Source organism: Dermacentor albipictus, chromosome 5 (genome assembly GCF_038994185.2).
Source record: "Dermacentor albipictus isolate Rhodes 1998 colony chromosome 5, USDA_Dalb.pri_finalv2, whole genome shotgun sequence".
Lineage (NCBI taxonomy): Eukaryota > Metazoa > Arthropoda > Arachnida > Ixodida > Ixodidae > Dermacentor > Dermacentor albipictus.
The window spans coordinates 98,696,707-98,818,602 of NC_091825.1; the positions used below are offsets into that span (position 1 = coordinate 98,696,707).

At 44.3% G+C, this 121,896-nt stretch overlaps 5 protein-coding genes and 1 long non-coding RNA gene across 7 annotated transcripts; 2 read left to right on the top strand and 4 right to left on the bottom strand.

The window, feature by feature from the left end:
• The first annotated feature begins 18,782 nt into the window (after window positions 1-18,782).
• Window positions 18,783-24,313, top strand: LOC135917260 (acetylcholinesterase-like). Its single transcript, XM_065450808.2, has 3 exons — window positions 18,783-20,439; window positions 21,568-21,717; window positions 24,055-24,313. The coding sequence occupies exons 1-3, from the start codon at window positions 18,827-18,829 to the stop codon at window positions 24,269-24,271; spliced, it is 1,980 nt and encodes a 659-aa protein (XP_065306880.1). The 5' UTR covers window positions 18,783-18,826; the 3' UTR covers window positions 24,272-24,313.
• A 7,873-nt stretch (window positions 24,314-32,186) lies between these two features.
• On the top strand, window positions 32,187-112,655 carry LOC135917254 (uncharacterized). Of its 2 annotated transcripts, none has more exons than XR_010569236.1 (4): window positions 32,187-32,285; window positions 95,452-95,573; window positions 96,485-96,601; window positions 112,352-112,655. It is a non-coding gene; the product is annotated as an uncharacterized lncRNA (long non-coding RNA). The 2 variants fall into 2 exon arrangements; XR_010569237.1 differs by lacking the exon at window positions 32,187-32,285 and adding an exon at window positions 81,982-82,095.
• On the bottom strand, window positions 34,788-39,612 carry LOC135917252 (uncharacterized). The gene is made up of 5 exons (XM_065450800.2): window positions 39,476-39,612; window positions 36,841-38,844; window positions 36,657-36,750; window positions 35,301-35,367; window positions 34,788-34,908 (listed from the first exon to the last, which is right to left on the bottom strand). Exons 1-4 carry the CDS (start codon window positions 39,519-39,521, stop codon window positions 35,346-35,348), a joined length of 2,166 nt encoding a protein of 721 aa, XP_065306872.1. The 5' UTR covers window positions 39,522-39,612; the 3' UTR covers window positions 34,788-34,908; window positions 35,301-35,345.
• LOC135917257 (uncharacterized) lies at window positions 47,374-51,730 on the bottom strand. The gene is made up of 5 exons (XM_065450807.2): window positions 51,594-51,730; window positions 49,427-50,962; window positions 49,243-49,336; window positions 47,887-47,953; window positions 47,374-47,494 (listed from the first exon to the last, which is right to left on the bottom strand). The coding sequence occupies exons 1-4, from the start codon at window positions 51,637-51,639 to the stop codon at window positions 47,932-47,934; spliced, it is 1,698 nt and encodes a 565-aa protein (XP_065306879.1). The 5' UTR covers window positions 51,640-51,730; the 3' UTR covers window positions 47,374-47,494; window positions 47,887-47,931.
• LOC135917279 (collagen alpha-2(IV) chain-like) lies at window positions 74,467-81,310 on the bottom strand. Its single transcript, XM_065450832.1, has 4 exons — window positions 81,176-81,310; window positions 75,291-80,604; window positions 74,715-74,781; window positions 74,467-74,597 (listed from the first exon to the last, which is right to left on the bottom strand). Exons 1-3 carry the CDS (start codon window positions 81,219-81,221, stop codon window positions 74,760-74,762), a joined length of 5,382 nt encoding a protein of 1,793 aa, XP_065306904.1. The 5' UTR covers window positions 81,222-81,310; the 3' UTR covers window positions 74,467-74,597; window positions 74,715-74,759.
• Window positions 91,103-117,798, bottom strand: LOC135917253 (peflin-like). The gene is made up of 4 exons (XM_065450801.1): window positions 117,659-117,798; window positions 98,154-98,422; window positions 93,179-93,260; window positions 91,103-91,228 (listed from the first exon to the last, which is right to left on the bottom strand). Exons 1-4 carry the CDS (start codon window positions 117,696-117,698, stop codon window positions 91,218-91,220), a joined length of 402 nt encoding a protein of 133 aa, XP_065306873.1. The 5' UTR covers window positions 117,699-117,798; the 3' UTR covers window positions 91,103-91,217.
• Window positions 117,799-121,896: the final 4,098 nt, after the last annotated feature.

The following is a 121,896-nucleotide window of genomic DNA, read 5'->3' on the forward strand; positions in this document are numbered from 1 at the left end:
ACTTGCGTCAAAATGGTACTTCAAGTCCAGCTTCCGGCTGTCCAAAGGGCCTGCGACAGGGCTGAAGATCACGGTCTTCCGCCCCCGGCGCAGGTGCGGCCCGCGACTACGACAACGTAGTCCCTTAGGACCAATTAAAGTTTCTTGTCTGTCTGTCTGTCTGAGGTAGAAAAAGGCCCCTAAAGAGCATGGGCATGAACTATTGAATATACTGCCAACTTATTGAAATAATGAAATTTCCATGTTTGTAACTCGTGGACCGATAACGTACATATCATACCATCTTCGAATGCATTCGAGTGAAGCTGTTCAGGATTATTCAAGTGAAATAATTTTCATCACAAATTTGCTACCTCAAAGATACGCGTAAGAAATTTTGAAACATCGAAAGGCGGTTCTGATATTAATTCCACATCTTTGTCATCCACGACCCGCCACGGTTGCGCAGTGACTGGTGTTCTGGCGCCGAGCATCAAATCATGCTTTTTGTAATATTGCTACGGAATAGTATTACCAATGACGAAGAGGGGAGCAGTAAGAACACGACGACGACGATTGGAGGCTAGCGTGGGCTGTTGCCTCTTGGCCAAGTGCGGCGTAATACTTTGTAGATATACATGTATATAGCTTTTCATCTGCGTCTTCTTACGTAACAGTATTAACGCATAGCAAGAACGCCTGAATGCTAAGATGCAGCTGCACTTTAACGGAACTATAGGCCTTGGAACGAAAATCAAACTCTCGCCATTTTCATTTCTGTAACCGTGTAGTGTTGGCTTTTCGTCGTGTAGTAGAATCACTCAATAAATCAGACAACGAATAGTCGATCAATCACAGTATAGTTTCCTCTAGTATTATACGCGTCCGGTATTTCTCCTACCTTGGTTTTTCCCGCGTCTACGCAGGCTTGGTTTTCTTTTTTTTTTCTGAAGCGGAGGGTTCACTGTTTTTTTCACACAGTTTTCGGGGGCTGGCTCCTGGCTGTCGTGCATAATTGGCCCTTGCTGGACGTAGTGCGAACAATCAACAAATAAAGTTCAAACGAAGGAGGCCAGGGGTGGCAGGTGATGCATGTAAGCGCGGAAGTGAACATGTAACACAAACACTGTTGTCGTTGCGCCGTCCTCATCATCTCACTCACTTCAATCATCATGTTTTACGTATAATCGTGTATCCTTGCAGTTATATGTGGTTTCCACTACTGTTTAACTTTTGAAAGTATGAATTGCCGTTTTTCGTACTGTTCTCTTTTCTTGGTTATTCTCACTGAGTGTTTGTGCATATGGGTAGCTGGCGTTTTGTCAGGCATTTACTTACCTTTTCGCCAGCGTCCACGGAAATTCTCTACATGATTGTCCGAAATACACAAACTTCAAACTTGGAACTTCAGATTTCATTATATCGTGATTATTCATTCGTTGTCATAGCGTTGTCATCATTCCGCGGTCTTCACTCTGTGGTCGTCACTGCACTGGAATTGTGACTGGTCACAATGTTAGACGACAGCATCGTCACTGCGTGATGTCGCAGACATCACGCTGCTATGAATATTTCATTGTCGTCATTCCGTAGAGATCTTTACGTCGTTGTCATGCTGTCGTAAGTATGCGCTCATCGCTGTACCGTAGTCGTGATACCGCCATCGTCATACTGTCATCACACTTTCGTCATTTTATTGTGATTACATCGTCTTCATACATTCGTCGCATTCGCGGTCACACCGTCTTTGTGAGGCCGTCATAGTCGTACCATTCTTATCACGATATTATCGTCATTCCATTGTCGTCATTCCGCAGTGGTCACAGCGTTTTCCTCATACTATCGCCATCATTAAAGTTTTTTGATATCATCGTTGACCTAATAGTGTTGCAGTCCCGTTATGTGGTCGTCGTCACCCTATTGTCAAAATGCAGTCATGCTTATATTGTTTTGGGCATTGCGTCTTCATTGCGTTATCGGCATTCCTTCGTAGTCATGTATGGGATCGATATTTTTAGCCGCCCAAGTTTATTTCGGTGGAGGCGGCGTTTCCCATGAAATTTTTTCGAAGGTTGTATACTGTGCTCTACATTAGCAAATGGTTGCGAAACAAGAACAGCATTTTTCGCAAGCACCTATGAAAGGTTCGCTAAAACCGACTCCCATATAGCATGGCACTAGCATATTCTTTTTTGCGCTTCTCGCAATAATTCTATGCTACAGTGCTAATTAAAAAAAAGAAAAATCCGCGGATCCTACGAGGCAAGTACTGCACTATGTTCGGTATCGGCCAATTGTCCTAGACTGTAGCTAGGAGCCGGCAGGGCTGACAATTGTACGACGATAATGGAGGGATGACGAAGTTCAAATAGCCGGGGCGGTATCACGGCGACTCTGACAACGACGCTATGACGACGACCTTCGGCCATGAGTTGCGAGGATAATGCCATTAGCAATATATCTTATGATGTTCGTGCATTCGGTGTAAATGGTGCGCTGGTTATGTGCGCATACCCACTGTATAACGTGGCCCATAAGCGGTGCTAGGAAGTGAGCTCTTCGTCCACGGACAGTGAGGACTGGCACGTCTCTTAGTTCCAAGCGACCTAAGTTGGCATCAAAGAGGTTCGTTGAAGGACACTATGTATATAGTGGCACATACCCAGTCACGTGAATTCGCGTCAAAATGTTTCTTTGAAGGACAGCGCATTGCAAGTCCCACATACCTAGTGACCATAGTTTGCGTTAAAGAGGTTAATTGAAGAGCGTGTATAGCCGGTGTCACATACGTAGTGAACAAAGCTGGTCCAGCAGTTGGTTTTGATCCATGCTTCGAAACGAAGTTGGCGTGAGAAAGGTTAGCCGAGGGCAAGTAGACATTCTGAAAACTAGGTGAAATTTCCAAAGAACGCGGATCGCATTATTAATAGGCGTCCGAATCATTTCTGATTTGCATTTGTGTGCTGTTCGTTTCTACTGGTCGCGTAGAAATCGCCGTTGACGGAATAATGGCGTTGTTTTTGTTTGCTTCTTTACGCGTGTTAGTATTTATTGCCTTCATTTCCATGCTAATGTTAGCACCACGACGTCCAACAAATTAGGCTTGCCATATAAGTGACCACAAACACATGGGCGCTAATGCATTACGGATGTCATGCAATTCTCGTCATAAATGCACGATTACCTCCAAAGCTACACCAGCGATGTGTACTCTGCTGTTGCTGTTTTGTACAGAAACCTGCCTCCACAGCACCTGATTTTCGCTGCAATGCAGTGGCCGTATATATAAGCCATTACTGTTAAAAAAAAAGGTCCGAGTACACTTAAGCATTTCTAATGAGTTGGGAATGCGAGAACATTACGGGCCAATTGAAGGACGCTGAGCGATCTCTCGCGTTATGAAGTCTTTGCGGGCAAGGAAGCCCATTGAGACGCTTGGCGGTTTACCCCAGTGGGTAAGACATCGGCTTAAAAGCGCAACACCCTAGCCGCTAAGCCACCACGGAAGGTCATTATTGTTTTCCCATCCATAAGCTCTAAACCTGGACAATACTGGAGGCAGAATAAAGCGCCTGCTATTATTGAGACATCCTCGTCGTAGAGAGACATTTTATAGAACGACTTTGTAGCACGAATTGTTTTGCTGATATGTAGCATGTGGCTAAATTCAAAATGCTTTATTTTCTTAACAATTGTGAGTAACTTCCGGTCAAATTTGCCGATAATAATTGCGTTCCCGGACGATATTGGCTGCCGTGGGTTCTTTCGAGTTTTTCACAGGCATGAACTTTCACATCTTAACACGCACATTGATTTACTGAAGTTCTCGTGAGAGGGTGTCAGGTCCAGCACCCTGTTCAAAACTTCACAACAGAGAAGTGTGCATCTTGAGGATTGTGGCAGCCAAACGTGTAAGTGTTTTTTAAAAAGTTTATGTATGAGTTTACGTAACACTGTTCACCAGTGGTTGTATATGTCTTTAACCGCCATCATCCGATAATAAAATATTCAATTTGCAGACCTGCTCATAACTGCAGGGCATTTCCAAGTAGAGTGCAGGCGTCGCAAGTGCATTTTGCGGCTCTGGATAAACGAGCACTGATCGTGGGTCATATTGTGCGAGGTCGTGCCAGGGCCAGGAAACCTGAGGTCGTTTACTTCCTTTCGTTCCAGACTGGGCGCATAAATTGTACGTCACCGTTCCCGACAACAATGACTCAGCCTTGTTTCAAAGCGTCGCTCAGGTGAAGATCAACTACGGCGCATACTCGCGACTAAGCTAAAACAGAACGGACGTATTATGAAGATTTGAAAGTAGAATAATTCAAATATTTTCTAAGCCAGTTTAGAGAAGAGAAAGCAGTCTGCTGCGTTCCTTGCGTTTTGATGGATGAAATTTTGAGTGCAATTCTCGACTGGCTTTTTTTCAATGTTCCAAGAATGAAAGACTCCTAACTGTGAGAACATGCCTATGGCTGCGATGCCTCATTAGCGCAATATCTGGAAAATATATAAAATAGCCATTTTATGGTAATTTTGCAGAAATTTTCGCTTGCGGCATATGTAGGGTGCGCCTGTAAATTCTCTCCCCATTTATTGAGCAGAAAATTTGCAAATGGTGAGCGCGAAACCTGAACGAAATACAGTGACATCACTTCTGCTTCGCCGAAGCGTTCATTGGGGTGCTCAGGAAGTATAATGACACGTGTACTTATATTTATCGGGCGACCACGTGACAATATCATAACTGCCACATTCCTCACACGCATCATTCTCGGAACAGAAGCATGGTAACAAAGAATAGAAGAAAAGGTAGAAAAAAAATAATTGGTACGATACTACGAAAATAGTATTGGCACAACTACGTTCTACCGAGGTCGTTTGATTCCTGGATTTTAACATCATAAAGCAACGCTGGGGCTGCGAGAGGTGCCATCATGGACGACCCCGGAATAATGTGTGTTTAATTAACCCCCATCATTATGCCGATGCAGCGAGCTGGCAACGAACACGCAACCCTGTGCTCAACACCAGAATGCCATGGGCACTGAGATATCGCGGCGAGTGCTATACCTCAAGGAAAAGGTACAATAAATTTTTACTGCCTTTTTTTATTACAAATTCCTCAAGAAGCAATACTGACGAGCGTGGAGCACTCATTGGGCCTGTCAAAATTATTATCATGATGTTTACTGTAATGATTTGCCAGCAGAATTTGTCAGAGAAAAAAACAAAAGCAAAAACTTTGTTGTAGGATTCGAGCTGCAGTCGGGCGATTTGCAGCCGTCGTAGAATTGTAGTGGTCATTCTGATTGAGCCATAGCCTTCGTCTTTGTGTACGACGAGATCATGGTTGCTTTTTCTGTCGCTGCCTTCTTTGTTGTCGTCCGGTGAGCTGACGCCATTTAGGATGAATTTGAGTCGCAAGCTAGAATGGCCCTCTGAGACCTTTTTTATTTGCATCGAGAAGTGATGAGGATGGCAGTTGAGTAGAATCACCGTCAAAGTGACCGTTTAATAGCGCTTGAACACGTACATATACCCATGCAAGCAGTGCGTCGGCATCAGTGGCTCTTAACCCAGAAATCGAAGCATGATTTTGGGAAAAGTAAGAAATTAGTGGACCCTACATGCTTTCTAGAACCAATAATAAAGCGGCAAGAAGGGTGTGTCCTATTTCCTGCTAACTAGGGTAATGCTACCATGACGACGTGTCCAATATTTCTAGACATTATTTCGTATTCACGATAATATGCGCTGCTCACGCGATTTCTCTTCTGCGACCGCTGCTACTTTGCGCACCACGAGATGATTAAGATGCAAAATTAAATATTTCAGATTTTGCGGACCAAATAATAATATTGTTGCATCGGTTCCTAGGGGATTTCAATTATATCACAGCATAGTAGCAGACCAAAATCATCTGTTTTTTATATGTAGCATCTATTTTCTTTAATATTTATTCATTTTACATGTGTTCCAGCAGTCCCAACATTACGCCTTGGTACATTGTAAATTGACTAATGAACTTCCACACTGAACTTTTACCTTCCTGGTACTTTGCGACGTCCTCGTACTGCTGCAAATTTCATTCAGACCAAGAATTTTTTTTGCACGGGTATTCTTGTTTTACCTCTATAAACTGTGTCAAACGCTCCAACTGGTGGGGTTTCACAACTGCTTGTCACTACATAAATTACAACACGCCCTGTAGTATATTTCAATATGTTCAACGACCTACCCTTTATAGCGCTTCTCAGTTTCATTTTAATCCTATGTCCATTGCAAAGTTCATTTTTAATTATTGATGTTTAAAGTGTCAATATGATCGTTAGTATAAAAATGTAATTTTATTCAATCGTGCCATTATGAATTATGAGCTATGAATAGCCATGAAATTCACTGATGCTGAGTCGTGGTATCAGTTATTGTTGTTTGCTTAGCAAGCAAGGTAACTTACCGGATAAGGTGGCAGATGCATTGTGATTGAAAAAAATAAACTACGGGTTTTAACGTGCCAAAACAACTTTCTGTTTATGAGGCACGCCGTAGTGGAGGACTGCGGAAAGTTCTACCAGCTGGGGTTCTTTAACGTGCACCTGAATCTAAGTACGCCGGTGTTCTCGCATTTCGCCCCCATAGAAATGCGGCCGCCGCGGCCGGGATTCAATCCCGCGACCTCGTGATCAGCAGCCCAACACCATAGCCATTGAGCAACCATGGCGGGTGCGTTCAGATTGGTGTAGAGGGCTGAAGCTGGTAAATGTATTTATAAAATTATACGCGCAGTAAAAAAAACAAGCTTGCGCCCATGCTATAGAATAAACAGACTCAAAATAATGCAAAGGGCCTTGTTTTCTTTTTTATATGCATAATGCCGGATCGTATGCCCCATGGGTACTGAAAAATTCACATCATGATGTTTATAGCCCAGCTTTCAGAACGATCCTTGCTGCACTAGAATATAGGTTCAGAGCCATGTTTTCCATATTCGAGAACAATGCTCTCAAACTTCTCTTCTGAGAAGTTTCACGTAGAACTGCTGGTGCATTCAAAGCTTAAAAAGGGCACATAAAAATAGAGCAAAACTTTCTAATCTTGCTGTTCACTTCCCGTTTTGGGCCAAGGCCGAAAAAGAGAATAGCTGAACAAGCTCAAAGCAGAGGACGAGAAACAAGCAACTCAGTGACATTCGGTGTTCCTCAGTGTGCGTGCGATTTGTCTCTTTGGAAACAAAGATATAGGCTTTGCCTAAAGGCTCTCGAAGCTGGCTGCTCACGTTCAATTGTCTAACGAGAGTATTTGGGCAGTGTTTCGCGTTGCCTGCCTCTCTGCAATTGTTCTGTCAAACGGCATTGCACTGTCAAGGTAACAGCACCGGCCAGTGCAACAACAAGGTCATTTCTCCCATTCAATGAAGAGCAAAGGGTAAACTACAGCACTTGGCGTCGGCACGGCGTGTCTCTAAAAACAACTGGTCGTGCATTTCACTGACTGGCTTTCTAGAACCGACCAATAGGAAGCACCGCATCACGCCATTGGTGCCCGCTATCTTGCGACTGGCGATGAGCAAGGGCTGCTCGCAAAGCTCCGCCTCGGCATGCTATCTTTCTCTTCTGCAGCGGAATTAAGACTCTTCAACAGTGTGATTGTGACACTCTCGCAGAGTCGCTTAACGTTGAAGCACTGTTAATGTGCAACTTTATTTATGCCTTATCCCTAACCACCTTACATCTAGCTCATAAGCTGGTGCGACTTTCCCGAAGTAGCGTTTGTTTTTCTCCGTTTCAATGGGTTAAATCATCTTTTTCACCACATGAAGATATTCAGAATTGAACGTGCACTATAGATTTTGACACTTTCTTTAATTTGGTTTTCTTTAATGGTTATGTCTTCTTAGATCAGAGATAGTTATAGCATTTGATTTCTGTGTTATCATAATTGCAGTATGAGGTAATTGTATCATAAAGTATCAACTTATGCGTTAATAAGCATAATTCCTCCTATCATTTGCCAAACACGCAGGTGTCATTACCATAAATGTTTCTTTAATGTTTACTTTGATTGCCTCAGGTTTAACACTTCAGCACTATCAGTGTTGGGTTTTGAGGCCCCTCACTTTTTTTTTGATACAGTGTATTTTTCATTGCGCTAGTGCAAACAGGATAAGAGAAACCGTATAAGTATCTCTGCTACAGAACGTGGAGATTAAAGAGGCTGGATGTGCCCTACATCTTCAGGGTATAATTTAGAGCGCAGCTTTTAGGCGCCCGTTCCTACGGAGCGTGTCTGCGGAGGCGTCGGCGTAACCAGGCGAACGAGCACAGCGATAGGTGGAAGCGAACGCGAAGTGCAGCAGCGGGACGAAATACGCGAGGAGGAAAGAGGAGAGAATGAAAGTGCAGAGGAGTGCGAGGCGCAGGCGCAGGGCAAGCAGGAGGCGGGAAGCGGAGAGGGTATAGAAAAAATGGTGAGGAGGGAAAGCGGAGTGCCCGTACGACCAGCGTGGAAACACAGCGCTGGCGTGGGCATCGGACCCACAGCGCATACGCTACGGCGCCTGTGGCGCCCTCGCCAACGCTAGAGAATGCGCTCTGCGCGAGCCACGCGTTCCCACGTTCGCACTCTCTTTCGAAACAATGAGCGACGCAGGTGGTGGTGGAAAAGCTTCGACTGCGTCTGCGGCTAAACGAGCGGCCCGTGCACAGACTCAGCGTTGGCGCCGAGAGAACCTTGTCCTTCAGAATGAAAGTCTTTACCATAATGTATCGCGAATTCGAAACACCTAGCAGCTGTGCTCGAAATTCGCATTAGGGAGTATCGTAATCGTCGGTGAAATATTTTGACCAACTTTCTTGGCCTGATGATCAGAGTCAAATTTCTGCTAGTGCCATCGTTTTCGTGATGTTCAATTAACAGTCTATCCCTTAGCCATGCAGTACTGGTAAAACACCACATGCGCATCGCTGGAAATAAAATCTTCAAACCTGACACACACATTTTGGCATCTGTAGGAGCTGCACCTTCTCTTTACGTACATGCACGAAAGTTAGATTTGCCGAAGCTTACGTCAAATAGGTAAAGAACTACGAGTAACACAACACATTAAAGTGATTTGCTGGTGTGCTCAAAGTAACGCATCAAGCATCAGTTAGGGCCTAAACGAGCCTGTAGGTTTGGTTTGGTTTACGTAGCAGAGAAAACTGTAGCCATGCTGTACCAAGATACCAAGGCGAATATACACTTAACGTACCTTCCTTGTCGATTATTTTATGACGCCTGGTCTTAAGCATCGTGATATAGATATTCGTAACGGGTTCTTCGTTATCGTACGAAATTGTGGGCTCTATAACGTAAAACTATTCCAAACTTTTGTATTCCAATTCTGCAATCAGCCCTCCGCGATTGTCGAAAACTTTTTGGATCACCCCCGCTTCAGCTGTCGGTCACGCGACTTCACGAAAACCGCGGTAGCTCACCGTCTGATATGACGTGTACGCACTATGCATGGTTTGAAAATTTCTGATTCGACGCCTTTTCACCATTACCTCTCGGTTATTGGTCAGAAGTTTTCGGGCTGAACCCACTTCACCTTCCTCTCACGCGACATCACAAAACCGCAAAACCTCACTGTGACAAAGTGACGTGTACGCGTTAAAGATGCTTTAATATGCCGACTAAAACTGAATTTTCTTTTTAATAACCGCAAGCTGGGCCGGTATTTTGTAGCGATGCCTTTTCCGATTCTATGCTTTTTCGGGCTTTTCGCGCTTGGCCAGTGGTCAGAGCGACGTTCTGCCCACATTATCAACGGGATCAGGCGGCCGTGTGTGGTGGATGATAAGAATAGCATAGAATAAGGCATAAGGCATCGCTACAAAATAGCGCCCCTGCCCCGTTCCGAAAGGAATTAAAGATGGCTGCCGCCGATCGCTCAGGCGCTCGCTGCTCGCACCTGCCGGAGAGCATGGGTTAATTTGCGTGTAATAAACGTTTTTGCGTAGCCGTGTAACGTTTTCGAGCACTTTTGGCTTGTTTACGACTTCGTTCTGCCAACTTTGCTGAGGGTCCGTTTTAGCATGATTCTTAAGCTTCCGATGCATACCGCCGCGATTGTCGACGAGCCACCGCAAGCTAAGTAAGGAAAAGCGGACCAATCGCAGACGCCGGCACCACCCTAGACTTCCGGTTATCGATTTTCAGTGCAGTGGCTCGGCCCCATCGAATCCCTCTTCGCTTGAACAGGCTCCTCGCGTCTTGTCAGCCAATTAGATTAGACAAGCCGCTAAGTGTAGGCAATGTTATTCATTTTTCAAGCAAACAGAAGTGACCTCCTATGAACGAGGAGTGCGTTTGATTGGTCCGGTCAAGCAACCCAGCGGGTGACCGCCCGATGCTTGCGTCGGCGGTTACGCATATTTGACGTCAGGAGATTGGAATAAAAACACGTTGGAATAGTTTTACGTTGTAGAGCCCTGTACCTTGGCTATGCGAAATAAAGATGGCTAAAAGTTGCCTCGAAAAAGTTTCCTTAAAGGGTGCACTTCCGAACTAGCACATTTGTGCACTGAAGATTCTAATCTGCAATTAAAGATCTCGGACAAGAATAAGTACAATAAAGAGAGACGAAGAGGGAATGGCAGAGGGTTAACTAAGGGCGTGTATAGTTAGGTAAAATACACTTGATTGAGGGGAAAAGGGGTTGAAAAGATAAAAAAGGGATTATACGAAAAAAAATATGAAATAAAGAGAGTGAAAATAAAAGTTTCCCAGAAAGTTCTAAGGCGACAGCATTAAGGACGCAGTGTCGCATAAAACCTGGCGTTGGTTTTCGGCGCCACGCGTCCAGTCTCGACCATAATTTCGGGAATAATCATTCCAAACCACGCATACCCAACCACAAAGATTCTCAGTGTAGCGTAAAGAAGTTACTGAAGTAATTGAATTTCTCAAAGTAAAATGCGTCCAAAAATTGTAAACTACGGCTTACACACAGCCTACCGACATGATAGCGTCGGATTGTAATTTTAATATACGAGGAAACAAGTCTGTTACGCCGAAATTCAAACACAAACCACTTTTAACGCTATAGTGTTTTGCAGGTGCCGGTTGAAGACTGTGTTTGTAGAAGTGGCGTGGCCCCCTTATTTCTGGCACAAAATGAAAAAAATAAAAAATAAAAAGAACCACAAAGCTCGCCTTCGTGTGCAGCATTCACCGCCAACGTTTCCCGGTAAACGTTACGGTTACATAAGCAGCAGTTGCCGGGAAGCGTAAGAAGCCCTCAGGTATCTTTGAATGCTATAGCGTTCCACTGTTAAAGGCGAAGCTTAAGCGTCCTCCAAATTTTTCCTTGAAGTTGCCGTTCCGTACCAGCACATTTGTGCACTGTAGCTTTTAATCTCCAACTAAGGATCTCGGACAAGGATAAGTACAGGAGAGAGAATCGCAGAAGGGAAGGCAGAGAAGTTAGGCAAGGACGGGTCTATTAAGCTAAAGTACACTTGGTTAAGGGGAGGGGTATTAATAGATAGTAAAATAAAAATATGGCTAAAAATATAGAGGCAATCATTGTGAACACACAGGCAGTGGAATCTTCGCTAACAGCCCCAAGCGTTTGATGAGTCCAGACGGTTTTACAAGCGTAAGACGGCTTTTGCGGCCTTGTGGACGCAAAAACGGTCTGTCATCAAAGCGGTGGAGCCTACGGTGTACATCACATCTTTGAGTGTCGAAGGATTGGTAATGGCACAGAAGGTTCTCTATTGTCTCGTAACACCGAAAACTATTGCATGTCGCACTGTTCGCTATTCCCATTAGTAATGAACAACTATTAGTTAATTCAATGCCGAGCCACATGTGAAGTAATAACATTGTCTCACGATGAGAGAGTCCCGTTGGCAGGCGAATTCGCAAGTTAGGGTCACGCGAATACAAGCGAGAGTTGGTGAAATTCAATGAATTTCGTTATAGAAGTGTAATGTGGTGATCAAATGAATGAAGTTACCACACAGGAGTTTCATTTGCGCTGTCGGGGCCCACAATGGCGCTGTGGCTAAGCAACAATTATTGTTTAATATCCTCTCCCTTTTCGAGTGCCTAGTGGTCAGCGTGCGTTATTTCGTATTGTAGCTGCTCATGCAAATAGGGCAAACTGCAGTGTTTGTAGGGTCACATTCAAGAGGCAGAAAATGGCCCAATGGTAGGTGGCTACTGGAACAAGTAATTGATTGCATTTTGAAGAGCCGCAATTTTATTGCGGCTTACGTCAAAGTGTGTCAACCCATTAGCACCGAGTGTAACTTTTAGTTGAGCAACATTTTCATTTATGAATAATTGCAGCAGAAACATACAGTTCTCCTTAGTATGCGAGCTTGCTAAGGGTCCTGCCAAGAGAAGCACACTCAAATTTTTCTCAACTGCCTGATGTCTTTGATCTACTCATCACCAAAATTGGAAAAGTGTTGAATAAAGCAATTACTGCTGTGTGCACAGTTTACTTTTTTTATCATGCTTAGTATTTGCCTAATAAAGTTGATTTTCGCGTGTGTGCTTTAGAAAAAAAAAGACTAAAGGAGAAATGTATGGCATTGCATGTAGAATAAATCTTTATAGCGTCGCAAGAAAATGAATGCGTGTGTACTTCATAAAGCACTCTGAGCCTATGTTCGGGCTCGAACGGTTGCCTTGTTTTCGGCTCGCATGTGATGATCTTTAACAAGAATGTCGTGATATATTTTTATTTTATTACGCTAGTAATTACATAAACGCCACAAGTGAATTTCTGCAGTCTCCGTTACCGCCGCCGTGATGTTCCTTATAATGTCCTAGCAAGATAGCATCGTTGCCGTGCCATACGCTGTATGTGTGAGTGAAAGCTTGCGAAGGTCACCCGACGATCGTGGCTCATTCTCCTGCGCGCGAGGGAGGAAGGAGGAGTGGAAGGGCGCCGCCTTCTGTCGCGCGCGAGGGAAGGAGGAGATACGAGGGAAAGGAGAGGCGTTCTACTGCGGTGGCTGCTGCTTACGCACCGGCCGCGCGGGCGCCGTATCTTGAAAATGGTCGGCGCTGTGGACAAAGTGCGCACCCGCGCGGGCCTCATCTTATAAGTGGTCAGTGATCTTTTAAATTTATCGCGTTTCACTCTTAAAGACGAAGCTTAAGCGTCCTCCAAATTTTGGTTTGCTTACCACTACCACTGGTGGTACTGGTGTCTCCCAGCGTACATAAGAATGCACACATTTGAATAAAGGGGATTTTTGCTGCTGTGTCGTTTGCTCAACCACTCTTCATTCGTCGGTGACACATGTCGCCACTACATTTTCAACGAGGGCTAGTCGGTTTCAAGGGGCGTGATTTTCGCCAACGGCTGTCCTGCACCATGAGCGTTGCGGGGCTCGCCCCGCCGCCCCCTTTCCTGCCCGCGCCTAGCCATCCTGCTGTTGCGTGGGCGCAATGGCTCCTCATCTTCGAGAACTTCCTGCTCGCTTCAGGTGCCTTCGACTGCCTGCCAGATTGTCGCAAGACCCTACTACTTCACAGTCTGAGCGGAGATCGCCAGCGCATATGTTAAACCCTGCCTCTTCCATCTTCGGACGATGCTAAGCTTGGTGAGCCAACTGCTACTGATAAGCTATCAGGAGATAGAAAGGGCACTGGGGACATACGGCGTGAAGCATCGTCGTACGACATCGTAGTCGTAGCTCTGCATGCTCATTTGACGACTGCAAGTAATGTTGGGGCCAAACGGCACCATTTTGGTAGCGGCGTTTAGCAAGCTGGTAAAGCAGTTAATGAGTACCCTACTGCATTGCGAGACATTCCTGCTACGTGTTCATTTCTTTCCCAGAAAGATTCACTGCGTGACCAGGTCTTTGCACGTATCGCCTCTCGGAGCTTGGGTGACTGGTTTCTTACCCAAGCTTTTTGTCACGATAGCTCACGACAGCTTTTGTCAGCTATTTTTCACGATTTCTCAAACTGTTTCTCGCGGTTTCTCACGATAGCTCTTGAACTATTGAAAGACGTCACCTTTAAGTTCTGCTGCCTCAGGAGTTTCAGGGATGGCTTCGTGGGTTATATTATTATTGCCGCAGTCTACGTCTAAGAACAGTGGCACCCAGAGTCACTTCAGATATTTGTGGCACTCTACTGTGGTCACAAGAATAATGACGCTGCCAAATGGTGATTCTCAGCGTTGAAAGCCAGTCACAGAACCAGGGTATATCCTGTAATGCTCTAGGAATCCTTACATACTTGTCAGCAGGTTCCTCTTCATGACCTTGTCAACAGAACTCGCACGTGCAATCGACCAGTAGGATGTAAGGTGCAGAGGAGGCTTTCCAGGCTACAGCAGGGACGCTGAGCGGCTACACTTCCAATTTACGGGGACTATGTTGTCATGCCAGGATTTCTTGAAGATGTGTGGAAGACAGCAACCACTGTGCTGTCAGGTCTAGGTCCCTTAAGGCAGCGTAGATCACCGAAGATCAGCGAAAGTTGCTGGCGATGCCGTTCTCCAGGCCAACGTTTTGCTACGTGATATTCCTGTCGCGCGAGATCACAGTATGCAAGTGCCGTTCTCCATGCAAGATTTTCAAGCGGATATGGCTGCGTGTAGGCAGTAGTTGTCATCACGTTGTTACCAAATAACTACAATTTCTTTATACAGCATTAGCAGGCGTTGAAGCATGTCCCACTTCCGCTTTTCCATGTTGATTCAGCTACTAATACGTGGTCATTTCTATATGAAGTGTAATCGTTCCTGTGAATATCTAATGTAAGCTTTTTGCCTATAGTGCGCGAAATGTGATATGTTGACACGTTGTGTGACAATAAAAACAAAATTCAGCTGAATGTACATGGACAAGAAGCTATTCTGCGGCCGCTATTATATCCAGGGCTACTCGCTAAAGTTATTACAAGGCTTATTGTGGCTGCGCCCATGGATTGTATTATTTAAGGTTCTTTTACGAAAATACTTGTTAAAAAACCCTTCAAGCATATACTAAATGGCTGGCGTTCTGCGCGGACCTTGCACTTGCCCAAGCAACCAGCGGCTTCCTTTTAAATATAGCTAAGGGGAGTACTCAGAAGATAAAGGGGGAGGGGGGGAGGTAAATAGAGAAACGCTCGTATAGTTTGATTTTTGAGCTTATTAGAATAACGTGCCGTCGAATTTGATGCGGGTTCCACCACTGGGGGCGCCGTTTGACGGTCGCTGTTGCTGTTCCGACATAATTGGTAGCTTCAAATGTAAAGTTTCATGGTCAAAATGAATCTACGAATAAGATCCAATGTTTTCACTCTATACACAGAAAATAATCTTTATTGACGATGCACCGTTTTCTTGTTTTTTTATTCTTGAACATTCGTAATATTATTTCACAGATTAATTTTGTGTGTCAAAGTATACCGCTCGGAGTTGGCTCTCCTGCCGTAATATTTCTTCGTCCTTGTTTTTGTTGCGCTTGTGGTATCATAAGGAATCAATGCAACAGTCTGTTAGTTCTTTTGGACTTAGTGTACCTCAATTTCCTTCTTGCCTATACTTCCAGCTTGCTCTTTTTTTATGCACGGCAGCCTTCCTGATTTGTTGGGTGATACTTTCATTTGGGCGAGCTGGTTCATGGCTATTCAAAAGGCGCAGTGCGACTAGGACGGAGAGAAAGAAACACAAAACACAACTCAAGCTTGGTTGATAATGTGTTACCATATCTGGGCTAACTGCAATGCTACATGGCAAGCCTTTTTGCGCATGAATAGGCCTGTTTCAGTGCAAATAAAATTCTTGGGTGATAACTTGGGACTCAGTTAAAGCCATCTTCATATCAACAGAGCTTAATCAGGGAGAAACTTGTGGCACCGGCATGACTACTACGCACTGTGCTACCGCGCAAACAAAACAGCCTTCTAAAGCGATGGCGCATTGAATTTGGTAGAGGCATGGTTCTAGAAACTTTACTGTCACCTTTCTTTCGTGTTTTATTGCATTACTGGCATTGCTTCCAGTGCTAGGTTTGGAAGCAAACAAACGTGATAAACGAAAACCAAGTGCAATTGCCTGAACGGTAGCAAGCGACATCCCTCTGATAGCTTTTCTGGAACCACATGAGCCTTACTTTTATAGGAAAGAGCGGCTGTCAATTTCAAACCGATGTACCGTACTTCTCTGTAAGTTGTTTTTTCTAACCTCGAGAGCTCATACAAACTGATTTCCTGTATCGCGCTTCAAAGCTATCTTGTTTCACTGGGAAGGAATCCTGGGGAGCCATGAACGTCCGTCGCATAGATGTCTTGATTTCTTATCAACAAGTTTCGAGCCAACACTCCTGCATGCCGTGCTACTACTCTTGCCAACGCTGCTTTCGATTTGGTAGGCACTAACAACTGCAATCATGGTTTTTAATCAACGTTCAGTCGTTAAGCGCCACCGGCATACTAGGCCACCCTGGTTTAGCCGGCAGACATAGTTACTAGCGCTAACAAGATTAAAAGACAAAAAGTTGGGACATGACAAAGCGCTAGTCCTGTCCCAACTTTTCCGTTAGTCTTGTTAGCGCTAGTAACTATGTCTCAGCAAGTGTATCAACACCAAATAGCCCAACTTTCTGCGTTAATTAGCTCACAGCAGATTCCATTCATCGCGCCGACTGAGATGCACAAGGAAGAAAATGTTGTAAAATAATGAAAATGTTTAGTCACGTTTACCCAAAACCCGCTGTACAACTTGGTTTAGTCAAGTAAGATGTTGCGTGACATAATAAGCGAGTTATGTGAAACGTTGTCTAATTTGGAATGCTCAGAAATTTCTAAAGAAATTGCGTTTGTGAGAACCAAGAGACCTACTTATTAGCTTATGTGCAGGTATACTCAAAGCTAGAGGCTGAAAGCTACGATGACACAAATGATTGTTTCTGATTCTTGTGAGATATCACTTCATTTGATGATTATTGAACCTCTGAGGAGTTCAGAAAAAGGAAGGAATCAGCCGCAAAATTTCCCGTGCCTTCCTGCTCATGTTGTGCCGACCAAACTGGCTTGATTAACAGCTATTAGTTTCTAAATTTTCTAAACTGTCAACATGACTATAGATAGCAACGGACAGTAGCCATTTAGTTCTATTACAAATTATTTTTAACAGTTGAAAGTATTTCATGAGTAATTATACTGAGCAAGAAATATTTCAGAGGAGAGTTCACTTTGCCTGTTAATATATACGCTGGAAAAACTTACGTGCTTGGGTTATCACATTGGCAGTTACATCGCTTTTTCATGAATATTTTTTGCCCTAAGCCACACACGTGCCTAACAAGGCCGCCCGTTGGGCTTGACCTTCACTGCAGAAACCGGCCCATTGCCCTCAGCAGATGGGGACGAGGTCTCAGAAGATCGCTGTAAGATAAAGCGAGCAGATCAATGATACGGAACTTGCGATCCCATACGAAGGTCCGACCTACATTTCTCCTCCGGGCTCTGTGATGAAATTGAATCGGAGTGATATCTGCCACGACCACGCTATATAATCCCTGTGGAGCAATAACTCGCTCTTTGTCAGCTTTAATAAGAGCGCCGAATTTGCTTTTTTAACAAAGCAGCCGTTTACATTAGAACGCCTCGCATTTGTTCATTCCGTAACCGCAACATCGAAATGTCCTTGAGCTAAACACAACGTGGGCGTAGCTTGGTTCAGGTTACCTCACAGGTATATCTGCACGATAACGCAATAACTTCCTTACAACGTCCTTAAATACATGAGCATCATTGACCGCCTTTACTGATATCTGTGGTTCATTACCTTGTCTGTTCTGAATTCATTGCTTTCCTATGAGCTATTCTGTGATATAAGCCCGCAAAAATAGTTTCCCATCAAATAGAATCAGCTGGATATGTTACTCAACATATTCGGGTGAGGTATGTTATGTTTAGGAGACTTCAATCAGGTTCAGTTGCATATATTCCTCAGATCTACCGGCCAATGAGTCAAATTTGCAGGGTAACTTCCGGGAACTACAAAAAATATAACTAGTTTACATCAAAGGGAGAAGTGTAAAGCTTTTATTTATCAAGTTGGCATTTTGTTGTAATGTTCATTTGAACATCTCATCAACAGCATGTGAGTTCCAAAATATCTGAATAGAGAAGCATCCAAATAAAATTTGATAAAAAAAAAGAACAACGCGATACAGATACCACGTGAATTATATCGTTAAAACTAATACACTGATTCGTAGAAATGAAGAGGTCTCGGGATTCTGTTTCACTCCTAATATTGGAATGGCACGAGTGATTAGTTAAACGAAAAGAAAAAGGCTTTCCGCCGCATACCTAAGACATTTTTGTGGCTTCCTCTTTAAGCCGTGGAAATATTTCACTAAGTTATATGTTCAATAAAGTCAAGATTCTCATGTCGGCAGCATTCCAGCATTGTGATGCCAGAGAAATTTCCCTCAAATCAGGCAGTGTTCTCTATTTCTAGGCCCTGCTTATTCAAAATAAAATTAGGTATTTGACTCAGCATAGCAGCAGGTGTCTTTTTGATTCCAATTTCTGAAGGCGCACAAATTTCTTCAGCCTTCCTATATTTTTGCTTCCTGCCACTCAGAGTGCAAACGTCTTGGCACGTAAGCCAGAAACAGGCGTTTCTTGACTTTATATTGCTTTGCTTTTGGCGCACCCGACACGAACCAAAACATATTCGACCTTGCCGAGACGGCGCAGCCTGCTACTCTGATATTCGTGATAGCCGCTTGGCCTACGCAATGAAAGGTTAGACATTGACCCAATTGGAGTACTTGTACTCGCAAGAATACGCGTGACGTCTGCAGAAAGGAGCTGCTGAACGTTCATGTCCGCATTGACATCGTCAGCAGAAGTTAGCCCTGGAGTGAATATGGTTTCTGCCCGTTCCTACGTATCCAAATATGTCGTGCTCGTGTGGACAGCTTGGTTCGTCGACGCCGCAATTCGCGAATCTCCCGTCATTCGAACCGACTCGGGCCTTGTTTCCGGTGTGCGAGAGGTGATTGATGGCCGAGAAGTCGACATGTACTTGGGCATTCCCTACGCAGAGCCTCCCACAGACCTTCTGCGCTTCAGCAAACCCATTCCGATCAAGCCGTGGAACGGAACACTCAAGGCCACTACGAGACCCAAGCCGTGTCCTCAAAATATTCACTACTTGACCGATGAAGTGAGCTTCTACTACACTAAGAATTCGGAGGACTGCCTCTACCTTAACATCCGCAAGCCGGCGTCCGACTGCAAGAAGAACGTCTGCAGCTCCAAGCTTCCTGTGGTGGTCTTCATGCACGGTGGGTGCTTTCAGTGGAGCGACTCGGGTCTTTTCATGCACGATGGTGGAAACTTCGCTGCTCTCACCGACACTATCATGGTTAGCTTCAACTATCGCCTCAACGTGTTCGGATTCCTCTCTGCTGGAAACGAAGAAGTCGCCGGTAACTGGGGCCTTTGGGACCAGAATCTTGTGCTGCGGTGGATACAGAGGAACATCAATAGCTTCGGTGGTGATCCTTCGGAAGTCACCATTATGGGTCACAGCGCCGGAGGCATCTCTGCTGGTTTTCACGCCGTTTCTCCGCAGAGCGTCGGTCTGTTTAAGAGGATGATTCTTCAAAGCGGTAGCCCCATGAACGCGATAGCCAGCCTCTCGGCTCGTAGCGTTGGAAGCGTTATGGAACTAGGTGCAGATTTGGCGTGTGAAGGTGTGAGAGAACGGAAACTGGGTGTAGTCATGGACTGTCTGCGAGGCAGGGACAAAAACCTGTTGCTAGGGCAACTGAGTGGCATCGACTTACGTAAGAGTTTGTACGGGCCAATATACGGAGATGATTACGTTCCCAATGACCCGCTTCTCATTAGTAGCTGGAAGAAAAAAATCAAAAGCAAGGAGATCATGATCGGAACTACGTCAAACGAAGGTTCCATGTTTCTTTATGGTGCCATGAAGATCGTACCACAGCTTAAGGGTCTCCTTGCAGCTGAGTATAGGTCAACCATTACCATCGCAATAAGTACGACTTTAGGCATTTCAATTAAAGGTTCGAGAGAAATAACCAATGCCTATTTCGCAGACTGGAAGGGAGAGCACACTGAAGACGAAGTGCTCCAGGTGCTTGGTAATATTCTAGGAGACGGACTTTTTGTGTGCCCAGCTACGATCTTCGCAGACATAGCATCGGAGCAAAAAATTCCAGTATACAGGTATACTTTCGACTATAGACCCTCGTTCAGCTTCTGGCCTGACTGGTTTCAAGTTGCGCATGGAGATGACCTCCCTTTCACTCTTGGTTCATTATTGTTTTATGGAGACGAAAGCAGGTTTGAACCCGGAATTCGGAAAGAGGACTACGATTTTTTTAAGCAGCTCAAGTACAGCAGCGCCGAAAAGGACTTTATGAAAGCGGTGGTGGCGTCAATGTCGGAATTCGTCAAAACAGGGTGAGTTTCTTTTACCGAAAAACTGGACCACGTTTGCTGCATGTCAAAGCAACTGCTGCACAATATCCATGAGCTAAAATTGTAAACATGAGACAGTAATTTATTGTGCACTGTCATGTGAAAATACGGCACGCCGTTTTGAAGCCTTCTGAAACAATTTATGGAGAGATTATAGCGTATAAAAAGCTCGTCTGTGCCAAGACATTTACTGAATCTTTCGCTTAGCAATCAATGACGGAGGGGTATTGTGGTGGCGACGACTGAATATCAAGTTCCTGCCATCGTCTAGTAATGTAATGTACCCTAGTGTATTCTAGTATTCCGTTAACTAACATGCAGGTTAAGATAACATGCCTTGATACCTTTAAACCAATTGCCCGTGGTATGTAAAATAGAAGCACTACAAGTACGTGCACGGCAGATATGCATTATTTTCGTAAAGTATGTGTACACCGAACGTGTGTCATTTCTTCAACAAAACTAGGCGTTCCGTTAGCCATAAAAGTACAATCTTTAGACTGAAGTTCTTCCTGAGCATATATTCAATTTGCTTTTTCGTATTTCAGCAGTCACTTTGATTCTTACAGTTTTGTATGCAACGGGCGACGTGTCAAGCCTACTGCATTTTCACAGGGCTGGTATTGGTTGTCATTCAATGTCATCTCGAGCAAAAGCAGTGTGCCATGTTAAATGAAGGGAGTGCCGCTGTCACCAAAACATTGATTTCCTTTACTGATAAGTGGGGCAGGACGGCTGACCGGGTTATAGAATACAGCGAGTGTGGCAATATCGGATATTTGGTCGGTCATTATGGAATCGTAACTGGCATAGCACTGCAAAACACGAACGCAAGAATAAATGACAGATGGACACAAGCGCTGACTATCAAGAACAAAATTTTAATTCCGGGATCGCTCTTACCTGTGCCCACACAAAACCACGTGCACAGCAATGTCGAACCCTGAGATACATGACGGCATGAAAACAATCTTAAAACCGGTACATCATTACAGCGCTTATGTCCGTCTGTCTTCCATCTTGTTTCCGAGTTTTGCTCCGTTATGGCAGATACCATTCCATTTGGAGTGCAGGTATTGATAGTAAATTACATTGGGTATGTCGTTTCAGAAAGCCAACCATACCAGAAACAAAGGATGTGTGGCCTAGGTACTCATCTGCCAATCCGCAGTACATAAACATCCGGCCTGGAAACACCACAAAGCGGCGTGGGCCAAGCACAGACATCTGTAAGGTTTGGCGGCGCGTTCTCATGAAAGAGTAAGTACATAATTTTTCAGTTTACAATATTTGTACGCGATACGTACACTGTGTACCAGTTATTCCTCTTGAGCAAGTTAGCACCAAAGCGTTCGCCAGGGTAATTCCCCAGTAAGACATGACACAACTTACAAACAATACGCGTGTGTGTGCGTGCATACTGTAAACTTCTCATTTTGCTTTGCTTTTTTCCCATTCTACAGTGCAGAGCGGTCAACTAAGATCAGTCTAATGAACATCCCTGCATTTTCCTCGTTCCTTTTGTCGCTTTTTGTCTCTATGAAAAAAACTCTAATAGCACCATAATCTTTCAACTTTTTGCAACTGTTTAGCCAAAAACACCCAGTGAGTATGCATGTTCTATATGCACGTACTATATGATCAAGCCATTGCATAACGGGATAACGTGCCTCGAGGGCTATTACATGTTTTAACGTTTAAGAGCCATCTTAGCGCCTACAAGCATCCTCACAGACTTCTACCTTCGGAAGCTGTTATCGCGGCCTTTTATTATTTTCTTATCTCGTGCCTCACCGTGTGGCTGGTCCTAGCGCACGCAGCGATGTCGTGGTGACTCGCCCACATGCCGGGAGGGTAAATGGATTGTTGGAATATATACCTTCCAGAGTCCCCAACCTGATTTCCAAGATTATATACGTAATACTTAAAAGACAGCAGGGACGCAAGCCACCGTTGCTGAGCGTACCTCCTGGCGATACAGGATGTCCCATGCAACTTGAGCCAAACATGAAAAAAATATGCAAATGCCATGTAGCTGGCGAGAACCAAGGTAATGTTCCTTGCCATTGTTTCGAGATATTCAGATTATTTTTTCATTTAACCTAGATTATATAATTAGTTCCAATTGATTAATCAACTCTCATATGTTTTAATTTGGTGAAATGTGTCAAAGAGGAAATTGTAGAACAACATAAAAAGCTCGCGATACAGGTTTCTGTTGCTCGATAAGTGCTACATAAAAATGGCTGTGGCTTAGGTAAGGTTAAGCCCAGGATGCGAAGCATACTAGCCTTTATTTTAGTTGTTGAACCACTGTTTAGCCTGGTGAACTGCTGTTGCTTGGCTATATTTGGTTCGGCTAGACGAAGAAACAACTCATGCATTACTTCTTCGCCTTCAAGAGTGGAACGCGACAGCGTTCCCGTCGACCCGCCAAGGGGTGTAAGACAATGGGCTACAGGGCAGCGACTACGCGCCCCGCATTGGACGCGGTGAGCGTCGAGCAAAGCAGCGTTCGGCGCGGCAACGAAATGTGCGCCTGAGCAAGAGACGCACGCCTTAGAAACAGCGCGTTTCTAAGGCAACACCGCATTCACTAGAGGCGCTTTTGTACCGCTTTGAAGCGTTGTACTCGTGGCTCAGTGGTAGCGTCTCCGTCCCACACTCCGGAGACCCTGGTTCGATTCCCACCCAGCCCGTCTTGCAAGAGTTGAGCCAAAGCCACTTCTCCTCTGTCGTGACGTCACGGTGTCACGTGATTTCATGGTCACCGCCGCGCCTGAGGAGCTGGGTTGAGCCCTCGTAATATGCTTCGCATAAAAGTGTTTTTCCGAGCGTGGAAGAAGTCCTGGAATAAGCGCAAAGTGCCTCGAAATGCCAGTCGCGCGGCAATTTTACGCAGGAGAAACACTTTTATGTAGCAGGTATTGAGCGACAAAAAGCTGTATCGGGTGTTTCTTATGTTGCTCTGCAATTTTCTCATTCGCACTTTTTGTCTAATTATAATATTTGAGAAGTTGAATAATTAATTAGGACGAGTTGTCTAATTTATCGCAATGAAAAAGTAATATGAGTATCTACAAGCGACGGAAAACAACATACCTTGATTCTGTCCAGCTACATGGCATGTGCATATTTTTAATGTTTGGCTCAAGTTACATGGGCCACCCTGTAGAATAGCGATTTCAATATGGCTCGCTTTGGTTGGTTTTCCTCAGTTCCTGTCAGTTATATCGCGGCTGGTCCATCGCTCATCGCTTGATTTTTAGTCGACAAACGTAGAATTATGGGTATTTTGCTACATCCTCACTGAAGGGAAGCTAGGCCCAGAAAAAGACCAAAACAAAAAGGAGGCACGGTGTGCGCAAAGGTGCTACTATCAGATGACCTGAACAAAACGATGTCCAGCCCATGACGTCACAGATCACGTTAGCCATCTTACAATCGAAGGCACTAGCCGAACATCGATAGAACGGCAGCTTCGCACGACATCGCAGTCCAAATCAACCTGTTATTCCAAATATCTTTGAAACTGACGTACGTACATGATTCACCTTACCTTGCTTATGAACCTAACGCTAGAAATCTTTCTTCCAGAGAGCCAGACACGGGTACCCGAGAAGCGCAAGAAAAACGTACTCCTTCGAAAACGTCGCGAAAGACCACGTTGGTAGCCCACAAGAAGGCGCAGCAACCATCTTCGAAACACGTCTCGGGAGCAGCGGAAAGCTCGTATCTAGGCCATTACCTGTCCGTGGCAAGCGCCGCATTTGTACTTTCTGTGCATATCGCTGCGGGTAGAGTTCGTGCTTAGTTTCTATTTTGATGAATGGTCAATAAATTTCGTATGAGTGTAGCTATCCTGCATGTGTAATTTGTGTACGTTTAGTTCGCGTTCAAGCGAGAATGTGCGTAAATGTCTTCTTTATGCTATCAGGGTTGGGAAAGCGTTTCGTTCAAATTGATGTGTTTTTTTTTGTATCCGCCAGACTTTTGGCAGTGTCTTTGATAAAAAATACTGGCTGGCATGCGACAGTAAGTAACACAACTTTGGTTTTGCTGAGCTATCTATGGGGGTACGTGCCGTCCCTCTCTTCATCTTTTTTTGCCCCTCTAATGATCTATGTACTTTCCTTTACAACGAAGCCGGCAAAGCGCAGCTATCAACCTTCGTGGGACGAAATCATGCGTTATTAAGCAGCAGGTATGACGACAGTTGAAATAACTTATCAACCAAACAGCCTTGTACATGCTTTTAATAGTCCTTTTACGTAAGAATGCCTGGATAAGGCGGAAAACATAGCGCATGAATGAAGGAAAATGCTTCGCCGGTGCTGCAGGCGAAGGATGTGGAAAAAAGAACAACAACGTTGAAGCCGCCATGTTTTGGTTAGGGCGAAGGGCGCATACTAAGGCAAATTCGTACTTTCTTTCTTCATGAATTAGGCTATCAACAGTACCGTGGCTTATATTGAATGACCCGGGACATAAAGTGCGATGCTGAGAAATTTGACCAAAAAGAAATCAGCGGTAAATGCTACATTTTTTTTACTGTGCGTTTCTCTGTCATTAGCGCTCGCCACAGTACGCACGCGGAATCAAGTACGTGATCTACCGTGTGATGAGATTCTAATGTACCTAGAATAATATTACACCTATATTCACGCTGCGTAAGTGTTCATGCTTCGTTTGCAGTAAAATTCTACGTTTCCATGTTTCTGGGGAAAGCTATTATCTGGATCGAACACTAAACGTACCCAAGACATTTATCCAGAACTGCTGTCTCCTGGCAGGTTTCCACCTTGTTGCGGCGGCCACGTCGGGAAACGTCCCTTTAAATAGAATCCTTGAACGCCTTGATCACGACGATATCGAAAACTTGGCTTATGTTTGAAGTTCCGAGCTACTGGCGCTACGCGCAGAAGGACGCTGCGGTAAGAGCGAACTAATCGAGACGAAGCCCGACGGAGGCAATTTCTGGGCGTGCGAACACGGGCGATTTCTGCTCCTTTTTGCTTCTCACTACCACGCTATCAATATACCTTCTCGCTGCAGCAGACAGCCTGGCTGTCCATGTCAAACTGCCAATGACCTCGTTTCAGGGAGGCGCATGTCAATCGCGGGCAAAGACGTGGATATGTATCTCGTCATCCCTTGTACAAAAGCTCCAACGTCAGGAAGCCAGCACGTTTCGCCCCTTGGAATAGAATATATGCCACCATAGAGAACCCCAAGCCGTGTGCATAGAACACCCGTTACCGTACGGATGAGGTCAGTTTCTACTACACTGATCATTCCCAAGAATGCCTTTTGCTCAGTGTCCATAAGCCAGCGTCAGTGTGCAAACAGCGCTCTTGTGGGAGCAAACAGGTTCCGAGAATAGTATTCATTCATGCTACGGATATTCAGTAGGGGGGATTCAGGCCTTTTCTTTTATGACGGCGCGAACTTCGCTGCCCTGACAGACACCTTGTAAGTTTAAATTATCGCATCAATGTGTTCGGCTTTCTTTCGGCTGTAAACGAATACCTGCCTGAAAACATGGGCTTCTGGGACCAGAGTCGGGCGCCAAAGATGGGTTCAACATAACGTCGGGTACATCGGTGGTGGCCATTAGGAAGTCCCCCTTGTCGGACACGGGGCTGGAGCCATCTCTGCCGGTTTTCATGCCATATCCCAGCACACCATTGGGCTGTGTAAGTTGTTTGTGAGGGGCAGCCCTACGAGCCGAGCACGGTAGCACAATTTTCTTCAGGACCGCTTGACAGTGTTGCGAAATATCGCCTGTAATGGTGCGACAGGGCGCAAAATGAGTGCAGCTTTAAAATGCTTGAGGGCTGTAACAAAACCCACTGGCTGGAACAAGTCATAGTTTCTTATGTTACGAACACTACTTACAGGCTGCCGGTTTGTGGCACCGAATACCTTCCGGATGATCCTTTCATAATTAGTACATCAAGAGCAAGAAAATTATTTTCGTAACTACGTCTAACGAAGGCGTATTGTTTTTTTACAGCGTGATGAAGGCCGTGCCACGATTCCCAGGCCTACGTGTTCACGATTATCAATCGGCTGTTCAAATGGCGATTCGCACTGCACTTAGACTACGAGATGAACATTTAACAGAGGTCATCAACGCTTACGTTGAAATGTCGTCTTGATTGTGACACAAAAGACGTCATCGCAGTGCTCAGTGGGAGGTCTTGTGGACTACGTCCGTTTTAAGCTACTGAAGTACATGGTCCAAGAAAAAGCTTTTACGGAAGCGCTGGTCATTTCTATGTCGGTGTTTGGGAAGACAGGTATGATTATGTCTAAATATGTAGTTGATTTGATCACCTAAACAACTGTTTCATGGCGGCCTCGCACTCGAAGCCAACGTCTTTGCTACCGCCATCATTATTATGAGTTTAGCCGCTATAGCTACTAGAGTAACTTATTTGTTACTATAATAATAATCATTAACACAGTTTATTGATCATAGTTATTTTGCAACTTAACCACTACTTGAGAGCTGAGCAGTATACATTTCTTCAAGTAACAGGCGTGAGGTTTACGCAAGAATATCAAGTATGGTTTCGGTGATCGTGCTTAGTGAACTTGATTAGCATATTCCTACCGAGGATGGTATTTTTAATATTCTTCTTTTCGTAGTTATGTCGTATTACATCATCTGACGAGTGAAACCAAACGCACATGTCTGTGCTTCAGGGCAGTCACTTGATTTGTGTGTTGTTCATTGCTTATTTCTTGCTCGGTAAGAAATTTTCAACGACTATTTAGCTGTAAATGCCACATAAATTTGTTAGGAATACGTCGCACCTCGTTTAGGTCCGGGATTTATAACTTATGCCGTGTTCACCACATTGCAAAGTGTTCAGGAGGGCGTTCACACAAGCCACGTCCTGCCTGGGTGAAGTGGAAATGATGATGGTCAGGAGCAGACTATATATATATACATGTAATCATATTGTTACATAGGATGACGCAGACGAAAGGCTATGTACAAATATATTTACAAGGAAAATACGCTGCGCTAGGCCAAGAGGCAACAGCCCGCGCTAGCATCTAATCGTCGTCGTCGTCTTCGCACTGCTGGCCTTTCGTGATCGCACATATTGTGCCGTAGCACTACCCCCGGCTGCAAAAGCGCCGTCCCGGAGCGACTAAAGATCGGACTCGGAAGCAGTGTAGTAGGCCTTGAGCCTACTGACGTGTACGACATCACTAGATGCCACAGGAGGGGACGAGGTTGAGCCCACAGGAGCAATTTCGTAAGTCACAGGCGTCACCTGGCGCAGCACGCGGTAGGGCCCTGTGTATCGCGAAAGAAGTTTCTCTGAAAGTCCGACGTGACGAGAGGGCGACCACAGGAGCACGAGCGCACCAGGTGAAAACTGTACGTCACGATGGCGGGCGTTGTACTGACACTGCTGAGTGGTCTGTGAGGCCGTAAGTCGAGCACGGGCAAGCTGGCGTGCATGGTCGGCGAGGGCGATGGCGTGGCGCGCATACTCGCTTGTTGAGACCGCAGCAGGAGGAAGTGCCGTGTCTAGGGGCAAGGTAGGTTCGCGACCGTATAGGAGATAAAAGGGAGAAAATCCGGCGGTGTCGTGCCGGGAAGAATTGTACGCAAATGTTACGTAAGGAAGGGCAATGTCCCAGTCGTGGTGGTCCTTGGAAACGTACTTGGCCAGCATATCGATAAGAGTACGGTTTAACCGCTCTGTCAGGCCATTGGTTTGAGGATGGTATGAAGTAGTCAGTTTGTGTTGAATGGAGCAGGAACGCACAATGTCAGCGATAACTTTCGAGAGGAAGTTTCGACCACGGTCAGTAAGCAGCTGTCGCGGGGCGCCATGAAGCAAGATAATGTCACGCAAGAGAAAGTCCGCGACGTCAGTGGCGCGGACTAAGAACTAAGCGGACTAAGTGGCGCGACGTCAGTGGCGCAGTGAATAAGAAGCCAACAAACAATGACACCAACTACAACCAGCATTTTTGTGGTAGTGGTGGCCTAGGGAAACTCTCCGTGAAAGTCATTGTATCTTGTACTTCCTGTGGCGTAAACTTTTAATGCTTGTTTAAATACACTTGATCTGCACGCATGATTTTCTCGCATAGAACCTGTCATTCGACGTAATGTTGCGCAGAAGCATCAAAGTGAGCTCAGCAATTCACGACGCAATATTCCAGCAACATATAGACGAGTGACACATGACACAGAAGGCAATGTATCGGCCGGAGGAAGCAGTTCGTTCCTGCCGCATTATTTCTGTTTGAAAATTGTCGCATTCGTGTTGTTGGCAGAGATAAGCAGTTGTGTTTACAATGTAAACTGCGCAAGTGCTGGCGGACCAACTCAGGGCTGTCTAGAGGGCCCGTGTGATGGCAGAGGGGCTCGGCCTCTCTGTACCGACGTGGGAGCGGCCCGCATCAGTCTCAGACTGATCCCTCAGGACCTAAATAAAGTTCTTCATACCATACCATACGAACTTTTCTTGCTCGTGCTATTCTTTCTTAGGATGTCGACATTGAGATACGTCGTTTTTTCGTCTGCTTGTGTTTGTGTGTCTTGAAGATTTCATATTATGGTCCTTAAGTCTGACGAAATGTGGTTCGGCAGGGCACAATCATTGCAATAAGGGCAGACGCTGACTAAAGTGAAAAAAGATATTTAAAGCTTGATGTTTAAACCTCCATTCCAGAGCTTTGCTCACAGTGGAGGGCTTGGTCGGCCTCTGTATCTATTTTTTTCCGCCGTCGCGCTTATTTATTGCCTGCGGGAATTTTATTTTTCAGAAGTTTTCACCGTCTGTCGTTTGGGCATTCACGCTTTGTGCTCGCAAGACAAGCGATTGGCCCTGGGAGGTGCATGGGTGACCCTCACTCCGATGTAATAAACGGACGCAGTGGACTGCAGTTATTAGGTTTGTTTACCACTGAAGCGTCAAATTCCCATGAAAGTAGAACAACCTAATACAAACCACAAGACCTGTGCTCATCTTTGTTCTTTTGCTTTTTGACTCGCTCGTGAGAGCTCCACGTGACGTAGAGCTGAGGTGGACGCTGCACAATATAGTCGTGGTGGTGGTGCGGATGGTGGCGATTATTTTAACGACGTTTTAATTTCTTTTCGTTCTAAAAGTTTTCCATTTCAAAGTTTCGTTAGTAACATATACGCCGAATTCAGGAGCGGAGTTGTTAGAAACAAACCGTACTCCAAATATTGTACTCTTTATATACTGTCTATGTGTATCACTCATACAAGAATACTCAAGTATTCACATGAGTCCTAAACAAATGAGTCTTAAACTAGTGTACATGCATTGGTAGCACGTTAGGGACCAATCGAATAACCAAATAATTCGCGGGCACTCACTACAGCGCGCTTCATAATCAGAACGTGGTTTTGGCACGTAACACCCGAGAATATCTATTTTTACTTTTATAAACCTTAAGCAAAGCTGGTTTCATTTCTTGTGTACAGCTATAAATAATTTCCCTGAGAAATCCTTCAACAATTCATGATTTCCCATTGAATCTTAGTAGAGAGTACTTTGTACAATGCGGAAGCCAACCTAATCACCCCAAGTACTGCTTATAATTCTACGATTCTGTAATGTTTGTTGTAAACTTGGCACTTTCATCTATTACTTGGCCAGAATTAACAGCTTTTAGAGCTCATACAGCTTTCTTTTTACTGTGATGATTCACATTAATTATACTATTTCCTTTACATAATAAAGAACATCTGTACGGAATTGTCCGACGGGCAACGTAAAATTACCCAGTGACAGCATATTATGCTCTTTATTCGATTTATATTTATTTTAACGTAAGCTAATATACGCCTCCAAGAGCGCCCTTGTCATTTGTCACAAAGTGCACAACTGCCTACTCAAAACTATCATATGCCTTTTGAATTACAGGTGTGGACTTTACGACGAAAACGGCGCTTCGCTAAACAAATTAAAGTGCGGTTCACCCAATGGATCACCAGAAAGAACACGTGTATTTGTTTCACAAAAGCGGGGCGGAAAAGCTAAGCGCCACTCAAAACATCGTAAGCTCGCACAAACGTGTCGATTTCTTTTTAATTTGCTGTGAAATTGACGGCTTCGTATCGACGGTAATGCTATTCAGCCTACGCTAACAGGTTTTACGAGCCGTTTGGAAATCTTGGCAAAGCCTGCTGCTAACCCCACACATTTCGCGTGCGTGCGGGGGGGGGGGGGACGTTTGCGTAGGGGAAAATATAGCGCTGAAGTTTCTTGTATCCTCGCGCCACTTTTGCAGGTGAATGTTGACAGCACATTGTGATACGATAATGTGTTTATAACTTCTTATTTAACCAATATACATCCTACCAGAATGTGCACTGGGTACAGGTTACCTGTTCTACCTTTACGTATACCTCTACCACCCGACAGCGTGCCTGTGTCACCGACAGGAATGTTTATGCATCATTCTTGATCTTGGTTTGTCTTGAGAAGGTACATCTTGAAAATCTCGGTATTTTGATTGCTCCATTCCAGTGCACTATTTATATCATGGTGATTAACTTCTAACGTATCCCACCTCTCTCTCTCTCTCTCTCTCTCTCTCTCTCCAGTGATGCTTATTCTGCGAATTGCGTGGTAGAAATCATCGGTAGTAGTGGGTACTTGCATCAACAATCATAGCAGACAAAGTGCATGGAGTCATGTGATGTTTACACATAGCTGAAAAATATATCTGAAATATGTACCTGTGAAGCTCTCAGGGAGCGGCATATATTGAATGAAAAAAAAATAATACCTGAAGAGAGCGCGTAAGAAGGCAGCGTTCAACCAGAATTTTACAGACCACAACACGTGAGGAAGTCGCTTGTGGATGGATGCATGACATGACGTCTTGATGTAGGATTCGCGTTCTTTTGTTATCGAGACCACTTATGGTAATCGCATGAGAATGAAGACATAAAGCGATAACAAAATGTTCTGGCAAGTCCAGTCTCCCAGGAAATCACCTTTCGATATTTTCATTTAGCTATGACGACAAACTATGGAAGCAGGACGTACACCCACACCCAAGAAGCAAAGCTACGGAGCGTCCTCTGAGGAGCTTATGCTGCACGAGTGACGTTCGAGCCAAAACCAATGTGCATATATCAGCGCACGTATGTGGCCTTGTCATCCTTGTACCAAAGAAACACGAGCAATAGCGTTACCAATACACGCTGAGCCTCTCACACATAGAAACATTAGCCATTATCGAATCCAGAAACTCCCACAGCCACTCACCATCCATTCACCTACTAAGAGCAATGTGACGAGGCATTGTGGAACCCTCGTTTATAAATGTTTTTTTTTCATTTGGCGTTCTTTCCACCCTTCGTCATTGGTTCGCTACAAATCGCCCATGCCATCATCCAGATCAATCGGTCACTTGGCTGGAAGGTGAGAAGAAACCAATAGGATCGCACGAACGCAATGCTTTTTAAACACGGCCCATGATAGCGAAAAAGAGTTTCAGACGAACACGTAGCAAGGAAACGTGTTGCTGCATTTAAAATACATCGGTATGTACATTATTCGCCTTATTTATACCTGTGTTGAGGCGGCACCGCCTCGTCGTGCGTCACTTATTGCCGCAATGTACCAGAATAGTCAAACAGTTACTTGCATTTCACCCAGCACATGGGAACATTATTAGTGGATAAAGAAAGAAGACGAAGAGGACCGTGGCGGAGAATAGTCTAAATACGAAGAGGACCAGACACTACCACCATGCGCGGTTGAAAGAACGCTGCACAATGTATCAAGAGAATCACAGGATATAGAACGGTAAGGATAACCAGAAAACCTAGTCCGCACATTTTCTCTATACTATCGCTGCCACATCTCGGTGCTTTGACGTTGTTCTTGTTGTCCTGAGTGGCTGTGGCACCTACCCACAGTGAGGGATTGGCCATTAATCGGGTGGTTAAATTAGGTGTATAGAAAAACAAGAGAGTTAACAATTTGAATGTTAGAGCTTAAAAAGTAAACGTTTTGTGTGTGGAGAAAAAAAATAATCAGAAGAAAAACGTGTGTAAGAAATCCAATAATAGATAAGAAATTAAATGTAGGGAGAACGACCAGTCTAACATGGTAATCGGGTGGTTTCAAGTAGGTAATTTTAGATTGCCAAGCAAACATTTCTGTGACCGAACTCAGGAATGGAGACTCCAAAAGATAGGATTATAGGCAGTGATAAATTTAGGCCAACATTGCGAAGCGGGATTTCAAGTAGTCGTTTTCTTATAATAGAAAAACGTCTGCAGGACAACAAGAAATGGTCTATTGTCTCCGCTTCACCACAGAATGAGCATAACGGTGAGGGGACCAGACCAGACCTGTGTAGATAGAAGTTCATCGCAGGTATACGGCTGCACAGCTTCGTGATGGACACTTCAAGTTTTCCTGTTTGGCAAAAATCTCTGTGCCAAGGATATAGACGATGTCTGAAATCCACAGAGTTGCCACTTGCGGAGCCTGATGCTGCCTGCATGATGACACTCCTTCGAAATCTAGCAGCAGTGACATGAGCAGTCAAAGGGCAATAAGGGAGAATCGGACCACTTATCGATGCCTTGGCTAGAGAGTCTGCAATTTAATTTATACTTAGTCCTTTACTGCCAGGCCCCAAATCAAACGCACGCTTCTCAAGTAGCCATGTATCAAGGCCCTATAAAAGGCCACAAGTCTACTGCGAACTTCGTCGGCTTCTTCCGCAGCTAGATACGATGCCGCTCACCATGACAGCCTTCCTATACTGCCCATCGCGCTCGTGCCACTGCTCGCGCCTTCGTCGTCGTCTTTTTCAACAGCTCACTCCAACGGCGCTCATCATGCTAGCATTGCCATACTGACCCTCCCTCTGCGAAGGCGCTGACGGCACTGGCCCACTGCCAGCTGCTGCGGTTATTTGGCTCTCCAATTCTTGCCTGAATATATTGCGAAATGAAAATACGTATATAGATGCGCTCAAATTTTCCATTAGGGAGTAGGGTAATCATCGGACATTTTTCTATGCTAATATCCCTGGAACCACAACGCACTATTCCCGAGCAGAAGCTTTACTTTTCAGAAAGCTGCATATCTTCCTCAAATATTTCGAACTCTAGTAACTTCGAAGTTGAAACTTCGTTGAAGTCCCGATAAGCCAGCAGCCATATTGACAAAATCTAAATTATTTATATTTTTTCATACTGATCCGTTCTTACCGTCTAGCCACTGTTCGAAATTTAGCGCTCAATCGTAGCAAATAGTGGCGTAATTTCTGGGACGCACTGGAGTACCAGCTATTATACAGGAAGGTACAATGGTTCCTGTGTAAACAGTTGATGCACTTGACCACTATATCGAATTTTGACTCTCGATGATTTCGCTCACCACTGTCATTGTGCTTTTTGTGTTGCTTGCTTTTCTAAATATAAATGCAAGTTCAACCAAAAAAAGAAATGAAAAGTTACATTCGTTACTCAAGGTTTTGGCGCTGGCTGGTTTTTCACCTTCACTACAACGTGACAATATCATTTCCATGAAACGCCAGAGGTTTTATAAACTCGTGAAGCACTACATCAGAATGTCTAGTAAGCACATCTGCCTGCTAATCAAGTTACAATAATTATACCATTCGCGACTGAAGGCTGTCAATGGGAAACATTGTTTACTAATGGAAATTTTGTTAATTCAGTGCACGATGTGGCATTCATAGTGTTTGACACGAGAGAGTTGTCGCACAATGGTCATCCACGTCAGAAGGAAACACAACGAGACACGGCAGGCCTCTTCTTTCTCTTGCGAACTCTTGCATCATAAGGACTGTTCCCAAATTCACAAATACCTTTGACGCTAGTATTTTTATAAAACAAAGTCCAACCAATCCTTATGCTGGACGTATAATTAGGGAAGGCGACCAGACTTGGGTATACAGCACTTACTAACGTAAAGCTTTGTGTATTCATTCCCTGATCTACATGGGCATACCATATCCAAGTCTCGTTACCACACTACACCCAGGTGGATTGAACCAACTATACTATTTTTTTTGTACTTGCACTGCGTTTGGTAGTCAATGTAGCAGAGGAGTACGAAGCAGTGAATAACCCCCTCCTCTATCTTATATTCGCCCCTTAACGATAAAAAGAAGTGATTATACGAGGGATAGAGCGTTTTAAATCGACGAGGTTGGGGAGAGAAGAGAGAAGAAGGCTGCTATAAAACCGCACAATCCCAACGCAGAATTTAGTGGTGGTGTTAAATGAAACAAAAATGAGAAAAGCGCATCTGGAACTCCACGAATGACTTCACAAGCAGTTTATTTCGGAAGTTAGCAGGATTTGATGCCTTGTTGAAGTTTTCCAGGCGTTTGTACACTTCCGGAGGGCTTAGTTAGTTTTTCAGGGAAGTCTTCATTTCGAATCTGTAACGAAACACGTAAGTTGGAAACATTTATTGAATATGTGCTGGTATTCATAGCAACCTTTGTACGTAGCTATAAAAGTTCAACCAGCTCATTACCTATGGTGACATTTTAATGATAATCACTTCGTTTCAAGCAATGCGGTTTGTTTGATCCTTACATCTTAGGGAATAATTAGGTAATTATGTGAATGATAAGAATAATAAAATTAGCTTTATAAATTTATTGCCATCTTTAGGATTAATAGAAATTCACATTATGAGCTTTTGAAACTACACTTGCGGAATTTCCCTGCACTTTAACAGGTCTTCATCAGCTCCTCTGCAGTTTTATTCACTTATTGATAAAGTGAAATGGTAAAAATGAATTATCAATAAAAGTGGATAACATACGTCATGAAGGAGTCGGAAGAACGTAACTTGCGAATGTGTAGCTTCTTAGGCCACTAAGCTTTGGACCCTGTAAAAGGTGAATGAATCAGTGATGAATGATTGAAAGTTTTGTTCATTTCATATACAGTGTGTCTCAGCTAACTTTAGACAGAGTTTCAAATATGCAGATGCCATGTAGCTGGACAGAACCAAGGTAATTGCTCAATACGTGCTATACAAGAGTGCTTTTCCGAGCGTGAATTAAGCCTATGAATCCACGCAATATTTCCATGGGTTGGCCGCTCGAGGCACTTTGCGGGTATTCTAGTTAATTAGTTAACAAGTTAATTGAGACTGGTTATGTAATTAGTTGGAATAAAAAAAGAGTTTTGAGTATCTTTGAGTATCTGAAGTGACGGCAAACAACATCACCTTCGTTATGTCCAACTACACGGCATTCGCCTATTTTTAAACTCTCGCTAGAGTTAGCTTGGACACCCTGTCTATGTACAACGTAATGGAGCATTTTATTTGGAATGACATTTGCAGACAATCGAAAGTTCCCATTTGGTTGCTGCTGTAACAAATGCGGGGCTGTGTAGTGAGGAGCTGTGTTTCACCAAAGACCATCCTATCGCAAGCGAAGTGATTTATTCATGCCTTTTTCGAAAGGTTACTGCTGACTTCCACCAGGAGAAGAAAGTGTTTGTATGCTCATAATGATGATTTAGAAAATATTTATTGAATAGAAGAGGTTACTAACATGTCTGGCTCACGGCTTATCACGTGCACCATGGACGGTGTCCCTGAATTTCATGTTAGAAGAGGATGTAATGCTGATGGCAGCCATAAACAGTGCGACGAATTCTACTCGAAACAAAAGCACAGGGTACTGCAAGGATGCATCATTCTCGAAGACAATTTCCCTGAAGTCAACAAGTCGCGCTGAAATATACATCTGCCTCGTGCTTTTTGTATAGGCTGTTCTTTGCCTGCATCTTTAAATGTCATGGTCGAACCTATAACATCGGGCCATTTTGTCGTATTGAGTTCACAGAGTTGCCTAGAACTTCCATTAGGTATTTAAATGCATTGAGGAGAACTAAAGCGAGTCAGTGATATGTGCTCCATTTTACACGTGTTCATCTCGGAGGTTAACATCTAAGCTTTGGGAGCCCAAATGAGCTGTACATATACCAAACTACCTGCTACAACGTGTTGCTTTTCTTGTTTTTATGAAATTTTAGCGCTAAATGAGTTGTTTGAGTCAAACACTAGTGCTAGCAGGACAAATGTACTGCGCTTCTTCCTTTTATTCAGAACAACTCTCATCATTACATATCATGCAAAACTAAAGGCAGAACCTTGGATACATACGCGCTAGAGCCGACTCCAAGAGAGCCGGAGAGAGAAGGCATGCCACTTGAGGTGAAAAGGCTTGTGGATGGTCCAGTAACTCCCAGCAGAGATCCTGCAAAAGCCGAAAGAACACTTGAGGTGGAAGTTGCTCCTAGATTACCAAGGCTTCTAGAGAGAGGACAGTATGAACCGAAGTACCCACCCTGTCCACCATATCCGAATGAACCGGAACTAGTCCATCCGTTACCGTATAGGCCAGGGTATCCAAAGGAACTGCCGTAAGATCCAAGGCCTCCAAATGAACCATATCCGTATGAGCTACCAAGCCCACTACCATACAGCCCAGAGAGGTCGAAGGAACGCGGGTAGCCCCCGTACAGGCCGGAAAGACCAGAAAGACCAGAAAGTCCGGAGTAACCAGAGTATCCTCCAAGTCCTGATAGGCTCGAGAGCCCTGTCAAGCCAGAGTAGCCTCCCAAAAGGCCGGACATACCTCCAAGGCCTGAGTAACCTCCGTATAGGCCTGTCAGACCAAGAGAGCTCCCGTATCCTCCAAACCCTCCAGGATAGACTCCTACACGGCGTGCTCCTCTAAGTCCTCCGAAAAGACTTCCCGGGGATCCTGGGTAGCCGAAGGAGCCGAGTGAGCTACCGTACGAGTACACAGATGGGCTAGAGAGTCCGAGAAGCCCCGCGGAGCCACCCAAGTAACCACCGTTGAGCATTCCGGAGTAACCTCCAGGCAATCCAGAAAGCCCTCCAAGACGCGAGGAACCTCCGTACAATCCTGACAGCCCACTGAGGCCGGAATAACCCGTGAGCGAACCAGAGAGTCCCAATCCTCGACCGAGCAGTCCTACTGATCCTCCGAGACCAAGTCCACTCAAGAGTCCTGGGTATCCACCGTAAGAAGTCGAAAGCCCTGTCAAACCAGAGTAGCCACCTGAAAGGCCGGACAAACCTCCCAGGCCTGAGTAACCTCCGTAGAGGCCTGACAGACCGTAAGAGCTCCCGTATCCTCCAAACCCTCCAGGATAGACTCCTACACGGCGTGCTCCTCTAAGTCCTCCGAAAAGACTTCCCGAGGATCCTGGGTAGCCGAAGGAGCCGAGTGAGTTACCGGACGAGTACACAGATGGGCTAGAGAGTCCGAGAAGCCCCGCGGAGCCACCCAAGTAACCACCGTTGAGCATTCCGGAGTAACCTCCAGACAATCCAGAAAGCCCTCCAAGACGCGAGGAACCTCCGTACAATCCTGACAGCCCACTGAGGCCGGAATAACCCGTGAGTGAACCTGAGAGTCCCAATCCTCGACCGAGCAGTCCTACTGATCCTCCGAGACCACCAAGTCCACTCAAGAGTCCTGGGTATCCACCGTAAGAAGTCGAAAGCCCTGTCAAACCAGAGTAGCCTCCTGAAAGGCCGGACAAATCTCCAAGGCCTGAGTAACCTCCGTAGAGGCCTGACAGACCGAGAGAGTTTCCATACACTCCAGACACTCCAGGATAGCTTCCTACCACTCGTAGCCCCCTACGTCCCCCGGAAAGACCTCCAAATGAGCCGAGTGAGCTGCCATACGAGTATACAGATGGGCTAGAGAGTCCGAGAAGCCCTGCAGAACCACCCAAGTGCCCGCCGTTGAGCAATCTGGAGTAGCCTCCAGCCAGCCCAGAAAGTTCTCCGAGACGCGAGTATCCCCCATGCAGTCCACCAAGACCAGGATTTACCCCGAGCGAGCCTGATAATCCTAGACTACCAAGACTCGACTGATACCCCGGGTGCCCAGCATTCCAGCTGGAAAGTCCTCCCAAGCCACTGTAACCTCCAAGTCCATACAGGCCCCCGAGTCTTTGGATGCCTCCGCTGAGGCCCGACAAACCAAGGTAGCTTCCATAGAGGCCGGAGAGACCCTGATAGCCTCCACTAGAGAGACCCGAAAGGCCTCCTAGACCCGAAAGGCCTCCAAGACCCGAAAGACCTCTAGGTAAATACAAGCCTCCTACACCACTGTAGCCTCCTAGACCACTGTAGCCTCCGAGACCACTGTAGCCTCCGAGACCGCTGTAGCGTCCAAGACCGCCGACGCCTCCAAGACCGCTGAAACCTCCGAGTGTACTGTAGCCGCCTAGGCCACCGTAGCCTCCACCTAACCCGAGACTACCTAGCCCTGATCCCTGCAGAAATGCAGCAGCTCTGGCTGCAAAGGCTGAAAATAAAAAAGAAAGCAATTTAAGAAGCAGTTCCTGGTTAGTATATAGAACAAAACGCTCTAAAACCTTTCCTTGCTTACTTGCGCATAGTTTTCAAGTAATGACAAAATATTACCGCTTCGCCCTTAAGCTGGACATTGTGGGCTCATGAACTCTATGCATTTCTACGTATTACTTTTTCTGAAACTAATATCTAGAAAGATGGCTAGTATCTTTCTCAGTTATGGACGCAGCAATGGCTTCTTATGCACGCTTTATTTGAAAAATGGGTAACAGCAATTGAGCGATGTATAACCAATATCTAGCGTGCCGTGCTCAGGGCCCACATTTAGTCTTGTTCCCCTTCGAACAGACTACGATAAAGTAAAACGTCGAAAGAGAGGCTATCACTTTCATTCACTGTTTCATTGTTTACCATTTCGTTTACTGCTGCACGTTAGAATAAGATACGCAACCAAATGCGTATGTGTGGCTTTGCTTCTCATACGTCAGAATAAGTGTGATAGACCGAACACTGCAGGCCGCGTTCAGTAATGAAAACTTCAAATTCATTAGAGATGATCATAAAGTAGAAGCTTTAGGTAATTTTTCAACCACCACAAATTCCCTTCGAGTCTGAATACTCACCAGAGCACAAGACGCTCAAGAAGACGGCCGGAAATTTTCCCTGCATGGTGGACAAGCCTGTTTCTCCCCTTTATCAACGCTTAGTGGCCAAGCGTTGCGGTCTCAGCGGGCCGCTATCCTGGGTATATATACGTCTCTCAGCTGCAATCCCAGCATCCTTCATCGGTTAGGTGTCACGTGCTGTGGAACCCCTCCTTATTGTTCATGCATATCTCCAACGACGAAATGGCACAATGTCAATGGCAACAAAAATAAGAAAAAAAACTATTTCATCATCAATATGCAAACAATGAGATTGTAAATGATCAGTAGGGCCGCGGATTTAGAGAAATGAAAATAAATCAAGCGATAACTTATGGAGGTGACAGTAAGCAAAGCATTCACCTATGGAAGATAATCATTGGTAAGCAAACTTTCAGCTTCTTGATGAAATAAGAAAAAAACGCAGTTTTGATATTGCTGGATGCTACACAGATTTCTTCCATAAGTGTACATTTGTTCGCACTCGATATGTAGAGGATTACGACATCGGATAATATTTTACGTCAAAAATACCACCCTGTCTTTTTATGCATAAAACAATGCTTAGCTGCAGTAAACAAGGATAGGCGTTCACTATCTTTATTAGTGACCGCCTTCGAATCCAATCAACGAAGGTGTTCGGCCGGCTGTTGGTTAGGCCGTGTAAGGAGGAATCGCGCGGGTTGCGTGGCAGGGAAAGTGTAGACGAATATTAAACAAATCATAAGAATGAAAAGCTCTGTCCAAATGTTGCTTTGCACAACTTTCTATTTTTATAGAGCGCAGTGCTTCGGTATTGTCCGTAGATAAGGCCCTCCGCATATGGTGCCCGCCTTGCGGAAAAGCCAGGTGGGTAGCAGGATTGTTACACAGGTGGGTAGCAGGAGTGTTTCTAAAGTATAAACATATTGCTTTCCTATTGTATTCTTGCCTTTCGCAAAGTTCAATAGAAAAGGTACTCACCAATGTGTCGTGGAGAAAGCAAGCAAGTCACAAGCTTAAGCTGTGGACTACGAAGAAACACCACTGTTGCTTCAGGAAGCGGCCTGCAATCTAGCAGTTCAATCAAACACTCGTAAAAGAAAAGGATCAATCGAAAGAAGCGTTCACAGAAATAAAGTTCACGACAAAGAGGAAGAGAACACAATGACGAAGATCTCAAATGAATCTTATTCAGTCCTGAGTACGTTGGACTGCATCACGACAGTCAACTGCTAGACGCTACACATCTTAAGCACGTCTCCAATACATCGAGAAATATAATCTTATGAAGCTCGACGTTATTAGGTGTGCACTTGTTTAATAAATTTTAAATATTGTAGTCATTTAAGCTTTGTTGACACGCGAGTCAAACTGAAATTAACTATTCGAGCGTCTATTTCGAGACACTTTCCTCGGACTCACTTATTCCGGGTAAACGAGCAGTTTATCACTTGCAGAAAATTTCTTCTCTCCATATCTTGAATAAAAATCAACACATTACGTATTTGCATCACGTGGTATGCTAAACACATTAGCGTTATCTCAACGATTTAAGCAATTTTCACCAACAAGTGACACTAAGCACGTACGCAAAGTAAGCTTGACAGAATTCTAGGGCAAACCTATCGGTGCTTGGAGGCTACTTCAAAACTAAGAAATAAATGCATGACGGCTACAGTGGGAATCAACCCCGGTGGAGATACAGTCAAAGCACATGGGCTTACCATACGCCTCAACACAGAGGTGCTCAACACGGAAGTTTGTACCCTTGCTGCCTCAAACACGAATAGTTAATACGTTAAAAAACCCAGTAAACCAAGGTATGTTTGCTTATTCCCAACATACATTCCAAATAGAATTCTCGCGTGGAAGCCGCGTACGGGATAATTAAATATTCGCCAGTAGCTACAGGAATATTTAAACGAAAAGAAAGATGATTAACCGAGATGCCCGATCATACGAAGCCAATAAACATACCAATGACGACATAGCGGAAATGATTTGTTTGCTAATTGAATTATAGAAGTGATAAATTAGTGAAAAGGAAAGCAGTGAAAAAACAACTTGTCGCAGGTGGGGGAATGATTCCACGCGTATGATACTCTTGCCAATTCTGCTACAGCGTCGCCATTTTCCCATCCATTGTCGCGGGTATTTGTTTTAGTACTAGAACTTACCCTGGAAGTGTTAGCGTGCTCCACCACTCAAAACCTTGGCTGCAGAAACTTGCCCCGCCTGCTTCTCTTCGTAGCGGTAAGTTGTTCTTTAATCCACTTTCATTTTCATTATTGTAGCATTTCTTTATTTCGATTAGTAAACAATTTCCCCTATGTAAGACAAGTGATTGCCCCTTGGCGCCTGTGTTTGTTGGCTTGTTATGATAGGGATATATAAAGAATGTAATATTTTAGACAGCAAATAGCTTCTTCTCGAGGGCTTCCTTTAACTTGCTTTGTCTTGTCTCTGATGTCGTTATTTCTAAAGAAACCCATGGTGAGGAGATATAGCCGCGGATTGAGCAAATTTACGTTCTGCCGGCTCACATACAGCATCACTATGGCGTGTAGCGAACATGGCCCGACTCGCATCCAGCAGGCATGGGTCTCCGCACGCTGTGTAGGTGAGATTTTCTTTTTCTTTTTCTTTTCACTTTGTGGCTTTACATGCCAGAACCAAAATTAAATTCTGAGGCTTGCCCTAGTGAGGGCTCAGGATTAATTTTGACCACCTGGGATTCTATAACGCGCACCCAATACAAAGAACACAAGCGTTCTTTTTTTTTATTCCGCCACCATCGGTATGCGGACGCTGCGACGCAGATAAAATCAGGGACCGCGTTATCAGCAGGGTAAACCCATAGCCACTGAGCTACGGCCCGAGGTGCCGTAGCTGTTAACGCATATCGAGCGTGCTGTGACACACACCCAAGCAAGAATAAAGCTCCGAGATCTACGGCATGGCTCATTGCTGCGAATCGCAGGTGACGCCACAGGTTGCAGCAGCAATTTGTGCGGCGCTATGAAAAAAAAAAAAACACTGAAGTTTTAATTGCTCATGAAAGGTGGCCTTCAATGTGGCACAGTGCGACTCCATTCCCATTTGAAGCGAAGTCGTTTTGTTCTTGTTTTGTTCAGTGCACAGCTGTTGTACAAAGTAGCCACGTTGCAACCACAAGCTTGCTTCGCATAACTCCCCCCACCCTCCAAGAATAATCATGAAACAAACAGTTCAACGTGAAGCGTAGGAATACCATACAGAATCGCTGTTTGCCGGCTCACTAACGGTGAGCGCCACTGGGGCAGCCCTTTTTCAAAGAAAGTTAGACTTCTATTTTAGATTTATTTATTTATTTATTTATTTATTCATTTATGTATTTATTTATTTATTTATTTATTTTATTCTTATTTAAAGCACCTGATAGGGCCCAGGAGAGCATTGAGTAAGGAAGACAAAAACAGCATAAACAGTATAGGAACACTTACGAGATGACGACGCTAGATGCAAAACAGGAAGTAAAAGGGAAAACTTGTACAGAACAAATGGGAAAAAATATACATAGGTGCGAGGAACATTGTATAATACCATGAGTAACATGAATGCGTCATACGTAGCCAATACATATCGTAAGAAAAAACAGTGACCATAAAAGAACTGTTATTGATGTAAGATGCACGAGATAACAATGCATACTGCAATAGCAACGAGAATGGAAACGCATACCAGCTGAAGAAGCCCAAGTCGCGACATCGCTCCTTAGAAAAATGTTTGCGCAGTTGATCATGGAATGATTGGTGGTCACTGATGGACGCAATAGAGTCGGGAAGTTAATTCCAAAGATCAATGGCACGTGGAAGTGCCGATGAATTGAAGGCTGGGGTCCTTGCATGCATGCGCTTTAGCCTAAATTGATTATGTAGTCGACGCGAAATGCGTGTAGGTGCTTCCTGAGGTAATGGAGCTGGTTTGGTGCTGTAATGATATTGATGAAATGGGCATAAAAGTGCAATGGAACGACGAAAATCTAATAGTTCGAGCGATAATATCAAGTTTAATCTACGTTATGCTCGAATATGGACTGTAGTGCTGTGTAATGAAACGATCTGCTCTATTTTATGCAGATTCTAGCATTGTGATTAGGTAGATTTGATATGGGGTCCATATAGCTGATGCAAATTCTAGTTGCGGTCGCACAGTTGTTGGGTAAGCCAATTTGCTTACATTGTTGGGGGAGTTTCGCAAGTTCCGGCGCAGATGCCCAAGGGATCTGGAAGCCTTGGCAGAAATGTTCTGAATGTGCGTGGCCCATGAAATATTATGCATGAGGGAACAGAAATACTTGTATGATGATGCCTGAGATACTGTTGTGCTATCAATCGGGTACGAGAAGTTAGAATTTGTACGCTTGCAACTAACAGAAGTTACTTTGCATGTAGTCAAGTTAAGTGTTATTGGCCATTTAGTACACGAGTTTGAAATATGGTTTAGGTCACTTAGGAGAGCGAGGTGATCATCCATAGGATTAATTGAGCGGTAAATTATATTGTTGTCAGCAAAAAGTCCTAAGGAGGAAGATATATCAGCGGAAGCCGTTAATGTATATTAAGGACAATAAAGTGCCAAGAACCCTGCCTTGAGGTGCGCCAGATGACACACATGTTGCAGAGCGAATAGTAAAATTGTTAACTGCAGTGAACTGTTGGAGGAAAGAAAGAAAATTACGAAGCAATGACAGGGTTCGAGAATCAAGGCAGAGAGCAGATAATTTTGAGAACCAACGGGAATGTGCAACGCACTCGAAAGCCTTAGCGAAATCTAAAAAGATGCAGTCAGTTTGTACGTTAGCGTTAGACGGCTTGGCTCCTTTATATTTCTACCAGCCAGTTTTGTTACTATGCCTATACAACACCTAGCCACACCTTCTCCACTCTTATAATATTGTTGAAGTCAATGTGGAGTAGGTGATTGGACACAATACTGTACTTACGTATTTAGTTGTTTTTCAGGCGGGGAGGAGACACTTTGCTTTATCCATTTGGATTGCATGTAAGCTGTACCTTGAACTGCATGAAAGATGTACACTTATCTCATTCCATCTTATGCAAAACGCCGGCTTAATTTTCTGGCTGCTTTCCAAAATACACACTTCTTGCTAAACTAAACGCTCTTGCCCTCGAGCAGCATATTTCGGTCACTATTTCGCTGGTACGCAAAACGCCTTACTCGGGGCTCTTTGTATTTTGTTCCGCTTGGGACGTGCATGAGAACATACCTTCGTATGCAGCTAAGAATGCTTCAGTATGTGGTGTAGTGTGTCCGCGTGTATTGTATGTTTTTAGGTGAATGCGGCAAATAACAGTGAATGGCTCGATTTCGCTTTCTCCCCTTGCAAATCAGTTTTTGTTATGCAAATGGTTGACTAGGAAGGAACTTCACTATCAGAGAGTCCAAGCGTCGGTTATGTTCTGAAACAGCTGACGCCATCTCCACTTCGAGGTGCTCCTTTCCTTCAATGCATCGTGTTCCTATGCCTTCATCAAAACATGTTCAATAATTTTCTATCTTCTTAAACCAGTGCACTGGTTTTTTGCACAAGTAAACGTTTTGTGTGTGGAGAAAAAAAATAATCAGAAGAAAAACGTGTGTAAGAAATCCAATAATAGATAAGAAATTAAATGTAGGGAGAACGACCAGTCTAACATGGTAATCGGGTGGTTTCAAGTAGGTAATTTTAGATTGCCAAGCAAACATTTCTGTGAACGAACTCAGGAATGGAGACTCCAAAAGATAGGATTATAGGCAGTGATAAATTTAGGCCAACATTGCGAAGCGGGATTTCAAGTAGTCGTTTTCTTATAATAGAAAAACGTCTGCAGGACAACAAGAAATGGTCTATTGTCTCCGCTTCACCACAGAATGAGCATAACGGTGAGGGGACCAGACCAGACCTGTGTAGATAGAAGTTCATCGCAGGTATACGGCTGCACAGCTTCGTGATGGACACTTCAAGTTTTCCTGTTTGGCAAAAATCTCTGTGCCAAGGATATAGACGATGTCTGAAATCCACAGAGTTGCCACTTGCGGAGCCTGATGCTGCCTGCATGATGACACTCCTTCGAAATCTAGCAGCAGTGACATGAGCAGTCAAAGGGCAATAAGGGAGAATCGGACCACTTATCGATGCCTTGGCTAGAGAGTCTGCAATTTAATTTATACTTAGTCCTTTACTGCCAGGCCCCAAATCAAACGCACGCTTCTCAAGTAGCCAGGTATCAAGGCCCTATAAAAGACCACAAGTCTACTGCGAACTTCGTCGGCTTCTTCCGCAGCTAGATACGATGCCGCTCAACATGACAGCCTTCCTATACTGCCCATCGCGCTCGTGCCACTGCTCGCGCCTTCGTCGTCGTCTTTTTCAACAGCTGACTCCAACGGCGCTCATCATGCTAGCATTGCCATACTGACCCTCCCTCTGCGAAGGCGCTGACGGCACTGGCCCACTGCCAGCTGCTGCGGTTATTTGGCTCTCCAATTCTTGCCTGAATATATTGCGAAATGAAAATACGTATATAGATGCGCTCAAATTTTCCATTAGGGAGTAGGGTAATCATCGGACATTTTTCTATGCTAATATCCCTGGAACCACAACGCACTATTCCCGAGCAGAAGCTTTACTTTTCAGAAAGCTGCATATCTTCCTCAAATATTTTGAACTCTAGTAACTTCGAAGTTGAAACTTCATTGAAGTCCCGATAAGCCAGCAGCCATATTGACACATCTAAATTATTTATATTTTTTCATACTGATCCGTTCTTACCGTCTAGCCACTGTTCGAAATTTAGCGCTCAATCGTAGCAAATAGTGGCGTAATTTCTGGGACGCACTGGAGTACCAGCTATTATACAGGAAGGTACAATGGTTCCTGTGTAAACAGTTGATGCACTTGACCACTATATCGAATTTTGACTCTCGATGATTTCGCTCACCACTGTCATTGTGCTTTTTGTGTTGCTTGCTTTTCTAAATATAAATGCAAGTTCAACCAAAAAAAGAAATGAAAAGTTACATTCGTTACTCAAGGTTTTGGCGCTGGCTGGTTTTTCACCTTCACTACAACGTGACAATATCATTTCCATGAAACGCCAGAGGTTTTATAAACTCGTGAAGCACTACATCAGAATGTCTAGTAAGCACATCTGCCTGCTAATCAAGTTACAATAATTATACCATTCGCGACTGAAGGCTGTCAATGGGAAACATTGTTTACTAATGGAAATTTTGTTAATTCAGTGCACGATGTGGCATTCATAGTGTTTGACACAAGAGAGTTGTCGCACAATGGTCATCCACGTCAGAAGGAAACACAACGAGACACGGCAGGCCTCTTCTTTCTCTTGCGAACTCTTGCATCATAAGGACTGTTCCCAAATTCACAAATACCTTTGACGCTAGTATTTTTATAAAACAAAGTCCAACCAATCCTTATGCTGGACGTATAATTAGGGAAGGCGACCAGACTTGGGTATACAGCACTTACTAACGTAAAGCTTTGTGTATTCATTCCCTGATCTACATGGGCATACCATATCCAAGTCTCGTTACCACACTACACCCAGGTGGATTGAACCAACTATACTATTTTTTTTGTACTTGCACTGCGTTTGGTAGTCAATGTAGCAGAGGAGTACGAAGCAGTGAATAACCCCCTCCTCTATCTTATATTCGCCCCTTAACGATAAAAAGAAGTGATTATACGAGGGATAGAGCGTTTTAAATCGACGAGGTTGGGGAGAGAAGAGAGAAGAAGGCTGCTATAAAACCGCACAATCCCAACGCAGAATTTAGTGGTGGTGTTAAATGAAACAAAAATGAGAAAAGCACATCTGGAACTCCACGAATGACATCACAAGCAGTTTATTTCGGAAGTTAGCAGGATTTGATGCCTTGTTGAAGTTTTCCAGGCGTTTGTACACTTCCGGAGGGCTTAGTTAGTTTTTCAGGGAAGTCTTCATTTCGAATCTGTAACGAAACACGTAAGTTGGAAACATTTATTGAATATGTGCTGGTATTCATAGCAACCTTTGTACGTAGCTATAAAAGTTCAACCAGCTCATTAACTATGGTGACATTTTAATGATAATCACTTCGTTTCAAGCAATGCGGTTTGTTTGATCCTTACATCTTAGGGAATAATTAGGCAATTATGTGAATGATAAGAATAATAAAATTAGCTTTATAAATTTATTGCCATCTTTAGGATTAATAGAAATTCACATTATGAGCTTTTGAAACTATACTTGCGGAATTTCCCTGCACTTTAACAGGTCTTCATCAGCTCCTCTGCAGTTTTATTCACTTATTGATAAAGTGAAATGGTAAAAATGAATTATCAATAAAAGTGGATAACATACGTCATGAAGGAGTCGGAAGAACGTATCTTGCGAATGTGTAGCTTCTTAGGCCACTAAGCTTTGGACCCTGTAAAAGGTGAATGAATCAGTGATGAATGATTGAAAGTTTTGTTCATTTCATATACAGTGTGTCTCAGCTAACTTTAGACAGAGTTTCAAATATGCAGATGCCATGTAGCTGGACAGAACCAAGGTAATTGCTCAATACGTGCTATACAAGAGTGCTTTTCCGAGCGTGAATTAAGCCCATGAATCCACGCAATATTTCCATGGGTTGGCCGCTCGAGGCACTTTGCGGGTATTCTAGTTAATTAGTTAACAAGTTAATTGAGACTGGTTATGTAATTAGTTGGAATAAAAAAAGAGTTTTGAGTATCTTTGAGTATCTGAAGTGACGGCAAACAACATCACCTTCGTTATGTCCAACTACACGGCATTCGCCTATTTTTAAACTCTCGCTAGAGTTAGCTTGGACACCCTGTCTATGTACAACGTAATGGAGCATTTTATTTGGAATGACATTTGCAGACAATCGAAAGTTCCCATTTCGTTGCTGCTGTAACAAATGCGGGGCTGTGTAGTGAGGAGCTGTGTTTCACCAAAGACCATCCTATCGCAAGCGAAGTGATTTATTCATGCCTTTTTCGAAAGGTTACTGCTGACTTCCACCAGGAGAAGAAAGTGTTTGTATGCTCATAATGATGATTTAGAAAATATTTATTGAATAGAAGAGGTTACTAACATGTCTGGCTCACGGCTTATCACGTGCACCATGGACGGTGTCCCTGAATTTCATGTTAGAAGAGGATGTAATGCTGATGGCAGCCATAAACAGTGCGACGAATTCTACTCGAAACAAAAGCACAGGGTACTGCAAGGATGCATCATTCTCGAAGACAATTTCCCTGAAGTCAACAAGTCGCGCTGAAATATACATCTGCCTCGTGCTTTTTGTATAGGCTGTTCTTTGCCTGCATCTTTAAATGTCATGGTCGAACCTATAACATCGGGCCATTTTGTCGTATTGAGTTCACAGAGTTGCCTAGAACTTCCATTAGGTATTTAAATGCATTGAGGAGAACTAAAGCGAGTCAGTGATATGTGCTCCATTTTACACGTGTTCATCTCGGAGGTTAACATCTAAGCTTTGGGAGCCCAAATGAGCTGTACATATACCAAACTACCTGCTACAACGTGTTGCTTTTCTTGTTTTTATGAAATTTTAGCGCTAAATGAGTTGTTTGAGTCAAACACTAGTGCTAGCAGGACAAATGTACTGCGCTTCTTCCTTTTATTCAGAACAACTCTCATCATTACATATCATGCAAAACTAAAGGCAGAACGTTGGATACATACGCGCTAGAGCCGACTCCAAGAGAGCCGGAGAGAGAAGGCATGCCACTTGAGGTGAAAAGGCTTGTGGATGGTCCAGTAACTCCCAGCAGAGATCCTGCAAAAGCCGAAAGAACACTTGAGGTGGAAGTTGCTCCTAGATTACCAAGGCTTCTAGAGAGAGGACAGTATGAACCGAAGTACCCACCCTGTCCACCGTATCCGAATGAACCGGAACTAGTCCATCCGTTACCGTATATGCCAGGGTATCCAAAGGAACTGCCGTAAGATCCAAGGCCTCCAAATGAACCATATCCGTATGAGCTACCAAGCCCACTACCATACAGCCCAGAGAGGTCGAAGGAACGCGGGTAGCCCCCGTTCAGGCCGGAAAGACCAGAAAGACCAGAAAGTCCGGAGTAACCAGAGTATCCTCCAAGTCCTGATAGGCTCGAGAGCCCTGTCAAGCCAGAGTAGCCTCCCAAAAGGCCGGACATACCTCCAAGGCCTGAGTAACCTCCGTATAGGCCTGTCAGACGAAGAGAGCTCCCGTATCCTCCAAACCCTCCAGGATAGACTGCTACACGGCGTGCTCCTCTAAGTCCTCCGAAAAGACTTCCCGGGGATCCTGGGTAGCCGAAGGAGCCGAGTGAGCTACCGTACGAGTACACAGATGGGCTAGAGAGTCCGAGAAGCCCCGCGGAGCCACCCAAGTAACCACCGTTGAGCATTCCGGAGTAACCTCCAGGCAATCCAGAAAGCCCTCCAAGACGCGAGGAACCTCCGTACAATCCTGACAGCCCACTGAGGCCGGAATAACCCGTGAGTGAACCTGAGAGTCCCAATCCTCGACCGAGCAGTCCTACTGATCCTCCGAGACCACCAAGTCCACTCAAGAGTCCTGGGTATCCACCGTAAGAAGTCGAAAGCCCTGTCAAACCAGAGTAGCCTCCTGAAAGGCCGGACAAATCTCCAAGGCCTGAGTAACCTCCGTAGAGGCCTGACAGACCGAGAGAGTTTCCATACACTCCAGACACTCCAGGATAGCTTCCTACCACTCGTAGCCCCCTACGTCCCCCGGAAAGACCTCCAAATGAGCCGAGTGAGCTGCCATACGAGTATACAGATGGGCTAGAGAGTCCGAGAAGCCCTGCAGAACCACCCAAGTGCCCGCCATTGAGCAATCTGGAGTAGCCTCCAGCCAGCCCAGAAAGTTCTCCGAGACGCGAGTATCCCCCATGCAGTCCACCAAGACCAGGATTTACCCCGAGCGAGCCTGATAATCCTAGACTACCAAGACTCGACTGATACCCCGGGTGCCCAGCATTCCAGCTGGAAAGTCCTCCCAAGCCACTGTAACCTCCAAGTCCATACAGGCCCCCGAGTCTTTGGATGCCTCCGCTGAGGCCCGACAAACCAAGGTAGCTTCCATAGAGGCCGGAGAGACCCTGATAGCCTCCACTAGAGAGACCCGAAAGGCCTCCTAGACCCGAAAGGCCTCCAAGACCCGAAAGACCTCCAGGTGAATACAAGCCTCCTACACCACTGTAGCCTCCTAGACCACTGTAGCCTCCGAGACCACTGTAGCCTCCGAGACCGCTGTAGCGTCCAAGACCGCCGACGCCTCCAAGACCGCTGAAACCTCCGAGTGTACTGTAGCCGCCTAGGCCACCGTAGCCTCCACCTAACCCGAGACTACCTAGCCCTGATCCCTGCAGAAATGCAGCAGCTCTGGCTGCAAAGGCTGAAAATAAAAAAGAAAGCAATTTAAGAAGCAGTTCCTGGTTAGTATATAGAACAAAACGCTCTAAAACCTTTCCTTGCTTACTTGCGCATAGTTTTCAAGTAATGACAAAATATTACCGCTTCGCCCTTAAGCTAGACATTGTGGGCTCATGAACTCTATGCATTTCTACGTATTACTTTTTCTGAAACTAATATCTAGAAAGATGGCTAGTATCTTTCTCAGTTATGGACGCAGCAATGGCTTCTTATGCACGCTTTATTTGAACAATGGGTAACAGCAATTGAGCGATGTATAACCAATATCTAGCGTGCCGTGCTCAGGGCCCACATTTAGTCTTGTTCCCCTTCGAACAGATTACGATAAAGTAAAACGTCGAAAGAGAGGCTATCACTTTCATTCACTGTTTCATTGTTTACCATTTCGTTTACTGCTGCACGTTAGAATAAGATACGCAACCAAATGCGTATGTGTGGCTTTGCTTCTCATACGTCAGAATAAGTGTGATAGAACGAACACTGCAGGCCGCGTTCAGTAATGAAAACTTCAAATTCATTAGAGTTGATCATAAAGTAGAAGCTTTAGGTAATTTTTCAACCACCACAAATTCCCTTCGAGTCTGAATACTCACCAGAGCACAAGACGCTCAAGAAGACGGCCGGAAATTTTCCCTGCATGGTGGACAAGCCTGTTTCTCCCCTTTATCAACGCTTAGTGGCCAAGCGTTGCGGTCTCAGCGGGCCGCTATCCTGGGTATATATACGTCTCTCAGCTGCAATCCCAGCATCCTTCATCGGTTAGGTGTCACGTGCTGTGGAACCCCTCCTTATTGTTCATGCATATCTCCAACGACGAAATGGCACAATGTCAATGGCAACAAAAATAAGAAAAAAAACTATTTCATCATCAATATGCAAACAATGAGATTGTAAATGATCAGTAGGGCCGCGGATTTAGAGAAATGAAAATAAATCAAGCGATAACTTATGGAGGTGACAGTAAGCAAAGCATTCACCTATGGAAGATAATCATTGGTAAGCAAACTTTCAGCTTCTTGATGAAATAAGAAAAAAACGCAGTTTTGATATTGCTGGATGCTACACAGATTTCTTCCATAAGTGTACAATTGTTCGCACTCGATATGTAGAGGATTACGACATCGGATAATATTTTACGTCAAAAATACCACCCTGTCTTTTTATGCATAAAACAATGCTTAGCTGCAGTAAACAAGGATAGGCGTTCACTATCTTTATTAGTGACCGCCTTCGAATCCAATCAACGAAGGTGTTCGGCCGGCTGTTGGTTAGGCCGTGTAAGGAGGAATCGCGCGGGTTGCGTGGCAGGGAAAGTGTAGACGAATATTAAAGAAATCATAAGAATGAAAAGCTCTGTCCAAATGTTGCTTTGCACAACTTTCTATTTTTATAGAGCGCAGTGCTTCGGTATTGTCCGTAGATAAGGCCCTCCGCATACGGTGCCCGCCTTGCGGAAAAGCCAGGTGGGTAGCAGGATTGTTACACAGGTGGGTAGCAGGAGTGTTTCTAAAGTATAAACATATTGCTTTCCTATTGTATTCTTGCCTTTCGCAAAGTTCAATAGAAAAGGTACTCACCAATGTGTCGTGGAGAAAGCAAGCAAGTCACAAGCTTAAGCTGTGGACTACGAAGAAACACCACTGTTGCTTCAGGAAGCGGCCTGCAATCTAGCAGTTCAATCAAACACTCGTAAAAGAAAAGGATCAATCGAAAGAAGCGTTCACAGAAATAAAGTTCACGACAAAGAGGAAGAGAACACAATGACGAAGATCTCAAATGAATCTTATTCAGTCCTGAGTACGTTGGACTGCATCACGACAGTCAACTGCTAGACGCTACACATCTTAAGCACGTCTCAAATACATCGAGAAATATAATCTTATGAAGCTCGACGTTATTAGGTGTGCACTTGTTTAATAAATTTTAAATATTGTAGTCATTTAAGCTTTGTTGACACGCGAGTCAAACTGAAATTAACTATTCGAGCGTCTATTTCGAGACACTTTCCTCGGACTCACTTATTCCGGGTAAACGAGCAGTTTATCACTTGCAGAAAATTTCTTCTCTCCATATCTTGAATAAAAATCAACACGTTACGTATTTGCATCACGTGGTATGCTAAACACATTAGCGTTATCTCAACGATTTAAGCAATTTTCACCAACAAGTGACACTAAGCACGTACGCAAAGTAAGCTTGACAGAATTCTAGGGCAAACCTATCGGTGCTTGGAGGCTACTTCAAAACTAAGAAATAAATGCATGACGGCTACAGTGGGAATCAACCCCGGTGGAGATACAGTCAAAGCACATGGGCTTACCATACGCCTCAACACAGAGGTGCTCAACACGGAAGTTTGTACCCTTGCTGCCTCAAACACGAATAGTTAATACGTTAAAAAACCCAGTAAACCAAGGTATGTTTGCTTATTCCCAACATACATTCCAAATAGAATTCTCGCGTGGAAGCCGCGTACGGGATAATTAAATATTCGCCAGTAGCTACAGGAATATTTAAACGAAAAGAAAGATGATTAACGGAGATGCCCGATCATACGAAGCCAATAAACATACCTAGCGGAAATGATTTGTTTGCTAATTGAATTATAGAAGTGATAAATTAGTGAAAAGGAAAGCAGTGAAAAAACAACTTGTCGCAGGTGGGGGAATGATTCCACGCGTATGATACTCTTGCCAATTCTGCTACAGCGTCGCCATTTTCCCATCCATTGTCGCGGGTATTTGTTTTAGTACTAGAACTTACCCTGGAAGTGTTAGCGTGCTCCACCACTCAAAACCTTGGCTGCAGAAACTTGCCCCGCCTGCTTCTCTTCGTAGCGGTAAGTTGTTCTTTAATCCACTTTCATTTTCATTATTGTAGCATTTCTTTATTTCGATTAGTAAACAATTTCCCCTATGTAAGACAAGTGATTGCCCCTTGGCGCCTGTGTTTGTTGGCTTGTTATGATAGGGATATATAAAGAATGTAATATTTTAGACAGCAAATAGCTTCTTCTCGAGGGCTTCCTTTAACTTGCTTTGTCTTGTCTCTGATGTCGTTATTTCTAAAGAAACCCATGGTGAGGAGATATAGCCGCGGATTGAGCAAATTTACGTTCTGCCGGCTCACATACAGCATCACTATGGCGTGTAGCGAACATGGCCCGACTCGCATCCAGCAGGCATGGGTCTCCGCACGCTGTGTAGGTGAGATTTTCTTTTTCTTTTTCTTTTCACTTTGTGGCTTTACATGCCAGAACCAAAATTAAATTCTGAGGCTTGCCCTAGTGAGGGCTCAGGATTAATTTTGACCACCTGGGATTCTATAACGCGCACCCAATACAAAGAACACAAGCGTTCTTTTTTTTTATTCCGCCACCATCGGTATGCGGACGCTGCGACGCAGATAAAATCAGGGACCGCGTTATCAGCAGGGTAAACCCATAGCCACTGAGCTACGGCCCGAGGTGCCGTAGCTGTTAACGCATATCGAGCGTGCTGTGACTCACACCCAAGCAAGAATAAAGCTCCGAGATCTACGGCATGGCTCATTGCTGCGAATCGCAGGTGACGCCACAGGTTGCAGTAGCAATTTGTGCGGCGCCATGAAAAAAAAAAACACTGAAGTTTTAATTGCTCATGAAAGGTGGCCTTCAATGTGGCACAGTGCGACTCCATTCCCATTTGAAGCGAAGTCGTTTTGTTCTTGTTTTGTTCAGTGCACAGCTGTTGTACAAAGTAGCCACGTTGCAACCACAAGCTTGCTTCGCATAACTCCCCCCACCCTCCAAGAATAATCATGAAACAAACAGTTCAACGTGAAGCGTAGGAATACCATACAGAATCGCTGTTTGCCGGCTCACTAACGGTGAGCGCCACTGGGGCAGCCCTTTTTCAAAGAAAGTTAGACTTCTATTTTAGATTTATTTATTTATTTATTTATTTATTCATTTATGTATTTATTTATTTATTTATTTTATTCTTATTTAAAGCACCTGATAGGGCCCAGGAGAGCATTGAGTAAGGAAGACAAAAACAGCATAAACAGTATAGGAACACTTACGAGATGACGACGCTAGATGCAAAACAGGAAGTAAAAGGGAAAACTTGTACAGAACAAATGGGAAAAAATATACATAGGTGCGAGGAACATTGTATAATACCATGAGTAACATGAATGCGTCATACGTAGCCAATACATATCGTAAGAAAAAACAGTGACCATAAAAGAACTGTTATTGATGTAAGATGCACGAGATAACAATGCATACTGCAATAGCAACGAGAATGGAAACGCATACCAGCTGAAGAAGCCCAAGTCGCGACATCGCTCCTTAGAAAAATGTTTGCGCAGTTGATCATGGAATGATTGGTGGTCACTGATGGACGCAATAGAGTCGGGAAGTTAATTCCAAAGATCAATGGCACGTGGAAGTGCCGATGAATTGAAGGCTGGGGTCCTTGCATGCATGCGCTTTAGCCTAAATTGATTATGTAGTCGACGCGAAATGCGTGTAGGTGCTTCCTGAGGTAATGGAGCTGGTTTGGTGCTGTAATGATATTGATGAAATGGGCATAAAAGTGCAATGGAACGACGAAAATCTAATAGTTCGAGCGATAATATCAAGTTTAATCTACGTTATGCTCGAATATGGACTGTAGTGCTGTGTAATGAAACGATCTGCTCTATTTTATGCAGATTCTAGCATTGTGATTAGGTAGTTTTGATATGGGGTCCATATAGCTGATGCAAATTCTAGTTGCGGTCGCACAGTTGTTGGGTAAGCCAATTTGCTTACATTGTTGGGGGAGTTTCGCAAGTTCCGGCGCAGATGCCCAAGGGATCTGGAAGCCTTGGCAGAAATGTTCTGAATGTGCGTGGCCCATGAAATATTATGCATGAGGGAACAGAAATACTTGTATGATGATGCCTGAGATACTGTTGTGCTATCAATCGGGTACGAGAAGTTAGAATTTGTACGCTTGCAACTAACAGAAATTACTTTGCATGTAGTCAAGTTAAGTGTCATTGGCCATTTAGTACACGAGTTTGAAATATGGTTTAGGTCACTTAGGAGAGCGAGGTGATCATCCATAGGATTAATTGAGCGGTAAATTATATTGTTGTCAGCAAAAAGTCCTAAGGAGGAAGATATATCAGCGGAAGCCGTTAATGTATATTAAGGACAATAAAGTGCCAAGAACCCTGCCTTGAGGTGCGCCAGATGACACACATGTTGCAGAGCGAATAGTAAAATTGTTAACTGCAGTGAACTGTTGGAGGAAAGAAAGAAAATTACGAAGCAATGACAGGGTTCGAGAATCAAGGCAGAGAGCAGATAATTTTGAGAACCAACGGGAATGTGCAACGCACTCGAAAGCCTTAGCGAAATCTAAAAAGATGCAGTCAGTTTGTACGTTAGCGTTAGACGGCTTGGCTCCTTTATATTTCTACCAGCCAGTTTTGTTACTATGCCTATACAACACCTAGCCACACCTTCTCCACTCTTATAATATTGTTGAAGTCAATGTGGAGTAGGTGATTGGACACAATACTGTACTTACGTATTTAGTTGTTTTTCAGGCGGGGAGGAGACACTTTGCTTTATCCATTTGGATTGCATGTAAGCTGTACCTTGAACTGCATGAAAGATGTACACTTATCTCATTCCATCTTATGCAAAACGCCGGCTTAATTTTCTGGCTGCTTTCCAAAATACACACTTCTTGCTAAACTAAACGCTCTTGCCCTCGAGCAGCATATTTCGGTCACTATTTCGCTGGTACGCAAAACGCCTTACTCGGGGCTCTTTGTATTTTGTTCCGCTTGGGACGTGCATGAGAACATACCTTCGTATGCAGCTAAGAATGCTTCAGTATGTGGTGTAGTGTGTCCGCGTGTATTGTATGTTTTTAGGTGAATGCGGCAAATAACAGTGAATGGCTCGATTTCGCTTTCTCCCCTTGCAAATCAGTTTTTGTTATGCAAATGGTTGACTAGGAAGGAACTTCACTATCAGAGAGTCCAAGCGTCGGTTATGTTCTGAAACAGCTGACGCCATCTCCACTTCGAGGTGCTCCTTTCCTTCAATGCATCGTGTTCCTATGCCTTCATCAAAACATGTTCAATAATTTTCTATCTTCTTAAACCAGTGCACTGGCGACTCTGTGTCGACGTCCTACTTGTGCATTTACATATACAGTACGGTAGGCTGCTTCGTACCACTTGAAAGTACATACTTTATTGCCGTAGCAAATATATGCGCACCCCAGGCGAATTTTTGGCGTCCGTGTCGCCATGATGTTCCGTATGAAGTCCAAGGGTGATAACGCCGTCGCCGCGCGCCGTATACTGTATGTGCTAGGGAAAACTTGCGAGGGTAAGCCGATGACCGAGGCTCAATCTTGCACGCGCAAAAGAGGAAAACAAGGACGAAGCGCGCCGTCTTCCGTCGCGCGCGAGGCACCTGGGTGAGGGCAGGGACGGTGAAGGGGGGGGGGGGGGGCGCTCAACTCCGGCGGCTGCTGCGTACGGCTCGCGGGCGTCCATATCTTGAAAACGATATGCGATGCAGAAAGAGTGCGTGGTCGCACAGGCCTCATCTTCAAAGCAATCTGCGATGTGTACAAAGTGCGCCGAGTGCTGGTATCTTTGTATGTGCTGTGCTTTCCACGCTTAGTTAGCGTTGCAGCGAGTCGCAGCACGAAGGTCAGTTCGCTCGCTGCTGCTGCTACGCATCGTCACTCCACCGTCTTGGCAGTGAGTTTACCCTGTCATCGGTTGAGATGAGTTATTGCTATAACTGAACCTACATCCTATTTATCCGGCACCACTTACTGACCAGGCTGTTTTGAGGAACGAGAGAAAATCTTGCCAGAACTCTAAGTGATTTGAACGAATGTTATCTGTGATTCAAGCACTTAACAAAAGTTACATTATTGCAGTACAATACTAAAAGAAGCGCAGCGATCGATTGGCGCTAGCTATATGCACCTTAGTGTGCCAGATTTTTATGTGTCTCTATGCGTTTCTAACCTGGAGCTTTCATTTGGAAACTATCAAAAATGGGTACGCGTTCCACGCCTTTGACATAATAGATGCCTTGGATTCTGAGGCTGTTGCAAACTAGGAGTGACTGACATTCGTTGAACGTTTAGCTGCCTGTCTCAGCTATGCTTCTCCTAATCTGCATCTCCACGATGGTCTTATAGTATTAAATTTACTCAGACATTTTAGAGCTTCATCGATATCGGCAACTTCAGCTCTGCAGCGTACGATGTCTCTGAGTGGAAAGTTGCAATCTGTCACCAAACGGGAATAGCGATCTAATACACCGGACTTTAATGTGGTTTTTTAACGTTTTGAGCCAGATGGCACATGTTCCAGGGCGTTACCGAGGCAAGTGTCCAGCACGTTCCACAGATGCAGTGGGAACACGTTTCTCGCCGGTCAATTATCGGTTCCAAGTATCTGTTCCAAATCAACCTGTCGCAATAATCATTAGCGTGGGTGGTGTCAGGGCCATCCCAACGCAGACGCTTACGAAGCGTAGCTTTATGCGCTCGAACGTGGTCGCAGGGAAGGACGTAAACACACGGCGGTTTGCATTAGAGTCACGTCCGTTCGTAGCTTGCAACTGGCACTTCATCTGAAAAGAACTCCCATGTTGATGTACCTCTTCTACAAAAGTATTGATGAGCTATAATCTCGGACAGAATGAGCGAGCTTTCATTTACCCATTAGCGCCCAGTTTACTTTTGCAAGTAGATGACCATTTTCATTTCCATGTAGTTAACCGAGGAAAAAATACCTTTTTGAGTAATGCGCCATTTGGATAATGAAGGTCTTGTCAAGGCGTACCGCTTTGTAGTTTTTTTTAGCTGCATGATGTTTTTGATTTGTTCATCAGCTAACTTAGATAATGGCTGAACATAACAGGCATTGCTGTGCACTCGCATTTTTTTTTGTCAGCCCACTAGTGACTTCTCGGAACTGAGTTTTGTGTGCAAGATGCAGAAAAGAATGCCTTAACGAATAAGTGCGTGACATTCCACATACAATCTATTTTAAAGCTTAGCAAGATAATGTATGCAGGCGTACTTTATAAATGCACTGGGTCTATGTGTATGTGAGAAGATTTACTTGTCCTCAAAGCACATATCTTTTTTTCCGACTTGTGTTAGTGCAAAACAATCACATCAACCCAGTCACTATTCCTCCCGATTTCTCTTTTTGCCGCTGACAAACGTAACGATGCTCATGTCTTCACAGTCAATATAGCAACAAAGAATGTTACAATAAATCTAGATACATCAAAAACAATTTTGGTTTTTCCTGAACACTTTATATAATAATAGGATATTTGTGCAAGAATAAAATTGATTAATAATACGTGGGAAAATACAGAAAATGAGACAAATGATGTATATTCCTCTACGAAGCGCAATTAGCTCTGTGATAAGAAATTTACAATTTAGTTAATTACAAATTTACTTATTAGGATAACACTGCGTGCGCATCGGAACGTATCACCAAACACTTCCTCGCTACCTGCCGAAGTCGTATGTCACCCACTTCAAAAACACGTCCCTAATAATGAAATTCAAATTTTGATATAAGCAAGCTAGGCATGTCTGTATAAAGCTTCATTTTGCCATTCAATGTAAGCTTTTTTGTTTTAAGGCATTCCAAAACATGGCATACCGTTGAGGATATGCATCACATTTTGCTTTCCATAAAGGCCCACTGCACTTTATAAACTACGTCCTCGCAGCGCTTGAAATTATAAAGCGTAATTAATAAAAGCTTCACGGTGCACTTACAGTGTACATAGATCATTTGCCACTAAAAAGCAATACTATCGGCCTGGCAGATTTTTTGGGGACCTGAACGAGGGTTGTGACTGGCTCCTCTGACCTCTTAATCAACCGAAACCCCAGCGTTAAGCGATTACTAGGGCTCTGATTCATTTTATTGTGACAGCCGCACTCTCTCAGCTGGAGACCGCCGTCTTATTTTCTTATTCACTTACTTTTTTAAACGACGTTTTTCGCCTACTAGGGAGTAATTATGAAAAATTTAGGAGATGCTGTGGTTGAATTGTATTAGAAGCAACTGAATTTAATCATCCCTAGCATGTACGGGAAGCCTGCATTCTTTCGCGAGTTCTTGCGGTAAATGGTTTCCGCTCTCAGTGGCACTTAGTCGTTTTCTAATTTGCCGCGTTTACGCGCACTGCTTCGACAGCAAGGATACTTTTCTGAAATAAAGGCTTACTCGCTTGCTGGGCGCAAAGATGGCGAGAATATTTTCGCAACATTCGAAAGATCGTGTCAAGGACGTTGTAGGTCGTTATTTGTTTTCGCAATAAGTGCTTGAAAAATACCATGGAAGTGTTTTGTCACGAAGGCAGTGAGCAGCAGTGTGTGCTTTTTCTAGAATGTTGCTAAATCACCGTAAGCGGTAGAGCTTCTGATATATATAAAAAAAGTTAAATAATGCGACACATTTAAAGGCGCGAGCTTGCCTAAGCTACGTTTCAATGGGGCTTGCCAAATGAGATCCACAATTTGTGCAAGACAGAAGTGAGGTCATTCTGGTTCAGATCATTTATTGGCACAGCAATACGAAAGTTATTTAAGTGGTCAATATTTTTATTACCTTCACTACTAACGTTGCCCAACTAAGACATTAGTTATCGATTGAAGGCACTTCTAATAAGGTTTAACCGTCATGGCAACGTATCAGTTCTGTGTATACCCGCAACATTCGTCAAGGGGCCCTTAAGCCAGCGCCTACATAGATTCTTACATAGTATGGTGGTGCCCCCACGTGGGACGAACAGAAAGTGAGATAAATTGAGTGTACCCCAGGTCGAGCACTTGTGGTTTCTCGGCGCTGCAGCGCGATTTCTCATGGCTTTCTTTCGGCACTACGATTAGCAAGAATTCCAATAGATATGAGCAAATAGCGTGCGCAATTTCAATGTATTAGGTAAACTTTATCTGAAAAACACCTCGTGTTACCAGTTAACATAGGCCACCTCCTTTATTTTTCTTTTTGTTTCATTTGCCATTAGACCTCACTAAATAAATTCTTGGGTCATCAGAGAGCGAAACAGGAAAGTATTTTTCCGGCATGCAACTTTGCTTGGAGGTTTTATTTTATACTTATCTACGTTACATTCGGCTGTACTGCAGTAAGATTATTCAGTTTTAACAGCTGCGGGTGACATGGTTTGGTGCTTTTAGCATAGCTCCTCGCACGAGCCCCTTTCGAAAATGAGCCTTCTCACGGCGGTCTTGACGCGAACAGAGCGCACAAAACCGTACGAAAGGGCTGATACTTAAGATCTCTAACTACTGTAGTTATGCACTTAGACTAGCAATCATTGTAATCTTCCTCGGCCATCTTTCGTATATGGCGAGCTCCGGCGTGGTCGTCTCCTGCTTCGTGCTGGGAGCTGTGATGTTAGAAGGAAATAGAAGAATAAAGAAAAAAAAACGCTTTTTCGGCTGCTGTCATCGGTCCGAATGGTTCATAGGTCTTTCTTTCGTGGCCGTGACGTCTTTCGTGGCCGTGCAACCAACGTCAGGTTCAACACGTCATGGGGACTGAGGTTAGGTCCACTACAGAAGTGTCTGAGTCAGCGAGCGAAAGACCTGAGGACTGTTTGGGCCGATGACAGGGGTCGAAACAGCTCTCTTTCTTTTTTTTTTATTCTACGAATGTTGTGCCACGAGGGCACTGGAACGTCTCAAGGGCACAAGGCCATCTCATACATGGTTCAATATGTGCGCATCGTCGCAGCCAGTCAATTGGATATGCACAGTCAGGCTGTTTTTTCACATAAAGCTGAACCCAGTGAAAGCAAGTTAACTTGATCCACTGCGTAATGTTCTTACCTCTGTACTTGCAGTCATTAAAATTCTCTGGGGACGACAATAAGCAAAAGGCAGTAGTCGAAAATATTTGTACTTTATTTGGAAGAATCTTATCATATTTGGTACTTTCTTTATATAGTCGTTGGGAAGTCCATAAGCCTTTTATTGCTTCTCTTTTATCCAATGATAAAGGATTTCTTCGCCTACGAATCTGTAAAAGAAAACGTGATTCACATATAGCATATTGTAGGTATAGCTCGCGTAAAACCCCAATAAGAAATTTCGCCTGAGTGCTTCCGTTTCCGGAAGTTACTCTAACGATTACCATTCAAATGTTAAAGTTCATAAATGAACTTTGAAATTTGGAATGTGTTGCCATCTCATTAGCAAATATCCAGCTTCTAATGAAGATACGGATAAAAACGTGTCTCAATTGAAAAAAAAATAATTTACGGGAATTCTACTTGCACTAACATTTTTTGTTCTTTCTTACGTATGCAACTGCATTTCTCCTGATAAATATTTTATAGAAAAAGCTAACGTACGTGGTTGATGTGTTGTTAACAATCTTCCGGAAATTCGTAGATCTTTTATCCCGCAAAGCTCTTGATACTGCAAAGAAAAACAAGCAGGCTTCATTTCAGTATTCAAATTTAGCTGCCAGCAAGAAAGAAAAACAGCGATGCTTTTAGGCTTTACTCGCCATTTGTGCGTCTCCAAAGAATTAGCCAACAGAAGAAAAAATGACGAATTCCAAGTGTGAGGATTCAGGAAATCATTATCACAAAGCAACTATTTTGGCTTTACAATAGCCAAAACAACTTAGAAAGTATTAGCGCACGGTTGATAAATGTTACGCGCGACGCCATTGATATGCGTGAGGTGCGCTCAGGAAAATTTGCATTATTGCCACGAAGGAACGAACGTACATTAAGCGATCATTCATGAGGGGGGGGGGGGGGGGTGGGAGGGTGTTAATGTGACTCCCTACTCGTGGTAACCTGCGGCGCTATTTGTTTTCAAAACGTTGTCCGCTTGTCGATAAGCCCTAGAACTTGCACTTGTGCATGATTTTGTGGTCCACTATTGAGCGACCGTTGATCTAGCGACCATAACGCAATGCGGATATTTGTCAGCGAGTTAATAGGCTCCTGCGCCGCTATTTACCTGCATGCTAGGTCGTACTGCACTTGCTAATTCAACGGGCTCATAGTCCACTGAAATCAATAATCCCCACAAATTTCAGCCATCAACATTCATGCGCGCGAGTGAAATGCTATCGCAGCTCTGCACGCGCAAGTGCATACTTTCTCTCGCAGCTTCGCATCACCCTACGTTACTTTCCTCGCATAGTCGTGCAGTTACCCACGGTTGAGTCTTTCCGTCCAATTCTATACCACCACATTTATCTTCTGGTCAGGTTTTGTTTGCCGCGCGGGATGAAAAATAACTTCTTGTCATCCTCCGTCTGATCTAAGCACCCACCCACACAGCAACAAGGCATTTTGGTCCTTCGAATCCTAGGTCATACTGAGCTATTCAGCTGGCTCATAACGAACTAAAATAAATAATCTCCACAAGCTTTGGCCAACAACGTTCATGCGAGCGAGTGAAGTTATCACAACTCGACACACGCACGTGTATACTTTCTATCGCACCTTTGTATCCTTGTATGTTACTTGCCTCGCATAGTCGTGCAGTTACCGGCGGTTGAAAGTCCTTCCGTCCCTATCCTGTGCAACCATACTTTTCTTCTGGTTAGGTTCTGGTTGCCGCGCAGGATGCAAAATAACTTCTTGCCATCTTCCGTCCGGTTTCGGCACCCAACCACACAGCAACAAGGCATTTCGGCCCTCCCAGAACGAAATTATCGCAGCGATGTGCATAGCACAACACGCGAAACGCGCTCTTCGCCCTGCGCGCTAGAACTTTCATGGCGGCAAAGGGGCGGAGCAAGGTCACATGTCATCGATCAGCCTATCGCTCGCGTCGTCGGCTAGATCAAAGCTTTTCCGTACTTTAAAATTATTGAGGGATTTTAGTCGCACCACCTAGGTAGCGTCGCATCACGGCAAGTCTTTGAACTAAGGCTCACCAACGGCTTTCATTGGGGAGCGAGCGAATGCACTGGCGTTGAAGAAATAGAGGAGGCATTGGCCATGCGAATAACGGGCGCCGTTGTAGACGCTTTGGCGGACGCCGTATGGACGCGTTGCCGACGCTCGTGTGTCTTGAAAGGGATCTACGACGTGACCAAAATGTGCGCCAGCGCGGATCTCATCTTGGAAGCGATGTGCGAGGTTTGCAGAGTGCGCGTAGTGCCGGTAGCTTCGTATGCGCTGTGCTTTGGACCTTTCCTTCGCCTTGAAGCGAAACATGCACGAAGGTCAATTCGCAAGCTGCTGCCGCAATTCCTCACTCCAGAATTTTGATGGCGATTTTCCGCACTCATCGAACGAGATGTGTCATATTTACCTTTGCGCGCTTGACACCGTGCTGATTAAAGTAATTAGAACACATTGGCGGGTTATAGTTGGTTTGAATCCATGAAAGATAAATCGGACAGCTTTTTTTGGATTCTTTCAAATTTTTCAATATTTGTGTTTGTCTAGGGGCCCCAATTATTATTGCATATTTTAAAGTAAGACGAGCTATTGTAATATATGCCAGGAAGCGGACAGCTGATGTGGAGAATTTTCGCGGCCATCTGAGGGTGAACAATTTGCGAAGACATTTAGCCGCTACAGTGTCAGTATGTTTTCACCTGGAAAGATTCTGAGATATGTGTATACCGAGATATTTACAGTGAGATGCTTCGGAGATATAAGTTTCTGGGCAAAATAGTGGAAGAGAAGAGGCTTTTTAATTAGTGTTATTATCATAAAGACGATTTTTTCATAGTTAATAGCCATTTGCCATCGATGGCACCATGCAACTATTTTGCCAAAGTCACTAGTTAGACTGATTTGGTCTTGGAGCGAGTCAATCTCCTCATATAGTATACAGTCATGTGTGCCATCTCGAGGTCTGCATAGAAAGGCAATATCACCTTCAAACACTAAGCTGGTGACGTGTACCCCGATAATCTGGCACCAATTTCTCGCCAATCTAGCGTTATGTAAGCATCGTGCAAGCACGTTGAGAATAACAATGGAAAGATTGTCTCATCCTTCTACCCTTATAATAACGATCTTCAGGCTTTAATTCGGAAAATCATGGCTCCTTTCTTACTTCGTAGAATTTTTTCGTAGGAATCCACGTATGATTCCCCTGCTCCCTACTCCCTACTGCCCAACGCCACCGGTCAGCGGGTATATTTACATATTGTAAACAACTTTTAAAAAAATCTTTTAGAAGTACGCAGAGGCTTTGATTATATTGTAGAAACTTCTCGTTTAGGTTCTTATTGTCGGGCGTTGTAGTCACCACTAGATACCGTTTTCTGAAGCCAGCTTCCTTGCGGATCGAAGTCAAGCGCTGGCTTCCTCGTATTCAAAATTATTCTGATGAATACTTTGCAGTAGACTGAAAGAGGCTAATTAGCGTGTACGTGCAGTTCGACTTGAGGCATTTAGCGCCTCGTTTTTGTATGCTAATATTACGTCGGAATTCTTCCAAGTGTGTGTTAGAAAAAGAAGTAATGAGTCATCTGTATACGGACTGATCATTTATAGGTATTACAGAATTTGAGTTCGTTGCCCTATATGTGAAAAGCATTAATGCCACTGCACTTTGGAATGCTTATACACAGTGGTTCTAAATAAAGGACAAATAGAAGTGGCGATAATGGGCAACCCTGTCCTAAAGAGATAATGATAGACACCGGCGTGGACAGATTTATTTATTTATTTATTTAAAATACCTTACAGGCCCCATGGGGGCATTGTGTAAGGGGGGTTACAGAGTAAGCAGCCTTACCATTAACAATGATCCTGGTAGAAGAACTGTTGGTGTAGCACATGCGAACGCCTTTGTAGACAACGGAGACAACATTAACGTATTCTAAAAGCTTAAATAATGGGAAATGAGACATCTGCCACCCAATCGTAGCAATTCCTACAAACGAAACCCATACGTGTTCCTCGAAAGAAATGCCTCGCAGTTGAAGAAAATTCGTCCTGGTCCGGGACTCGAGCCCGCGACCACCGCCTTTCCGGGGCAGCTGCTCTACCACCTGAGCATCGAATTTTCCTTCAACTGCGAGACTTTTCTTTCGAGGAACCCATATGGGTTTCGTTTGTAGCAAGTGGTACGATTGGGTGGATCTCTCAATTTTCCTTAATTAGTTACTTCCTTCCACCTTGCGACTGTCCACAGAACTATTACGACAAATTCTCAATGTTTGGAATGTATGCGTGGTTCACGCGGTCAAATGCTTTTGCTAAATTGGCGTGAAGCAGTGCAAGGTGGTCGCAGTAGGCTGAGCAATACTGAAGAGCTGTTCGGACGAGATGTGAGTTTGTTTGTTTGGAATGGCCTTTTAATCCGCAAGTCTTGTGAGGTGCAATAAGTAGTGACTTTGCAAACTGAAGATATTTATATAACACATTTGCAAAAATGTTGTATGCATTCGTCAGCGCAATGGTTCTCCTGCATTTTATAGACCGTAGTTTTTCTTTGACACTACTTTTAGGGATTAAGATAATATGAGTCTTGGTAAATGATCGTGGTAGGCAATTTTCATCAACACTAGCAGCAAATACTTTAGGTAAAACAGGGCTAAATATAAACTTAATGGCTTCATAAAATTTTCCGCGGTTTCCATCAGGGCATGGTGTTTTCGAAAGCGGTAACTAATCAAAGGCAAGTTATGTTTCTCGTTAGGCAAAGGGCCCATTAATAACAGTATCATCATCCTCTGAGAAAGGGTTCACTAGGAAGACAGAATATGTCAGAACATCAGGATTTCGCGTCTAAGTAGAACTGAACAGTGTTGAATAAAATCTTTGAAATTCTTTGAAAATATAGTCGATGCTTCTGACACGTGCACTATTGAAATAGATCCCTATGATGTGCTTTGAACTTGCATTTCGATGCTCATCAAGTAGCGCCTCGAGCGTTTTTTCTTCAGAGTGCAAGGCACGGGTGGTACATGAGCGAATACGAGCACCTCTATAGCTTTCAACATCGTGCTTTCGAAGATGGCTTTTAAAAGGGTGATTTCGCTTATATATATATATATATATATATATATATATATATATATATATATATATATATATATATATATATATATATACACCAGGCATTTCTGATTCGAGCTCATGAAGGTCATAAACACTTTCCTGCAAAATTTTTTCTTCGCACTGCTTGAAATACGACCGTATTGCGCTAATTTCCATTGCTATGTCTGGAATACCCAGTTTAAGCTATTCCCAACTTGCAAGTAAGTGTAAATATTTAGAAACGCTAGATGTTAGCAATGAACGTACTCAGGATATTAAGTCTTTATCACTAGTTAGATTTACATTATGCAAACATAGTGGACATGTGCATAGTGCATAGCGCCACCTAATCGGGCTGTCACCATGCAGTGATGAGAGAATGAAATAGGCTTCACTTCCCATGCAATCTGGCTATTTAGAACTGCTGAATAAACATATGTACGATCCAGACGGCCATGGCAACACACTTCAAAATGTGCGTAGGAATACTAAACCATAACACAAGACCAAGCATCAATAAGGCCAGGGTTATCAGTGAGGCATGTTAGCCATAGCTTCAAGAAACTTAATTCCGTTAGCTTCATGATTGAAATAATAAACATTAACTACACACCGCAGTACACCATGCAACTGAAAATCGCAAGTTATGAAGCCGCCTTGGCTGTCGACAATATATGGTCACAAAAAGGAACATTTCTCTTCTCAAAAAAAAAAAAAATAGTCCTCGAAAAGGTCAATTGAGTGCGATACGCGGTCAAAATAATTTGTGAGGAAAGATTGCAGGGCATTGTCGGTCGTCTCACCGCTGTCTAACTTTGTCTCTTGAATGGCCACAAAGTCAAAGCGGCCATTAGATTGTAATCCGCGCAGCTGTACTGGCCTTTTGTTGCGATCTCAGCCCTCGTACTTTAAAATTGAAAAGCTTAGTTGCTGTTACAGTGCCATAGTGATCCACAATTATTTCAAACATGTTGCATTGAGGTTGGTGACGCCTCTCGAAAGGTGACACCTGGACTTCTTCACCTTGGTCGTCGACAGACTACCGTCTTCTTAGATGCTTTACGATGACATCCTCGCAAGTAACGATCACTGTCTTCCGTCTTCTCCCCAGACCTTGCCTACCACAATGCACGGCACTTTGCTACCGCACCAGCACCAGGCGCACCTGCAGAAGGCTGCTCGCTAGGCTGTGGCCCAGCGCCATGCAGAACAAGCGCTGGCAAGCTAGAGGTACGAACATCGGAAGTTGTGCGTACCTCTAGTTGTTGTGGCGCGGGCGATGACATGGTCCAAACATTCATTGCCTACATCTTGCTGAGGACGATGGGGGGCGGGGGGGAGGTCTCCGGTGGCTATTGCAGTTGACAAGCCTCCTATTGCATCCAGGGCTTTCGTCGCGACCATGAGATCTGCTTGGATCATCTCATCAGGGGGGCGCGTGCCGTGCGAGAACTTGTCAGTATATGTCAGAGCACATCCACCAGCTGCGTGTCCAAATCGTCGACAATGAACGCAAGGAGGCGTACGATATTCACGGAGTGTGTCCCACTTTATTACAGCGAAGACAAAGTGGTGGTCTTCCAGGGATTAAAAGAAGACATTGTAAGCCATGTACTGTCAAAAGATGTGGGACATCGCTGACAGAGATACCATTATTCAATGACAGCACGACGTCCCGCATCGACATTATTCCGTATGGGGCAGTCGTCAGCGACGGCTGTTACTTTCACAACGTTGCTGCCAGGCAACGCATGTCCCCGCACGCGAAGCTCTTCTTCTAAAGCGCACAAGAACGACTCAAGATGGAGTGCTGCTGGCACAGTCTTGGCGATTCGTTCAAGTAGAAGATAGTGACCACATAAAGAGTGGCTTACATATTACTCCTAAATATGTGCTGTTAGCAGGTCGCCTTCTCTACAATATTAACCAATGAAACCAAATCAGTACCTATATATCCTCACTGTAACAAACTTACGCCTTCAAGCGCGCAATTGCATTATTGAAGAGCTTTCTACGCCTGCTTTCTCGTGGTTTGACATGCCTTCTATTCCAGCGTCGGTTTCTCACCCAATAAACTCGACCGACCCTGGAGACAGTGCCGATGTGTCATAGTAAAGTGCGCTTATCCTGGAGTAAATGTTCTCCACGGTCGCTTCCATGATGTGGTGGGGTCGCTACTTCTTGCCGCCATAGCTTGGCACGTAACTGGTATGCTACAAAATGCTGTGGAAAGACTAAAATTTATATAGGATTTGATTAACAGTTTCACGAAAGCTTCGTTTAACATATATTCCAATACTTGTGTTGGATTTGCCACAGTAAAAGTGTTGGATTGCTAAAGTGTCCCGCATTTTAAGCTTCTTATTGTGCCCGTACATGTGTTCAGACGTAGCCTGCACACTTCATCGGCCGAATGAAACAATGTATCTAGTGTCGTCATAACTGCGTGTCCTCGTAGTCCTCGTTATCTTAATAATAAAAAAAAGGCGCAAAGCTCAAGTTATACGCTACTTGCAAAACATTCGTCACTTATGATCAGAAAACACGTATCGCTGCAAAACAACGAAGATGGCAACTCCCTAAATCTATTTGACAGCATTTGAAAACCAGTAAGAACTTTAGGAAGGCCCTCTAATTTTCAAGAAAGCAATTCCTTACTGCTACAAAAATTGACCTCCCCGGTACAGTATTCGGCCACCTCCCTCATTACTTTTGCACTTGACCTGTGGCCCTCCCTTTCCAGCGGGTGCAGAGCGCCTGGATAGGCAGGTGGTGGTCAGACCTACGATTTTATGGAGGGTTCTAAGAATTTCTTGATCCGAGCAGGCGCTACAGGAAACTGAACCTGGCAACATTTGACACGCGAACCTCCTCGAGTGAGACTAGCTTGGCTAGCTTTGAGGCATTGTTAGGCACAGGCTGGGATGACATTGGCCTCAGTGAGCTTTGAACGGGTGACGCTTATACAGTGGCCACGTCCTCTTCTACAGAAGTCTTCCAAATAAGAAACAATGCGCGGTAGGATTTCTTATTCATATATACATAGCTGGCAACACTGATTAATTATTCAGCATTAATGAGAGGATAGAGCTCGTCGTAATAAAGCTAAGCCAAAGACATAAATTAACGGTGGTAAAAGCCTACGCTGCAACCTCCTTTCGTGATTACGTCAAATGAAATAGCTTTATGAACTCCATCACGGCCGGGTCACCAATATGTGGGGAGACAGCGCGAAGACGTAGTCACCGTAGCCACAGTTTATTAAGGCCGGCCAGCCACGGCGCAGCGGGATCTCGGGAGCGGCCGACGCTGTGGCCGCTCAAGTCGTGTGCACTAGCGTGCTCTATTCTCACGCTACCTGCACGTGAGTCCGTCATCATCGCCTGCTTTGGAGGTGATAGTCGTGCCGTTACACTATGAATTGGATGACCACAACGAGACAAATTAATTAGGAATAAATAGGCCAAGCTAGATGTTGTAAAGGTAAAAGCAGAACAATTCAGGCTGGTACTCGCAAGGAAATATGCAGCTTTAGAACAGAAAGATAAAGAAAAAATAAAGGCATTGAATGAAACCGTGACTAGGCGGATTTCAGAATCAGCAACTAAAGTGGGAGGTAGCGCACCAAGGCAACCAGTACTTCAGCTCACCCAAGTAACAAAGGACCTAAAAAAAGACGACAAAGCATGAAAGTGCCCTACTCAAGAAATCAGATAATATTCGCTGAACTCTCAAAACTGATCAACAAGAAGAAAGTAAGGGATATAAGAAATTGTAATGTGGGAAAGATTAAGGAAGCAGTAAAAATGAAGGTAGCATCAAATCAGTGAGAAGAAAAGTTGGCCTGGGACAGAGCAAAATGTACGCCGTGAGAATAAGTAGGGAAATATCAGTAATTTCGATGACATGGTGAAACTGACAAAATTCTATACTGGCCTTTCCAGTACCCGGATAAACCACGCAACCTTCATTAGAAGTTGTTATGAACAGGATAGAGAGGTTCCTTGTATAGCTAGCCGATAGGTTAGAAAGGTCTTGCAAAAAATGAGCCCGGGAAAAGCGGCAAGACAAGATGTAATAAAAGTAGATTTGATCAAAGGTGGGAAACATGTTATTATTGAAATGTTATGGCACGTCATACGTAATGCCTCAGGACTTTAAGTGTACCACAAAAATGAGGAAATTTCAATATTATGCTAATCAGTAAGAAGGGATAGGTTGAAGAATTCAGGAATTACGAGCCCGTTAGCCTTCTTTCAGTATTATATTAAGTATTTACCATTATAACTTCCAATAGAATCAGGGCGACACTTCGTTACAGCAATAGAACAGGCTGCCTTAGGATACGTTCACACTTGCTCTCGGAGCTGGCGGAAGCGGAAGAAACTTGACAAAATCCGCCTGCCTAGGCGGTAAAATGGGCGGAAAACCAGGCGGCGAAAAAATCGGTCTCGGACTGATATTTTCGCCACGGCGAAGCGGAAAGCAGTTCCGCTTCACCGGAAGCTGCACTAGCATGTATACATCCGTTCGTAAAATTTAACATTTTCCGTTGTTCATTGCCGATATTTAGGAAAAGCAACTAGCCAAAACTATCGAAACTTTGCCTTGTTTATCTTCCATGGTAGGCGAAAGTTAAAAAAACGACGCGCGCATTTGCGCGGAATGATAGCTTTTAGTAAGTGATGGGTCAATGAATGAACGTATGTCTTAAAATAGTATGATGAATAGCGCCACCACGCGGACAAACGTACGCAAAGTAGATGGATGTGGGCGAAAGTGGCAGTGGTTTCCGCTGCAATGGTGAAACAAATGTGAACGTCTTGTACATGCGCGGAAAAGATTTTCCGGCCGCTTTGGCTTTTCCGCCCGCTTGCCGTTTCCCAAGTGTAAACGTAGCCTCAAGGAGGCGATATTGTACAATAGACCACATTCATGTCATCAAACAGGTAATTAAGAAATCTGCCGAGTACAATCACACTCTCTATGTGGCATCCACATAAGAGGAAAAGGCAATCGATTCAGTATACAGATGTCAGCACTCACAGAGGCAGTGCATAATCAATGAGTACAGGAGGCATGTGTGAATATCCCATCCAGCTATATATCTACTAAGACTCCACAGCTACCTTAATTCTACACAAGAAAAGCGGAAAAATTTCAATCCAGAAAGGGCTCATGCAAGGAGACACAATCACTCTAATGCTATTTACTGCATGCTTTAGGGTTGGTAATATGGATGCACGATTAGTCGGAATAAAAGTAACCAGCGAAACGATGATACGTCATCGTTGTCCACGTTCCATTTAATCGACTTATTCTATTAGGCATGTTCGAATAATCGTTTTCTAGAGTTTCACAGGAGTGGCGTGAAAATTTTGAAATCGCACTAGAATGGCGGATCATAAGCAGTTTTTCCGACTTTCTAGTGATGCCTAGTCGAGCGCTTCCTCGCTCTTCCCTTACGCGCCACCACGCCGCCTGTAGCCGGAAACTTGAAAAGTCCTCGCAATTCATGGCATACTATAGAAATCAAAATCGAAATGTGGTGCAGCATTCATGTCAGAGTTCATGTCAATTTGGAGCGTCTGTTCTCGCATGCTGATTCTGTGGTGATTCAAAGACGGTGTTGATTTCGCCCAAAGTGCGCAGCCAATTGACATTCCTTCGCTCTATTGAAAAGAGCGTGCGGCTTAAAATTCTAAATCAGAAATTTTGTTTTCACCCTGTGAACATTGCAATTTCTTGCAAGTCTTAGGTAGAGTTCACCTTTCACTTTTGCCATTTTTATTATTTTCTTGTTCAACTCTACACTACAGGGATGCACTATTGCCATCTCTCTTGTTTAATTCTGCTCTAAATTCCACTCTACCAAATAGATTGTTTATATTCTGAAACGCCACTTGTGCCAACTCCATTTAGCCTTTAAGAAATTAAATGTTCTTTATCAAGCTTTACACGCGTGTATTCCTAATTTGGTTCCACCTCTGAAACATTAAAGTTGGTTCCTACAAAAGTACATAACCATGTTTCAACCTTTTAACGTGCCCTGTAAACATTTTGATTAATCAATTATTTGATGAGAAACCCTGCATCGAAAGCGATTAATCTAATAAAGGCTAAAACAATGAATGATTAATCGTTAATCGAATAAAAAATTATGCAGTCATCTCTAGCTTGCTTACCAAAAGTACTCATGCTATTATACTGGGCAGGCTTAGGAGTGAGATCAACGACAAATACCTCAGCAACCTTCGGTTTGCAGATGACACTGTCCTGGTCAGCAACACTGGGGCCGAATTACAACAAATCATTGAGGACGTTAACCGAGAATGTGTAAGAGTTAAGTTAAAGATGAATATGCAGAAGCCAAAGATGATGTATAATAGCCTGGCAAGGGAACAAGAATTCACGAGCGCCAGTCAGCCTCTAGAGTGTGTAAAGGAGTAACATTATCTTCGACACTTGCTGAAAGGATACCCTGATGGTGATGGGAAAATTTCCTGCATAATAAAAAGGGGTCGGAGTACATACAGCAGGCATGAAGAAATCCTGACTGGGAGCTTACCACTTCTGAAAAGAAAATTGTATAATCATTCCATTCTGCCAGTGCTACCATATGGGGCATAAACTTGGAGGTTAACAAAGAAGCTCGAGACCAACTTAAGGACCGCGTAAGGAGCGCTGGAACGAAAAATGTTAGATGAAACGTTAGGAGACAGCAGGAAGAGAGCGTTGTGGATTTGAGAACAAACGGGGGCAGCCGACATTGTGGACATTGAGAGAAAAAAAACTGGAGCTGGGTCGCTCATGCAATGCGTAGGTTAGATAAACGGTGGATGGTTAGGGTTACCGAAAGGGTGCCATGCGAACGGAAGCGCAATCTTTGAGAGCAGAAAATGAGGTGGACTGATGAAATTAGGAAATTTTTAGTTGCAAGTTGGAAGCAGCTAGCACAAAACGTGTAATTAGAGATAGCGAGGTAGTTTCGTCCGGCAGATTACCTAAACTGGGCTGATGAAGAATAACACGAAGAAGAAGTAGAAGAAAATCAACAGGTTTAATGAATTTTCTAATAAGCACATGTTCCGCAGACATTTTTCAGACATCATTGACGTCTGTGAGCATCATGAAAATGACTGCGGATAGCATTGGGAAAGTCTTGAGCACATAATGGTTCTGTTGCGCACCTATTTAAGTATGCCTAAATATCCTTAAGTCGTGATTTTTTATCTGGAGTACAATTCACATGAAGAGAAAACCAGCGAGGCCAGATCATCGTTTCGAGTTCCACACCTTCTTTTAACAGGTGGGATGGGATGAACATCATCATTCATCCGTCCGCAACCAAGCCTAATCAATATGACTACGCCAAAAAGAGACACAAATGCAGTAATAGGAGTCATTAGACGAGGATGTGCGATATGAGCTGTTTATTTAAAAAAACAACCTATGAAGTTTTTACACCATCATTGCTGCGCTGGAGGCGCCCGTATATATTCGAAAGCGTCCATTGTATTTGATAATTGCGCGAAGTGTAGCTTGGGATCTGAAAAAGAAAAAAAAACGATTTATGTAGTGTTTAAGTATGTTATCCACGGTGTCATGTTCTTAACGAAACAGAACAAATATACTAAATTGTTATGAATGAATATATGCAACGTACGTGATTGCGACATCGCCAACAATTTTTGTTGCGCTTGCCGAGATTTCAGCCTGTTAGGGTCTTGATCCTGCGTTGAAAATAAAGCCGTTCAAATGTCACATTTGGTTGAAATAATTATCTTGATATTCTCGACCCCATACTTGACAATTCTAGTCTTACTCCCCACAGTAGATTCCGCAAGTATACAAAGCGGCAAGAAAGGAAGCAGTTCTTGAATATTGGACACAAATAAGATGCTCTTGTGAAGAAGCTCATCGGGTACAGTGGCCTTCATCCGAATACGGGCCTTTAAATCAGCTTCTTGTTATCAAGAGCACCGTATGAGGTCTTTATGCTGATTGAATTTCAACAATTTTAACAATAGTGACTGGACAAATAGCGACGTAGTATGCTGTTAAGTTTCGTAGGCTAGAAGCCACTGAGGTATTTTGATAATAAACTAAAATTTAGGGGTATGCTCACGCATACATAAACAACTGCAGTGGCATTTCTGCATAATTTTTTCTGCCAGTTCACGTGATACACCTAGTGTGCATTTTCAAGGCTATATAAAAGCGCGGGAACTGCAGTACATACCCCTTTGAACCAGTTGCAACACTGACGGGTAGCGTAGGCAGGCCTTCAGGTGTGACTAGAGTTGTAGCTGGTTTGACAACCTTAGGCACAACAGTGTTGGTGACAGATGGTCCTTGGGGAGTAGGGACGACAGTTGAAGTGGTCGTTCCTAAGGGGCCGGGGAACGTTTGGCCTAAGGGACCAAACGTTTTTCCGGAGGGACCATACGGGCCGTAGTAGCCGCCGAAGGGTCCACCATAACCGAACGGACCAAAGGGACCGAATCCACTACTGTATGCTCCAGGGTACCCAAGGGAGCTGCCGAAAGGACCATATCCTCCAAATGGACCATAGCCGTTTGCACCTGAAGGACCCACTCCATTACCGTAGAATCCAGGGTAGCCCCAAGAAGACCCATATGGACCATAGTTCCCGAATGCACCAACGCCTCGTGTATAAAGGCCAGGATATCCGAATGGGCCAACTGAACTTCCATAGCCGTATGGGCTTAGGCCGCTACCGTATGGATATCCCCACACGCCGTTCACACCTCCATAGGCAGATGGGTACCTCCAGGTAGGGTAACCACTAAGGAGTGCAGACAAACTTCCGAGGCCTGGGTAACCTCCGTAGAGGCCTGACAGACCAGGGTAGCTTCCGTACAACCCAGACAGACCGGGATAACGTCCAAGAACCCCAAGAGGGCCTCTAAATCCACCATAAGGTCCTCCCAAATAACTTGGGTAGCCATAAGATCCAAGGGTTCGCCCATATGAGGTTCCCCATGGGCTGGTAAGTCCAAGAAGTCCCGATGAACGGCTCAAATAGCTACCGTAGCTTGGGTAGCCTCCGTATGAACTAGAGAGGCCGTAGTATCCCGAATCGCCTCCAAGCAACCCTGAAAGACCTGTGAGGCGTGAATATCCTCCATACAACCCAGAAAGTCCGTTCAGACCCGGGTAGCCTCCGAGCAAACCAGAAAGACCAGGGTAACGTCCGAACAGTCCCAGTGGTCCTGTAGGGCCACTAAGACCTCCCAGAGCGCTTGGGTATCGACCGTATAAACCCGATAGTCCTGTCAAGCCAGGGTAACCAAGAAGTCCTGACAGACCAAGAGAACTACCGTGCAGGCCGGCGAGACCTGGATAACGTCCAAGAAGCCCCCCATAACTTCCTGTCAGATAACTTGGGTACCCATAAGATCCAAGGGTGCTGCCATATGAAGTTCCCCATGGGCTGTCAAGTCCAAAAAGTCCGGATGAGTGGCTCAAATAGCTGCCATATCCTGGGTAGCCTCCATACAATCTAGAAAGGCTGGAGTGACCTGAATAGCCCCCGAGCAAACCTGGTAGACCAGTGAGACTTGAATATCCTCCATACAATCCAGATAGACCATTAAGACCTGAGAAGCCTCCGAGCAATCCTGAGAGTCCTGGGTAACGTCCAAGACGACCTAGTGGTCCTCCAAGAACTCCTCCTAGAGATCCTGGGTAGCCTAGTGACCCAAAACCGCTTGCGTGAGAATATCCCCATGGGCTAGAAAGGCCAAGAAGACTCGAAGCGCGGGCTAAGTAACTGCTCGAGCCGGGATAGCTTCCGTATGCTGCCGAAAGGGCGGAGTAACCAGGGAAACCTCCAAGCACACCTGAGAGGCCGGTAAGGCCTGGGTATCCTCCATACAATCCGGACAAGCCACTAAGTCCAGGATACAATCCTGAAAGCCCTGGGTAACGCCCAAGTAGTCCTAGAGGTCCGGAAAGCCCACTAAGGCTTCCCAAGGAACCTGGGTATCCACTATACAAGCCAGAAAGTCCTGTCAAACCAGGGTATCCTCCCAGAAGTCCAGACAAGCGTCCGAGGCCTGGGTAACTTCCAGAGAGACCTGAAAGAGCAAGTGAGCTTCCGTAAAGGCCGGAAAGTGCTGGGTAACGTCCAAGAAGACCTAGAGGTCCTCCAAGTCCTCCGAGAACTCCTACAGATCCTGGGTAGCCTAGTGAACCAACACCACTTGTGTGCGAGTATCCCCATGGGCTAGAAAGGCCAAGAAGACCTGAGGAGCGGGAGAAGTAGCTGCTGGAGCCGGGATAGCTTCCATATGCTGCTGAAAGGGCGGAGTAACCAGGGAAACCTCCAAGCACACCTGAGAGGCCGGTAAGACCTGGGTATCCTCCATACAATCCGGGCAAGCCACTAAGTCTAGGATACAATCCTGAAAGCCCTGGGTAACGCCCAAGTAGTCCAAGAGGTCCGGAAAGCCCACTCAGGCTTCCCAAGGAACCTGGGTATCCACTATACAAGCCAGAAAGTCCTGTCAAACCAGGGTATCCTCCGAGTAGTCCAGACAGGCGTCCGAGGCCTGGGTAACTTCCAGAGAGACCTGAAAGAGCAAGTGAGCTTCCGTAAAGGCCGGAAAGTCCTGGGTAACGTCCAAGAAGTCCTAGGGGTCCCCCAAGTCCTCCGAGAGCTCCTACAGATCCTGGGTAGCCTAGTGAACCAAAACCACTTGTGTGGGAGTATCCCCATGGGCTAGAAAGGCCAAGAAGACCCGAGGAGCGGGAAAAGTAGCTGCTGGAGCCGGGATAGCTTCCGTATGCTGCCGAAAGGGCGGAGTAACCAGGGAAACCTCCAAGCACACCTGAGAGGCCGGTAAGACCTGGGTATCCTCCATACAATCCGGACAAGCCACTAAGTCCAGGATACAATCCTGAAAGCCCTGGGTAACGCCCAAGTAGTCCTAGAGGTCCGGAAAGCCCACTCAGGCTTCCCAAGGAACCTGGGTATCCACTATACAAGCCAGAAAGTCCTGTCAAACCAGGGTATCCTCCGAGTAGTCCAGACAGGCGTCCGAGGCCTGGGTAACTTCCAGAGAGACCTGAAAGAGCAAGTGAGCTTCCGTAAAGGCCGGAAAGTCCTGGGTAACGTCCAAGAAGGCCTAGGGGTCCTCCAAGTCCTCCGAGAACTCCTACAGATCCTGGGTAGCCTAGTGAACCAACACCACTTGTGTGCGAGTATCCCCATGGGCTAGAAAGGCCAAGAAGACCTGAGGAGCGGGAGAAGTAGCTGCTGGAGCCGGGATAGCTTCCATATGCTGCTGAAAGGGCGGAGTAACCAGGGAAACCTCCAAGCACACCTGAGAGGCCGGTAAGACCTGGGTATCCTCCATACAATCCGGACAAGCCACTAAGTCTAGGATACAATCCTGAAAGCCCTGGGTAACGCCCAAGTAGTCCAAGAGGTCCGGAAAGCCCACTCAGGCTTCCCAAGGAACCTGGGTATCCACTATACAAGCCAGAAAGTCCTGTCAAACCAGGGTATCCTCCGAGTAGTCCAGACAGGCGTCCGAGGCCTGGGTAACTTCCAGAGAGACCTGAAAGAGCAAGTGAGCTTCCGTAAAGGCCGGAAAGTCCTGGGTAACGTCCAAGAAGTCCTAGGGGTCCCCCAAGTCCTCCGAGAGCTCCTACAGATCCTGGGTAGCCTAGTGAACCAAAACCACTTGTGTGGGAGTATCCCCATGGGCTAGAAAGGCCAAGAAGACCCGAGGAGCGGGAAAAGTAGCTGCTGGAGCCGGGATAGCTTCCGTATGCTGCCGAAAGGGCGGAGTAACCAGGGAAACCTCCAAGCACACCTGAGAGGCCGGTAAGACCTGGGTATCCTCCATACAATCCGGACAAGCCACTAAGTCCAGGATACAATCCTGAAAGCCCTGGGTAACGCCCAAGTAGTCCTAGAGGTCCGGAAAGCCCACTCAGGCTTCCCAAGGAACCTGGGTATCCACTATACAAGCCAGAAAGTCCTGTCAAACCAGGGTATCCTCCGAGTAGTCCAGACAGGCGTCCGAGGCCTGGGTAACTTCCAGAGAGACCTGAAAGAGCAAGTGAGCTTCCGTAAAGGCCGGAAAGTCCTGGGTAACGTCCAAGAAGTCCTAGGGGTCCCCCAAGTCCTCCGAGAGCTCCTACAGATCCTGGGTAGCCTAGTGAACCAAAACCACTTGTGTGGGAGTATCCCCATGGGCTAGAAAGGCCAAGAAGACCCGAGGAGCGGGAAAAGTAGCTGCTGGAGCCGGGATAGCTTCCGTATGCTGCCGAAAGGGCGGAGTAACCAGGGAAACCTCCAAGCACACCTGAGAGGCCGGTAAGACCTGGGTATCCTCCATACAATCCGGACAAGCCACTAAGTCCAGGATACAACCCTGAAAGCCCTGGGTAACGCGCAAGTAGTCCTAGAGGTCCGGAAAGCCCACTCAGGCTTCCCAAGGAACCAGGGTATCCACTATACAAGCCTGAAAGTCCTGTCAAACCAGGGTATCCTCCCAGAAGTCCAGACAAGCGTCCGAGGCCTGGGTGACTTCCGGAGAGACCTGAGAGAGCAAGTGAGTTTCCGTAAAGGCCGGAAAGTCCTGGGTAACGTCCAAGAAGGCCTAGGGGTCCTCCAAGTCCTCCGAGAACACCTTCTAGAGATCCTGGGTAGCCGTGTGAACCGAAGCTGCTTCCATATGAATATCCCCATGGGCTCAAAGCTCCAAGAACACCCGATGAGCGGGACAAGTAACTGCTGTAACCGGGATAACCTCCGTACAGTGTCGAAAGGCCCGAGTAGCCGGGGTAACCGGCAAGCACTCCGGAAAGACCTTTGAGACCTGGGTATCCTCCATACAAGCCCGAGAGACCATTAAGGCCAGGATAGCTTCCTAACAATCCTGAAAGCCCTGGATAACGACCGAGTAATCCTAGTGGTCCGGAAAACCCGCTCAGGCCTCCCAAGTAACCTGGGTAACCGCCATATAAACTTGAAAGTCCTGTCAGACCTGGGTAACTTCCCAGAACTCCAGGCAGGCGTCCGAATCCTGGGTATGTACCGTACAGGCCTGAAAGACCGAGTGGGCTTCCATACACTCCCGAAAGGCCTGGATAACCTCCGAGAAGTCCTTTTAGAGCCCCAGGGTAGCCTAGAGAACTATAACTGCTACCATAAGGGTATCCCCATGGGTTGGAAGGACCGAAAAGCCCGGATGAGCGAGACAGATAACTTCCGTGGGCAGGGTAGCCTGCGTAGTAGCCCCCATGAAGGTTTGAAAAACCACCAAAACCTGGATAGCCACTCCAAGAACTATACGGGAAGCCAGCAGCTCCCCAAGGTGTTCCTATAGCACCGGTGGTGACGTAACCTCCAGCCACACCAGGAGTAACGCTTGATGTGGTGCTGGTGACGCCGCCTAATGCTCCGCCTGAAAGGCTAGTGACATCATTTGCCGTAACCCCTGCGACTGTTGCTGGTTCCAAGGCGAGACTGACATGCTCTTGTTGCTGCCCTAATTCAACAGCTCTGGCTGAAATGGCTGTAAATAGAAAAACGAAAATATTCATAAGTCGTCTTGTTGAAGCTTCTCATTTGTATCTTAAATTTGAATTACCATTTTGTACACACCGAAAACGTATGGCCGGTGCTGTTATATCATTACCTTAAACTCCTGATCATATTCTAAACTAAGTTCTACAAATAATAAATATAATTCGTGCATAAATGCAATTGCTTGCATATTTCACTGAGGACGGTTATTTGATGCTCCTAGTGGCAACATTATTGCTAGACATGGCACGAACTTCTCTTGAGGTAGACATCTATCTTCGGACTAATGTTTGCAAGAATGTTCAGTGTTTGCAGCAATGAGCACTGAGTAAGGTATAACTTTTTTAAAAAGGGTCGTATTCTATGACGATATATTTTTCAAAGCCATATGCAGCCATATGAAGGTATTCACGCTGTAAACTATACTATACTCAATAGTGCGTATTCGGCAGGCGAAGTTGAGTTTTGGGCCATATATGAGCCTTCTCGTAGTGACAACATAGAGAAAAATGAGAGTATGGTTCATCTTGAGAGATATTTTCCAAGCGTGAAACACTCACCAGAGCCTAGGATGCAGAAGACGATGGCCAGAACTTTTCCCCGCATGGTGGAAAAGCCTGTTCAGCCCCTTCTCAACGCTAACCAGCTGAGCGCAGTGCGTAAGTGGTCGTTTCTCGCCATATATATCCTACTCTTGGCTGCTAACGCAGAGCTCCTTTGTAGTCACGTGACGCTTTCCGTAGGATTTCTCATTGTTCGTGCGTGCGCTTACGAAGTGCTTTTTTCTGCTGGTAAAATAAAGAAAAAAATTATCTTATCTTTTGAGATCTGACATTGCTCTGCAGCCTAGTAACAGTCATTCCGCAGGTAGGCATTCTCTATTATGCGTTTTGTTTTTGTTTCCCACATTATGAACTCAGTGGTTCAGAAATAACTAAAAGCGAGAAGTGTCTCACCATGGAAGCAAGCATCGATTCTAAAGAAAATTTTACCCAATTCATTGCAGCTTCTCGTTCTCCTTTTTTTCTTTCGCGTATTCGACAATTTGAGCCCGCCCCTCCACGCTTGAGAAAGAGTGCATTTTCAAATAGGTCGACAAATTTTGTTGTTTAAGCGAAGCATGTGACAGGGTGAGATTCGATTCGACGCAAGAACGAACACAGTGACGCTGTTAGTTTTCTTCTTGTTCTCTGATAGAATATTTTGAGCTTTATTTTGTACAATAGACCATTGTTTCCCTTCGCGCTGCTGAAACTTCTGCACTTGTCTACGTGTAGACAGAAATGTGCTGTGTAAAAAATTCAGGCTCGGTGAAACCAACGGATATTTGTTCTATACTGGAACAGTTCCTTTTTATTGTTTTCGCGGGAGGTTAGTTGCGTAACCAAATAAACTGCTACAGCGGGTCTCTGATGAGTGACAACAGTGTGGCCGTGCTGAAAGTCGGTGTACCTCTTACCCACATCCGAATGATCAGACGGTAAATACTTCTCCTCTTACTGAACACTTATGACTTGCGTCTCTGAGCATCCGATTCTCCTCCGTGAAAGAAAGCGAGATGTTGAGACAAAAAAATGCAATCTCCCGTTGTTGCTATGGCCCTGAATTTGTTTACTTCGGCAACAGTAAGCTCGCGTGACGAGGGCCGCCATCTTCTCAACAAATAGTACATTTATCGCGATACGCTGAATGTCGTTCTCATTCTCTATAGCGTTACGCATCGTAGACTCTGAAATACATGTGAATACGCCACTGCTTTCACCGTTTTCGTGCTACGCAAAAGTCGGCGCAGTTACCCGCCATGGTATCTCAGGGGCTATAGCATTCTGCTTGTGCGTTCGAGGGTTTGACTTATGACCACTGTGGACGTATATCGTTGGAGGCGAAACGCGAAAAACGCTCGTGTAGGTGGATTTAGGTTAGGCGACAGATCGCCAAGTGGTCAAGAATGAATCCGGATGCCTTGCCATGTCGTTTCTCAAACCCCGAGTTACTTAGCCCCATTATTCAATCGACCAATCAATAAATCTACCAAGCCTTGGAGAAAGTGCCAGGCGCCGAGGCACGGGTTGGCACAACCCGATCAGAGAACGCACATTGCCGTAGGAACATCAGCAGGAATCTCAGCAGCGCGGCAATGTTTCCTTTTGTTTTTTTCCGTCCTGTGTTGAGCATGCAAGTGGGGATGAGGATGACGTCGACACGTTAACTGCGACTACCTTACAATGGCCACGATGGCCATCGTCAGCGTAACAGAAACCACTGAATGACTCTCCCAGCGGACCCAGTTTCGATTGCTTAGCTGTTATCACAGTTTAATAAGAGACCTGTACCTGATCGACGGAATAGTCGGAACCATTCAGGCCACCGCTTGCGCGAGATGCTGTCGAGTGGCACAGACTTTCTAGCGTCATTATTGTACCCTTATTATACCTGTTTTCTCTCATTATGCCGTAGGTACAGCACGTTTACTTGTTCTAATCGAATATCCACAAGGCGCGCATTACTCTGTTGAGGTGAACTATAAAAAATAAGTTTCTAAAGCAGCAGTGACTGTTGCCAGTCACTGCGTATAAAAAATTATTAACTAAGGGCTGTTATTATTCGGGAACCTACGTAGGCGTAGGAGTTAAGTGTTTCTAACCAGCTCAGCATTTCCGCATACGTTGTTCAACGCAATTCGATGGCCTAAACCGCAGTGGTGGTGCGACGCACGCACGCAGTAAAGTTCTGTACATATGTACACTCGAATTCGAATACCGGTCACAGAACAAAAATTTATTTCCTTCACATCTGTTCTCTATAATATAGCGCTGTATTAGCAGAGAAACATGGGCTAATTGATTACCTTCGACATTAAACAAGATCGCAAAATCAGACGAGGGCTATGTAAGGCACATGCACTAGCGTTGATTTTCAACTTGTTTAGTGTTAAAAAACACATTTATTGAACTTGAAATTGAATAAAGGAAATAAGTGAAATATACGTTTCGGGCTTCTCATTTTTCATTGCCAAGCTACACGTTTTTTATCTTTCTGGAATGGTACTGAAAGTTCGTACGTGCACATAACGTTTCGTAGTGTGTTTATCTGGTGTTTGTATTTGTTGTTCATTTTTGCACCCATAAAGTGGTATATGTGTGCTAAAGCTGTTCTGTACACCTTACCTGGTACTCGTCGGATCTTCTCCAACGTGTAGAACTGTATTCAATGAAATTTGAGAGGAAACTAAGGGGCACGCAACAAAGCACGAATGTGATAATGAGACATTTAACGCGACAAGACATGGCTTTTTTTAGTCATTAACAACATCCGTGCTATTCAGGCCCCGTAACCCGTGGGTGTATAAGTGCGAGTTTGTTATATTATTAGATTAGGTGGGGAGTCAGAGGCAACGTAAAATAACGTGTTGGGATGATGACATCCGCAAGCCTATCACCATAGAGTGGACTCTTTTTAAGGACTAGGGCAGTTGAAGATTTCCTGAAAGTCAACTTCGTCTCGCGGCGGACTTAATTCCGAGTTTGCCATATACTTGCAGGCCCAGGAGCATACTAAAATCAAAACGCACACCATCGTCGTTTTCGACCGTGAGATGACGGATTCCACGCGGACTTAATGACAGCTCTTTCTTCAAAGCTCTCAGTAAGATATCATAAAAAAACACCCCGCCCCAGCAATCTAAGAACACGTGCTCAGTTGCTTCTGTTTTCTTTTGCATAATATACAATAGGTACCCTTTAAAACGTGCTTAAAAGATAGGGGTCTATTTGTTCACTGATCCAAATAAGCGCTTGCTAGCATGTAGCAGAAGGATGCCCTAGAAACGCGTCCTAGTGTGCGACGAGACACGCAATGTCACATGCGCGCCGTGTAGCGTCGACACGTGCACATTTTGCAATGCACTTGCATGTTATTACAGCAGGTAGAATGCCATGCAGCATGATGCACACGTAGCGGTACAAGGCGATTAACGAAGGGTTGAGGAAAAAGAAACTTAGGGAGACGTATACAAGAATGCTAGAAAAATATGCACGGTGTCCTTGATTAAATCAAACTAGCTAGGTGACTATGTTACCGCCGCGTTTCAAAGGGGATGCCAATGAATCATGATTATCTTCAGCATCGAACCGTGCCACTTGCCTTGCAATGTGAGATTTGCGCCGCTTAGCGTCTGTACATGCGCCTTTGGTATTACAGTTGCATATTATTGCACCAGGTGGCACGCCACGTAGCAGCTGCATAGGTACCCGTGCAAGGGAGATAGAAAGGTCTTGAGGAGGGAAAAGAAGATTATTGAGATTTATAAATATTGACGTAATGAGAGAGAGAGAGAGAGAATGAACAGGAAAGGCAGGGAGGTTAACCAGATATGAGTCTCCGGTTTGCTACCCTGCACTGGGGATGGGGGATAGGAGTTAGAAAGATGGCAGAGGAAAACGCTAAAAAAAAGAAAAAAAAAAGAAAAAAAAAGACACGCACACATGGAGGCGCACACACAAAAGGCGTTCCAGTTAAAGTCGTTCACACAGGCTGGTAGATCGTAAAAAGCGCAATAGCGCTTGCACGGCCTTCTTCTGTGACGGTGTGACCAACTGGATGACCAGCCGCTATCCGAAAAAATAATTCTACAACATCGAATTGACGTAATGACAAACATGTGTGGCATACTTGATAACTTCAAGCACGCTAGTTGACGGTTTATCACCGTCCCGTTTCGAATGAAATATAATTAACTCACCATCATCATGATTACCATTGTAATGTGCCAATTTACATGCGCGCTGCGTAGCAACAATACGTAAAAGCTTTGCATCATTACAGTTCCGTTATATTGCACAACCTGTCCTCACATGTAACAGCTGCATGTAGCAGTTGCATGCTGCATGTAGCTGACCATGGATGTAGCAGGCTATGTAACAATTTGTCACCCTTCCGTTTCGAAAGGGATGCCATCACTATCGTCACCATCCTCAAGAAGAGCCTAGTGTCCCAGGGGTCAAATCATGTGACATGTGCGCCACGTAGTCTCGATACCTGTGTTTACTCTTCGGTACACGTTATGGCGCCTCCTCGCAATAGACGAACCTGAAGAAGTGATTCGTAGAGCTACACGCGCCGTTGCAACCAGCCAACGTTGCGTTCAGCCGGCCACTGTGCAGAGAACAGGACAAGCCGCAGCTCGCCGTTGGCTTCGGGTGAACAGTTAAGATCGTTCTCGCAAAAAACGAAGCGAAGATACTTCGCCGCGAAGACCTGTAGTGTGTGGTGCCGAAAATGGAGCTTCTATGTAGCCGCTCCTCCAGTTGCGCTGTCACTGTGCTGTGTGTGCCGCACGGGCCCGTGATTTTTTGTGAACAGAAATTTTCGTCCCGGTTTTCTTTTTTGAAAATTTTCATCAAGTTGACTTTTTTTGTATATAGTCGAATGTATGTCTTATCATGCACCAAGGTTTAAATAAATTGGAAGACGCTTAAGCTTCTCCTTCAAGAGTGGAACGTGATAGCATTCAAATATCCTTGACTGCTTCTCAAGCTTCCCGGCAATTTGCGCCTAGGGCCGCGGTGCATGGCCCGCGGTGCGGTGGAGGCAAGCGCCATCTGGAGGTATTGCAAGGAACCGGGCGTGCCGCTCCGTGGCCTCCAAGATCCTCGTATGCCGGCGCGCAAATGACGGACGCCGTGACTGGTCTATGAATGGTAGAAACGATGGAAAACGGCTTCTTTGTGTTTTCGCTTAACAAAATAATGTTTTCTCGTATAGTCAAGCTACAGCCCGACGCTATCATGTCTGTAGGTCGTGTGCAAGTCGTACTTTAGGATTTCTCTATGTATTTTAGCTTGGGAAATTCCATTAGGCTACTAACATGCTTGTGCCACATGGAAGGCCTGGGCATGGGTGGTTCAAAATATCGTTAGCCGAAATGACGTGCGACGCTGGACGCCGCATGCCGATGCGGGACGCCTACGCCGGATTTTTGCAACACAGGGCACTTAACGCTACCGCGTTCATATGCAAATGCCACGTAGCTGAACAGAACCAAGGTAATGTTATTTGCCATCACCTGTAGAGGCTGGGATTATTTTTTGCATTACGCGTGATTAAATAATTCGTCTTAATTGTTCAAACTGCCTATGTGGCTTTCTGTTGTTCAATACCTGCCAAATAAAAGAGTTTTTCTGAGCACGAGAAAGAAAAAACCGCCATACGCGCAAATTGCCTCGAGCGGCCAGTCGCGGCGCAGAAAACAGTTTTATGTAGCGCGTATTGAGCAACAGAGGGTTGTATGGTGAGTTTTTCATGTGGCTCTACTATTTCCTTATCTACACTTTCCAAGTAACTATAATATTTTAGAAGTTCAATAATTAACTAATACTAATTATCTAGTTAGACGAATTGTAAAGAAATATATTGAGTATTTTGAAGCGGCGGGAAACCACATTAAGTTGGTTCTGTCCAGCTACCTGGCATTCGCATATTTTTAAATCTTGGTGCATGATAAATGGGACACCCTCTATGGGAATTTAGGACATGGACAATCACGCAAATTATTTGGGGATGTTGTACTAAATTTCTGCAGATGCATTTGTGTCTCATGTCAAACTAAGTTTGCAGTGTGCTTAAGCCTTTAGCGTTCTTCATACTTTGCTGCAGGATAGCACCGAGGTCGGCACCTATTTCTGCTAAAATCGTGGAAGTACCAAAAGTGATACCTGAGTAAAGTGCGCTTTCGATGGAATTTTGTGCACTGTGAAACCTCGTTTGGTTTTATTTTTTTCCCTATACACTCCGTTCAATTGACGCCACGAAATAACTGGGCCCCGTGTCCCTTGAAGTATGTACAATGAACGCAATTTCTTGGATATGCTCATAGTTTCATTGGAAGAGCCTCGAAAATATGTTGACGCACAGAATGCCTGAACTCTGTCCCGCCGTCATTTTTTTTGCACGAAGTAAAGTAAATGGCATCATTGTGTTTTTCGTGGGACGCGATTTAGGCTAAGGTATACTTGTAATCGCTTTTTTAGAACGTCCGAAATCTAAAGAAATTGGGCTAGAACGTTGTTTTTCTTTGTCTGGCTATGAGCACAATGACTGCAAAAAAATTCTGTACGCTCCCTATGAACCTCGCACTGGAAGGGTAGTTAAATGTAGTTAGTATTAAAAAAATATAAGTTTCCGAGAAAATCAATGGAGGTGTCGACATCCGCCGAATATGCAGTCAACTAACAACACCTGGAAGATAACCGGTTTTCTTGCTCCTTTTTTTGTCAGCCTCACAGCTGCGCTTTTCGAAAACAAAAGAACCGGCAGGTTTGTCCTCTCCTAACTTTGTTTAGCTTGTGACCTTACTACTAGTAAGTTAGCTATTTTCAGGTAGTGCTGAACGATAGTTTTTTCGGTGATAACTGCTGTAACCTGAAAGAAAATTTCAATAATGAGTTTAAGTTGGCGTTTCCTTACTGCCAACATTATTATCATCGTACTCGTGACAAATGACAAGTGTCCGTGTAAAAAGGCTTGGGCACGGTACCATGTGCTGCCGCCTTACAATAAACCTAGGCCGTTACCGTGTGGAGGGTTCCGCGAGAGGTAACTGTAACTTGATAAACCTCTTCCAATTTCTGAGTGAAATACTTCGGAAATGAGAACGTGATGCACCATAAAACTTACGCTATCACAAGTTCGTCATTATCATCCCAATTATGCCCACTGCAGGACGAAGGCCCCTGATCTTAACTTTCAATCTCTAACTTTCAATAGCGTTTGTTAGCCGCACTACTAATCACAAACGCTACAGTAGCATTGCTGCCAAATTTTTCTTTATGAAGTGTGGCATGTGCGTGAGTGCATTTGGTGTGGGCACGAACTGGATTCATGGATACGAAAATTTCCATAAACGCGTCTCAAGTGACCAACGCGATTGGAAAATACATGAACATGTATTTCCGATTGCAAAAGTTACCTGTTTCAATAACGTTTCAATAAGAAGGGTTTGCTTTAGACAGACGGTGGCACAGAAGAGAACGAATTACACTGTTCACAAAAAACTGGCTTTCAGCTGTTGTACCCTGGCGTGTGTCCGGCCATATTCTCCTTGTGTTTCATTTGAAATTTATGTTTCTCTTTATTTCACTCCGGCCTTCGTTATTCCAGCGAAATATGGGGGTCGACGTACATAACTTACCGAACACCTTTACTCTAGTCTCACCAGTCTGCCTTATCAATAATTACCTCTGCTTATGTTCATCACCAGAGCAATATTCCCTTCAACGATCTTTGCACACTCTTTTGCAGTTTTGATAAATAAGGTAGGCTTAATTAGTAGATAAACTACTCTACACATATTTCTGCTTTCGCAACATCGTATTCCCACGCGCAAACCCAAGGCAAGCAAGTAACGCTAACTTCAATCCTTTTTATTGCAACACAGTATACGCTAAATGATTATTAGAGTTCTTTGGCACGGAAATTTGGAGTGTTGTGCCTGTGTAAATAAATTCCCATAGAAACTTTCACCTTTCACGTGAGTGCTTTTATTTGTCCAATAAAGTGACATAACTCATCTCGAGCCAGTTAATACTTGTTCATTTAAACGATATTCTTTTTCATAGAGCGAATACGTGCATGGTTATTCCATGTGCAATTTACTGTATTGAATCGCGTACTAGCCACACAGTCTATTCGTTCCAACCTTCTTGTAGGAATTTCTGGGGCTGTGAAAATAAACGCAGTCTTGATTAATTGATTGATTGATTGATTGACTGATTGAATAATTAATTTATTGTTTCATTCTGCGATGTCCGATAACTCAGAGTGCAGGGACCACTGATTGTAAGTGCGGGGCACCTCTCCAAACCGTGCGAAAACGCACCACTTGAGTAAAAAAAGTTGCAGTTTTGCCCAAAATGCGAAACGTCGATTGCGATAGCAAATTAGTCGACAACAACACAAAGAATAACCGCTCGTATGACGTGGTAAACATTCGTTTCCAAACTAAATTAACTAGCATAGCAAACCTGAACACATCTCACTCGATGACCGCGGAAACTCTCTGTCAAAACGGCAGAGTGCGGAAGCACGGCAGCAGCGGAGAGGGAATTGACCGTCGTGATGACTCTCGCTTCAACACGAACTAAGAGTTGAGAGCACAGCGCACACGAAGATTTGAGCGGCCACATGTTATCGCCGTTGCATTTTATACAGAACATCACGGCGACGGCGACGGAATAAATGCGCCGGGAGTGTATATATACTTTCTATCTTAATAAAAAGCCTCCCCTTGTGCTGTATTTGACAGTAATTATAAGTGGCGTCATGTTACAATCTGAATGCTCATATTTTTTTCAACCTGACAGTGCCACAGAAATATGCCTTGTGTTATCCAAGAACACCCTGCATCAAGTCTTAAAAGTGTCATCTTTAGTTTGCGAAGGTCTTCGTGCTGAGAAACTAGCGTAGCGACGCCACCTCAAGAATGTAAACTTTCGGCCTCCCAGTTTACTGATATTTGTACTTCCTAGGAAGTAGCTATTTTTTGTTTTTAGTGACAGAAATTTCACGATCTAGTGTTCCTGTAAAGCATTTTACTACGGCATCCTAATGTGACTGCGCAATTATGTGCTGCAATTTAGCACTTATTCTAGCCAAAAGCAGCGTGGAAGATTTCTTTTTTGTCAAAGTGGGATAATCTTGAAAGAAAAGGGGGAATACCCGCTGTCAGCTTGCACTAAGCGCCTAATGTACGGACAGAGTGCTAGTTTCATGCACTAAGTGCACTTTTTAACTGGCACTTGCACGGCAGTTATTGTCGTAGGAGGCAAGGCTTGGAGCTGGCACTATGCAGATTATTGATGTTTGCTTCAACTGCAATACGTCAAAGCTCCGATTCGCAATACGTACATGCCTGCAAACAATGAGAATTCCTCAAGAAAAAAAGTTTGAGAGAGAATAACTTGGATCACCGTGGGGGGGGGGGGGGGGGGGGCGTGCGAGGTCTCTTGTTACATCGGCAATGTCAAGGGAAATTGATTCCGCTGTTCATGGTGCTCGCGCAAATACACAAAAGCAAGCCGAAATCGCAACGAGAACAAATTTATTAGGCTTTCTTTGGCCAGCCGCAAATTCCATTCTTTCTAAAGCTGGTTTGGAGGAACATCCTTAGGAAAAGCAGATGCATATGCCTTGAAGAACAAATCGATTATTGGCAATAGCTGTGTCAACTTGAACCTATATTCCGATTAGCGTATCACATTGAATCAGGCTTACGGTCTCAGAGTAGAGATTCAGGCGCTTGCAGCGCCAATCAGTACTCGTTCAACTCCGGATTCGGTAACAGAAGTCTGCCAGCGGCTACTCTATTCACTTAGTGTTAAATGGCCAACAGTCAGAATAAACCAGATTTCAGGTGAACGAAGAAACGTTAACTTCAGCCGTTTACTGCATGCCAACCTGACGTCGTCGGAAGTCAAAAGAACAGTTCAGCGTAAGGTGTAAAAACGAGCCGAACCGTAGCCAGAACTTCCTTTTATTTAACATGTTTCGGGAATTGCTTGTAGACATCAGGTTTCTGGAGTCTTGACGTGCATAATGGTGCATCTCCTAGGAGACACCTGAAAAGGAATGACGACGAGTTACTTGTGGAGGTCATGGCGCACTGATCAAGAATTATCACATAGAAATTCGGAAAAAAATTAATACTACTCAGTACGGCACTCGCGACTACATTCCTGTTTTCTTCTGTCATACAAATGATAGACAACAAACACTTCAGCATGTTATACTTCGTACGAAATTCACACTAGTACCTCTAAGTAACAAATGATTGCTACACTTACAGGTAATGCTTAGAAAAACTAGTTGCTTTGTGATTTCCGAAATTGCGTGATGATGATGGTTTCTTATTTCCATGGCTATGAGAGACAGTCCACATTAATAACGTGCTACGAATTGCATGCCTATAACGCCGCATAAAACATACCCCTTACTGCAATAATCAGGAAGCTACTTTCCAGCGCTTGACGCGGCTCCGGTGCGACTTCGTGAGGTCTCTAATAGAAATTATTTTACGTATCTTTCATGAGAGCATCAGAGCAATCCCACTACTTCTACATTGTCTACAACAGCAATTTTACATTCAATAAATAATCAAAATGCCTTAGGAAGCGCGAAACAGCCTAAAACTAATTACATATATTGTACGACAAAAAGTCAGTGCGTTCTTGATTACACAAAACATTCAGTGCAAGGAAGCCAGGGTTTCTAATTAGAAAATCGTGCTAGGCAAAAAGTGGAATCAGAAGGGCACTGAAACGCGGAAAGAATTACTTGGTCTGCGAAGTGCCATAAGTCTGACCGTTAGGAATTTTTTTCTTAAATGCATTTCTTCGGCAGAAAGACAAAACACAATTCTAGCCCTTATAACTAGAGGCGCTCGTAAATAAAATCCAGAATACGAATCGAATACGAATGAAATACGAAGGTATGTATTGAATATCGAATGGAATAGTCAAATTTAGGCGCATATATTCATTGCATAAATACTTATTTTGCTTTGATTAGGTACCATGCTTTCATGACTAGTGAAAAAGAAAGCAAGCCAAATATCATGCTATGTTAGAATCAGGTTTAAACACAACATCACTATATATCAATAAAACAACTGCAGGAATAGCCTCTTAACATGATGCTGATGCTCTTAACATGATGCCTCTTAACATGATGAATAGCCTCTTGTGGATGCTGATTGCAAACAAGCTTTGCAAACAAAGAATGAATGGATGCTGTATGATGAGTTTTGCAAAAACGCAAAGTAATGGCTGTTAAAATATCCTAAGTTGTTTCAAAAGAAAAGGAATAAAACTTTCCGAAGGGCTTGTGTGCCACAGACACATGTAGGAGGACAAAAGAGAATTCTAGCCCAAATAACTAGAGGTGCTCTTACATAAAAGTTTTCGAATGCGAATGAAATACGAAAGTATGTACTGTATATCGAATCGAATTGTCAAATTTAGACGCATATGTCAAAGGTTGTAACGTAAAAGAGAAAACTGCTACATGACAGCACTGCATGAAGCACTGAATTACGGACTACAAGCAAGAAAATCGGAGGTTTTCATGTAAGCGTCCACCGCGAAACCGAAAACAAAGATTTGATTAGCCATTTTGTTTTTGAATTGTTTCAAAAACATACTTGAGTTTCAAGAACAGTACTTGAGTTTTCCTGGCAGTTGCTGTCAAACAATTGGTTAGTTTCGTTGTTGGAAAATACCGAATAATTATTTTTCTAATCCAAATACGAATATTTATGTAATATTCGATTCGTATTCGAAACTTCGAATATTCAACCACCCCTACAAATAAATTTATGTAAATTATTCGCTTGTCGTTCTTCACGAAACTCAATTCAAGGAGGAGTGACTACTTTCGTTAATTAATTTTTTTTTCACCATAAGCAAATACAGTTGTGTATTTTTCTGCCTACTGCGTAGAAGTTGTGTTGGCATAGCTCTCTTGTGTTTTCAGCATAAGCAGAAGTAACAATAAATAGAGGAACCCCTCACAAGTTCGGATAGGCTTGCACGGCGGTCTCACACAACGAGCCTGGTGCACCACACAACGAGTTCCAATGGGGCAGATGCGATCCTGAAAGGCAACGTAACAAAAGTAAATTGTTTGGCTTTGCCATCAAGAGGGCACTGATGCATTTTAATACGCCCTATAAGCTACATGTGGCACCTTCAAATGTCGTTTCGTAATTTCCACATGCAAGGAAACTCAGCTAACGCATTGTACAGACTATTCAAAGTTAGGATATTCTAACATTAATTTTATCAAACCATATATACCAGTGATAAAAAATCTGCTTGCACAAACAGTTTGGGCGCTTCGGTGGATACAATTAGTTTCACTAAATACATCATTACCAAAAACATTTTCATATTTTTAATTCGCAAGATTACAATATTGTTCATCTTTGAAAAGTAAAGACAATTGTATTTGAAGGCAGCTTCATTTCGATTCTATTGTAGTGCTTTGTTCCGGGTGATTAAGAAATTTAACACTCAATCAGCTAGCTAGCTTCGCTTTCACGGGCGTGATAAGGTATTTAATGTTTTTGTTATTCATGTGCTTGATGACCTTAATATTGTTCGCAAAAAGTTCGCAAACCAAAGCGCATAAGCAACCTCTGAAAGCAGACTGTGAAAGCAGCAGAAGCAATCCGTAGCCAGCAACGTATCAACCATTCCTACTCCAGCAATCAATAACATAGTGTATAAACGCAAAGAGTATTGCTTGCCGATTCAGACACCTTAACCTATGTCCGTTACCTTCAAAGGTTGCCACTTTTTTTCCAGACTGATGAGCTATGTACTTGAAGTGCCTGTTCCCTCCTGTTGTGGTGGTTCTGCACTCTTTGTGCTTTAGCATTGCCTCACTTGGGTTTCAGTTCGGCTAGCCCTCACAATTAACATCACTTCCTCACGCCTACTGCTCACAGGCGGCAGCTATTAAAAAAAATATTACGACCTTACTTTATTCTTACATTTCTGAATCCTTCTCGTTTTAAAATTAAGCATTGTTTCACAACTATTTCGCTTTTGACGTGGCTGCGTCTTGGGTCGGTCACTATCTTGGGAGGTATATTTTTGGAGATAAGTACAAAAGTTATGTGTCATGATTGTGGATTGTAGATTGATATGATTAAGCGGATGGTATAACCCTTGTAATCTGACTGAGAATGCACCCCCTCTGCTCGTCGTAAAAGAAGTAACTTCCTCCTTGAAACTTGCACACCTAATGTCGCCTCCCAGGTATCAATAAAACCATCCAATCTGTTAATAGAATGGCGAATTTTAGCACACAGATTTATGGATTTACTTCACGTTCTTTCATTTAGCCATTCGGCATGTGCCACTGAAGGGGTGTTCGTTCTTGCCCATTTGACATATCAAATTGCGACACGAAAGGTACAGCATTCCCAAGCACTGGTTCCTACGCGTCGTACTTATATGTGCATACACTGGTCATCACCTTTCTTCGCTCGACAAGCATCATAAATTGCCTTCGTCCTTGTGACATTGCTGCGCATGCATCTCATTATGTGCATCCAGCTGATTTGTAATTTGCATTACGGCATAGCTTGTGAAAGATGCAGTGCATAGACTTAAAAATACGTGACAATCAAGTTGTGACCTTGGTCGCAGATAAACATAGCCGTACGATGAAAATACACGTTGCATAAGAATAAGGTAAACAAAATTGTATGCATAACCATTAGTTTTGAAACGTTTAATTAAACACTTTGCTTAAGCTTGGCTTCACGCAGAATCCACCATGGTCGTGGAATCGGCATATTTTTTTCATAATGGTGCACAACGTCGCGATATCACTCAAGGGCCGTGAAAAAAAGCCGTGGTATGGAACTTGTTACGCCACTTAAGTTTCTCTAACGTGCAGAAAAAACACAGTACACGGACTTTTTTTTTGCATATTGCCCCATTAATTCAAGAACGTTTAGTTAACCGTTGTACTTAAGTTTCGATTCACGTATATTTCACCACGTGCGTTGGGCATGGTCCCCGACAGGGTCCTGCCTTTCTCAAGGTAAGGGAACGGTTTTATTTGGCATGTTACGAAATATCCTTGTAGAATGATGTCAGTGTTGCAATGACATCGAAAATGAGGAGACCAGGCAGGACCACATCTATCAGTGCTCATTTTAGTTTTTCGCGCATTCATTACAACGTAGAACTCAAACAAAGTAGCCCCAATCGATGCACACTTGCAGAGTACGTGGTGAGCACTGTGTCATAAAGCACTGTTTTCTTTTCAGTAAAGGTTTGGAAAGAAAATCCTCAGCCATAAAATGTGGGCCATCGAGGAAAAGCTCAGGCCGTAGCCTACACTTCAACAGATGAACTGGTCTTCGTCTGAGAGAAGTCGCCTTGCCGAAACGTATGCTACTGTCTGTGGCTTCGCGTGTTCTCACAATAACGATCACTTGAAGTTTCGTAGCTGTGGAACTTTTTTATTGTTTTGCTTTCTTTTTCATTGTTCTTAATGAGTGAATCCGAACCACCGCAAAAGGCTGTCATTTATAGAGCAATTACTTTCCCGAAACAAGCGTATATATGCTACTAACTTAATTTCGCCGTTTTCCTTTGCCTGTTCAGTTGTTTCCTCAAAATTTTGGAAACTCCATTATATTTGCCAACTTTGGCTTGAATGCTTCACATTTTGGGGGGGAGGGGGCGCTAAACCAAGCATATTTCTTCAACAGCTTATGCCTAGCACGAACAATAAGATTTCAGCTTTAAAGAGCTGCATCTGCGACACGCTCACGCTGCACGTAACAGAAGGCACTCAAAGAAGGGCCTTTGTCAACCGTTAATCTTGAGCAGAAAGAACGCCTTTCCAGGTCTGGTCTCAAATCAGTGAGCTAGTTGATGAACGAAGGCTCACTATATGAAGCAAGAGAAGGATGACTTCTTCATGCTGCGCTTATGTGCGAAGAGACGGTTAAGACTAACACAGAAAAGAAGATAGAGCATTTTCCGTGTTTTGCGAAGTAAGTGTACATGCGTCAACCTCAACAGAGAAGCTGCGCTGCAACAGAGAACCTCAACAGCTCAGTTGCGCGCTTCGCTGCGCGCAGCTCAGCTGCGCTGCTCAAGTAACATTGGGGCTTTTACATCATGATTTGTGGTCACCGCTATATGCTTATTTTAGTTTTTTCCCCCTTCTGTCTCTTAGGTGGTCTGTTTAGCGCAGCTACTCATGTTCATGCCTAGACGCTTTCGACTGCTACTTAATGTGGTACTTTCACAACGCTGCTCTGTGTTGAAGGAACACGTGTTTCTTTTCAGTATGTTGAACTCTCAATAAGAAGATCATGACTGGCATTGCTACATGGGTTTCATACAAGAAGCGGTCGAGCGCTGTAAAAAGAAAGAAGCTCTTGAAATTTCTATTCACCTTCCACGGTGCGTAGCAAAATGGCATGCTCGATGTTATACTTCTCTATGTTTTTATTTAAAGTGAGATAGCCGATTCTTATAACCTTCTGAGATGAAAAAAAAAAGTTTACCGACACAATGCTATTAAAGTCTGTTCTTACTGTCAAGGGATCGCTAAGGAACCTAAAGACGCCTATTGTACGATGAAATGGTACCGGCGCATAAATGCATGCGGACCTCGATATGCGCGGATGAAGTGACCGCATCTGAAATTTGTATATGTGAAAAAAAAAAACTTGTTGAGTTCAAGAAATCTGCAAGGCTAATTGCATCACGTTTCATTCTGTTGATTCAGTGGGCGACAAAAGCACTGCAACAGTGCGTTCGTCGCTCTCTGCTGCAATGGCTTATGAGATCACTAATTATCGCATAAGCCTTCCATCACGCTTCTCTGCCATAACTGAGGCATCAGTTGTTCATTGATATCTAGTTCGACACAGAGCACTCGTTACCTTACCAGGGATCCGAAACAAAATCTGAGCAGTCAACAAATAGCGGATTAAATCATTGATATATGGTGTCACATGCATGCGTTTAGCATGAAGTTCGACCTCAATTCTTAAAGTAACACTTAAGGCTCAGTTTCGAAAAAATTAAACAGCAGTTCCGTCTGGATGAACATGAGGTCTCAGGTGCTTAAATGCGAGCAAAGAATACACAGTAATGTAACATAGCATCTGCCTTAATATAGGCAACATGTCTTTAGCCACACGTGAAATAATTTTTAATGAAGATACTCGGATAATCATTCGGGTGCTCTCCCGCTGATGCAAGGAGCGAGAATAGCGTCGTTTGTTCAAGAGAATCCATAATTTTCAGCCAGTGCAAATCTGAATATTAAAGCCATTGCTTTGTATAGCTGCGGATTTGCAGCGCAGGTGGTAGCGGTGACGGCCAAAGCCTTTTTAAAAGATCAAATCGGCCTCTGCTTGTGCTAGGGTTCAAGCGGATTGCAGAGCGTTGTCGAATGGTTGTCTGAGTTGCGGCTTTATATTCAGCTGCGGTTCTCGTCAAAGCACATGTGTTAAAAGTTTGGGAAAGTGACTGCACTTTATTGAAGGAGCGAGAATATATTAGAAGACAAAAAACGCCTGCGCTGCTTCAGGCAGGGCTCGATACTTGAGATACTGGTAATTGACAAATGCCATCTACATAAAAAAATCAAATTTCAAACTGACGTTAGTAAGGAACTTAAACGGAGGCGTAAGAGAATAACAACCCTTTTTAATGTAAAGGGGATTTTTCCAGTGCGTCCTTGAATTCTTGGGCGATGAAATGTAGAAATTTTGAATTGACGTCGACACAAGGCTACACGTTACTTTAGGTGGCCGCGCCTTATCCTCAAAACCATCGAAGGCGGTTTACTGACAGTCGATCGAACACCAGCGGTGCTAGTGCGTTCATAATTCGTGTATGCAGGAAATAAAGCACTAGCACGCGTTGCTCTAAACTTCGTTGGCCCTCTTGCACACTTCCTCTATCATTAAATGCTTTCCATTTAGATTATTCCATCACTCACTCCGCAAAGTCTCGGGTTAGTTCCTCCCGGGAAGCCTCCTGGGTAGACATCCCGACCTGGAAATCTTCCCGGCCTCCTGCCGGGATAGCTTCCCGATACGGCTTCTGGAAACCTTTCAGGACCTCGCTCGGGATAGCCGCCCGGAAAGCCACCGGCTAGCTCTCCGCCGAAGCCGCCTCCAGGTAGCAGTCCACCGGGCCGACCCTCCGAGAAGTCTCCGGGTACCCGTCGAATGCCCCCTCCGTACGACTGGGCGTTGACTGCGAGCGCTGCGCAGACAGAATGAGGAGGCGCGAATGGCTACTAAATGCACATTTGGTTGCATTGCAGCCAGCCTAGAGCAAAAACCTTGGCCAGCATTTTTAAGGCTTCTTTGCTTCCTTTACCCTTCATTCATTCATCATTACTCCAGCCAACTGGTTGACCATGGCGATAAGGGGTGCACTGCTCTACGCGAATCAGTAAGAAATGTCAAAAACAGAGAACGGACAATATAAATAATCGCTGTAAAGCACGGCACTCAATTCCTGTTACCGTTAAGGGAACCGTAAGAGGTGCCAGATTGTGCGAAAGAGAAGCATCGAGAGTTCGTCATCTACTTACACTATCGCAGCACGCCTAATTTCTGCTATAAAGCTTCATACCATAATGCCTCTTTAAATTAGCTTTGTGCAATTTTTATTTGATATATTATCGAGTTAAGTATAAAAAGTATTTGTACGCTTTGCGTATACCCACTAATCGCAGAAGCTGTGGAAAAGAGGGTTTAAGGTGAGGTCGTTGACTATCCGGAGGCAGTGTCCACCGACAGATGTATGACAATCAGTGCAACCTTTGCTGGGCCAGTCTTATCATCATCGTCAATTATCCATCTTACCTGCACTACAGGACTTCAGGGAAAAAGAACCTTGCAGTAATTCGCAATTATCCTATTTGGAATAAAATAGCGTTAAGATATACTGGCAAAGTTTCTGATCTAATAAACCGCCTTTTCGTTCGCTCTCCTTCACGGAATTTTCTGTCCTTTACTGGCACCATTTCTATAGCTCTAATATATCATTAGTTACTTTTACTTTTTATTTAATTCCGAAGGATTAGCCAATGCACAAAGAAAAAATACGTTCGGGTTATACAACCTCTCCTGTAACATTTATTCCTCTGAATTACAAATATAGAAATTAGTTACAACGTTTTCTCTTTTCATCCCCAACGGCCATGTTCCTGTCGCCTGAGTTGCGCCACGACACCACCATAATATCAATCGCTTCAAACAATGGAACTGAATTTAAAAGTAAATAACAAATGATTATTGTTGCGCTGTTTACTAAACTGACTCTCATTTAGCTTTTGAACAGACAGTATACTACAGAAATACTAATGAGTGACAACATTAAAGCAGCGACAATGCACGAATGCAAACAAGTGCCTAAATGCGTGGCACAAAGCAGCTATCTTTCATCTTATTCTCCAGAATAGCAAACTTTAGATTTTCAGTTGTCTATAACTCTTCTTGACGGGAAACACCACTGAAAAAATATTTTATTGCAGATTTTTGAAAAAAAGACTTGAAGACTACTAACACAGAACCTTTTACCAATGTCTGTACCTATTGAAGCGAATGAATTGGAATGATGGCAAGTTCTTTAGTTAGTATTTTTTTTCCATTAAATATCCTCCGTCTTCAGGGAGTTGGGAACTACAGATCACGTGCTTGTGTATTCAGCCGAATGCACACCAAATCACTTGTGCTTCAGAGAAAATGTATTGTAGGCTGAGAAATAACAAACATAGTATCCCTACCTGTGTTCCTATTCCCCGGGTTCAGGGACTCGTAGGCCCTAACAAGTGACTTATTTATTTTTATTTGTTGAAGCAAATACCATGAATCCCTTAATGATGGACATGATGATGAGGGGTGAAGCAGAGAACACATTTCAAGAAACTATGTGCATATACGTACATGGAGAGACTAACTGTAGGAAAGGCAGAATAAATATGCAAAAACAAGCTGAAGAACGCTGAAAAAGTTGAATGAAACAAAACCTAAAAAGTAATAGCAAATGAAAAGTTTTTTTTTCTGGCTCAGACGTTTTGACGCCCTCGGGCAGCTTGTTGCATACTTTATTGGATCTCCGCAATTTTAAATCCTTGCTGCACGCGTTCGTGTAAAGACGGAGCTAAGAAATGGCTCGTTTTCGTAATTTTAGACTGAGTACAGAAAATTCAGTGGAGTGATGGTATTTATACATTTTTTCTTGTTTCCTGAAGTCAAACCATCTTATAGCTAATTGTAATTTCCTACAGAAGTGCACGAAGTGGCTCTACTGTACTTATGCTGTAAAGCGACAGATGAAGTACTTGAACGGGGGATCCTACGCTCCAAAAATGTACTCAAGTACGGATCTATGGCTTCTGAAACATGAAAGATTTCTCAGTCTTTGCTTGACGTGTTGTTGAAATTGCGCCTCGCCGAAGTGTAGAGTTCTAGGTGATATGGAAGTTTCATAATCCGTATGCTTACACAATGTGATATTCTAGATTGAAAACCCATATACCAAGGTACTTTGAGTGGGTAGGCTTTTTTTATAGGAACACCTTTACTAAAGTACGTGGGCGCGCTGCTGCATGAACTAAAGAATCTGTGTGTACGAAAGAAGCGGATGCTTGTTGCAATTCAGAATCATTTTTCGCATTGAATACAAACTATGCATACCTCAAGGTCATTGTCGCAGGGAAGAGAAATCAAATACTTATCTGACAAAGTCACATTTATCATGACACGGTCACCTGCGTTCAATTGCAAAGTCTCTTGGATGCCGTAAATAATATCATAATAATATCCGAGCAATGTAGTACAAAGAGATGACTCCTGGAGAATATCAGAATATACGCTTATGCTATAAGATCTAGCACCATGGGTTGTGTCCATCCCAGGAGGTAGTCCCATACAGCCTACTGCTGTGGAGAGTATTCCAGGAAGAGCTGTGTTGTGCAGTAAACTGTTGGCGTGAACAGCGTAAATGCTTTTTTTTTCCAAATCAAGAAATACTCTGTAAGCTTGTTCGCTAATGTTGAATAAGTGAAAAATGTCAGTTATAAACTCGGCTAGTCGTGTCAGGCAGGATACACTAACTCTGAAACCGTGTATAATATCGCAAAATACTCATTGTTTCTACGTTTGTCATTACCGTGCTATACTTCAATGGTATTCATCCGCAAGAATTACGAGGAGAGTTGAAAAATGCCAGCTCACCAAAAAAAGAAAATTGTTACGAGCCATCATCATCACCATCGTCAAATTTTATACCAATTGTTGAATGAAGGCCTCCCTTCTCGGCCCTCTCCTATTACCCATTTCTTGTGCCGGCAGGCATCATCCCATATGCACGGAGACTTTTCTGACTTCATCGCACCATCTAGTTTTCTGCCGTCTTAGACTGCGCATTCCTGTAATGCAAGACGATGATAAAACGGAATCACTAAGGAACCAGGAACGGATGGCTTTTGACACCCACGTATAGGCCAAGAATTCCCATGTCATACATGAATTCGGTTGGTGTTGATTTAATAATATTGCGCTGGGTGGTTTATTCCTGCAACGGAGAAACAATGGTGATCTAGGTGGTACCAGCCAAGCACGAGTACTGATATCGCGGACAGCTGCAGACCCAAGGCGCTTCTTCTTCGCTGCTGCAACAGCCCGGGATAGAAGCTGAGACATACTGGCGACTCATGGCGTAGGTTACATTACACATTACACACAAACATTACATGTACAAGAAACGAAGGATTTTCCGTGTCCTCTGGTACATTGAGCTTGTTCTGGCTTCCGGTTCCTTCGCATGCGTTCCTGAAGAACTAGACAAATAGCGGCTAGCTTGATCGTAGCAGTTGAAACAGCATCAAAATTATATCTGGAGACGACTTTTTTTACGTGATGCGAAAGCCCTTGAATATACGGTATTACCGCCTACTTATTTTAATTCTCGACTCTGGTGCGCACTCCACTCCTACCTCGATGGCCGTGTGGCACTTAAAACTGGCTGTTGTGATAACAGTCTGAGGGTAGCGTGAGGCTGTTATCAGCCAGCTTGAAGTGCCTCAAGGCCATCAAGGTAGGAGGGGAGTGCGCACCAAAGGAAAGTGTTTAAGGCGTGCTTGCGCACTGGTCTATTGTGCGATCTGTGTCGACAAATAAATGCGCGTGATTTTCTGATAATATTCTTTAGCTTGAAGATGGCGCTCATCCTGTTAGGTGTTCCTTTCATCTGTCCTCGTGTTTTATTATTTTTTGTGCTTTAAGTAGGAATAAAGACCTCGGAAGGGAACACATGACTCATGTCGCTAAGTAATTCGCTTGGTGCACCATGTCGAAGAACGAAGTTCAGCGAAATGAAAAGTGTGACTTCGCACGCTGTGGTGGCTGGAAGTTCTGCAGTCTCGGCGTATGGCGCGAAGCGACCGACAAGAACAATTGTCCTTCAGTTGCCCGTGAAACGGCAGGGAAGCTCTCCGAAGAGGCCAGCGCTGACGCGATCAAAGGGACAAGTTGGGCCCGACAGCTGCTGCAATTCGCCAGCAGGACGGTAACGGGTTTTGTGTTGTTGGAATGCCAGTGCAAGCACGGACGTACGGGCGGACGAAGTGATACATTCCGTGTCAGCAGAAATGCTGGCGAAGGCGGGTATACGTTTTCAGCATGACGCCATGAAATCTTTGAGGAGCTGTGCAAAAATATGTGCAGATGTCAGAGCTCACGTGACGTCGTTTCACAAGGAGCCCGTTATGTCCACCGGGCATATATTTCCTACGGTAAAGCATGTTGTGGCGCACAGTGAAGTAAGGGGCTTCATGGTGAAGTGCTTGAGAAGAGGCAGTGACGGATATATCGTCGAGGAAATTCATGGTTGACAGTGAGGCATCCTTATGGTGCTCGCCGGCATATCGACAATCCTGATTGGTGACGTGATGGTGGAGAGCGTCGACAGGTAAGTTACGTCGGAAGGCATCGGCGATCGGGAAAGCGCATCAGTGTCAGTGCCTGCGGCCGATCAATAGATAACGTATATGTCGTTTTCTTTTAAGCGAATCGCTCATCGGCCGAAGTCATGTCCCGGATCTTTCAACGGAAACACTCTGCAATGGGCGTGGTGGTTCATGACAACATCGAAAGAGAGAACATAGGGGTATGGACGAAACTTGGCAAGAACCTAAATGATGGCCAAACACTATTGCTCTGAGGAGGAATAGTATCATCATCATCATCAGCCTGGTTACGCCCACTGCAGGGCAAAGGCCTCTCCCATATTTCTCCAACAACCCCGGTCATGTACTAATTGTGGCCATGCCGTCCCTGCAAACTTCTTAATCTCATCCGCCCACCTAACTTTCTGCCGCCCCCTGCTACGCTTCCCTTCCCTTGGAATCCAGTCCGTAACCCTTAATGACCATCGGTTATCTTCCCTCCTCATTACATGTCCTGCCCATGCCCATTTCTTTTTCTTGATTTCAACTAAGATGTCATTAACTCGCGTTTGTTCCCTCACCCAATCTGCTCTTTTCTTATCCCTTAACGTTGCACCTATCATTCTTCTTTCCATAGGAATAGTATGCCTCTGCCTTAATCATGGTACGACTCGCATACACGATGGCGTATTCATCGTAACCGGCTTTATACCAGAGCAGCACCAAGTACAATACCACTAAAGCGCCTTGTGCAGCATTGCCCGCACAGTGGAGTTGAAATGGAGAAACATCGGTGGGGAAGTCAGTAGGTGTCGTAGTTGCGCGAGCGCTTCTTCTCACGTGGACCACCAGGCGGAGATGCCGCTGCTTGCGGTAAGCAAGCTGGTCAGTAGTGCGGTAATGGTTCAAAATTACGTACAAGAGGATGCAAATGACAGCAGGGGTCAATGAAGCTGCGCAGAGCTTTAGGAAATGTGGGCTATGGGAACTCTGCTACCGCACGAAGCTTGACGGGGCTACGAAGCACAGCGTCCTTCGATACAGCGTGCCTTTATATTCCTAACTTGTGGGCAACAAACCATTGCGTATTAATGCTGATCTCAACGCTGGCCCAGGTGAGGCAGGTCATAATATAGCGCAAGCCAACGAGGTGTGTTGGTAGATTAGAACAAACGATGATGTCCTCAAGGTTGCACAGACAGGTCCTTCCCTTGTAGCAATGAAGAATTATGTGCATCATGCACTGGAAAGTAGCGGGCACCTTACATAGCACGAATGACATTGCGGCAAATTGCGGCAAATTGCGGCAATCCATCGGGCGTGACGAAAGCTGTTTCTCGAAGATATGCTCAGCTATCTGTGCTTGCTAGGGGCCGGAGCCGAGGTCCACGGAACAGAAGTACTGTGTTCCTTGCGATAACCCTTTCGATGAGAGTATTCGATGACACAGACGACGATGTCAATGACCACCCTGGCTGTGCATGCAGCCAGTGGTGCTATGTATGGCGTACTTATAGTGTGCTATAATATATCAGACCGTGGCGTTTGACCTTGTGAAGTTTACTAGTCTAGTCCATGACAGAAATGGCAGCCCAGTATCAATAAAAACATGTGTGGCGGTTCCTTCGATGATAGCACCCAAATAAATGTTTGGTGACTGTGCAGACCTTGTAGAAATCGCGAGCAGTTCGTGCCTGCCGGTCTGCAGCAACTAGTTTCCCGGGATAGGTAACTGCCGACGACATCAGGGAGAAAGCGAGCGACTAACTGGTGACGGGGAACGATGGTTGCTGAGATGACGGTGAGGAGTGTATATACATATATATATATATATATTGACATCCTTCCTGCGGAAGGATATTCGTTCCGGTGTTTTATACTCAGCGGACTTTAACTTAGCTTTACATCTTTAGTAACTTTCATAAAAAGAGCTCATTGAAAAACCGTTTACTCTGGCACAACAAATTAACAACAAAATGGCAGGCATAGATGTTTCGCCACCTACGCAGGTGGCATCTTCCGTATGGACTGACACGAATGAGGGGAGGTCCAGTCTACTCGTCCCACACGCCCTTGTATACCTCCAGCAGGGAGCCACGGTTAGTGTTGCACTCTGCTTTGTCACGACAGATGGACCAGGATTTCAGGAGATTTACCCCAGTTTGGCTCTCGGACTAGCGTCGTCACATTACCAAAGTCGAAGTTATGCCACGTCCTTCAGTAGTGTCTGACATGCAACGCGTGAAAACGCGTTGCATGGATGCCTTGGAAACGCCTTTTTTCTGTACATTCAATCTCGTTGCCCTTTTTCTGCCCGTTGCGCCAATACAACTCGCGTCACAATCCCCGCATTGGATTGTAGATGACTACTCCCCCCCCCCCCCCCTGATCGTCCACTGCTGTGCGATCGAGAGTTTATAGCGACATTTGTCGAAGGTTCATCCCGTCATGAGCGGGGTGTTAAAACAAATTGATTCGGTTGGCTTCTGCTCAACGTCACCGATATTCGCAGGCCTAATTTGGCCGCGTTTTCAGTGTAGTGGTGCATCGTCAGCTGTGCACTGCACCCTGAATGCTCAGACGCCTAGTTATTCTTTGCATTCGATCAGTGTCATTTCAACATGAACGCCAGATCGCTTTTCGTACGTGACCTCGGCGAAAACAGTACTCAAATGCTCCGACATCGTGCGGTCTTTAAGTAATCAGGCCCAAATCATCCCGAGAATTTGTGTGATACAATCGTGACTAAGATTGCTGGCCCTTTCCTAAATACCCTTTCCTTGAAGGTAACGGACAAGATCGACATCGCCAGAACGTGCATTAAAGCCACTCTCGCGGATGGTGTACAAGCTGCACCTGAAGATATCAGCATTACTTGTGTTTGTGGTGCACTTTTAAAACTTTATATTGCTCTTTGTTGTGGCTAGCGTGCAATATGGTTTCAACAGGAGCGAAGAAGCATCTTACACTAAATGAGGCGGTTCTCGTAGGCGCGCTCGTTTCTTGTACTCATTTTCATGCGCGTGTCTGTTCGTACCAGTGTATGTGTTAGTAGTGCTTGTAAGTTCCGAAACGTTATATTAGCTGCGTAGAAAAAAGACATTTCTTTTGCGGGCGCCACGTTACAGCATCGTTTGCTGTATTCTGGGCCAGTATTTTGTAGCGATGCCTTTTCCCATTCTATGCTTTTTCCGACTTTTCGCGCTTGGCCAGTGGTCAGAGTGATGGTCTGCCCACATTATCAACGGGATCAGGCGGCCCTGTGTGGTGGATGATAAGAATAGCATAGAATAAGGCATAAGGCATTGCTACAAAATAGCGGCCCTGGGCTGGTGCGGCTGACTGGTGGCGAGCGCCGGAACCAGATGCGACAGCAGGCGCTGTGCAGTCTGCCGTTCTTGCGCCCATGGATCGGCAGTAAAGTATACAGGATGCTACCGGCGAGCACTTTCTATATATCACAACATGCCGGCCCCTCGAATTACAACGTCACAAATGATTGACTTACTTGTTGGTAACTTTCGCAAGAGGGAAGAAGGTTAGAATGTCATAAGTTCTCGTAAGCATAAGGTTTCCCTAAGCGACGTCAAAACTCTTAGTTTCCAGAGTCTTGCGCTGCCAATGTTCTTGCACCCACCAGGAGCCAATATAACATAGACTTTCTAAGGCTTCATCGCTTCCATTTACCCTTTTTTTCCATTTATCGCTTCCATTTACCCTTTTACCCTACCAATGACGAAACGTCACTGCTCGCACTTCTCAATTCAATTTAATTTCATGCGCTGTCAGTTTATCACTTGAAGTAATAGACGTGAAAAGTACAAAGACCTTGTTATCCTCGATACTATTCACAAGCATAACCTAGTGCGCTTGCTGTCATGACTGGAGATAACGTTCATTTGCAGTTTTGACCATGCACGATACAACATGATTTTCATGGGCCTGGAGCAAAACGTGAAATAGCATGCGCCCGATTGGCCTACTAGGGCAACTAGTACAATGACCAACAGCAGAAAAACATGCAATTTACAAGAAATGTTAGCGCTCTATGTAAGGGGGATTTCGGTCGGAAAATATTCGGCAATGAAATGAAAACGAAAACTACACGCAAACAAATAAAGAAACTAAAATGGCGCAATAGGTAGAATTGCAAACTTCGACAAAAGAAGCAAATGTAAAGAAAACGAGTGTAAAATAAATGTAAATGGAAAGAAGCTAATAAAGAAGAGTTGCCGCTTGGCGAACGTGTTCTTAACCTCTCTTAAGCTGTTCCAGACGCGTCGCACTGCAGTGCTTTCTTCCCCTAGAGCCATTGTGCGAAATTTTTCTCTCCTGCGTGCGGGTTGCAGCTGCGGTTCTTCTGCGGCAGCCTAGTCCCGGCATGGACTTGCGCACAGGAATAAGCGGCGTGATCAGTAAAAAGCAATCTGAAAAGAATCGCGGGGCACGTTGTTTGTTCAGCGCAGAACGGGAGTGGCACACAATGCTGTGCTCGGTCATAGAAAAACCTGCGTCACCGAAGTAGACAAGTAACGTGCGAAAGCTAGATCGTGGCAGCACCTCAGAGCACTGCAGCTATGCACGTAGCTATGTATTGCAGGCATTTAGAAGATTCTGGAAACTGGCAGCAGACAGCTTTCCACGACACATGAATTAATGCCTCCTCCGTAGGTCAGTGGAAAGGGGAATGCCTCGAAGCTTATCTAGCCGTGTCGGTCATAATGATTAGTGCCCCCAAAGAAAATTGCTACAATCATGAGCGATGGTTCTGGTATTTCCATAAGAAGTACATAAACGCCGATTATGGATCAAATACGAGGATCGAATGAAGTTGCTGTAACGCCTACTCACGCAAGGTCTAAAGTGACGTCTCAGCTGCACTTTTAGACTCTGGGAGCTCAGTAAACTGAAGTTTGACCAAAGGCTGCAACTGCCACAAGAGCCATGCATCTAGTTGATTTGATTAAGGGTTCTGTATCTACAGCAAGTTTATATGGTCGATTCTCGTTAACTTGTCCTCGATTGATTCTTCGTTTAGATATTTTAGAACGTAATGGATAATCCGCGCGAGAAACTATGCGTCGCTCTGGAAGAAACAGCCATTTAGTTCGAACACCAAAGCATGTCGCATCGGTTAATTCAACCTCCACCAGCCCATTGTCATGCGCGATGTGGTTACCAAGAGCTTCAAAACACAATTAATTCAGCATACAGTACTGCGGCTTCCCTTAGGTATGAAGTTGTGGTAATTTTACGTTTTCGTGACCATATATTCTTCTAAGTCTGTCCAGCCTTCCGTATCCACATGCTTCGTGTGCGGTCGCGCTGGGGCAGCGTTTAAATATGTCGACCCCCTTCACCGCGTGATGGTTGAGTCGCGCTTGGAGAGCAAGGACCACAAAGACATTGCAGACGACTTCAAGCTATAAAAGATATTTCAATTTGTTCATATTTAAGCCTAATAAAGTGAAAGTGTCGGCTAGTTGGTTGAACATATTGAATTATGGTAAAGCGCTAAAGACGAGGACGCAGAAGAGGCACGTAACAACCACACGTGTCTCTTTTCGGGCTGGCCCCCAATTCAAGATAATGAAATGGTTTGTTAATGCGAACTTTCACTTAATTCGAACAAACTTTTTGGTTCCGCAAGAGTCAAGTTGACGAGAGTCCACTGTGTATCTATATTTGATGCCTAACGAAATGTAATCTGTTTGCATGAGATGTGATGCCGCACTTGTATGCACGTGAAGGGACATCGCTCCGTGCCTTTAGTTTACGCCTCTCCATGAAACTTGAATACTTTCAAGGAAATAAAAGTCAGTTCAGTTCAATCAGACTTACCGTCATATCGACAACGTGAAAGGCCACGCGGATCAAAGGCGTTCCTCTGTGGAAGAGCCTGCCCTTTCTGGTTGCCTGTACACAGCCTAGCCTTCCCGGGCTAGCACGCAGCATACGTAAATAGACCACATTTTCAACAACCTTCGCCTTCCTTTACTAAGAACTTCCAACCCGCAGCAAGATCCCCATCTCCCTCGTGGGGCACGGAGAAACTTCAAGTGTTCCTCTAAACTTGAGAGACTACAGAGAAAGCCCAAATGCCAACAACAGTTCTGAAGCGGTTTTAAGCTTATTGCACAATGTGTCTGCAGGGCGCGTTCATATTTACATGGGGGGTTCTATATCTTCTACTAGTTTCATGGCCACCATCGCCGTTGCGGCCTGTCTAGTCAAAAGCAAGTTGCGAACGCCGCATATATGACCACGTCCTCATAATCAGAACTATTCGTTTTGTGTGCCGCCCCTGAGAATGTTAGCAGAAATCATGGCGTAGAATGCCTGTTTTCGGCGATTCCTAATTATAGCCCTTGACAGCCTGCCACCGGCATTGTGCCAAACACGAATTTTTGGCAGTTGAGTTCAGACATAACGAAAATGTAACACTGCTCTGTCATTATGGAACGCAGCATTATTTATCAGTGGCTTCCTGCTCACAGTAGTATTTCCCGCAACTATATCGCAGGTGAAGCTGCTGGATCCACCTATGATGATGAACAGTCGCCGCTCATCCTATAATACAGGGTGGACAAAGCTGAGGAGTTTATCTGAATTGCGCGTGACATTATGCTGGCTCTTTGGAGGACTCTGAAGAGTTCCAAAAATTGCTTACTCATGTTTGATTCGTCACTGTGGTGGTGATGAAACCTTTCCAAGTGTACACTAAAGTGCTGCGCAGCCAAAGCTGAAGTGTGACCTTAACGGTTGATACGCCTACCTCATCGGTATTACTTGACTCCACCGTGTGCGATCACTGCAATTGTGAAGACACCACCGAGTGCCACCACTGCCACTGCGCCCGCTTGACTTACGACGTCAGTGACTTCCGAGTGCGCTCAGCCGACGGTTTGGTCAGCCCTTTACAGAGGCGACCAGGTTGCGAATACCCTCTCATCCTTAATCCGGAAACTTACGCAGGCTTTATTGAATTTAATAAGATTGTTTAAGATCAATGCACCTTAGAAGACGCTTATAGACAGCGCGTTTCTTCTACCTTTTGCTTTTGCCTTTTGATTTCTTTTCTTTCGATCTCTCTTCCCTTTCCCACGTGCAGGGCGGTCAAACAGGATACCCAGCTTGTTAACGTTCCCGTCCTTTCCTTGGCGTGTCTCTCTCTCTCACAAACCAACATAGAGACCTACCAAATTTATGAAGGATAGAGGATGTGCTGGAGGGGTATTGATCGCAAAACCGTGATTATGTGGACCAAAATAGGCTCTTTCTAGTGGTTCTTCAAATATTTAGACGCTTTAACCAAGACAACGCCAAGGTAGCACAGGTGTAGTCCATGTCTTCCACCACCTTTTAAGAACTTGCTGGCGTTGGCGCACACTATAAAAGAAGCTTGTGCTGCGTTGCAGCGCATTGATAAGATGTGTTTCCGGCTTTACGCTGCTTAACTAATTGAGTTATAGTAAAAATAATACATAACACCGCAAATTAGCCAATATTACACTTATACTGCAGTGATCTTATGTGATCGTGCATTGCCAAGCTGTTTTACTGTATTCAGTGCTGTGTAACGGCGCTAAAGTGGTCTGGTTGTAAGGCAACGCTCCTCTTCTATCCACCAAGGCTCAAGGCAACCGGCCTACTTTAGACCAAGTTTTTCAAAATTTTCGGAAGAATTATTTGCAACTAGGGTTGAGGATTGCGCGAGTTGGTATTGCATTATAAAACTGGTACAGTGCAACATGGAAAGGAACAAATAAGCCCAGCCGGCCAGAACAATAGGAGCGGCTTGGCTTGTTTCTTCTATTTGTTGTGCTCCACCAGTTTTAGAAGATTTGCAACGAAATGACGTAAACCTTCATGTATATCTTGACGTGTATTGTGAAGTATATTTTCACGTTTCTTTCCATGTTTATCTTCACCGTCACTCTTTGCGTAAGTATTGACGTAAGTTTTGATGTATGTCTTCACGTATGCCTTGACGTAAGCGATTTCGCGCCACACTTCCCTATGAGAGCAGAAATTGGCTGCGCAATGCACTTTGTCAGATCACAATGTAGTAGCCGTGCCTAGTTTGCATTACTCGTGCTGCCATCTGGCATCAAACGGCAAAACAAGAGTGCCCTTCGTGCGGTGGCCTTTTCTACATTGTTCTTGTCAGCGCTCGCGCAGGCCTCGTAAAACACAGATAAAAGCATTTCAATTTTATGAAACCGAAATCGCAGGTACTGTACCTTGCTTGGGAAAACGCACCATTTCACATTGCCTCGTTTGTCGTTTTATGGTGTTGATAGTTAGTAAGCGTACTCATGCATACACGATGGAAAGCCTAGCCTACATTTACAAGACCCACAACTACACTACCATACCTTAGCAATAGGCCATCTCACTCACACCCGCGCACGCAAAGCGACAACGTGGCTTGATACACCATTACCAAACGTCAGCTAAATTTTGCAGGTGCTATGCTTTTTTTCAACTGCCTGATTTGTAATTCTCTGACTGTGACGGGAGTGCATTTATTTGGCTTGCGTGAAAGTTGACTTGGTTACTCAGCTGCTTTTTTCAATCCGGCACTTCTTTTTTCGTATTCAGTAGTATTTAGTCAGCGCTGTAGCATTAAAAACACGGAATCTTCGATCACACAGTCACAACAAGAATAACCAAGGCTTGAATTCACAGTAATGTCCTCGTGCTAGAATTGTTTTTAAGAGTTGTCACCAACCGAATTCGATGCTAGACTTGTTAGCGAAGGAGGCTTACCCGTGCCGAACGGACGTCAAGAACAAAAAAAGTTTACGAATTCGGCGCTATGTCGATGCCACATTGCGTAATTTACAACTGCGAGTGTTGTGCTGCCGAAACATGACCCGTACCCTGATTACATGACTTGTAGTTCATATATGTATATGCAATAAGCACTGAACTTCTCTAGCCGTAGCTAAGCCGCATTTCCAGGCAATCAAAAGGCTGGTAAGAAGTGAAATGTACTAAGAAACATTAGAATGACTTTTTCTTGGCTTAGACACCATCTTTCAATACACTCTCAGCACTAGCAGGTTTAAAGATTAACTGGAATTCTACATTCAGTCAAACATTTTTTAAGAAAGGGTTTATAAAGCTTATTCGCGCCAAAACTAGTATATGAGATATTCTCACATTCCTCTTATATTCATTTTTCTTGTGGATTGCAGCTAACGAACATCGACGGTTTTTTCTTTCAGAACCATTATACAGGAGGCCTACAGGCTTAATTTCCTGAGGGCCATGGAGCATAAGACGAGCCAGGCCCGTACCGAAACCTTTGTTCAAATTCTAAGCATACTGCGAATCGCCTGCTTCTTGGCCAATGCTCCATAGTGTGTATGCGCCAGTACTTCGAAGGCAAGCTTTAATATTGTCACCGTCTGCAATGTGGGAAAAAGTGGACGCTGATGGCGGCCTTGGAGACGATGAAGACGAGTTTAGGTCCTTTTTTCGCTGCTCTATGCATGTTGGCTCCGCCATTAAAAGCCATCTGTACGCTTCTTCGCTTCCTTCCCGAAACAATGTGCAAACATGGTGGTGTGCCAGACAATCTTCTTTTTGTCATACAGGAAAGCCCGAGTGCACGCTACATGGAACATCAATATAAACCTTCTCATAGCAGGTGATTTACTACATGGATTTTAGATGCCAGGAACCAAAAAGAGCTATGTACTACTTCTTTGTAGACGCGATAATTTAGCTCCCAAAATGTCGATGCCACTGAGGGGAACCTTCAGCTTTGAAGCTTCTATCTGGTAACATATCACTAGTGCCCTTTCACGGGAAGCGCTCTTTATGTACTGCGCTAGTGGGCCTAAACTGAAGCCTGGGACCCGCGTTGTAGTTGTTGGCTGGTCGTTGGAGGAAGGAGACGTTTGTCAATGCTCGTGTGAGTTCTGTATGGCGTACTCTGCCCGTGTTACTAAGTAACGCATTATTCTTCTATTAAACTCCCCTGTTCTACCATGACTTGTGCCTGAGTCACCGAGGGGAATGCAACGTATATTAATGGATGAAAACAGACAAATATTTTTGTCAGCAGCCGCTGCACCAATCTTGAAGAAGTTTGTTGAATTCCACATAACTGGTCTTTATTTTATTTTCATAGGCTTAGCTATGCAGTTTGCAACTGTGCAACTTAGCAATAAGTACCGATTCTACAGTTGTGTTAGCCTGCCACTAATTATGCCTTTAAAGCGTACAAATTCACGTTTTATACACCGCTGTAAATTATACACTAAATTGTGAGTAAGGGCACTGCAATCTATTGCACAGGTTGTAAGAACTATGGGGAGCCAGTATATTTATATTTCAAATTTGTCCGCTCTATATGCCCTAACGGACACAGGTTACAGAAGCACGATATCTACCTTTAGTGCAGAGTTACGGATTACTTTTACATAGCAATTTTCGAAACTTTTTATATAACTATTGACTTCCCAAGTCGTAATCATAGACCATATAGTTACTAGGCCAATGCCGCACTACTAGGCCGCACTAGACGTCGACAACTACTTCTGCTCAGTGTTCACTGACGACGATGGTATCGTTCCACATTTTTTGACGTTTGAAGCAGTACCACCAATTGATGACATCACTATCAGTCAGGAGGGAATACTATCAATTTTACTTAATCTAGACGTCAAAAAATTATCTGGAATAGACGGAATCCCTAACGCTTTCCTACATCGATATGCTGAGTGGTGCGCAAAATTCTTATGTTTAATATTTAGGAAATCGCTGTCACACGCCGAAATTCCTAGTGATTGGAAATGCGCCAGAATACCTCCAATAGCCAAAAAAGGTGATCCATGTATTGTTACCTCTTATAGGCCAATTTCTCTTCTCTGCACTTGCGCTAAAGTACTCGAACACATTATTTTTAAGCATATTTCCAGCTTCATTGAGGATAACAAATAATCGATAGTCGCCAGCATGGTTTCCGACGCGGAGTTTCTACAAAAACGGAACTACTAGAGAGCATTCGCAACTTTGCTGCAGCGTTGGATAAATCTGGTCAGGTTGACATCATATTCCTTGACTCCGAGAAATCTTTTGATCGTGTATCGCATCCTAAACTTCTTTCGAAACTAAGACCTATACTCAAAAACGATTCCCTCCTTGCATGGATCGCAGCATACTTGTCTTTTAGACAGCAATCAGTGTCCATCGACGATGTTAGTTCAGAGTCTGCCTACGTTCATTCAGGTATCCCCGAAGGTTCTGTTCTTGGGCCGTAATTCTTTTTAATCTTCATAAACGACATTGCTCAAGACATACCGGTAAAAATCCGCTTATTTGCGGACGATTGCATTCTATATGACGAAATCCACAGTTCTGACGACCAGGTTTCTCTTAACAAATCTTTAGCCAAAATTTCAAATTGGTGTACTTCGTGGCAGATGCAAATAAACCACAGAAAAACGGTAGCGATGAGACTTACGCGTAAGATGAACCCACTCACTTTCACTTATAGCATCAACGGTAACAATCTATCTGTAGTTCCAAGTTACAAATATTTAGGGGTAACTATTACATCTGATCTTACATCTGATCACATCACATACATACACAAGAAAGCCATGAGACAACTAGGCTACTTACGGCGAACACTTCCCAAAGCTTCAAGCGATGTAAAACATTTGGCCTACAAAACGTATATAAGACCAACACTCGAATACGCTGCAGCAGTGTGGGATCCACACACAAATACAAATATAAGGAAACTAGAAAGCATTCAGCGAAAGGCAGCTACATTCATTTTTAATTCGTACAGCAGCAAAACATCGCCAACTGCTCTATTAACTTCTGCAAATCTAGAATCCCTTCAAACAAGGCGGTACCGCGAAAGGCTAAAAACATTCTACATGATATACAATGATAACTTGGAATCGACAAAACACGTACTTGAAACCTCTTATGCAGCGTTCCACTCGTTCTTTCCATTCAAAAAAGTTAGCGAAATTTGTTGTAGAACCAACGCTTACATGAATTCTTTCTTCCCCCGTACCATCCGTGATTGGAATCGTTTGCCCAGAGAAATAATCGAGAGCTCTTCTGTTGCCACTTTCACTGCCGCACTTCAAAATGTGAAATGATAGTGTCTTTTCACCAATGGTCTAGCAACGTTTCATGAAAGCGTCGCACTTATATCCTGTTTTTCTTTATTTCGATGTTTTTACAATTATGTTTTCTTTATATTGTGCATCGCATTGACATGTATAATGCATCGAAACAAATACCTTTTTTTTTCTCTTGTTTCCTTCGCATTATCAATTGTTGAGCAACGCACTTGTCTAATATGTCTTGATGTGTGTTCATATATCTACTATTGCGATATTATGTGTGTTCATATATATAACATTTTACCATTTGAAATGATACAGTTCAGTGCCGTATTTGACACACTATTCACTTTTCTCCAGTTCCATTTGTTTGTATGTGTGCTCTTTTTGTTGTTCAGGTACATTTTGTACCGAAGTGTAACCAACTCCTGCTTAAGGCCTGGAATTCAGGCTAGCAGTACTTAATAAATAAATAATAAATAAATAAATAGAATTGAGCTTTATCTCTTGAATGCAATCAATACCATTAAAATTAGTTGAGCAGTGGCCTTATGAAATCATTTCTGTGCCTTACCTGTGCTTGATTTGGAAAACCTAAGTTGGTTTCGAGCTGAAGCTTCCTGTTTTGCTAAGTGTTTACATTTTTGAAGACATAACTTTGGATGTAATTCATTTCCTCTCGTCACACTTATATGCATTCAAATTCTTGTGAACCATGGAGCTGTTTCACCGAATGGTCAGGTACCAGATATGGCTGACTGCTCGCTCTATAATATTTAAGCTGTTAGTGGCTAAGCCAAGAATGTCGCTCTGTGACCGTATCAGTGGGCCGGTGGTGTCTATGATTGTTTTGCTTAATTTATATTTATCCCCTTCTTTTGTATTTTAATACAAGCTTGTGATCGGCGACCAGACAACCTGTTCACACCGCTTAGACTAATAAGGCATAACACTCTTAGAAACTTTCATAAGTTCACGCCATCACTCGCTCAAGAAATAAGCCACTTCAGCACTTATTTCATTATGGGGAGCGCCCTCTGGTCTCGCCAGGTAGTTTAACCATTCCAAACACTGAATTTCTAACGTGTTTTCTAATAAGATCTCTAATTAAGCTCTCTAATAATAAAAAATCCCTAATAGTTAAACAATATCTTATCCTCAGCTTCTTTTACGTAGATATCTAAGGCGCGCTTGCTAACCTCGCTACAGACGTAGTATTTTCCGCTACAGACACAGTGGCAGCTTTAAAAAGCGACGGTTTTCTTTGCGAACATCACTGGGTTTCGTGAACCTGGGCGCTGCGGCCTCACTGTTTCTCCCTGAGGTTCACTATCAGTCAGTAACCGCTTGCGATCCACAGGATGACAATCGTTTCGACAACCGACTTGCACCGCAGGTTTCTTCCAACCGCGCCTGACAGGGTACCCGTCGAGTGCGTCAGTACGTCCTATTCGACGACTACTTTTTTTTGCTCAGAAAAATGGGTTAACTCTCGTTTTGCTATTGCTTTGTTGCGAAACAGGATACTACATTTCCCTTGATCTTCCGCAGTAATTGAGTTCTTCAGAAATGCCCACCGCAATGAAACTTAAACTTTAGCTTCAATAGGCGTTCATGTTCGTGCCGGCGTTGGTAAGGAGATCACATATACAGGGTGCCCCAGCTATGATGCACGAAGATTTAAAGAAAGCATGCTAATGCCACGTAGCTGGAGCGAACCAAGGCAATGTTGTTTGCCGTCGCTTGGAGATACACAGATTCTGTATTGCTTTCCGCTTAATTACTTTATCATTCTTAATTAATTAATCAGTTCCTCAAATACTGTCATCAGATGAAACGTGTCAATGAGAAATGGTAAACAACATGAGAAACGCTCTATACCTACGAGACACCGGCAGCTGTTCTTGTGCGATGATGTTGACACTGTAGAACAGTGTAATAGTTTAGCAATGTCATTATTTCCTAGATCTGCTGAAGATATCACGTAACAGCCTCTTGGTCCCCTGGAGGACTGTGAAAATGTGAACTAAGGTGCTAACATTTTCGCACTCGTGACACGTGAGGTAAGGCCAAGTAGATACCGCAGCGAGACCTATTTTACAGACCAATTTTCGAAGCCAGTGATGCGGTACAGCCACGTATATTTACGTTGAACTTGGTGTCACGACATTACCTAAAACTTTCACAAGCTGGCTGGGCCTGTGAATACTGCTGCCGATTCGGTTCCAATCTCCATTGTTCTACGTTCGTCAATTCGTGTGCTATAAGGTCGTCAAGTTGTTGCAGTTGTACATTATATAAGTGCGAGAAATTTCAGTGGTTTCACCTTGTGTCATACTTATGCCGGCTAATTAAAGCGCAGCTACGAGATAAAGTTTTGTCGATTGAGAAAGCCTACTCGCGTTGAGCATTACTAGATAGGTACGGCATTGAACTCACCTGTGCAGAGCAACGCGAAAGCCACCGACTTAGCGTCCATGTCGGAGTCTTCTAGGCGCTTGCTTGAAACTTTGTGGGAGCGCACGCTTTTAAGGGCGGAATCGTGTATCGCTGCAGGTACCGGCAGTCATGTGGCCGCCACGGGAAAACACTCAGCTTCCCGGAAGCTGCACCATCTCCGGCAACGGTGGCTCAATGCCGGTGTTGGCATCGCCTCGTTGCAACCAGTTAGAAAAAAAATTCAGAACAATAAAGGCAAATACTGAATCTGAGATCCCGTCCGTGCGAAAGTGCCGCTGCCTGGCCTGTAGTGTGTAAGGTGTCCGACGCCGAATGCAATCAGAATCATTTTCCTTTGCTTCTTGGCACTATTTTCCGTGTTGCCGTAGCGCTAAATTAAGGAGCTGGCAGAGGTCTTCAGTCAGCCATTGTGCTTTTGGCGGCACTGAAGTTCTCTTTTTTGGAGGGGGAAGGAGGGGGAGGGGAGGAGAAAGCGGATGGGCGGGTGTAGAATGCCAATGGGATGACTGACGTCCGCCCCTGAAAGGATTATAAATAACAATGCCTTGTTCGTTCGTCCCATGCATTGCCTGCTGTGTCTTACGTGTTAATGGCTTGCTCACATTTACAGACAATCAACTCACGTTATTTAATCGCAAGCACCACAAATATCGCGGATGAGCGACTGAAACTGCGTTCACTGTAACCGCTGAGCAGTTAAAGCAAGACAGTGCTCGCTTGTTTACAACGACAAATGTGCTTCCAATAGATATAAAAATAATTCGCCATGAGCGCAGCCTCAGCACTGCTCAAGCGGGCTGCATGAGTAGTAGCAGCTTTGTGAGCCTTCGTGAAATCCAAGCACTCTATGTGTCAACGCTGCCACTCGCACTCAGTGGAGTCATCTTCCCGACAGTATTACCAACATCGGCTATCAAGTTCGTTATGAAAACGCCATATTAACCCCCATAAACACGCTATGGTGACTTAGTGGACCTGACATTGCGCTTTTAAGCGCGAGGTCACAGGATCTAATCCCGATCGCGGCTGCCCTGTTTGTATGGGAGCAGAATGCAAGAACGCCCCTGTGCGGTGCATTGGGCCGTGAAAACACTCCTGGGCGTAAAAATTAATCAGGAGTCCTCGACTACGGTGTGCCTCCTATTCATATCGTGGTTTTGGCACTTAAAACCCCAGAATCAATCAAACCAACCACCGTAATACTATTTAGTGATTGGTAATAACAATTTCATTGGGTCATGTCACATTCTGATCGTCGTATTACCTTTTCTACGTCGGCACAAGTTGTGTAGTATCTAACTTAAGTCCTTGGCTATTGAATTTAACCTTTGGTTAACGTCTGTTTTGTTATTGTTTTTGCTTCGTTGTTTTTTATATGCTTTACATTTCAACAATATACCATTTCTTCTCACAAAATGCTTCATATAGCGGCCTGTGAGAAATATGCAAATGAAAGATATCTTTGCATCTTGTGACGTTGACTATTTGGTTGAATTACATCTAATTTTATAAATTAGCAATTCAGAGGGCCATTCGGCTCCTCAGTCAGAACCACATTTCATTTGTCCGAGGAACGACGAGCAGTGCACTGGTGGTCCCTGCTATCAGGCTGAATGCTAGCTTGGGGTGACATAACATCCGGCAATCGAGACTTGTTTTTTTCCACCGTCTGCCCTTCAGTCGGTCTTCGAGTTTGCAGTAGTGCTCGAGTTGAAGGACAACACGTTCTTGTGCTTGTCTGTGTCGCTCCCCTTGCCTTCCACCCCCTTAACTCAAACGTAAACCCAAAGATATTGCGTGCAAGCACGCACATTATAGGAACGATCAATGCACATTTGGTTTTTAACGGAAGAGATAAACGCTGTCAACACAATGTTTCATTACGTCTTTTATTTCGCGCTTGTATTCTGCTCGAGCTGATGATGCACGTTTTATCTTCCCTTAGCTTTTAGCATCCCATTTCTTTCTGCTTCCCCAGTAAAGGGTAGCAAACCGAATGTTCCAATTTTGTTAACCCGCCTGCCTTTCCCTTTATTCCTGTCCCTCTCTCTGCATCAGAATCTTTTGCGACTGCGTGATTCCAAGTGTGCGTGTGCGTGTGCGTGAGTGTGCTTTTTTATTTCTTTTTTTTATATACAATCAAATAGTGGTCATGCGCTTCTTAAGTCCACGGCCGTTTTTTTTTTAATGTGTCATCGTAGGAGAAGCTAACTGTTCGAAACTGGCTTTGCTTTACCCATCCGTCCATCCTTGCCATTACACATATTTTGCCATGCCACCAACTCAACATCCGTCCTACCATTATTCGAAGATAAATAAAAAACTTACGATTTCCCACGTTAGGTACTACAGAATAAAATTGCGCCACCGCGCCCGCGGACAGCTTCAAGCCGGACGCATTAACCACTCGTTAAAGTACTCTTCAATGAATCGTCCGCCTACCACTCTCTCAACTCTAAGTTTCCAAGCTTTATAGTTTGTGGATTACGTGGATAAATGATTTGGTTCGTCAATAGGAAGGGAGGTTCAGCAGTTTGAGGGGTGGAATCCGTTCCCCAAGTGTCTTTAACTGAACAATCCAGCGTCGCCATTTCTAAAATTTGCTTTTGTAACGAAGGAGCAACTGATGATATTTTTTCCTTTCTTGCCCCCCCTCTCCGCCTCCGTGGGCAAATTTTCTCTCGTATTTCCCCTCTGGGCAGCCTTGCATTTTCTTTCTAAGTCTGCACTTTATCATCGTTTGTGGCTGTTCAGTTTCGCTGAATTCGCAAGGCAGTGCTCTGCGCTTTATATGAACCTTTCAGTAGACTTCGTTGCAAGCTGTGCCGTCTCTGTGGCAGTGCGTCTTTTTTTAAATTATTTTTTTTTGTGCCGTATTCTTCTAATTTTCTTGTTAATGTATGCCAAGCCTTCTCCCTTATGTATTCTTGGGTATAAATGTTATAAACAGGGATAAGGTGGCCCAGAAAGGCTGGCCAATGTTTCAATAGTTGGACCTATCTTCGTCAAAGGTGGCCTCGCCATCCTCGGCTTGTTAGTTTTAACGGGTTAGTACAGTGACGTCACGTGCGGTTGTTGTCGGTGGCGGCTGGTTGTAAAGGGCGAGACTTCAAAAAGAATAAGCGCTGTCGCCTGATGTCTGTGAGCGTGGTTCCTAAGACGAGGAACCACGGTCACAGATGTTAGCCCTTCTTTTTATTTTCTTGTTCTTTTTTTCCTCTCTTGGTGTCTTTTTTTCACCTTTTCTTTCTTTTCTTTTCTCTTGTTCTCTGTTCTCTATTCTTTTCTCTGAGCCTCTTGTCAAACCTTGCGCAGAGCAAAATTGGTTTTGAAGAAATACTGGGAAACATGGAAGAAAATAAATTGGCAGCTATAGTGCACAAGTACCTGTGCCCGAAGAGCGTGCACACAAAATGCAGGAAGAGGTCAAGAAACTTTCAAGGACGTGCACGGCAATTTAAAGTTTAAGTAGACAATCAGGAGTCATCACAAAGGAAGTGAGAGAAGCAGAGACAGCGAATTGAATGCGAAAAAATATTGTTACGCGAAGGACGAGTCAGTAAGACGAGCAACTATTTACAGATGATATTTACAACAGCGCTTGCAGCGCCGACCGGTTAGAATCACAGTGCGAGACAAGTTCGTTCTTCCTCCTCTTTCCTCGAGTGATGGCGCCCACGCGCCTCGTTCAAAAAATCAAATACCACACGCGTGTAGCAATATAAACGAGAAGGACAGTGGAGAATTAAAAAGATGCGAAGAATAAAATTAGAAGGGAAAATCTATACGATAACACAAAGGCAGTGCCTTCCTGTCTGAAGCTCGAGCTGGCTGCCTAAGAAAGAAAACATACCGGAGCCAACATTCACAAAAAGATGAGGCATGTGGATGTTGCAGCAAAAGTCCCGAGACCACTAAGCACATCCTGATGGAATGCGAAGGGATCCAACCAGCAAGATCAGTACGCAACGTGCACCCTCCGGAAGCGGTTGGATTCAAAGTGAACGGAAGCTTCAACCGGTCAACAGTCTAGATAAGCAAGATACGTCTAGAGTATTAGTGAGAAAAAATGGCCAGGCTTAGCTTGGTTAAGACAAGAATGCGTTGCATATTGCGGGGGGTGGGGACCAGCTTTTCCTCCGGCTGTCGTGACGTCACGTCACGTGGTTGCGCTAAAGGTCAATGGTGGCCGCCCGGCCGCGCCCAAGGGCTGAACT

Bases quoted from the DNA above. Each gene is read 5' to 3' on its own strand.
- LOC135917260 (XM_065450808.2), top strand. From the start codon at position 18,827: ATGTCCGCATTGACATCGTCAGCAGAAGTTAGCCCTGGAGTGAATATG. The intron at 20,440-21,567 runs GTGAGTTTCTTT...ATGTCGTTTCAG, and splicing joins TCGGAATTCGTCAAAACAGG to AAAGCCAACCATACCAGAAA. The intron at 21,718-24,054 runs GTAAGTACATAA...TCTTTCTTCCAG, and splicing joins CGGCGCGTTCTCATGAAAGA to AGAGCCAGACACGGGTACCC.
- LOC135917252 (XM_065450800.2), bottom strand. From the start codon at position 39,521: ATGCAGGGAAAATTTCCGGCCGTCTTCTTGAGCGTCTTGTGCTCTG. The intron at 36,751-36,840 runs GTGGGTACTTCG...CGGCTTTTGCAG, and splicing joins ATTCGGATATGGTGGACAGG to GATCTCTGCTGGGAGTTACT. The intron at 35,368-36,656 runs GTATGTATCCAA...CACCTTTTACAG, and splicing joins CTTGGAGTCGGCTCTAGCGC to GGTCCAAAGCTTAGTGGCCT.
- LOC135917257 (XM_065450807.2), bottom strand. From the start codon at position 51,639: ATGCAGGGAAAATTTCCGGCCGTCTTCTTGAGCGTCTTGTGCTCTG. The intron at 50,963-51,593 runs GTGAGTATTCAG...TTTTATTTTCAG, and splicing joins CTTGAGCGTCTTGTGCTCTG to CCTTTGCAGCCAGAGCTGCT. The intron at 47,954-49,242 runs GTATGTATCCAA...CACCTTTTACAG, and splicing joins CTTGGAGTCGGCTCTAGCGC to GGTCCAAAGCTTAGTGGCCT.
- LOC135917279 (XM_065450832.1), bottom strand. From the start codon at position 81,221: ATGCGGGGAAAAGTTCTGGCCATCGTCTTCTGCATCCTAGGCTCTG. The intron at 80,605-81,175 runs GTGAGTGTTTCA...TTCTATTTACAG, and splicing joins CTTCTGCATCCTAGGCTCTG to CCATTTCAGCCAGAGCTGTT. The intron at 74,782-75,290 runs GTATGTACTGCA...TTTTCAACGCAG, and splicing joins GTTGCAACTGGTTCAAAGGG to GATCAAGACCCTAACAGGCT.
- LOC135917253 (XM_065450801.1), bottom strand. From the start codon at position 117,698: ATGGACGCTAAGTCGGTGGCTTTCGCGTTGCTCTGCACAG. The intron at 98,423-117,658 runs GTGAGTTCAATG...CTGTCTGCGCAG, and splicing joins TTTCGCGTTGCTCTGCACAG to CGCTCGCAGTCAACGCCCAG. The intron at 93,261-98,153 runs GTGAGTGATGGA...GTTGCCTTTCAG, and splicing joins CTAACCCGAGACTTTGCGGA to GATCGCATCTGCCCCATTGG.